At 46.8% G+C, this 144,179-nt stretch overlaps 1 protein-coding gene across 1 annotated transcript; it reads right to left on the minus strand.

Moving 5' to 3' along the window:
* Positions 1-20,529: 20,529 nt before the first annotated feature.
* Positions 20,530-103,773, minus strand: LOC140909091 (solute carrier family 23 member 1-like). The gene is made up of 12 exons (XM_073337594.1): positions 103,720-103,773; positions 99,480-99,632; positions 97,730-97,887; positions 53,230-53,389; positions 49,805-49,986; positions 35,852-35,972; positions 34,411-34,567; positions 33,900-34,153; positions 24,482-24,646; positions 22,528-22,636; positions 21,609-21,704; positions 20,530-20,795 (listed from the first exon to the last, which is right to left on the minus strand). The coding sequence occupies exons 1-12, from the start codon at positions 103,771-103,773 to the stop codon at positions 20,530-20,532; spliced, it is 1,875 nt and encodes a 624-aa protein (XP_073193695.1).
* Between the last annotated feature and the right edge of the window lie 40,406 nt (positions 103,774-144,179).

Consider the following 144,179-nt stretch of genomic DNA (forward strand, 5'->3'; position numbering starts at 1 on the left):
TAGTAGGAACTCCAGATAGGGGACTAGCATATTTTCCAGGCCCACCTTTATAGGACAGCAGCTCACACCACTCATAGATGTGTTGCTCAGTCACAATAAGCTTGAAAATCTGTGGCATACACAGCTGACTTGACACCAGTGGCATGGACTAGATCAGCAGTTCTCAAACTCTGGGTTGGGACCCCAAAGTGAGTCACGAGCCCATTTTAATGGGGTCGCCAGGGCTGGCTTAGACTTGCTGGGGCCCAAAGCCAAACCTCAAGCCCTACAGCCAAAGCCCAAGGGTATCAGCTCAGGGTGGTGGGGCTCAGGTTACAGGCCCCCTGCGTGGGGCTGAAGCCCTTGAGCTTCATCTTTGGCCCTGGGGCTGTGAGACTTGGGCTTCGGCCCCCCCACCACACCTGGGACTGTGAGGCTCGGGAGGGCTTGGTCCCCACTCTTGGGATTGTGTAGTAAACTTTGTTGTCAGAAGGTGCAATGGTGCAATGAAGTTTGAGAACCCCTGGACTAGATACTAGAATGTCTCCTTGCCATTCAGGACCCTCCAGGATTGTTAAATCCTGCAGAATGTGGAGTGCCTGAAAGCACTGACAAACCCCCAAGCTACAGTCGTCTACATTTTTTAAACATACAGCATTTTAAAATTACACCTTACCATTGTGTGTCCGCTCTTTTCACTCTGCTTAACTGAGTTGCGTCCATGGAGTTTCTGAGGAACCAAAGCATTCTGCTGAGAATATATTGGAGCTGAGTTTTACAAAGGGATTAATTTTGGCCTTGATATTCCACAGACACTTTTTCTGAGGATGCACCGAAGCTTTTTCGAAGTACTGAGATGATAGTGTACTGTTTGATGTCTGCTTTCAGGCCCTTCCACCTCTGCAGCCCAGACATAGTCTAGTAAGTGCCTGGGATTTATAACAGTCACAAGTGGTGAAAGAGGAAGCATTGCCATGATGAACTTAGGGTGGACATCCTGGACAGGGTCTGCCAGCAGGAACAATACTAAAGGGAAAAGGATTCACAGCAGATGGAAAGACACCAACAGGTTGCAGAGCACAAGGAGAGAATTGCAGCACCGTTTGTGGAGCAAGAAAGGCCCTTGAGGGAGGAAGATAGAGTGCAGCAGAAAGACCTGTTTGAGAGGCTGCTTGCACCAATGGCCACAAGACTTCAGGCTCCTGCCTCACCCACACTATGTCCTTAGTGCCCTCCACGCTACCATGTCCTGAAGACCAGGAATGCATTAGATAATACCATGGTTGGGTGGCCCATGCAACCAGGACTGAATGCTAGTTGGGCAGGGCAAATGTACCCCCAGCAGTCCTCCACACTACTGCAGTCCTCCAGCCCCGTGCAGTAGCGCCAAGTGCACACTAAACAAGCTAGAAAGGGAAAGGAGAATGGGCAGCCGGGGACACACAGAAGTAGGGAATGTATTTGTTTGCACTGGTTCCACTTGTTTGCACTTATTTCACTGTTCTGCACTGTTCAGTGTTTGTTACGCACTTTATTTTATCAACGGTTTTGATGTTGGTTTATTACTGGTGTTTTAATGGCAGCTGGCCTGCCTGACAATATTGATTTTTGGTAATACTGCTGTGTTCACAAATGAACACTTTTATTTCATTTTAAAGAGTATTTCCATCACTGCATCGCATCATACAATGTGTATTTCAGAGAATAAAGACAAGACATGATAAGGCACAGCTGAGAAGTTGTGTTCAAGCACAATTTATGACTATATCTATTCAGATCAAGCCATAATGAAAATCCACAGTTCATGCCACACAAGCCTCCGTCCCCTGCCCATGTTGTATAAGCAGTATTCGCCTCCACAATTAAAAATTCATGACAATTACACACATGCCCATTCATAGTGCATAGCAGCCATACTTCATTTATATACAAATTGCTATACAGACACATCCATAAATGTACTATTCTCCCTCTTCCATTGGTCCAGGCAAGTCCATAATGTGGGCTCATACAGCATCCCTGATTTCTATTGCCCGGGTGCATCCTGCTGCAGCTGTGACAGGTGCACCTTCTCACTGAGTGTACCAGTTCAGCAATCCATTACTGTCATAGGTCTACTCACATGTGGATTCACAGAGATTGTGAAGAGCATAGAAAGGCACAATAATTCAGACAGCATTGATGTGACTGTAAACAGCGCTGGTGGGATTTCAATCTGCCAAGCACACATTCAACCACCATTCTGCAACTACTGAGAGTATAATTAAACCTTCTTTTGCCAAGGCCTTTGAGGTCAGGCTACAGTTTCATAAGCCAAATTAAAAGGTGGTACATGGAATCCCCTAGAATAACAGTGGGGACAAATACTCCATATGACAATGTCATTTTGTGGCAATAATGTCCTGGCCTGTCCATGAAGACAGACTCCCAGTCGGGGGAAGACCCTAGCATCATTAACTTTTCCATGCAGGCCACATTGGTGTCCATAAATCAGCCTCTGTGGTCCACAAGGGCTTGCATAACAATGGAGTAGTACCCTTTGTGTTTATGTACTCGTGTGCTTTTTGAGGAGGGCAAAGAGGTCCCTTCAGTGGCCCCAGCACAGTTTGGAAACCCCATTCTCTCAAAACCAGCAGTTACTTCAGGGACATTGTTTATGTCTACCACCTGCCGGATTGCCTCAGAAACCTCTGCCACCACTTTACTCTCAGTTGACTTCCCAACACCAGCCTGGTTAGCAATGGACCTGTAGCAATCTGGGGTAGTCAGCTTCTAGATGGTTATAACAACCCACTTCTGAACCAGCATGGTCACCCTCATGCATGTATCATGACACTGGAGGGTCAGGACAAACTGTTCACAAAGGCTCCAGAAATGTAGCTTTCTTCATGCAAAAGTTCTGTAGCCATTGCTGGTCATCCCAGGTCCGCATGACCGTGTGCTCTTACCAGTCTGTGCTTGTGGTCCTGTTCTGAATATGTCAGTCTACTGAGGGGGAATCAGAGTCACGTGCAGCCTCAGCCAATGTGAGGCTGCCATGTCTGTATTGTCCAGATCCTCTGACAGGTGCCTTTGGTAGTTCAGAAAACACAACCAAAATGTCCACCACTGTCTCATGGATGCTGTGCCTCGTTCCTGAAACAGGAGTGAAAGCAGAAGCAGGACATGTTCTTCAAATGCCAATGCTTTCATATTTCTGGTTCCGGTTGCTGGGGGGAAAGGGGTGTGGGGAGACCCAAAAGACGGCTTGGCTCGATGAGTTGGCAGGCCGTGACAACTTACTGTAAAGTGCTATGGGAAGAAGAGTCATGTTTTCCCACAGTGCACCAAGAAGAAGAAGCTAGAGTGGCTACAGCTGGAGAGGGTGCTAAGAAGCCTGGGCTGGGCTTGTTTGACTTGGGTCTGAATATTGCAGTGTGGTCATGTGTGCACAGGTGTGAGACCCAGGTGCAGCTATTCTAAACCTAGGAGCAATAGTTAATATGGATGCTCAGTACCAGGCTTACAAACACTGAGCCTGTGGGCTCGAGTCCCGCAGACCCTGGAGTCACATTGCAGTGTAGACATACGTCAAAAGACTGTCAGCTTTTTAATCTCTGCTTCACTCACCTCCCAAGAGACACTCACGCTCCTTAAGTCTGTCCAGGAGAGGGACTTATCCATCTCTTGAGTTAGGGGAAGTAGGGCCTGATCCTGAGCTATTGAAGTCAGTGGGATCCACAGAGCTACTTAGGTGCCTTAGGCCCACTTTTAGGCACCACTGCAATCCACAGAACCTCGCTCAGCTGCTTATCCCTGTAGGTGCCTGAGTTTTTACTCTGGACATGCACACTGCAGCCTCATGCTAGACACCTGGCTACTGCCTGCACACGGCTGCCTCACCACGGTGTCTGGACAGCCAAACTCCAGCGGAATTCACAAACTGGGAAAGATGGACTTTTGGCTGCCTAAATTGCGTGCAGAGACCCAATCTGGATCGCAGCCTCTGAGCACACCTACCAGATTGGGGCCTCAGGCGCGTTCACACAAAACAGATGGGGGGTGAGGGGGAAGAGGAGGGCATCAACCACTGTTACAACTTTGTGAATAAGGTACTTAATCAGGCTCTATGAGTCATCTGTCTCCCCCCACACACAGTTCAAGTTCCCCCTTCTGAGGGAAGAAGGGATTTGAGCAGGGATTGCTACCTTCCACGGGACTGCCGTAACCACTTGGCTATGGAGCCATCTCTCTCCAGCTCAATCAATGTGTAAATATTGCATTTTTAACAAAGTGGAATAACTTCACCAGGAGAGCTCGAGGGAGACCCACCTCCAACTATTCATAGGCTAGTGGTCCAGGCAGTCTCCTGCTATATGGCAGATCCCTGTACAAATCCTCTCTCTCCTCAGGCAGAGGTGGGACATGAAGTGGAGGGTCTCCCAAATCCCAGGTGAGTACCTATCCACTAAGATGAAGATTACAAGGGAGCAGTTCCTCCTTCCACCCACCCTGTTTTGTTTCAGGTCCTGCACCGAATGTCTAAGTTCCCCCAGTTTGTGGATCACTAGCAGAGCTGCGCATAGCCCAGACTTAGGCTCCTATCTTCAAGAGAGGACTGGGGCTTAGGACTTACCCCTCTGGTCAGTGTCTCCCATTGGGTAGCTGAGGTAGTTTGCATACTAGTTTTGTGAAGCACATTCTTAGGTGCCTGTCTCTCCCCATTCAGTGTATAGGCACCTATGCACCTAACAGGGCTTTGTGGATCACAGTGTTGTTCCGGTGATTGCCTAGGCAACTAATCGCTAGGCAGTGTGACCCCGAGCATTGTAACATCTAAGTCCCTTTGTGAATCCTGCCCATAATATCTTGTGCGATGTACTCAGCCCCTCACAGATTAAAGACCTAAGGCACGCCCATTGCACTCAGTGAAATCTCTAAATGATGTCAGCTGGACCAGCACTGACCCCTGCTTCCTTCGCAATTGGTTGAAACAGGGAAATTGTCTTCAGACAACAAACACACTTCGGCTGGCATGTGTCAGTGGCTGACTGAAAAGGGAGGGAGTGCTCACTGTCCCTTTTCTGAAGTATGCAGGTGCCAGATCACCAGGTTTCTAATGACCACAATCAGCTTCTGTCTCCCCCATTACCCTACTTGTGTCTTCCAGGAAGAGGCTCCTCAATTTGACTATGAGACCGTGATGCTGCAGTGCACGGAGACCTTTGATGATGAAGATTTGTAAATACAGGTGTCTCTATTAACTAAAGCATTACAGAGCATTGCTTGATGTGCCTGGCCCGTGAAGAGATGCTGCACCCGTTTCAGAGAGCTGCTTCAGGGCATGGATGGAGAAACTGTGTTGAAGTGATTTGTTACTGTTTACTGTACATTCCCTCATCAGTGCTTTTGTGCATCAGTTACATAATTTATATGTTAAAAATGTTTTAGGTTGCAGCTATTTATAAAGTTTTAAAGAAAAGATGGTGTAGTGCATCTGTTTTCATATGATTCTTTTTGTTTGGGGGTATTTGTTTTTTGTTGTTTTTTTTTTGTGTACAGTGGACTTTGCATTTCCTCAGCAATAAGGTTTTGTCAGATCTCTCATTTTTACAAACCAAGGACCAGCCCCAAAATCAAAAAGTATTACATATGCAGAAAAACTTCCATGTCATGTACAAAGGGGGGGAGGAGGGTGTAATTTATACTGATCTAACATATCAACTTGACCACTAGTCATGTCTCTCATAGTCATAGCATTTATGGCCAGAAGGGACCATTAGATTATCTAGTCTGACCTCCTGTGTATCACAGGCCATTAAATTGCACCCACTTAACCCTGCATTGAGCCCACTAATCACATTTGACTAAAGTATCATTTGTGTTTGGTTAAGAGGCATAAATTCTAGAAGGGCATCCCGTCTTAATTTGACCACATGAAGAGATGGAGAATCCACCGCTTCCCTTGGTAGTTTGTTCCATGGTTACTTACCCTCACTTAAAAAAATTGTGCCTCATTTCTAATTTGAATTTTTCTGGCTTCAGCTTCCAGCCCTTAGTTTCTGTTACGGCTTTCTCTGCAAGATTGAAGAACTCTTTAGTACCTGGTACTTTCTCCCGGTGCTTATACACTATAACCAAGTCACCTATCAAGCTTCTTTTTGACAAACTAAACTGATTGAGCTCTAACTCTCTCAAGGTAAGGCATTTTTTCCAGCCCTCGATCATCTTTGTGGCTATTTTCTCAACACACTCAAATTTTTCAACAGAGTGGAAACATTTTTTTGGAGGGGCTGGGAATGAAGCAGTAAAAAACTGCAGCCAGGGATGGTTGGGATAGTAAGCAATCTGACTTAACGATGAGCTATAAGCAAACAAAAAAACAGAACAGGATTGGCCAAATGTGCTCAAGCAATCTCCTCTGCTTGGTGCATCATGGACAGGTTGCTGAAAGAGGACAATGTATGTGTAGAGGTCTTCTCCGAAAATAGTGAAGAAATAGTTCTCTTTTGCACTTGCAAAGCACCTGTCAGTCAGCTAACTCAAAGTGCTTTACCAACATGTCAATTAATCACCATCCATTTCATACGTAACCTAAGGCCCAGAGCAGTTAGGTGACCTTGCCCACAGTAAGTATATGGCAAAACTTGAAATAAAGCACAGCAATGCCATCTCCTAGGCCCTGGCTTTAACCAATAGATTAGTAGTTCCCAAACCATAGCCCATAGCAAGCACAAGGCACATCATAACATGGAGACCCCCCCGTGGCTCCACATCTCTATGCCCACTCCCACAGCTTGGAGTGGCAGTGGGCCCCCCCCTCCTCTTCCAGAGAAGCAGCAGCATAGGGCCCCTTTCCCCCTTCAAGAAGGACAGCAGCTGTGGTCCCCAACTTTCCCTGAAGAGGCAGGAGTGGTAGCATATGGGATCCCCAATACCTTAACCAGAGTGCATCAACCTGGGGGGGGGGGTGAGCCAGACCCACTTCACACATCTGCCACACATGTTCCTGTCTGCTGGTGTTGGCAGGGGCACCCCAGAGTAGTAGGGTCTTGGAGTTAACATCCCATTAGAATAAACAGGGCCACTCACAACTCTCAGAGGTATTGTTTGAGGCCCTCTGCAAATTCAGACAGATGTCACTCAGTTTACATTTTTGAATTTTTCTTTGCAGCCATGAAGGCTAAAAATCATTAAAAATGAAAGAAAGAAAGCGGATAGAGTTTACTCCTGGGGGAATTTTGTGCCACTGCACAAGTGCAGAATTAATGTACCCCACAGATTTTCCCTCCCCTCCCGCTGCAGAATAATTGATTCTGACAGGGATATGAAGGGAAGCTGCAATTACACCTTTTGCCCACCAAAGGCTGATGTGGTGACAGAAGAGAGGACATGAGCCAGGACAGCCAGCCGCTGCAAGGGCCGGGGCAGAGGCTGCCTTCCTCACAGCACCCTGCTTGCAGGGCCAGATGAAGCAGAATGGGCTATGGGGGGGATGGACTCGGTGGGACACACAGGACTGCTGTGGGGGTCATACAGATGGTTCACAAGGGCTTGGGGGGGCAGACTGGGGCAGGGGCACAGGAGCTACTGGGGTGACAACATTCAGCCAGGGCTGAATGGTAGTTGGGGGTGCAGAGCCACATGGGGACAGGGACAGCTATGCCTGGCTGAGTGAGGGTGCAGGGACACCTGGATACAGGGGAGGTGGGCATGCAGGGCCACATGGAGACAAGGGCAGATGTGCCTAGCTAAATAGGAGAGGCTAGGGGTCAGCCAGGGGCTGCCTGGGGGAGGCTCCCCCATTCCCTAACAATCCCTCTTTCCGTCCCCTCAAAAAAACCCTGTTACATACCTCTATGCCCTCCCCCACACACACACACACACCCAACAAATCTCGAGATTCACTCCCAGGCTCCTTCCCAGCAATTACTTCTCTCTCCCTCAACTCCTCCAATACCCCTGACTCCCCCAAGCCTTTGCACTGCTTCTGAGGGGTTCAGGAAATATGGTTCTATACTGAAGTTTAAATGAATTATTACTCAAAGTTCTGTATTAATATGCCTAGTAAGAAATCTAGTTGTCAAAAAACATTTCCTGGATCTTTTTTGTTGCTGTATTGTTACAGACATACTTGCTGGCAGGTATTTTGAAATAAATCACCAACATAATTGAAACTAGTGTGATTATATTATGTTATTTCAACAAATAAAATATACAGAATTTTGCAGAACTTTAAAATATTGTGCAGACTTTTTAGACACAGAATTTTTAATTTTTTCGCACAGAGTTCCCAAAGAAGTTCCTGCTTGACAATAGGAACAGGGACGTATAGGGCATTGACCTATAGGCCTAGATTCACAAAGGTACTTAGGCACGATACTGAGCATTGCACCACCTAACTTTGGGGGTCTAGAAACTCACAGGGACACACTGATTCACAAAGTCTGAGTTAGGTGGCTAGCCTCCCTATATACTGAATGGGGAGATAAGTGCCTTAGGCTGCAATTCACAAGAGCCAACACCATAGGCACGGAGCTGCCTAAGCTAGCCAATGGGAGTTGCCAACTAGAGGAATGTGTCCTAAGCCCCATGCCTGCCCAGAGATGGGTGCCGAACTCTGGGCAACAAAGATGCATCTATTTCTGCTAGTGATTCATGAACAGGAGCCTCTCTCCTGGAATCAACTGGCTTAGCCCTGGCCTACACTAGGAGCTGAGGTCGAATTTAGCAGCGTTAAATCAATTTAACCCTGCACCCATCCACACGACGAAGCCCTTTTTTTCCACTTAGAGGGCTCTTAAAATCGATTTCCTTACTCCACCACCGACAAGGGGATTAGCGCTGAAATCGGCCTTGCTGGGTTGAATTTGGAGTACTGTGGACGCAATTAGACAGTATTGGCCTCCCAGAGCACTCCATTGTGACCGCTCTGGAAAGCACTCTCAACTCAGATGCACTGGCCAGGTAGACAGGAAAAGGCCTGCAAACTTTTGAATTTCAATTTCCTGTTTGGCCAGCGTGGCAAGCTGCAGGTGAGTGCAGAGCTCATCAGCAGAGGTGACCATGATGGAGTCCCAGAATTGCAAAAGAGCTCCAGCATGGACCGAACGGGAGGTACGGGATCTGATCGCTGTATGGGGAGAGGAATCCGTGCTATCAGAACTCCGTTCCAGTTTTCAAAATGCCAAAACCTTTGTCAAAATCTCCCAGGGCATGAAGGACAGAGGCCATAACAGGGACCCAAAGCAGTGCCGCATGAAACTTAAGGAGCTGAGGCAAGCCTACCAGAAAACCAGAGAGGCGAACGGCCGCTCCGGATCAGAGCCCCAAACATTCCGCTTCTATGATGAACTGCATGCCATTTTAGGGGGTTCAGACACCACTACCCCAGCCATGTTGTTTGACTCCTTCAATGGAGACGGAGACAGCACAGAATCAGGTTTTGGGGACAAGGAAGATGATGATGATGAAGTTGTAGATAGCTCACAGCAAGCAAGTGGAGAAACTGGTTTTCCCGACAGCCAGGAACTGTTTCTCACCCTGGACCTGGAGCCAGTACCCCCCGAACCCACCCAAGGCTGCCTCCCGGACCCGCCAGCCAGAGAAGGAACCTCTGGTGAGTGTACCTTTTAAAATACTATACATGGTTTAAAAGCAAGCATGTTTAATGATTAATTTGCCCTGGCATTTGTGGCTCTCCTGGATGTACTCCCAAAGCCTTTGCAAAAGGTTTCTGGGGAGGGCAGCCTTATTCCACCCACCATGGTAGGACACTTTACCACACCAGGCCAGTAGCACGTACTCGAGAATCATTGTAGAACAAAGCATTGCAGTGCATGTTTGCTGGCATTCAAACAACATTGGTTCTTTATCTCTCTGTGTTATCCTCAGGAGAGTGAAATCTGGTTGAAATAGGGTGCTTTTCTTAAGGGGACATTCAGAGGTGCCCATTCCTGTTGGGCTGTTTGCCTGTGGCTGAACAGAAATGTTCCCCGCTGTTAGCCACGAGGAGGGGGGAGGGGCTAGCCACGTGGTGGGGGGAGGCAAAATGCAACCTTGTAACGAAAGCAGATGTGCTATGTATGTAATGTTAACAGCAAGGTTTACCGTGAAAGAGTGTACTCATTGTTCTATAAAATGTGTCTTTTTTAAATACTGCTGTCCCTTTTTTTTTTCTCTTCACCAGCTGCATGTGTTTCAAGGATCACAGGATCTTCTCCTTCCCAGAGGCTAGTGAAGATTAGAAGGCGAAAAAAATGCACTTGCGGTGAAATGTTCTCTGAGCCTCCCACAGTGACAGAGCACAGACAAATGCATGGAGACAGACAATGTCAGAGTGCAGGAAAGCACAAAATGACCGGGAGGAGAAGTGGTGGGATGAGGAGAGTAAGTGGCGGGCTGAAGAGAGGGCTGAAGCTGAAAGGTGGCAGCAGCGTGATGAGAGGAGGCAGGATTCAATGCTGAGGCTGCTGGAGGATCAAACTAATACACTCCAGCGTATGGTTGAGCTGCAGGAAAGGCAGCTGGAGCACAGACCGCTGCCACAGCCCCTGTGTAACCAACCGCCCTCCTCCCCAAGTTCCATAGCCTCCTCACCCAGACACCCAAGAACGGGGTGGGGGGGCCTCCGGCCACCCAGCCACGCCACCCCAGAGGATTGCCCAAGCAACAGAAGGCTGGCATTCAATAAGTTTTAAAGTTTTAAACTTTTAAAGTGCTGTGTGGCCTTGTTCTTCCCTCCTCCACCCTCTCCTACCCCCTGCCCTGGTGCTTCTCTCCTCCACCATCCTCCCAGGCTACCTTGGCAGTTATCCCCCTATTTGTGTGATGAATTAATAAAGAATGCATGAATGTGAAGCAACAATGACTTTATTGCCTCTGCAAGTGGTGATTGAAGGGAGGAGGGGAGGGTGGTTAGCTTACAGGGAGGAAGAGTGAACCAAGGGGCGGCGGGGTTTCATCAAGGAGAAACAAACAGAACTTTCACACCGTACCCTGGCCAGTCATGAAACTGATTTTCAAAGCTTCTCTGATGCGCACCGCGCCCTCCTGTGCTCTTTTAACCGCCATGGTGTCTGGTGCGTGAAACCAGCAGCCAGGCCATTTGCCTCAACCTCCCACCCCGCCATAAATGTCCCCCCCTTACTCTCACAGATATTGTGGAGCACACAGCAAGCAGTAATAACAGTGGGAATATTGGTTTCGCTGAGGTCTAAGCGAGTCAGTAAACTGCGCCAGCGCGCCTTTAAACGTCCAAATGCACATTCTACCACCATTCTGCACTTGCTCAGCCTGTAGTGGAACAGCTCCTGACTACTGTCCAGGCTGCCTGTGTACGGCTTCATGAGCCATGGCATTAAGGGGTAGGCTGGGTCCCCAAGGATAACTATAGTCATTTCATCATCCCCAACAGTTATTTTCTGGTCTGGGAATAAAGTCCCTTCCTGCAGCTTTTGAAACAGACCAGAGTACCTGAAGATGCGAGCGTCATGTACCTTTCCCGGCCATCCCACGTTGATGTTGGTGAAATGTCCCTTGTGATCCACCAGTGCTTGCAGCGCTATTGAAAAGTACCCCTTGCGGTTTATGTACTCGGCGGCTTGGTGCTCCGGTGCCAAGATAGGGATATGGGTTCCGTCTATGGCCCCACCACAGTTAGGGAATCCCATTGCAGCAAAGCCATCCACTATGACCTGCACATTTCCCAGGGTCACTACCCTTGATATCAGCCGATCTTTGATTGCGTTGGCTACTTGCATCACAGCAGCCCCCACAGTCGATTTGCCCACTCAAATTGATTCCCAACTGACCAGTAGCTGTCTGGCGTTGCAAGCTTCCACAGGGCTATTGCCACTTGCTTCTCAACTGTGAGGGCTGCTCTCATCTTGGTATTCATACGCTTCAGGGCAGGGGAAAGCAAGTCACAAAGTTCCATGAAAGTGCCCTTACGCATGCGAAAGTTTCACAGCCAGTGGGAATCATCCCAGACCTGCAACACTATGCGGTCCCACCAGTCTGTGCTTGTTTCCCGATCGGCATTCCACAGCATAAACCTGCCCATTAGCACCATGATGCCTGCATTGCCAGGGCCCATGATTTGAGAGAAGTCTACGTCCATGTCCTCATCACTCTCGTCACCGTGCTGACGTCGCCTACTCACCCGGTTTCACTTTGCCAGGTTCTGGTGCTGCATATACTGCTGGATAACGTGTGTAGTGTTTAATGTGCTCCTAATTGCCAAAGTGATCTGAGCGGGTTCCATGCTTGCCGTGGTATGGCATCTGCACAGAAAAAAGGCGCGGAACGATTGTCTGCTCTGATGGAGGGAGGGGTGACTGACGACATGGCTTACAGGGAATTAAAATCAACAAAGGGAGTGGCTTTACATCGAGGAGAAACAAAAACAACTGTCACATAGAATGGCCCCCTCAAGGATTGAGCTCCAAACCCTGGGTTTAGCAAGCCAATGCTCAACCCACTAAGCTATCCCTCCCTCTAGTATTTCAGGCAGGACTTCATGGAGGGGGAGCAAAAGAATACAAAACAAATCTGGTCTATTTCTTGTTTTGATCCACTCCATCTATCTTTTACATCTTTGGCTGGCAGCAGACGGTGCAGAAGGACTGCAAGCCATCCACATCTCCTGCCTGCTCACCATAAGATGGTACAATAGGACTGCCTGCAGGACTAAAGAGAATGACCTGGTCGAGTCACTCCAAATTTAGTCCCTGCACCCATATCTGCCCAGGCGCTCCTGACCGACCTTACCGAGATGGCTAGGAGCACCTCGGACATGAGGATGGTTTTCAGGCCTATTGTACGGTCTGCTGCCACAAGGCAATGGGTTGCTGCTGCTGTGTAGCAATGCAGTACCGCGTCTGCCAGCACCCAGGAGACATACGGTGACAGTGAGCTGAGCGGACTCCATGCTTGCCATGGTATGGCGTCTGCACAGGTAACTCAGGAAAAAAGGCGCGCAACAATTGTCTGCCGTTGCTTTCACAGAGGGAGGGAGGGAAGGAGGACCTGATGACATGTACCCAGAACCACCCATGACAATGTTTTTTGCCCCATCAGGCATTGGGATCTCAAACCAGAATTCCAGTGGGCGGCGGAGACTGTGGGAACAGTGGGATAGCTACCCACAGTGCAGCACTCCGGAAGTCGATGCTAGCCTCGGTACTGTGGAAGCACTTCACTGAGTTAATGCACTTAATGCACTTAGAGCATTTTGTGTGGAGACACACACAATCGATTATATAAAAACGATTTCTAAAAAACCAACTTCTATAAATTCGATCTAATTTCGGAGTGTAGACATACCCTTAGGCATCTAAATCATTTCTTGAGGGAATGAGTTAGGCTCCTACCTCACATCACACAAAATGGCCGGGGGAGGGGGATGCCCACCTCGTAGCTTTCAGCCCAGCAGTTTGAGCACTCAGCTGGGATGTGGGACACCTGGGTTCAGATCCTCGCTCTCTTCCTCAGGTGGAGAGAGGGGGAAATTGAAGCTGGCGAGTGCTCTAGCTGCTGGGATGGAAGACCAAAGCAGGTCCCGCATGCGACTTAGGCAGACAAATGCCTATCTTGCCCCTGTTCATGGATCACACTAGGGTTTAGGCAGGAGATGGACACCTGGCTGCCTAAGGGGAGAAAGCAGTGCACATGCCCAGAGGCAGAAACTTGGGCACCCAGGGTGTGTGTGTGTTAATCCAGCACTGATAGCCAGATATGAAACATACTGCATGAACAAGAACGGCTCGCATTTTAGTAGCAAGTGGAGAAGTTCTATCCCTGCATTTTTTAATTTTTTTTTTTTAAAAACACAGAGCATCTTACATACACAGCACCACACACTGCTTTACAGGGACAGGACCAGTTTTAAGGTAATGGAGGCTTGAAGGTGAAGTTTAAACCAAGGATGGACCTGGATAGGGTTGTCAGCTTTGTGGAAGGAGGTTAGAAACAGTAATGGACACCACAGAAAAATGAAGAGAAGGTTATTTTGTTCCTCCAACTGAATGATTATCTATTGAGCACCAACAGTGTATGGTCTGTATCTAACGAGCAGGAGGGATAGTCTGTATCACACAGACCCTACAGTCTAAACAGACAGTGCACACTGCTAACATACAATGCAGCAGGTGAGCTGAGGGTCACTATCACAAAGCAGGGAAGGATTTTTAGTTTCTGTCATGGACATTTTAAAATGTTTTACAGCGAGTCTTGGTTTGGCAGATGTGAGGTGATCGATTTCGTAAGGATGCACGAATCTGAAAACATAGGGTGGCAGCCTGGGATGCTTGGGGAGGAAGGGAGTTTGAGGCAGATGGGCAGCAGGGAAGGAGACAGGAAGAAAAGAGTGGGCGATGCAAACAAAAGTAGGAGGGTAGGTTACACAGCTGCAAGAGGTTATAACTGGGGCATATGATGATGGCCACTAGAAATTAAATACAAGGCAATAGTAATAATGCATTACAGCTCTGCTACAGATTTACAGTGCTGAGATTTCTCTTTGTAAATGTGAGAATTAGCAAACAATAAGCCATAGAGGCCAGAGCACAATATGGGGCAGCTAGTTACACGCAAACACATCTCATGGCCTGTGTTATACAGGAGGTCAGACTAGAGGATCACAACGTTCCTTTCTGGCCTTGGAATCTATTTCTACAAGGCCAGCAACATCCTTTGCCTATAGCTCATTTACTAGAATCCAGTCCAGTGCCCAATGGGCTCTCACCTGGCTGAGGCCCCTAGGCATTACCACAAGATAAAATGATAAACAAGAAGGGGCAATATGTTTGACAGTGAAACTGGTGTTTCACAGGCAAGCTAAAGCTCTGGTCTAGATCCCAGGAATTCTGTTTTACTCGGAGGATGCAGATTTCAATGTACAAGATGTATCATAGAACCATATACTGAGATTTTGCTGTGAATTGAAATCTGTGTTTATGAACTTCAAGTCATTTGAATCAATAATAGGGAGTGTTTTTGACACAGTCTACAACTGGCAGAATTTGATTTTTCTTAATCATTTGGATGGATAATATCAATGTTTATTTTTAAAGCATTTTTATTTTTCTCAATCACTTTTCACAGTTGAGGAAAATTATGTGGCTTGGCAGACAATTATTTAATGATAATAAAGCTTGAGATTCAAAAAGTTAAAGCTTTATAAACCATTAAAACACAAGTTTTCAACATCACACCAAAATATACAAATTAAATATCCTTACATCAAACCCTAATAAGTTCTCAAGCAGCATTTTTCTTACTTTGCCTATCTATACATTTCAGTTATCAATAGAAATATTTTGTTGTTGGCTTTTTTGTGTATGGTGAAATTCACATTTACCAATAAAAAGCTAATCCTTCCAAATCTAGCTCCAACAAATAGGACAGAGACTGAAAATGAAAAATTGCCTGATTAAAAATAAAGAAGTCTCCAGAGGTTTTACTCTGAAGTAAGAAGAGATTTTCAGAAAACACCACACTAAATATTAACAGGACCAGATGAAATTCTGAAACCCTCTAGCATTCCATACCAAGAGTTTTCTGCCTCTTCTTGAATTCTTTTAAATAAGATCTAGGTTACATTTATTATTTGTAGTGCAGTAGTTCTTTAAAAGCCCAATCAGGGATCTGGGCCCCATTGTGCTAAGTGTCATACAAATATAACAACAACAAAAAACAACAGGTGGATACAACAGACATATTGGGGAAGAACAAGTTAACAGTGAGACAGTTATGCTAAGTGATATGCAGTGGTCACAGCAGTGTTCATACAATGAAGACTGACTCTCTCATGAACCTCCTATATCATATTTTCTTTCCATCAGATCTAAATCAAATCTGTACCAGATTTTTCTTTCACATCATGCTATCTATAAGGTCATTTAAATTAATGTTGCCCACATCATGCCTACACTGCACACGTAATGTGCCTCACTAAAACACACTCTTCAAACTCTAGATTTTCAGCCCAATGAATTGTTAGGAAAACAAACACTCATACCTGCAGTCTCCAAAATTACAAGGAGCTTATATAAACACTGAATCCTTACAGTACATTCCTCGTGTTCTATTTCCACTATATGGTGATCCCAATTTAAACAATGGCAGCCCTGTAGGAAAACATCTCACACTGAAGCTTCCAAGATGATAATAGATAGTCTATCTAATAGATCAGTCCTGGTCTCCCACATAGCTGTTTATATCCCGCCTTCATCATCTGTAATACGCCCTTCTGTTCTAGTCTTGGGTTCCCCAAACAGCTTTGCCAGTGCACCTTGTTAGGATATAGATATTCAGGTCTGTCCGTAAAGGCCTATACTCTAAGAATTTATGTGTATTCTTATCACTTGGCTAGTTAGAGAGAGAGAGAAAAGAAAGAATCAAAATCACTGTCTGCCGGTGTAAGGGCCTTCTCTTACTGTGATAGTCTGAGGCCCTGTTCTTAGGCTAAGCAACAGGCAGCCATAAACTGGGAAGCGACGGGTCACATCCTCACATTCCAAACTAGTCACATTGAAAGAAGGTGCTATTGGGCTGTTAGGAATACAATCCTGTCCTGATAATGCTTATCGCCTCCAGAGAAAGGGAAGTGCCTAGAAAATGTAAAAGGAAACTTAGTTTGATAGCATCCTGTCTGGCAAGAACTCACTTATCAATAGCTGGGATGTGAAATCCTCACTTCTGTATTGTTTTGTCATTATAGTTCCTACTTTGCTATTGTTTGTCTGTATAATCTCTGTCTGGTTCTGTGACTGTTCCTGTCTGCCGTATAATTAATTTTGCTGAGTGTAAACTAACTAAGGTGGTGGGATATAATTGGTTACATAATCATGTTACAATATGTTAGGATTGGTTAGTTAAATTTCAGGAAAATGATTGGTTAAGGTATAGCTAAGCAGAACTCAAGTTTTACTATATAGTCTGCAGTCAATCAGGAAGTGAGGGGGTGGGTGTGTGGGTGGGGGAGATGGGAACAGGGAATAGGGGTAAGGAAATTGGAATCATGTTTTGCTAAAGGGGGAAATGGGAACAGGGAATGGGGGGTAAGGAAATTGGAATCATGTTTGGCTAAGGGTAGGAATGGGAACAGGGACACAGGTGTAAGGCTCTGTGATGTCAGAGCTGGGAAGAGGGACACTAAGGAAGGAAACTGGAATCATGCTTGCTGGAAGTTCACCCCAATAAACATCGAATTGTTTGCACCTTTGGACTTCGGGTATTGTTGCTCTCTGTTCATGCGAGAAGGACCAGGGAAGTAAGTGGGTGAAGGAATAAGCCCCCTAACACACCTCAATTTTGACCTGCAGCACCTCTGATACTCCATCCTGAGCAAAGGCTTTGTGATGTTCATAGATTTTAAGGGCAGAGAGGACCACTGTGATTGACTCGTTTGACCTCCTATTTAAGACTGGCCATAGGATTTCACTCTATTAATTCATGCGTCAAATTCAAGGACAGTTTTTTAAAGAAAAAAACCCACCCAATCTTGATTTTAAAGTTTTCAGTGATGGAGCATCTACCACAAACCTTGTTCCAAAGATTAATTACCCTCATTGTTTAAAATTTGTGCCTTATATCTAGTCTGAATTTGTCTAGCTTCAACTTCTAGCCATTGGTTCATATTATATCTTTGTCTGCTAGATTGAAGAACCCACTATTACCAGATTTGTTCCCCACAGAAACATCTATAGATTGATGAAGACATCCCTTAACCTTCTCTTTCATAAGCTAAATAGATTGAACTCCGTAAGTCTTTCAATATAAAAAACACGTTTTCCAATCCTTCAGTCATTTTTGTGGCTCTTCTGTGAACCTTCTCCAATTTATCAACATCCTTCTTTTAACTGTGGACACCAGAACTGGACACAGTATTCCAGCAGCGGTGGGACCGGTGCCACATACATAACCTCCCAACTTTCTACTAGAGATTCACTTGTTTATACATCCAGTGGCATTAGCCCTTTTGTCCACAGTCTTATACTGGGAGCTCATGTTCAGCAGATTCTCTTCCAGGAACCCCAGGTCTTTTTCCAGAGTCACTGCTTCCCAGGATACAGTCCCCCATTCTGTAAGTATGGCCTGCCTTCTCTGCTCCTAGTCTAGTCTTGAGTCCCAGTCCTGCAAAGACTTACGCACATGCTTAACTTTACACACTGCGAGAAGACCCATTTTTCAGTGGGACTACTCACAAAATTAGACAGTTGCATGTGTTTTTGCAGAATCAGGGCCTTGGACTGTAAGATCTTCAGGCAGAGTCTGCCTTTATTTTATGTTTCCACTCAATGCTGCAATGCCTCACTGATCTTCAAATGAGATTTAGACCTGCTCTAAACTGAAAAATTAAAATCGACCTAGCTATATTGTTTAGGGGTGTGAAAAATGTACACCCTGGAGTGCTGTAGTTAGGTTGACCTACCACGCCCCCTCCCCCATGGTGACACTGCTAGGAAAAAAGAAGATTCTTTTCTTGCCCTTTCTATTGTCTCTCGGAGGGGTGGAAAACCCCCTTCTGTCACTGCAGGAAGCGTCTACACTACGGCACTTCAGTGGCACAACTGCAGCTGAGCTTCTGTAGTGTAGACAAGCGCATAGGCTCCTAAGTGCCTCCATCACTTTTGAAAGTGAGACTTAGGCACCTAAGGGTCTGTCTACACTGCAATCAGAGGTGTGACTGCAGCACATGTAGATGTACGGGAGCGAGGGTTGATCTAGCTAGCGCCAACAAAACTAGTAGCGAAGCCAGGGCAGCATGTGCTGTACAAAACCTCCCCATTGGCACTGGGCATATACTCAAGTAGCTAGCCCAGGGATGGGCAAACTTTTTGGCCTGAGGGCCACATGTGAGTATGGAAATTGTATGGCATGCCATGAATGCTCATGGAATTGGGGGTTAGGGTACGGAAGGGGGTGAGGGCTCCGGCTGGCAGTGCAGGCTCTGGGGTGGGGCCAGAAATGAGGTGTTAAGGGTGTGGGACGGGGCTCCAGGCTGGGGCAGGGGGTTGGGATGCAGGGCGGGGGTGAGGGCTCTGGCTAGGGGTGTGTGCTCTGGCATGGGACTGGGTATGAAGTGTTGGGGGTGCAGGAGGGTGCTCTGGGCTGGGACCAAGGGGTTCAGAAGGTGGGAGGGGGATCAGGGCCAGGGCAGGGGGTTGGGGCACAGGAGGGGTTCAGGCTCCAGGTGGTGCTTACCTCAAGGAGCTCCTGGAAGCAGCGGCATGTTTCCCCTTTGGCTCCTACACGGAGGTGAGACCTGGTGGCTCTGTACGCTGCCCCATTCGCAGGCACCGCCCCCGCAGCTCCCATTGGCCTCAGTTCCCAGCCAATGGGAGCTGCGGGGGCGGCGCTTGCGAATGGAGCAGCATGCGGAGCCCCCTGGCTACCCCTACATGTACGGGGGACATGCTTCTGCTTCTGGGAGCTACGCAGAGCCACGGAACGCACAGAGCGGGACAAGCCCCTGACCCCGCTCCCAGGCTGGAGCGCCAGAGTGGAGCAAGCCCTGGACCCTGCTGCCTGGCGGGAGCTCGAGGGTCGGATTAAAACGTCTGAAGGGCCGGATGTGGCCCCCGGACTGTAGTTTGCCCACCCCTGAGCTAGCCCATGGTGTCATGGCTTCACTGCTATTGTTATTGGAACTAGCTAGATCCTTTGCCATTCAGAGCGGCAGGTCATAGTCATTCATAGTCAGCCAGTTATTGAGCCATGGAAAAATTGAGAATGACTCTTTCCTGGTAGCTGGGGCACTCACCTGGGAGACGGAGACCCATAGTCAAGTCCTGGCTCCAGTGATCAATTATTTATATAAAAGTGGAACAGCTTCAAGAGGAGAAACAAAGAGAGCCCCATATCAGAATATGCCACAGGCCTATGGCTAGAACCTGCTTCTGCAGTACAGGAGACCCAACTTCAAATTCTGCCTCCCCATCAAAAGGGGCAGGAATTAAACTTGGGTCTCCCACAAACCAGGTGAGTACTCTCACCACAGGGCTAAAGCTTATAAGGGAGGTGGTGGTAGGACCTCCTCTGGCCATTTTATGACTCCTTTGCTTTTGTCAAAACACTTGAAAGTCAAACTGAAAGGTTTCATTTCTGTATCACCAAAACATTCTGCTCCTCTGCTTGACTTTTCAATTCACCCCAAAATTTTGAAAAATGTCATTTTCGTTTCCCTCCCCCCGGCCCAATTTTTCAAAACTGCTTGGAAACTGAAAAGTCTCTTCTTCAGCCAGGTCGGTCACAAGGCCGCCTCTCTCTAGAGCAGTGTTTTGGAACCTTTTTGATACCAGGGACCAACTTGCTGCCTCCTAACCTGTGTCAGGGAGATCTCAGGGACCAGTGCCAGTCAGTATATTCTTGCTACATCTGGATAAATAGAGGCAGAAAAAGGTGAGGTGACTTGCTCAAGGTCACACAAGGAGTCAGTGGCAGAGCTAGGAATAGAAAACAAACGTTTTATCACCTATTCTCCTGTTCCAACTTCTGTCAGGATGTCTGTAAACATGGTTTTCATGGCACGTGCTTTGTAAATGAGTCCGCCTCCTAACCATGGGCTTACATCCTTGTATCCATGTCTATCTCTAGTTCTCTTTCTGAGCTTGTTTTGAAACTGTTTTCCTGTTTGAGGCTCTTTGGTTCTTCCTTTCTCTTGGATACAGATAGCCTTTTGGGGCAAGTTGGGAGGAACTGAACCCAAGAGGAGGTGCAGAACTTGGTGCCTATTCCAAATGGAAGATTGTAGACTTCCATAACACGAATCTCGTCACACTCCTCCTGGGAGGTCTTTTTCCAGGCTAAGAGTCCTCGTTCTTCCTGGCTTCCTACCAAAAGGAAACGAGAGGAAAGTTACTGAGGAACCATTAACACAGACTTAAGTACATATATAGTTCAGTTCCCTAATTACACACAATTCTGGTATCGTACTACTCCCAGCATAGTCTCGCAATGCAATACGATATATTGATACTTTACACTTCTTTCTATGTTCAAAGCATTCAACAAACATTAACTAACACTATTAGAAGATACTTTTCTCCCTGATACAACAGCATCATAAGCAGGATTCTCCAGTGATTACAATGTGGATCTATCACATGCAATGCGTGTTGACTACAGTTAAAATAATCCCTTTTAAAACTAGCCTGAGTGCACATTTGCTCTCCCCATGTCCCCAGTTCCCCCCTTAAGCTTGCTCAAAACAGAAGCCTTTCTGTTATCAGTAGACATTACAGCCTATCTTGCCAGGGCTTTGCACACAGTAGGTATTTCTCCTAATATGTCCCACCATTTTCAGTGTAAACCCCTAGTGGGGGTGTGTTACAGGTCCCCCTTTGTGTTGGTGCACAGAGAATATGAGTTGTCACAGCCTCCTAGCTGTGGAGGTTTGACTTTTTAGCTAAAGCTGTAGGTCCCTGGTGTATCAGGCAACTCTGGAGGTCCCTGGTGTGTCAGGCAAGATGGCAGCCATGATCACACCACCCCCAGCTCCGCCTCAGATGAAATGCCAACAGCAACTGGGGCCCTGTCTACACAAGCACTCCCACCGTTATTCCCACCAGTGGAGCTTTAATAGTTGGTAATTATGGTGGGAGACTGTAGGAAGCAAAGGGCTAGACCGCCATAGCTGATCATACCTGGAATTGTGTTATCAAGGATAAATGCCAGGAATCCACCCACAAACATGCCAGTGGTGAGGAGCACTTGGATCACTTGGTCTAGCTGGAGAATTCCTAGAAGAAAAACAAAACCTCAGTAAGGGACCCAAAGACATATTTGACCAACAACAAAACCAATGACAACCTGCCACAAGTCACTCACTCGAAACCTGTCACTCGCCAAGGAGAGACATGCAGCTCAAAAGCAGAAAGTACATGCTCCCTCTTCCAAACCAGGGCATGAGATTTTGCTATTTTACAATTTAAAATAGCTTCATCCTGCTGATAGTTTCATGTGTATGTTTTTATTCCATGTTACTAATTTATATAATGGCCAGAGCATACAAGGTGACTTACTAATTCATAAAACGACACTTGTAAGATCTTTGGGGCAGACACATTATCTGCAACTATGTGTGGGCTAACCGTTCAAGGACAAGAAAGTGACTAGAGTCACCCTGTTGTAATTAGCAAGAGGTTCTGGCCCTTTGTTTTTCCAAAGGCAGTATTTTACTGCAGGTAGATAGCCACAAGGATGCTCCAAAGACACAGATTCCAATCAGAATTCAGACATGATAAGAAGCCAGTTCTTCCATTGCTTCTCACACTGGAACATTCCAAAATGAATGGGAGCCATGGATTCCTTGCATTGCAATGTCTGTATTTGTTAACATGTATTCATTTAGCAGTGAGAGATTCCTACATCTTAAAGATTCCTTACAATGAAAGTGCTACAGCAGCACCTCCAGAAGGCAGGAGTGCCAGCCACTAGGCAACTTTCATGGGTTTAACCCATAACATTTGTAGGCTGCATTTCAGATGACTTTTCTGTATCTGTATTGACTTCAGTTTCATACTTGGGAGGATGGTCCCAATAAATAAGGATGCTCATTTTTACCTGTTTCTAGCACTTGAGAATTTTTGTTTACCCAGTTGGGAATTGCCAGACCAGCATATATAGAAAATCCAAAGATAAACAGGTTTCTTGAGGAGTTCATGTCCACATACTGTACAGAGAGATTACATGTGTTAATACATACTGCTCAAAATGATCAAAATCTATAAACTGTTTGAACCTGATGATGAATCCTTGTACCTGCACACACATATGCAGTGATAGTTACTAGGGGCAGAATTTCATACGCTATTGCAGAAACAGCTGTTTAAAGTAGAATCGAAATTAACAAATGTATACAGAAATACACTGATGTACACAGAGCCATGTCATCAGCTGGCATTTCTTAGTACAGAATCAGAACTCTAGGGCTGGAAGAAACCTTGGGGAGTCATCAAGTCCAGCTCCCTGAGCTGAAGCCGGACCAAGTAAACCTAGACCATCCCTGACAGGCGTTTGTCTAGCCTCTTAAAACCTCCAGTGATGGGGATTTCATAACTTCCCTTGGTAACCTATTCCAGTGCTTAACTACCCTTACAGTTAGAAAGTTTTTCCTAATATCTAACCTGAAAGTCCCTTGCAGCAGATTAAGTCCATTACTTCCTGTCCTCTCTTCAGTGGATATGGAGAACAATTTATCACTGTCCTCTTTATAGCAGCCCTTAATGTATTTGAAGGTTGTTATCAGGGCCTCCCTCAATCTTTGTTCCTCAAGACTAAAGATGTCTTTTTTTAGTCTTTCTTCATAGGTCAGGTTTTCTAAACCTTTTATCATTTTTTGTTGCTCTCCTCTAGACTCTCTCCAGTTTGTCCACATCTTTCCTAAAGTGTGGCACCCAGAACTGGACACAGTGCTCCAGCTAAGGCCTCACCTGTGCTGAGTAGAGCAGGGCCATTATCTCCCTTGTCTTACATACAACACTCCTGTTACTACAGTGCAGGATGATGATAGACTTTTTAGCAACTACACCACATTGTTGCCTCATATTCAATTTGTGATCCACTGTAACCCCCAGATTGTTTTCAGCAGGATTACCACTTAGCCAGTTATTCCTCATTTTGTAGTTGTCCATTTGATTTTTCCTTCCTAAGTGAAGTACTTTGCATTTGTTTTTATTTAATTTCATCTTGTTGATTTCTGACCAATTCTCTAATTTGTGTAGGTTGTTTTGATTCTAATCGTGTCCTCCAAAGAGCTTGCAACCCCGCTGAGCTTGGGGTCACCTGCAAATTTTATAAGCACGCTCTCCATTCCATTGTCCAAGTCATTAATGAAAATACTGACTAGTATTGGACCCAGGATTGACTGCTGTAGGAACTCAGCTAGATACATCCTCCCAGGTCAACAGCGAACCATTGATAGCTTTTGTTTGAGTAACGGTCTTTCAAGTGGTGGTGCACTCACTTTATAGTAGTTTCATCTAGAGCACATTTCCCTAGTTTGCTTATGAGAATATCATGTGGGACTGTACCAAAAGCCTTACTAGCATCAGGATATATGATTCCAGTGGAACTAATGGAGTTAACCAGAAAAAAAAAAAAAAGGTCACAACAGCAGCAATCCAGGCTTCCTTCCTGCCTACACCAATGTGCTTCAAATCAACGCGTCAGGAAAGACGGCCTCTGGGGTGACAGTAGAGATCAGCAGGTGGTGTAACCATGCCACGGTAACTTTGACATCACTGGCCTATTAGCAGTGCTGCAGTCCCACGATAAGTTAACCAGGGGACTCCGTTTCTGGTGACCCCACCACAGTTGAGCCTTCTTCTGGTCCATTCATTGGCCTCTTGGATGAAATTGCCAACATGACTGCTAACTAGCATGAATTACAGCAGTTTTTTTTGTGATGAGGCACTTGTCTCAGTAAACAACTGCACTGAACAGGAACCAGACTGCAGATCAAAATTCTCTCTCAAGAGCATTTGGTCTTGTAAATTAAATCCTTTGAGGCCGTTACCTGCAAATTGGAAACTCCCACAGCAGTGATGATTCCAAACATCACAAGGAGCATTCCTCCAATCAGGGGTGTTGGTATGCTGGCGAACACAGCACCGATCTTCCCAAACATGCCTATCACAAGCAACACGCAGCCACCAGCAATGATCACTATTCTACTTCCTACCTGTGTCAAAGGGGACAGCACAGAATCACTATTCAAAGTATACAGAACTGGAGGATGGAAGGCTGTAGAGATTGCACAGTCTGACCATGTCCAGATTTACAAATTAGATTACATTGTTCAATATCAGGTCAAATTCCAGTACTCAAACAACAGCCTGAGAGGTTTTTACTGACATAGCAACCTCACAGGTTGGTACACAAACTGCACAGATTGCAGATTTCTAAAGAATACTGTTTAATTAACATGTAACCTGGACTGAGAACAGTCATTAATTTACCTTGTTGCATGAGATCTTTATCCTGGAAATACCCTACCCACTGTCAGCCACTTTATCATGTAATAATAGTGAACCATTACTGTTAGTTCAGGGCCATGCACAAAAAGTTAATTAATCAATTACAGTGTTAATGACTTTTGCTGGGGGCTTTGCTATGACACTACTCTAAAAACTCCTAGGACCAACTGGAACTTATGTTGAAACTGTTTATTTGATTTTTCTTAGTCTAGTTTCACATGAGCACAGAGCGGTGCTTAAGAATTGCTTTCAAACTTGGAGGCCAACTCTCCTGGCACTGAAGTTAATGACCAAGTTTCCATTGACTTCCAGAACAGGATCAAGCCTTTGGAGACCCATGTTTGGACACTGGAGAGAGAGTCTGTTTTAATCTCTTTCAATGACAGATTGAGCATTTGTTAAAGAAAACTGGGTAGGTACTTTGGTTTGTCCATATACACCATAACCCAGATATATTAAGTGAGGAAGCAAGATTTCTCTCACTTTTCAGCAGATAAAGCCAGGGAGATTCCCTGGTAAGGCAATGCACCAAACACCATGATGAAACATTAAGAGCTTCTCCTCTCACACATATCTGGCAAAGTATGTGAATGAGAAAGAAACTATGGAACAAACTTTAAAGATGTTCAGGAAAAGTTAATAGTTATGTAAATTAAGGGAGAAAGACTATCAAAACACTTGTTGGACCTTCAATTAAAAGTAGCATGATGCCGCATGGAAAATTTTAGAGAACCACACTAAAATGTGAAATGTTCATGTTTTAGGCAGAGGAATTATATAGTCCTTGTTGACATTTTAAAATTAAATGAATCATTTTACTCCTCCTCTGGTAATATGTGAAGAATTTCATGTTTCAGACGAGGGTTTTTTGGCTAATGGCATCAGCAAAACCAGTGCCAGGAACTATTATTGTCCCTTTTCAAACACCTCTTGGCGTGTGAGATATTAGTAAATCCATTCTGGGGAGGTGGTGATACCGTGTTTCAAAATAAAACAATTCATATATTTCTGTTCATCTTTCAATCTGATTTTTCTGTCCCCTGGTTTTAAGGCCTCAGTATTCTTTCCATTTAAAAACAAAACACACATCTATCTTAGTAAAGGCCAAAATAATTATTTATACTAGATGTGACACTGACAGACCAGCCAAGCCAACCTGTCTATGACCCATAACAACTTAACAGGAGGCATTACAATTGTAATCAAGACAATTCACTTATGTATGTGTATCAAAGAAATATTAATTAGGGTTTTGTATTGATAAGAATCCAAGGGTAGATGCAGAGCCTTGGTCTACACTAGGAGCTTAGGTCGAATTTAGCAGCGTTAAATCGATGTAAACCTGCACCCGTCCACACGATGAAGCCCTTTTTTCCGACTTAAAGGGCTCTTAAAATCGATTTCCTTAATGCACCTCTGACAAGTGGATTAGCGCTTAAATCGGCCTTGCCGGGTCGAATTTAGGGTACTGTGGACACAATTAGACAGTATTGGCCTCCCAGAGCTATCCCAGAGTGCTCCATTGTGACCGCTCTGGACAGCACTCCCAACTCAGATGCACTGGCCAGGTATACAGGAAAAGGCCCGCAAACTTTTGAATTTAAATTTCCTGTTTGCATGGTCACCTGCAGCTTGCCACTCTGGCCAGAGCTCATCAGCAGAGGTGACCATGATGGAGTCCCAGAATCACAAAAGAGCTCCAGCATGGACCGAACGGGAGGTACGGGATCTGATCGCTGTATGGGGAGAGGAATCCGTGCTATCAGAACTCCGTTCCAGTTTTCGAAATGCCAAAACCTTTGTGAAAATCTCCCAGGGCATGAAGGACAGAGGCCATAACAGGGACCCGAAGCAGTGCCGCGTGAAACTGAAGGAGCTGAGGCAAGCCTACCAGAAAACCAGAGAGGCGAACAGCCGCTCTGGGTCAGACCCCCAAACATGCCGCTTCTATGATGAGCTGCATGCCATTTTAGGGGGTTCAGCCACCACTACCCCAGCCGTGTTGTTTGACTCCTTCAATGGAGATGGAGGCAACACGGAAGCAGGCTTTGGGGATGAGGAAGATGATGATGATGAAGTTATAGATAGCTCACAGCAAGCAAGTGGAGAAACTGGTTTTCCCGACAGCCAGGAACTGTTTCTCACCCTGGACCTGGAGGCAGTCCCCACCGAACCCACCCAAGGCTGCCTCCCGGAACCGCCAGGTGAAGAAGGGACCTCTGGTGAGTGTACCTTTTAAAATACTATACATGGTTTAAAAGCAAGCATATTTAATGATTAATTTGCCCTGGCATTTGCGGCTCTCCTGGATGTACTCCCAAAGCCTTTGCAAAAGGTTTCTGGGGAGGGCAGCCTTATTCCACCCACCATGGTAGGACACTTTACCACACCAGGTCAGTAGCACGTACTCGGGAATCATTGTAGAACAAAGCATCGCTGTATATGTTTGCTGGCATTCAAACAACATCCGTTCTTTATCTCTCTGTGTTACCCTCAGGAGAGTGATATCATTCATGGTCACCTGGTTGAAATAGGGTGCTTTTCTTCAGGGGACACTCAGAGGTGCCCGTTCCTGCTGGGCTGTTTGCCTGGGGCTGAACAGAAATGTTCCCCACTGTTAGCCACGGGGAGGGGGGAAGGTTGAGGGGGTAGCCACGCGGTGGGAGGAGGCAAAATGCGACCTTGTAATGAAACACATGTGCTGTGCATATAATGTTAACAGCAAGGTTTACCGTGAAAGAGTGTAGCCATTGTTCTAGAAAATGTGTCTTTTTAAATACCACTGCCTCTTTTTTTTCTCCACCAGCTGCATGTTTCAATTATCACAGGATTTTCTCCTTCCCAGAGGCGAAAAAAACACACTCATGATGAAATGTTCTCTGAGCTCATGCTGTCCTCCCACACTGACATAGCACAGACGAATGCGTGGAGGCAGACAATGTCAGAGTGCAGGAAAGCACAATATGACTGGGAGGAGAGGTGGCGGGCTGAAGAGAGGGCTGAAGCTGAAAGGTGGCGGCAGCGTGATGAGAGGAGACAGGATTCAATGCTGAGGCTGCTGGAGGATCAAACCAATATGCTCCAGCGTATGGTTGAGCTGCAGGAAAGGCAGTTGGAGCATAGACCGCTGCCACAGCCCCTGTGTAACCAACTGCCCTCCTCCCCAAATTCCATAGCCTCCTCACCCAGATGCCCAAGAACGCGATGGGGGGCCTCAGGCCACCCAGCCACGCCACCCCAGAGGATTGCCCACGCAACAGAAGGCTGGCATTCAGTAAGTTTTAAAGTTTTAAACTTTTAAAGTGCTGTGTGGCCTTGTCCTTCCCTCCTCCACCACCCCTCCTGGTGCTTCTCTCCTCCACCACCCCTCCTGGGCTATCTTGGTAGTTATCCCCTTATTTGTGTGATGAATGAATAAAGAATGCATGAATGTGAAGCAACAATGACCTTATTGCCTCTGCAAGCGGTGATCGAAGGGAGGAGGGGAGGGTGGTTAGCTTACAGGGAAGAAGAGTGAACCAAGGGGCGGTGGGTTTCATCAAGGAGAAACAAACAGAACTTTCACACCGTAGCCTGTCCAGTCATGAAACTGGTTTTCAAAGCTTCTCTGATGCGTACCGCTCCCTCCTGTGCTCTTCTAACCGCCCTGGTGTCTGGCTGTGTGAAACCAGCAGCCAGGCCATTTGCCTTTACCTCCCACCCCGCCATAAACGTCTCCCTCTTACTCTCACAGATATTGTGGAGCGCACAGCAAGCAGTAATAACAGTGGGAATATTGGTTTCGCTGAGGTCTAACCGAGTCCGTAAACTGCGCCAGCGCGCTTGTAAATGTCCAAATGCACATTCTACCACCATTCTGCACTTGCTCAGCCTGTAGTTGAACAGCTCCTGACTACTGTCCAGGCTTCATGAGCCATGGCATTAAGGGGTAGGCTGGGTCCCCAAGGATAACTATAGGCATTTCAATGTTCCCAACGGTTATTTTCTGATCTGGGAATAAAGTCCCTTCTTGCAGCTTTTGGAACAGACCAGAGTTCCTGAAGATACGAGCGTCATGTACCTTTCCCGGCCATCCCACATTGATGTTGGTGAAACGTCCCTTGTGATCCACCAGTGCTTGCAGCACTATTGAAAAGTACCCCTTGCAGTTTATGTACTCGCCGGCTTGGTGCTCTGGTGCCAAGATAGGGATATGGGTTCCGTCTATGGCCCCACCACAGTTAGGGAATCCCATTGCAGCAAAGCCATCCACTATGACCTGCACATTTCCCAGGGTCACTACCCTTGATATCAGCTGATCTTTGATTGTGTTGGGTACATCAGTCCCCACAGTAGATTTGCCCACTCCAAATTGATTCCCGACTGACCGGTAGCTGTCTGGCATTGCAAGCTTCCACAGGGCTATTGCCACTCGCTTCTCAAGTGTGAGGGCTGCTCTCATCTTGGTATTCTTGCGCCTCAGGGCAGGGGAAAGCAATTCTCAAAGTTCCATGAAAGTGCCCTTACGCATGCGAAAGTTTCGCAGCCAGTGGGAATCATCCCAGACCTGCAACACTATGCGGTCCCACCAGTCTGTGCTTGTTTCCTGAGCCCAGAATCGGTGTTCCATGGCACGAACCTGCCCCATTAGCACCATGATGCCCACATTGCCAGGCCCATGCTTTGAGAGAAGTCTGTGTCCATTTCCTCATCACTGATGTCGCCTACTCGCCCGGTATCGCTTTGCCAGGTTCTGGTGCTGCATATACTGCTGGATAACACGTGTGTAGTGTTTAATGTGCTCCTAATTGCCAAAGTGATCTGAGCGGGCTCCATGCTTGCCATGGTATGTTGTCTGCACAGAAAAAAGGCGCGGAATGATTGTCTGCCATTGCCCTGATGGAGGGAGGGGCGACTGACGACATGGCTTACAGGGTTGGCTTACAGGGAATTAAAATCAACAAAGGGGGGGGCTTTGCGAGAAACTGAATGGCCCCCTCAAGGATAGAACTCAAGGATAGAACTCAAAACCTCAAGGATAGAATTCAAAACTGGGTTTAGCAGGCCGTGGATTTCACAGAGGGAAGGAGGGAGGGAGGAGAAAATGAATACAACACAAATCTGGTCTATTTCTTGTTTTGAGCCACTTCATCTATCTTTATACATCTTGCTGGCAGCAGACTGTGCAGTACGACTGCTAGCCATCATCATCTCTTGGGTGCTCAGCAGAAGACGGTGCAGTATGACGACTAGCCATCATCTTCTACTGGCTGGAGGTTAAAAGACAGTGCACTGCTGGTAGGACTGAATTGCCACGAGACGAAACAAGGGAAATGACCTGGCTAAGTCACTCCCATGTTTGCCCAGGCGCCTGATTAAAAGAGCACCCAGGACTACGTCGATGACAGCTACCAGTCATACTGCACTATCTGCTGCCAAAATGCAATTAACTGCTGCTGTGTAGCAATGCAGTACCACGTCTGCCAGCACCCAGGAGACGTACGGTGACGGTTAGCTGAGCAGGCTCCATGCTTACCATAGTATGGCGTCTGCACAGGTAACTCAAGAAAAAAGGTGCAAAACGATTGTCTGCCCTTGCTTTCATGGAGGGAGGGAGGGAACGGAGGCCTGACGATACGTACCCAGAACCACCCGCGACAATGTTTTAGCCCCATCAGGCACTGGGATTTCTACCCAGAATTCAAATGGGCGGCAGAGACTGCGGGAACTGTGGGATAGCGACCCACAGTGCCACGCTCCGGAAGTCGACGGTTGCCTCGGTACTGTGGACACACTCCGCCGACTACATGCACTTAGAGCACTTGTGTGGGGACACACACGATCAACTATATAAAACCGCTTTCTACAAAACCGACTTCTATAAATTCGACCTAATTTTGTAGTGTAGACATACCCAGAGTGTACTTGTCTGTGTTTACCTGTATCTTGTTAGAAGTTTAACAATTGAAGCAATGTTTAACCATGTTAATTCCCTTTCATGTCTTAATTATATATGTGACTGTGTCCAAGTAATCTTAAAATGAAAGATGTGTAATACTGCAGGAAACTAATAATATTATCTACATTGTCTTCAGCTTAACTGTCAATGCTATAATGCAGTACTGACTAATTGCCTTATGTGAATGAATGCAACTAGTTTACCTGTGTATGAATAGGAAATAGGAGATTAGCTTCAAAGCGAAGATCTGCATTGTCTATTTTTTCTCAGGGGAAGGCCCTGCTGTGACAATTTCTGTGAGGAGTTTTGTCAGCCTGCTTAGAAGAGCTATAAAGGAAAGCTTTGGGCCTGATCCTTTCATCTGCAGTCTGCTTAAACTTTTAACATGGAAAGTCATAAGACAGAGATCTTCCCAATTATTATTTGAAATAGCCTGGAAAATGCATGGAAGGACTAACAGACTGTACACCTGGGTTGCTTATTGGACTATAACCCTTTAAATTGATTCCAGAAAGACTATTACAAATCAGTAGCCTCACCATTTCGCCTATGACACAGACCTAAGGACTGTACATGTATATTGATCTTTTAACCATTTACAACTCTCTCCTTTCTTTTTCCTTTTATTATTAAACCTTTAGTTTTTAGTACCTAAAAGATAGGCATCAGTGTGATTATTGGGTAAGATCTGAGACACATATGGACCTGGGGATAAGTGTCCGGTCCTTTGGGATCGGTAAACCTCACATATGGTGAATCAGGTTTTCAGTAACCCTTCACTATATTCCTTGGCTGTCTAGGTGGGAACCAAGGGCTGGGATGCCTAAAGGGGACTGTAGTTTGCCCTCTTGTTACCCAGCGTGGTACTGCAGAAGCTGTATTGTTATTAGCTTAGTGAATCCAAGTATAGAATAACCTACCACTTTTAGGAACTGCCTGCCCTATTTCTTGCAGTCTGCCCTGAGTGAGGCACTCAGTGTGGCCTATCTACACACCCCGGTCACACTACAATTATGGGGAACCCTAATATTTTTAATATACTCCGGTGACAAATTATACTGACACCAAGGTCAACAATCTACTTCACTGGTGCCATGGGTTTGAGTGCTTGATTCCAAAGCCTGTAGTTAACAGTCTGTTTCAATCGTGTCAGGGAAAGAAAAGGAAGCCCAATTATCTTGCTTAAGTTCATATTTTAATGGAGTGAAAACGTATCTAGTTTACTGTTTGTTTGTAAGGTGATTCTGAAGTCTTCATCGAGACTCTGTAATCCTATTTATGCTTTGCTAGAAGTTATGGCTTGATACTGATGTCTTGTTTCTATATTTATTACTGAAAGGTGTATTTCCTGTGAAATGATAAACACATAAAAACTAAAATTCAAAATATACTTTAAGGGCCAGCTCCAACTCCCACAGAAGTCAATAGAGCTTTTCTACTGACTTCATAAAGATTTGGCTCAGGGTTGAAATGAAACTGGTCCCCAAATTTGTGGAGCTGACTAAACTTACAAGAAATGGGATCCCAAAGGAAATTTCTGACCTAACTCAGAAGGACTGCTGTTACTGCACTGAAGCTAGATCATGCTTATGAAGAGAGGGAAAGTGGGCTACTTGATAATATTGAGTGCATTTTCAAATATGTTCATATCCCATATATATGAAGCATGCACTAATCACACATTTAATGAATCATTTAGCCAATGCATAGGAAACATCACTGCATTGACCAGCTAGTAACCGTGTACACTGGATTACAGAGCATACTGCCTTCCATGCATGTGCCCACACACCAGCTATGCTGAAAACAACCAGCAGCTGGTATCTGTGGAAATGAGGATTCTTCATGGGGTCTATAAAATACAGTGAAATAAACTAGTTTGTGACTGGCCAACTTCTGCCTCCACTTCTCCTATGCAGCCCCCTGACAACATTACATAATTTGTTCATGAATGATTTAAGCGTGGGTCACCACAGCCAAAGCTTTCTGATTGGGTGTCAAATGTATCAATCCCATAATGTTGTGAATAACTCAGAGCTGACCGTTAAAGTGACATTTATACACACAAATGAATTTAAGAATGCAGTGTAGTTGTAGCTGTGTCAGTCCCGGGATATGAGAGAGACGAGCTAGGTGAGTAATTGGACCAATTTCTGTTCATGAGAGAGACAAGCTTTCTTTCTAGTCACACAGAGCTCTTCTTCAGGTTAGGGAAACATACTCCTAGCATCACAACTAAATGCAAGGTGACACTTGGAGTACTTTTCCCTGACCTGAAGAAAAGCTCTGTGTGAGCGTGAAAGCTTGTCTCTCTCACCAGCAGAAGTTGGTCCAATAAAAGATATTACCTCACCCACCTTGTCACTCTATAAGAATGGGAGTAAAACAATTCAGAAAATAGTGCAAGTTCAAAATGATTAAAAATGCTTACCCTTATGGTTTGACATCTGTCGTTATCAAGAAGTGTGCCACCTTTAATATCCCTGTCATTGCTTAGTTCTAAGTATCATGGAACACAAGCAGTTTTTAAAGACTATATATTTCTTATTTCCATTTTTTCCACAATATTTTTGTTGAATTTGGCTCTCAGAGAAGGTCCCAGCTTGCCAGCCTCACAGGATGAAGGCCTCTCGTTATCCCCAGAAGGGGTGCAGAGCAGATAATCACCATGTATGCGTCTCATGCATCACGCCAACAACATACCTCCCCCAAACTAGAGCAACCCCCCGCCTCTAGGAATGGAACGATAGTTCAGGTCACATGGCCCATTTGAGCCTTAATCTCCCTGAGAGCCAATTAGAAATGAATGTGGTAGTGTTTTTTGTGATGAGGACATTTGTACTTGAGATGGACTGAGATCACTTCATAGACCCAGCACTAAGATATGTTGTAAATGTGTGTAATATATTTATAAAAACCACAAGTACAGGCAGTCTTTGAAAACTATTGCACTTTTCTGTACTGATGACCTAACCCAGCACTCCATTGCTGTGGGCTGGTGGCACTGCAGTAAACCTTACCCGAGTGATTCCCAGCGCTCCAACATTCTCACTGTAAGAAGTGGTGCCATTTCCTGTTCCCCACGCCCCAGCCAGAAGACAGCCAATTCCCTCAATTCCAATTCCACGGTTGATAGCATGCTTCGGAGGGGGCGGGGCACCAGACAGTCGGGCGCAGGCATAGTAATCGCCTACTGACTCCACCATAGAGGAAATCACTCCAGCTATGATGCCAAATATCCCAGCCAAACTGATTGTTGGAACTCCCCACTGGCCTGCAAATTAAAAAAAAAAAAAGCGAGTCATAACTTGGGCTAGTTTTGCTGTAAAATCCATTCAAGTAAATCACTAATGACTTCTCTAAGTGTTGGCCTGTGCTTCTAGGCCAGCCCCACCTGAGCTTTACCATTTGGGTTCCTCAGGGTCCTTATTTTCCACGGTCATTCAAGATCATTAAAAGCAAAAAGCATACACACAAAACAACAACGAGAAGGAACAGTAAATAATTCACAACATGCTACTACAACTATACCTGGGTATGGGAACCGGAACCAGGGTGCTTGGGACAGAACGTCTCCTTTGATGTCAGTCCGAGCCAGATAGCCATAAACTGCAGGGTCCGAGGGGAAGGCATTGGTAACAGTGAGTGCAAAACATATCAGCCAAGTAATGGCGAGGCCAAGAAGAACCTAGACAGCCACATAAAGTGTATTCTGATTAATGGCCATCCTCATTTCCATTATAGAAGTACTCTGCCTCCTGGAGCACAGACAAACAAGGCCCCATTGCATTCTGAAAGCATATTCTCTTTTTTGTTCCCCCACTTGCTTGTTCATTAAATAAGATGAAGGTGAAATGGCAGAGTCTCCCCCCGTACAGTTTTTTGTCTGGTTTAGAAGCTTCACTGAAACAGTGGCTCTCAACCTTTCCAGACTACTGTACCCCTTTCAGGAGTCTGATTTGTATTGAATATCCCCAAGTTTCACCTCACTTAAAAACTACTTGCTTACAAAATCAGAGATAAAAATACAAAGAAGTGTCACAGCCACACTAGTACTGAAAAATTGCTGACTTTCTCATTTTTACCATCGAATTATAAAATAAATCAATTGGAATAGGAATATTGCACTTACATTTCAAGTGTATAGCATATAGAGCAGTATAAACAAATCATTGTCTGTATGAAAGTTTAGTTTGTACTGATTTAGCTAGTGCTTTTTATGTAGCCTGTTGTAAAACTAGGTAAATGTATAGATGAGTTGATGTACGCCCTGGAAGACCTCCGTGTACCCCCAGGGGTACATTAACCTCAGGTTGAGAACCACTGCACTGGAGAATCCAATTTTCCCTGTTACCCAGAAAGTTTTGTTGGAAGCGGCTGTGAATACTGACAAGCGATTACTAGCCAGGCTTACCATCATCACCTTGTAACAGGCTCTCAGAATCCTTAGCTACACTGCAGTACATTATGTCATTACTCAGACTTGGTAAAAACATCAGTCTTGTGAGCACCGTCCTGGCAATGAACTGCTGCTGACTATTGTTTTAGAAAGAACTAGAAGTGCCCTTGGTTTGTGGTACACACCAGCTGGGCTCAGTGACTGGTAAGGGCCAGTGTCCACAGTATGGTGACCAGTTATCTCTAGTCAAGAAGTAGGAAGCACTTATTTTCACTACGCATGGGCACTTACAAGGCCAGGATAAAAACACCTGCGCTTTGGGGGAATTCTACCACAAAAATGAGTTTTAACAGACTAAACCAAATGCAAAACATGGTAGGAGTCAAACAGTAGGAGTCAAACTGTGAAGCTCTTTCTCCCAATGGGGAGCAGTTACTCAGCCAAGGAATCTCACCGACTCCAGTGGAAGTGAATGGGAGTAGGATTATTTGGGTGTCTAAACTGAACGTGATTTAGTCCAGTTCTAGTAAAAGTGGATTATCTGGTGACCCAAGTCCAAAAATGATAACTCACGGGGAAGATCTGGAAGAGGTAGACCTTCGAGAAGTGGCACTTCCTAGATCCTTGGTACGATGGCAGTGGCATGGGCACATTTTTCAGGTACTGAGAGAACAGAACTATGAAGAAAATGGCCCTGGAATGAGACAAAAAAAAAAAAGAGAGAGAACAACTGCCTCGTTTGCTTTACCACACTCGGAGGACCCGACTTTCAGAAGTTCTGAGCATCTTCAGCTCCAACTGATTTCAAAGCACCTCTGACAATAAGGCTCTAAGCGCATGTCTTCACTGGAGCTCAAACGGTGTCAATTCCAGCTCAGGATGACACTGAGCCATTTGAGCTAGTGCACTAAAAACGGACTTGTAGTGCTGTAGTAGTGGGAGAGGCTAGCTGCCTGAACACATCCCTAGGATCTCAGACAGGATCGTACATGAGGTGGCTAGCCCCTACCACTGCTGCACCACCGTGACTTCAATTCTGTTTTTAGCATGGATATGTCCCCTTGAGATGTAATTTACACCGTCCACCCCTAGCGTAGACATTCCCTTAGTGTCGCGGGAAGACGCAAACCAAAGTTGAGGTTGAAACAAGCCTTCGGTTATATTTTAAATATAGTTTTGTTGAGGGTTTTGTTTTCAATTCTGATTTTTTTGCCTCAAAAACCAGCCAAACATAATTACATACAATGAACCACCAAGTATGACATCTGCCAGAAGCTTAAACGTGACGTTAAATAGAACAGAGGCAGAATAGAGAGATCGGTTGTGTCCAGACAGGTTGTATAGGAAACTATTCTTGGGCCCCACTATTTTCATTAGAAGGAAAGGTCATTCATTTCATGGTTTAAAGTTTATTCAATGTCAATGTTTTTTAAATGGCAAAGTGAACCCACATGGAAAGGAGAAAAGGATCAGTTGAGAGATAAATCTCAGGCTTTCAATGTCCCACCACAGGCAGCTATGGCCCAGTTCTGATGTCACATCCAGATGGCCAATAATACCCGTGCAAGTTCGTGTTTTGAAAGAAACACAAGAATGAAAACCAAATGTCCGGATGTTCTACCCAGTTCTCATTTTTCTTCAGAGTGATTTTAGTTTGATTTCCAATTTTTAGGTCTATATTTGTGATTACTGCCCATTTATAGTTGTTTCCTACAGTGTGATCTGTACTGCTGGATTTATGTAGCTAATTCTCCACTGGGGGATACAACCTTGCAGGCCATACCTGCCCCAGTTAGATGAGAATGAACAAACAAAAATATTTATCAAACAAATGCTGAGCAGATGGGATATGCTGGTAGACAAATGCAGACATTCTATTACTGTGTGTTAGTTAAACCTTTGAAGAGCCATGCAGGTTTTTATACCCAAATTAAATGTATGTAAAATTAAGGGATTAGTCCAAATAGGAATCAATGGGGAGTTGATAACAGAACCTGGCCCCAACACTAGCACCTGCTGCAGTTGAATTATTGAGGTACTATTAGGACCTGCGGTTGTGATGCGGCAGCATCAAATGCTGGCCTGGGAAGGGAACAGCCAAAGGGACAGTAGTAGCTCAAGCTGCAGCAGGGGCTCAGATGATGGTGGAAGGAGAGGCAGTTGAGACAAGCTGGTGGTAAGAGAGAAAAATCTAGCTGCTGAGTTAGCAGATGAACTGGAGTTTGGTAGGAAGTGAGGTGATAAAATAAAAGATATCCAGGAGAATAGAAATAGGGGACTTGGAAATGAGAAGGAAAACTAGGAGAAGTTTCGAGTCAGTAGAAGCTGAAAAAAATTGAATAGGGTAAGCGAGCAGACACTATTAGAAATGGGAAGTAGTGGGAAATAAAATCTACAGCCGTACTGGAGAGAGCGACTCAAGGGAAAGAACTGAAAGGAAATATAACTGGTGGAACAGGGAATTGATCAGAAGCTGTGTTAGAGTAAAAAGATCCTGAAAACAGTACATGAGAAGCCCACCTACAAAGGACCTAAAGTAAATGAACAGAGAGAATGACTGTTTGAAAATCTATTGAAGGAACACAGGTCAAAGGCACTTACCGGACAAGTGAGGGCCCCTAGGTAAAGAAACCCCTCTTGTGGAAAAACTCAATGAAGAGAGAGACCGCCCCAGGAACACCAAATCTAAGGAGCACTTCTAGCCAAAGAGACACAAAGGATAGGACAGCAAGAGTGGAGCTGGACTTAGAACCAAGGAGAGGAAAAGTTGATTCTTTGCCAAAATGACACAGTATATTAAGTAAATTTCTTCATTCTTGGTAAAAACAATGCATTTGGTGTTAACTGCACAAAGGAAGAGTAGTGTGTACAAGCTTGCAAAGGTTAATGTGTTGGTAACATCTAGTTTATTAATATAAGTAGTCAGTACTCAGTAATATTGTATATTATTTATGCTTCTGCTACAATCTTTGAGTTTTCCCTTATAAAGTTCTAAAAATTTAAAGTTCTCTCGTTTGTCTTGGTTTGCCTCTGCCTCTCCACACAGTTGGCATAGCCTCATTTAGCCTGGCTCACTGCAATAAATGTAATAATGTTCTGAGCACTATGAAATGCACGGATGTAATGAGATGAAGAGGTTTTCTAAGAGACAAAACGTGTAGATAAAACACTCAAGATAAGGAAAGATATTTAAAGCACTAACAGGAACGGCTATCCTTGTTACCATATAAAAATATGCCACGACACAGTCAGAGCATTGACTAACTGGCTGTCACAGAGTCACCGGGCGATGCTCTGGAGTGACTCCATATGAAGCCAGTCGGGACTCTGGGGGATCCTCCTCTCTCTGAGCAGACTGTCTCCAGGGCAAGAAGCTTAACAGCTTCGACCTTCCTGAGTCTGACCTTGGAGCATTCAGCATCCCATTCCACACCGTGCGCTTCCCACAGCGAGTCCGCACCGGCGGGGCTCCTGAGGAAGCCAGAGGGCCCTGCACCCCACCTCCGCAGTCAGATGTGATTCTCGGCCAGCCAATAAAACAGAAGGTTTATTAGACTACAGGAACATGGCCTAAAACAGAGCTTGTAGGTACAGAGAACAGGACCCCTCAGTCCGGTCCGTCTTGGGGGGCGGGAGGCCAGAGCCCCATCTGGGCCTCCTTCCATTTCCCCAGCCAGCTCCAAACTGAAACTCTCCTGTCCCTCCTCTCGCCTGTGTCTCTTTCCCAGGCCAGGAGGCCACCTGATCTCTTTGTTCTCCAACACCTTCAGCTGGCACCTTTGTAGAGGAGGGGCCCAGGCCATCAGTTGCCAGGAGACAGGGTGTCGGCCATTCTCTGTGCAGACACCATCACACTGGGCTTCTAGGGCTCTTCAACAATCAGACACCCTTATCCCACCACCTAGATACTTAAGAAATGCCTAATGGAAACTGAGGCACTCACAAAGCATTCAGAGAAAACATTAAGAACATTCCCACTTCATCACATCTCTCCCCCCTTCGAGACCAAACTGAGTGGGGTCACTTTAGCCAGCGACCTGGGGAAGTTCAAACCCACCAACGTTCCCATGGATGCCCCAGCATTTCTCCCATTCCTTGGTGGGAGTTTCACCAGGCCCTTCCAGTTTCACACCCTCCCTTAGGTCGGGTGTGCTCGACTGGCACTCAGAGGCCACATTTGGGAAGGTTTATGCAGCCCGTGCCCTTTTGCCACCCCAAAACCCCTGGGGTTCAAACTGGGTTCCGGATTCTCCCAGAGCTCCAGTCTGGAGGGCTGTGATTTGGGCTCTCTTGGTTAAGAGCCCCCATCTTGACTTTGGCCACCCTCTGACCAGGTGTCTCTGTGACCAGCATCTCAGCATCAGCCCCTTTCATTTGATGCAGCCACGTCGGGGCAGAGTGGTCGGTATACGCCTAAAGCGCCGCCCAAATAGATACAGCTGCAGCTTTTTAAGGGCCTGCACCATGGCCAGGCATTTCTTCTCTATGGCCACATAGTTCTGCTCCCGGGGCAGCAGCTTCTTGCTCAAGTACCCGATGGGGTGTCTCTCCCGCTTAGCATCAGCACCGCACCCAGCCCTGCGTCTGACCCGTCAGTGAACACGGTAAAGGTCTTGGCAATGTCTGGGTTTACCAGATTTACCGGGCCCTGGATTAGAGCCTCCTTCAGTGCACAGAGAGCCCTCTGGTACTGCTTGGTCCAGACCACCTCATCTGGCTTCCCCTTCTTACATAGCTCAGTGATGGGGGCAGCTAGGGAGCTCAAGGGGGTACAAACCTCCGGTAATACCCTGCTAACCCAATAAAGGCCTGGACCCGTTTCTTGGTCTGGGGAACAGGCCAATCTCTGATCTTCTCCACCTTCTGGAAAGGTTCCTCTGTGATGGACAGGGGTCTCAAGGGAGCTTCACCCTTCTCCCGGGCCTTCCCCACCCTCTGGCAGGGTCGCAGGACCTGCTGGGTTGCGTCACAGACTCCGGGCCAGTAAAAGTTCTGCAACAGCCACTGCCTGGGGCGTTGGATCCCCTGGTGTCCTGAGAGAGGGATATCATGGGTGAGGTACAATAGCCTGTGGCGATACTTCTGGGACACCACTAGCTGCCTCCTGATCCTCCACAGTTCTGCTTCCCCCGGGGGAGCCCATTCCTGGTACAGAAATCCCTTCTCCCACAGGAATCTTTCCCTGCAGCCTTCCCCAAGGGAAGCACGGTGGCCAGCAAGTTCCCTCAGCTTCTCCTTCTGCAGCTCAGTCTGGAATTCAGCTGCTGGAGAAGGGATGGGGACCTGTTCCCTCTCACTGGCTGGGCTGGGGTCACAGCCTTGCTGAGCCCTGTCCCTGGTAGCTCCCTCCCTGCCGTGGGATCACTTCCCAGCAGCCCCTCTGGACCAAGCAAACCTTGTTGGCAGCCGTCCTGCCCCGCCTGTGTCTCCCCACACTCAGCTGGGGTCTCCGTTCCCCCCATGCTCAGTGCTGCCTTTGCTGTCCCAGTGGGGGCAGGCAGTGAGCTCGCTGCTTTGATCACAGCATCAGAGCCAGTGTGAGCACCCTCTCAGGTGTGCACGGGGGTGGGGAGCATCTCTCCATCCCACTCTGCCCTAGGAGGCTGATTACAGGCAGGCAGGTATCCCGAGCTTAGCAGCTCCTCCCACTGGCCAGCCAGGTCATTTGCCTTTTCACTGACCATTTCCATCTTAGCCAATTGTTTCCCTGGATTCAAATTCAAATCCTCGGCCGTTACAGGAGCTCGGCCTGGATCCTGTCCCAAAGAAAGACAGTCATCCCCCAACAGGACCTCACAGTTGATATCCTGGAGAACCCCAACTACCAGCCAGACCGACCCCTCCTGTGTCTTCACAGGGATCTGGGCCATAGGCAGGGAGAGGGGCTTCATACCTGGGACCTTCACCCAGTTCACAAAGCCCCTCAGCATCTGGTGGGCCTACACCACCCGGGGTCTGACAACAGTTCTCTGTCCCAGCATGTCGCCACCCCAGGAATGTCTCCCCATTGACCATCACCTTCCACTCCCACTGGGACTCTGAGGGGCCTGAGCCCAGGAAACTCCACGCTAAGACATATAGGCTGGGGCCAGGAGTGGAAGCCTGTCCACCACCCACCCATCTGGCTGATGGCATCTATGTCCTTGGGACCCAGAAAGGGAGCTACATACCGGGGCTTTTCCGCAGGGTCCCCCTGGTTCAAATCACCAGCCTGCTTGAAGGCACTGAGGTAGGCATCCACATCCCCCCACTCCTTAACCAGGGGCAGCAATTTAGTATCAAGGTTCCCAGCAGAACTGGCAACCCAGGGTCTATCCCCACTCACCCCTGGGAAGTTCCCTATCCCTACCCCCTCTCTATCCCTATCCCTACCCCCTCTCTGCTCCCCCATCGCCAGTTCATGCTGCTGCTGCTGCTTCTTCTGCAGTTCTTTCTTGGGCTCTCGCTGTCTCTCATGGTCCTCTCGCTCCTTCGGACTCAGCTCCAGTCCCATCTGTGTCTGACCCCCTGATGGGGACCCCGATCATGAAGACCCCCATCTAGTCGGGGACAGGAGTCTTGGGGATGCCTGGTTACCGCTCCAGCTGCTCCCAGATCCTCTTGTAGCCCCATCTGGGTCAGGAATCTGCTCCTTAGGCAGTCATCATTTTCCAGCTGCATGACTAACTGTGCTTTGGTGAACTTTCCAACCCGTAACCCTCTCTTTTTGCACAGGTTTACAATGTCCTTCTTAAGGAGATGGTGATAGGCTATCACTTCGCTGCTCCCAAGTTGCTGTGGACTCGCAGGCCTGTGCGCTCTCAGCTCCCCATGGTTTCAAGGAAGAGCCCCTAGTGTGCCAGCCCTTCTCCAGGTCACCACCTCTCTCCCAGGGCCGAGCCGCAGACTCCTCCACCCCTGAGACTGCTCACCGCAGTCCCCAGGGAGACCCGTTACTGCAACAGTCCTTCTTGCTGGTCACACTCCCAGGGGTTAAGCGTAGCTCCTCTGCCCCCCGAAACCACTCCTCTCTGAGCCTTCAGCATGCCTGGTCCTCATTAATCCCCCTTCATTTTACTGCTCCCCAGTCACTTACTGCAAGAAGCGCCATTCACAGGGTGCAGTAGAACCCACCTCTAACAACAGTTGTCACACAGTCACCGGGCAATGCTCTGGAACTACTCCATACAAAGCCAGTCAGGACTTTGGGGGAGCCTCCTCTCTGTCAGTAGACTGGGAGGCTCCCCCAGAGTCCTGACTGGTTTCGTATGGAGTAGTTCCAAAGCATTGTCCGGTGACTCTGTGACAGCTGGTGCCAGTGGTGGGATAAGGATGTGTGATTGTTGCAGAGCCCTAGAAGCCCAGTGTGATGGCGTCTGCACAGAGAACGGTCGATACCCTGTCTCCTGGCAACTGATGGCCTGGGCCTCTCCTCTATAAAGGTTGCCAACTGAAGGTGTTAGAGAACAAAGAGATCAGGTGGCCTCCTGGCCTGGGAAAGAGACAAAGGCGAGAGGAGGGACAGGAGAGTTTCAGTTTGGAGCTGGGTGGGGAAATGGAGGGAGGCCCAGATGGGGCTCTGGCCTCCCTGCCCCCCAAGACGGACCGGACTGAGGGGTCCTGTTCTCTGTACCTACAAGCTCTGTTTTAGGCCATGTTCCTGTCGTCTAATAAACCTTCTGTTTTATTGGCTGGCCGAGAATCACATCTGACTGCGTAGGTGGGGTGCAGGGCCCTCTGGCTTCCTCAGGAGCCCCGCCGGTGCGGACTCGCTGTGGGAAGCACACGGTGTGGAATGGGATGCTGAATGCTCCAAGGTCAGACCCAGGAAGGTCGAAGCTGTTAAGCTTCTTGCCCTGGAGACAGTCTGCTCAGAGAGAGGAGGATCCCCCAGAGTCCCGACTGGCTTCATATGGAGTCACTCCAGAGCATCGCCCGGTGACTCCGTGACACTGGTTAGGCATGGAAAGCTTTCACAGACACCGGTTTCTTTTTCCCAATTTCTAAAGCTACAGAACCCAACATATCTGCCCTTTTGTGCGCTTGGACCAATGAAGATTGTTGGTAGGTTTATGAATGGTTTGAAAAATGGTATTTTAGGTGGAGCTGATAGTACTGCCTGTTAAGGTTACCCAACACCTCCTATTATAAGGCCAGCCAATTTTATAAGCAACCGAAAACAACCTACAATCATTCAGGCTAAAGTTTTGCATGCTGGTTGTCTGACTCAGGATGCCTACGTTTGAAAAATTTCAGCTAAAACAGATCAGCCATTTCCAAGAATGAGGCTACGGAAACTCAGTTGCTTTACCCATAGTAAAAAGTTCTGAAAACCTTTTCTTTGAACAGCTCCAGCATGACCATGCCTTGAAATTTGGTCGTTGGGTCAGGAATGTGCCTTTTGCCATCCTGTGAAAATCCACCCAAATGTATCCAAGTTATTAGCCTTTGGGGAAAAAAATTACAGTTTGCATATACTCATTAGAAAGTTATTTGATTTTAGCAGCTAACATTTCTGAAGATTATATCCTCACTGAGCATGCTCCAGCCTCTTTCAGCTCCTAGTGCTGACCCGACAGCATATGCACCATGCCCACAGAGCAACAGAGCAGACTTTCACCTAGGCATACAGGGACAAAGATAGAGTTGCCCTGAAAAGGATGTTCCCAGCTGCTCTGGGCCAGGGTGAAACTGGGCACCAGAATGGAGAGAAGGGAGCCTGTCTCTCCTGTACTCTCAGTGCCACCCCTCCCTCCTGGTATCCAGGCACTGTGGAGGAGGAAGCCATCTGATGCAATTGCAGAGGGGACAAGAGCCATACCTGCAGGGAGGGAAAGGAGTAGATTGGGACAAGGGGGTCTAGTGAGACTGGCACTAGAGGGTGGCAGGACAGAGGAGGTTGGTAGACTAGGAGCCAGTGAGGTAAACAGAGGAAGGAATAAGAGTTAGTTGTCTTGGAGGAAGGGGCAGGAAGACCAAGAAGAGACTAGAATTGAAGGGAGGTTAGGATTGGCAGGACAAGGAGACTGGGGCTAGGAATGTGGTGGAGGGAACCGGGGAGGGGAGAGGGGGGGACAGGGACAGGACAGATCTAACAAGAATCTGGGCTGTGCAGGGAGAACTAGGACTGGCTGGGCAAAGACTGGGACAAGGATGGGGAGGAGGTGTTGAGGGGGACAGATTGGATGAGGACCCTGGGGAGAGAAGGTAGGACAGAGCCAGTCTATGCACACGAGGGAGAGAGACAAAGAGCCAGGAGTGAGGGGACTAAGACTATCTAGGCAAGGAGGCTAGGCCTGGGATGAGAATCCTGAGGAGTGGCGCCTCGTACTGGCTAAGTGAATGGGACCGAGACAAGGAACCAGGGGTGAGGAAGAGACAGGGACAGGTTGATGGGGACAGGGCAGAATATTAAAACATTAAGATTTTAAATTTAAGCACTCAGAAGTTTGGAAATGCCAGCAGTAAGGCTGCCTGTGCAACCTTAATTCAGCCCCTATGCATATGCATTATAATACAGCCTATAGTTACATGCTCTTTTTTCCCATAGGACCCTAGCCTCATTCAGTGCACAGGGTGAACCTGTTCTGGGGATGAATCAGGGCTGTTGTCTGTAGGACCCCCTGCTACAATGGTTGCAGAAGTTGGAAGGTGTAGATCTGGGACAGGTGGGTCTCGACTTGCCCAAAGCTAAAGGCCTCCCACCCCCAGCTAGGGGGAGATGCTGCTAAGCCCAAGCTACAAGTGAGGGAGTGGGACAATGCAGGGGGGAGGGGCAGAGAGAAACAGGAACAGGAGTGAGGTCATTGGTTGAAAATCAGAGAACCAAAAGAAGCAATCAAGCAGAGAACTCCGACGGCACCCACTGCTTTTCAAAGGCACTGAAGGAGTCAGTGGACACCACCGAGAGGAACTCAGCCTGGAGGCGTGATCGAACAAGGAAATGGAAATAGGCCCCACAGTTGCAGAGTATTTCCCCCATCCGCCTTCCTCCTCCTGGAGGGATGGATGGCCATCTTGGCCAGCCCCAGGAATAGGTCGACGAGGAGATTCTGCAACTTTGTGGGGGAGCACAGATCAGGAGGTATGGGGAAAGTACAGCCAGAACCTGAGTCAGAGATTCTGAAGGAGTCAGAAGAGGGGCTGCCACCTGATGCACCCTGCATAGACATGTGACAGGGTCTCCCTCTCACCGCAAAAGGGACAGCTGTGGTGGAGCCTGTGAACCATGCCAGGCATATGCCTGTGCTCTCAGCTCTGTAGAGGAGCTTCCAATTAATATCCCTGGCAGGCCGTGACATCAGAGTGGAGTATAGGCTAGCCCCATGGAGTTCCTTGCCCTCCTCAGGTGGCATCAGGTCTCACCACTTGGCGTCAGGGGAGGACACAAGAGAGAGGAAGTCGATGGAGTGAAACATGAGTGCATGAAGGTGTTCTCTAGGCATGGTACAGGATGGACCAGCTGAATTGCAAGTTGTGTAGTGAAAGAGGCAGGAGATTGCAGGAAAAGAAAGGATGGTCTCATGGTTGAACAACTATGCTGTCCTGGTGAACTGGATGCTAACCCTGCCTCTGCCACAGAGTTATATGATGCTGGGAAAGTCACTTAATCCAGACCTTTCACAGGTAGACATTAAGTGGCTGTGTCATTTTTGGATGCCTGACTTGAGATCCCAACGTCTGTTTTCAGAAACGCTGAGCATTCACAGCTACAACTGAAGTCAGTGGGACCTGTATCAAGTCCCAGGTGTCTCAACTTGGGAACCCAGACGTGAACACTTTTTAATTTGATCTCTCTGGGCTTTAGTTCCCCAGCCATAAAATGGGGATAACAGCCCCTCATCTCACCATGGTGTAGTGAAAATAAATCCATTAGAATTTGTGAAACACTCAGATACTATAGTGATGAGCTCCACAGAAAAGTCCATGGGAAAATAAATAATTCTCTCTGCAGAGTAGGGCTTGAATAGTGTGCAGGAAATAAAGACTAGGGCCATAGTATTGACCAATGAGAAGACAACACAATATTGAATAGCTACTCGTTAAGTGAGCACCATCCTGTACAATGAATGAGGCAGGTGCCTATGGGGAAAAATATGTGATCATAAGAACAGCCATACTAGGTCAGACCAATGGTTCATCAAGCCCAGTGTCTTGTCTTCACACAGTGGCCGTCACCAGATGCTTCAGAGGGAATGAAAAGAACAGGGCAATTATAGAGCGAGCCATTCTCTGTTGCCCAGTCTCAGCTTCTGGCAGTCAGAGGTCTAGGGACACCAGAGCATGGGGTTGCATCCTTGACCATTTTGTCTAATAGCAATTGTTGGACCTGTCCTCCAGGAACTTATCTAATTCTTGTTTGAACCCAATTATACTTTTGGCCTTCAAAACATCACCTGGCAATGAGTTCCACAGGCTGTGCATTATGTGAAGTACTTTCTTCTGCCTATTAATTTCACTGGGTGATCCCTGGTTCCAGTGTTATATGAAGGGATCAATAACATTTTCTTATTCACTTTCTTCATCCCATTCATAATTTTATAGATCTCTATCATAGCCCCTTCGTTTTAGCTTTTCTAGGATGAACAGTCCCCGTCTTTTTAATCTCTCCTTGTATGGAAGCTGTTACACACCATTAATCATTTTGTTGCCCTTATCTCTACTTTTTCCAAATCCAATATATCTTTTTTGAGATGGACGACCAGAACTGCATGAAGTATTCAAAGTGTGGGCATACCAGGGATTAATATAGAGGCATTATGATATTTTCTGTCTTATTATCTATCCCTTTCCTAACGGCTCCAAACATTCTGTTCACTTTTTTGACTGCTGCTACACACTGAGCAGATGTTTTCAGAGAACTATCCACAGTGACTCCAAGATGTCTTTCTTGAAGGTAAAAACTCATTTAGACGCCATCATTTTGTATGGATTGTTATGTTTTCCAATGTTCATTGCTTTGCATTTATCAACACTGAATTTCAATTTGCCAGTTTGTTGCCCAGTCACCCAGTTTTCCCTTTGTAACTCTTCGCACTCAGCTTTGAACTTGACTATCCTGAGTAATTCTGAATCATCTGCAAACTTTGTCCCCTCACTGTTTTCTGCCTTTTCCACATCATTTATGAATATGTGGAACAGCACTCGTTCCACTACAGAATCTTGGAGGACCCTGCTATTTACCTCTGCCCACTGTGAAAACCAACCATTTATTCCTACCCTTTGCTTCATGGCTTTTAACTAGTTACTGATTCCCATAACTGCGTACTTTGCTTAAGAGCCTTTGGTGTAGGAACTTGTCAAAGCTTTTCTGAAAATATAAGTGCACTATATCCACTGGATCACCATTACATGCTTGCTGACACCTTCAAAGAATTCTATTAGATTGGTGAGGCATGATTTTCCTTTACAAAAATTGTGTTGACTCTTCCCCCAACATACTATGTTCATTTAGGTATCTGATACGTCTGTTCTTTACTATAGGTTCAACTAGTTTGCCCAGTACTGAAGCTAGGCTTACTAGCCTGTAATTGCCAGGATCGCCTCTGTATCTCTCTTTAAAAAATCAGCATTACCGTAGGTATCCTCCAATTACCTGGTACAGAGGCTGATTCAAGCGATAGGTTATATACCACAGTTTTGTATTTAAGTTCCTTCAGAACTCTTGGGTGAATGCCATCTGGCCCTGGTGTCTTATTACTGTTTAGTTTATCAATGTGTTCTAAATCCTCCTCTGCTGACACCTCAATCTGAAACAGTTCCTCAGATTTGTCACCTGAAAAGAATGGCTCAGATATGAGCATTTTCCTCACAGTGAAAACTAATGCAGAGAATTCATTTAGCTTCTCCACAACAGCCTTGTCTTCCTTGTGTGCTCGTTTAGCACCTCTATAGTCCAGTGGCCCCACTGACTGTTTGGCAGGCTTCCTGCTTCTGAAGTTGGTTGGTTTTAGTTTTTGTGTCTTTTGCTAGTTACTCTTCAACTTCTTTTTTTGCCTAATTATACTTTTATACTTGTCTTGCCAGAGTTGATGCTTCTTTCTATTTTCCTCACTAGGATTTTATTTCCCATTTTAAAGGATGTCTCTTAACCTTTAACTGCCTCTTTTACTCTGTGTAGACACGTGGCACTTAATACTCTTACTATTTATTTAAAGAAATTGGGTATACATTTAGCATGAGCCTCTATTATAGTGTTTTTAACTAGTTTTCATTCAGCTTGCAGGCATTTCATTCATGACTGTTCCTTCTAATTTCTGTTTAACCAACTTCCTCATTTTTATGTAGTTCCAGCAATGTAGCTTTTAACTTCAAAAAGGGGGTTTCTTTGGTATTCCCCCCAGCCTACACACACAAGGATCGTGTAATTGAAGACTCAATGCATACGAACAAAGGGGCTGAATTAAGATTGCACAGGCAACCTTAATTCTGGCATTTCTTAACTTCTGACTGCTTGACTTTGCAACCTTAATAATGTTCTTTTAATGTAGTTTTTGTGGGTAGTACATACTCACATACCCACTGGTCACCCGCTCTGGCCTTAAAGGGCTTAAAACAGCCCAGAAGTGGGCTGTGGCTGGGAGCAAGCAGTTCCCAGGCCGACTGGGGGAAGCAGGCTCAGCTGTGGCCACGCCCCAATCAGGGCTCAGCTGGCCCTTATAAGAGGGCAGTGGGGTAAGAGCAGACAAAGTCTCTCTCTACATTTAGACGGAGAAGGGCCTGGCTGCTGGGGAGCATACCTGGGTACCTAAGGTGAAGCAGGGCTGGGAAAGGCCAGAGGAACTGGGAGGCTCCAGACTGGAAAAGCCCCAGGCTGCAGGCCTGGCAGATGGCCTAAGATAGGTACTGGGGTTTCAGGGGGCAGCCCACGGGTAGGCAGAGGCAGCAGGTCTAAACCCCCCTTGCCTGTGATGATTGGCTAATACACTGCAGTCTGCCCCAGTGAACGGGGGCTAGATGGTGACTGGGCAGTAGCCAAAGACTGAAGTGAGGTGAGGGTTCATCGGGGAGGGGAGACCCAGAGACTGTGGGGCACTGCCAGGGAGCAGCACCCTAGGGAAAGGGGAACCGGGGTCCGGGAGGGACATGGGGGCCAGTGGCAAGCGGGACACTGGCCTGCAGAGGGTGCTCCGGAGGCTGGAAGAGCTAATTCCCTGAGAGACCAGCAAGAGGCTCTGCAGGGATGAGTCTCACATACATACATATGCACACGTGTAACAGAACGACTATGACAGAGCATTTGTACACTGAAGATGCCACACAAAAATAACAATTAGTTTGTTTGTTGCTGCTTTGGAATTTTAAAAATCAAATGCATTTTCTGTTTGTGGTATGTGTGTAAATGTAAAGGCTATAATCTCTTTGGGGCAGGGTCTGTGTTACCATCGGTGTCTTGTGCAACGCTCAGTACCCTGTCAGCATTTAACAGTGCATTTAGAATCCAGAGGTCATTTCCCCACCAGCGGGTAATGACGGATCCAATTTCTGATTTAGACTATTTATCCCATTAATCTGACCCCAGTTTTGCGAAGGTGAAGTGTTACTTACATGGCTGATATGCCCCAATGTGAGCCAGCTTCATCTCCTGCAGAGTTGAAGAGAGGCAGCGCAACCAAGGTTATGGTTGGGGCAATGGTCAACGGACCGATGAATCGCATCAGAAATCCAACCAGGCCAGAAAATCCAACAAATATTTGGAGACAGGAAGCGACCATGATGGCTCCCTGCAGCTGAGAAACAGAGGGGAAGAAAGCAGAGATTTAAAGACTTTCTTTCTGAGTTAGTCCATTTTAGTCAGGTGGGCTCAAAGCACCTATGGGCCATGATTCAACTCCCACTGAAGTCAGGGGGAGTCTTTCCACAGATTTCAATGGGAGTTGGCTCAAACCTTAAATGAGGGCAACACTCACACAAGAATGCAGGCCCATTAACTCTCCACCTGACTTACCTACCTCTGATTCTACCTAATTGCCAGCTGTCCAAGAACCAAGTCAACCTAGCATCTACCCATCCTTTATTAAAGACTTTGAGCACAGGTTAGTGTTCGTTAAAGGGAAATTAAGTAGTAATTACTATTATGGGCATTGACCAAGGGTCAGATACTGCACAAGCGATCCTAACCCAGCTCTTCCAGCACCTTAGTCCTGATCAACCAACTCCACTGTTCTAGCCTTGAATTTTCACCTGGCTCTGCCAAAGCACCTCATGGGGAACTAGAATGTGTACCCACCTAACTCATTTCTAGTCAGGTCCTGATCAGGGCCCTGAGCCTGCAGATGCAGACTCGCATGAGTCAAGGTTTGCAGAGTCAGGCCCAGTGATTGCGTGACAAGCCAATGCTCTGATCTCCTGAGGCTCAGCCAGGGAAGTTGTTGGATCATATTAAAGAAGTTCTGTATTAAAATCACAAATGAGTTTGACTCACCATAGTTTAAATTCCAGGGTATTACTAATTAAGAGGTCTCTTGGTTTTGGTCTCTTTTTACTGTTTCTCTCCCTCTCTGTGTGAAACTTGCAAGCTGCTAATTGTGTTAGTATATCCTATGACAGAGTCTGTTCTCAAAGCAATACTTTGTAACAACTACTCACATAGGGAGAGACTCAAAGCGATACTCTGTAACAACAGAAACAGCACACAGATTCCCTGTCCTTTTGTTGTATTTATCTAGCTTTGTTCACAATTGTGATTAAAATAGAGATAGAGGATGTATGTGGGTGGATGCTTGGTGTGGATAATAAATGAATGATCAGGGAGGTGCCAGCCCAGGAGTTCAGTACTGATCTGCCGAAGAATGCACAGAGTGGAGACAACCAGATGACCCCCGGAGGGCAGACTGGAATCCACCCAACAGCCTCAAGGATGGGAGAACCGAAGAACAAGGTAACATCTAGCAGCATGGAGCCGTCAGGAATGTGCAATCTGCTGATTGATTCAGCGGCAGCATGATGAAGCAATTCCCATAGACTGGCATAGGAATAAATTCCTGTAAAAATGGACTCTAGAAAGTGAGAACTTTGGGGTCTGATTCTGCAAGCCAACTTCTAGGAGCATCAGATGAGCATCTGACAAGGCCCTGCTCCCTCCTGGTGTCCAGACCACCTAGCCAGTGGCTTGGCACGAGCAACTCTAAGGCTGGTAACTATGATAACTTTGCAGAACCTCGTGTGTGTGTGTGTGTGTGTGTGTGAATAAGTATGAAATTGAATGGAATGTTATAGCTATAACTAAATGCTTACTAGGATTCTGTGTTCACAATAAATGTGGCATTTTGCCTTCTTCCCTTGAATAAGATCCTGCTGGTTTTTATTTTATTGGTATAACAAAGCAAAGGGAATCTTCAGCTGAACACAGAAATTAAATTTTTCTATTTAAATTTTCAAAGTGCTGGATGACCTGGAAGTCCCTTCTGTTTCTCTCTGTGGGTTGCAAATATAGTCACAGGCAGACCAGTCCAATAAACTCCTTAAATATCAGAGTCATTGGGCAATACCAAACATGTTCAGATAAACAGGAGAAGACAGCCAGGGAACTACAGTACACCAGCACTTAGATTAGGAGATAGGGCTAGTGGGCATGTGGATAGCCAGGCATCTGATTTATCTGAGTATTGCTTTCCTCTGCAGGACACATTGCTCACCATGCAACCTTTGTGTGCTTGGTAACTGTTGTGTATTTAAATAGTGTTTATTTACCCTACATACGAGTTATTAGTTAATCCCACTAAATAATGAATGAATTACTAGATACCTTGGCTCTCATGATGAGGCTTGACCCTGTGAGGTGCTGAGTGCCCTCAACGCCCACCACCTACAGTGAGATGAAGTTTTTAACACCTTGAGGCTCAAACCCCTGAATCAGTGGTTTCCAACCTGGGGTCTGCAGACTATGTCTAAGATTTCCAAAGGGGTCTGCACCTCCATTAGAAAATGTTTTAGGGGTCTGCAAAGAAAAAAAGGTTGAAAACCACTGACCAAAATGAGAAGGCAAGAAAACAGTTATCCTGTGACTGCACTGTACTTACTTGGGTCAACAGTGACCGTAATACGAATGCTCTGCACTGTACTGCAGCTTTCAGCCAGGATCTCAAAGCTCTTGACAAACATAAGCTGTTTCACAGTGCTCCAGCAGGCTGAAAAACGGAGGCACAGAGCGGCTAAGCAACTTGTTCAAGGTCAAACAGTGACTAAGTGACAGATCTGAGATAAGGTCACAGGTGGCCTGACTACAAGTCCCCATGCTTTAGCCAGCAGACCATATTATTTGCCTTCTTGTTTATGATCATTTGTGTCCTCCATGTTCTGCTAACATGACCAGTAGCTACAATGGTCTGGATCACATCTCTCAGATCAATACCCAGGGAAGGACCTCTGCAGAAGGGGATGGAAGTATCAGCCACCTCTGAAGTACCCTCCTCCTTCCCTTCCTGGGGGGAACTCCTCCCTCGGTGGAGATCGGCATGGAGGGAAGAGCTGGGGGTTGAACAAGGTGTATTATTCCCCGCTAGCCCAGTAGAGATTACACAGGAAGCGTAATTCAGCTCTAGGCTGTATATTCTTTTCTATGGACCCTCTTCATGCTGAAGAACCCATTCCATTGAGGGATGGTGTTTAAGGAAACCACAGCAGGGGAGGAGAACTGCTATAGCGGAACTCCACTGAGGGAGGGGTCCCTAGCAATAGATGGCTCTGGGATGGTCACTAGTTACCACAGAAACGGCCCTGACATGGAATATGTTTTCCCAGAAAATAAAATACTCTAACAGCATTTCCTCAGCCTTCGGGACAAGTTCATGAGTAAAGTCTATAAACCACAGATGTCTGTAGCGGTGCAAGTTAGAATGTAGCCTTGTATTTACAAGTAAAAAGGTATGTCTCCTGGGACCTGATGTTCCCTCTAACACCTCAAGGCCCATTCAGATGATACACCTCAGGTTTTTATAGCTGCCCTTCTGGCAGTAGCTCACAGGGATTACCTCTCGCATCCTTGACTGCCAGACCTCGATGAACTCCGGCGAAGTAGCATTCACCTGGCTGGCATTCTGCGTCCACGCAGGGCATCTCCAGTTAGGGAGGGAGAGCATGGCAAGGGAAGGAGTCAAGAATGCAAAAGTCCCTCCTTGGAGAATGGGCAACCTGGAAACAAGCCAGAGGGCAGAGAGTTAAGCTATTTGATCTCTGGGAAACCACCTCGGGCAGGGCAGGGGAAGTATTTGGTTAGTAGTACTGTCTTCCTCCAGTGAGATACAGAAAGGATATTTCAGAGTGATTGACTTGGGTGGATGAGATGGATCAGTAAGCACCTCAGCATGCAGAGAGTCAGGGGAAATCCAGTGGTCTCAGCAGAGACCTGACAACAAAGAGGAGTCTTTAAGCCACACAATTACACTAAAGTTTTATTTCAAAAGGGGGATTCAGCCTCTCTCATGTTTGCCTTTGGCAATTTCCTCTTCAAAACACTGATTATTTCTGGGAACCCTGTCACCAACAATACCCAAGAGTTGGTATGTATTTTGACACAATAGTAGTACCCCAAGAATTGGAAAATGCTGCTTCTGGATTCAAACTTTGGATCCCTCACCCCTATTTGCGGTAGTTTTTAAGGAGGGAAAACAGTCATCTTAAAGCATGTGTCTGTATGTTTCGGATCAGATCTTTGTGCTACAAGATGGTAAAAGAACAAGGGAAGAGAAAAGGAAAGGAACCAAAGCAGAGAAAGAGTGACAGAAAGAAAAGGAGTACTTGTGGCACCTTAGAGACTAACAAATTTATTTGAGCATAAGCTTTCGTGAGCTACAGCTCAAAGCTTATGCTCAAATAAATTTGTTAGTCTCTAAGGTGCCACAAGAACTCCTTTTCTTTTTGCGAATATGGACTAACACAGCTGCTACTCTGAAACCCAACTGGCAGAAGTTTGTGGCTAAGTGTGACCGGGCAGAGGGGGAAGTTCTAGGAAACAGCAAAAGGGAAGGGAAAGAGACCCAGTCTGAGACTTAAATAAGGGGCCTGATTCTCTGTAAACAGGCTACAAGTAACTCTCAGTGAAGCAGTGATCTACTGGAGGGGGCTGCTGAGAGTCCCTGGTTAAAATTCTGCCACCAAATTGAAGGAATGTTGGGGTGATGGCCCTTGACGGAGTCATCCCCTCTGAATGCAGTTCATGACATCTCCAAAGTGCAGATTGCACCAAGTCCAGAATTCTCTGACAAGGTTTCCAGTGTTGCAACGCTCACCATTTTATTGTGATAGCTGGGATTTTTCTTAAAAACCCAGTTTCAGGGATCAAGAGACTGCCTGAAAATATCAGCTTTCATTAAGTTTCTGTCCCTCATAGTTGCAGAGAAAATCATGGAAATGTGAAGCAAGTGCACTCTAAAGTCTCAGAAAGCCAGAAGGAAAATAAATGATCCTCAATTTTTTTACTTAGAAAAAACCCAACAACCTTGTGACTTTGGCTGAGCTGACATGATTTTTGTGTGGGTGGGGCTGGTAATATTGCGTTTCCTAGAGGAGGATGCCACTACCTCACCCAAGAACTCACTGCAAGGGTTTCACTCCCAACTAGCATATAATTAATTCTGTGGCCCCTCAAACCTTCCAGTGCAACACCCACACTTCTGTCCATTTAAGGTACGTATGTGGCCCCCATTATTGTAGTATTTGAGCTCTTCACAATCTGTACTGTATTCATCCTCACAACACCCATGTGATGTAGGGAAGTGCTATCACTGCCAATACACACCTGGGGAACTGAGACACAGAAAACATTAAGCGGCCTGCCCATGGAGCCTGTGGCAGAGCAAGAACCTAGATCCCCAGAGTCTCAGATTAGAACCCGAGCCACTGGACCCTTCTCTGTATACTTCTGGCCCACTAGGCTTATCAGAAGCTAGAAGAGGAGACGTGTTGTGGTATCTGCACATGATTGCACCAAAGTGAACAGAAATTATTTGTACCCTGAAGCGGGAGAGGAAAACTGAGCCCGTTGTCTCTCACGTAGCAATGCCAAATGATAACACAGGGCTTCCAGGCTGGCCTAAATGCTCCAATTCCCCCCCCCCCCCCACACACACACACACTCTATAGTTTTGAATAAGTAATAGTACTTTGCCTTCTATAACGCCTTTCAACTTGGGATCCATACTTTACATAGATTAAACAATTGTCAGCCTGACAGTACGCAAACAGCTTAATCTTTTTTAGGCCTTTATCACCTGTGTTAAATTGCCTCCATGGGGACTTCATACATGCTAGTGGGATACCGATACTCTCTCCTTAAATCAGACCTCCCTGTTCTTTTGCCCCCACCCCACCCTTCAGCCCCTGCTCCAAGCTTTATTACCTTGTTATCCCACAGAACAAGGCAGAATCCGCACTGAGCTCTTTCTGAAAATCTCCCACTGGTGCTGCAGCACCAGTCCTGGGCCATCAGAGCTCCTTATTGTGGGAGCAATAGCATACACTAGGCTCAGGGAGTTTTACCACCATGTCATCATATAATGCTGCTTAGAGCAGGTCTTGACAATATGATGATATAAATGCTGTGTAACCCCCCCGGCATAGCTTAAGCCCTCTTCTCTGCCTGGTGCTTGCTAAGACCAATATTTGGAGCAGCTTCTCCCCTCTTCTTGAACAGGTCAGGTCCTGGGTTCCTCTTCTTGACTCATGGTTCCTCAAATGACTCCATGCTGTGCCAGATACACAGGGGCGCTGTCCCTTGAGAAATTAATGGCCATGTTTGTAGCGGACAAGGGGTGCTACGTCCAGTACCCAGGGGGACAATAAAGTAAATAAAACAAACATCAACAGAATGATACACACCAAACATAACCCTATAACTGGGACAGGGGAGGAGAGACAGGAAAATAGGACATGGTAAAGGAAAGGATTAAAAAGGTTAACTAATAGTTAACCAACATTTGTAAATAAACCAACTCCCCACCTCCTAACACACTCAAACTTTTCCAAACTCCTGCTTCCTCCCTAACACCTTCCCAAGGTGAATGATAGGCTGAGACTGAACATCCTGGGATTCTGTATTGCAGTGCTGGGGCATGGGCCTGCTTTTAAATAAACATCATTTTTCCCCACCCCTGGGTGGGTCAGGGTCCTCTCTCAACTGGGCTCATCTGTTCTCTGGTCTGGAATCCTCCTGTGGTCTCAGCTGGCTCTCAGTAGCTGGTCAAATCTTTCCCTAGTGGATTCTCATCACTGCAGTGCTAGAAATACCTGGTCCAAGCAGCTAAAGACTCAGCTGTACAAACTCCCTTCAGGGAAGTGGGAATTTAGCAGGGACTCCCTGAGCCATGTCGCATCTTTCTCAGCTTCCAAACAGAAAATCTGCAGCCCTGACTTGACTTTGGTCCAGTGGACGGCTCATCCAGATCATCCCATGCAGAAACCTCCTTAACCAGTCCCAGCAGGGATTTCTAGTTCCTTCTCTCCCCACCTCTGACTCCAAGCACTCTGGGAATGGGGTCTGAGGGCTCTGGCAGCCAACTTAGTCGTAACCCTTTCAACAGGGCTCCATAAGGAATGTCTACACAGCCCACAGCAGCGAGCCTCCCAGCCCAGTCAATAAACTCGGGCTAGCGAGGCTCATGCTAGAGCTCTTAAAAAAAAGCTGCGTAGCCAGTGCTTTGAGGTTGCAACTTGGGCTGGAGTGTGGCCCACCTCCCTCCTTGGGCTTCAGACCCCACGCTCCAGCCCAAGCTGCAGCTCCTAAGCACTGGCTACGCAGCTTCAAGAGCTCTAGCATGAGCCTCGCTAGCCCAAGTCTATTAACTGGCCTGTGTGGAAGTATAACATTGTATAAGTATAGGTTTCAGAGGAACAGCCGTGTTAGTCTGTATTAGCAAAAAGAAAAGGAGTACTTGTGGCACCTTAGAGACTAACCAATTTATTTGAGCATGAGCTTTCGTGAGCTACAGCTCACTTCATCAGATGTTTACCGTGGAAACTGCAGCAGACTTTATATACACACAGAAATCATGAAACAATACCTCCTCCCACCCCACTGTCCTGCTGGTGGGGTGGGAGGAGGTATTGTTTCATGATTTCTGTGTGTATATAAAGTCTGCTGCAGTTTCCACGGTAAACATCCGATGAAGTGAGCTGTAGCTCACGAAAGCTCATGCTCAAATAAATTGGTTAGTCTCTAAGGTGCCACAAGTACTCCTTTTCTTATTGTATAAGTATAGCGTTGTATAAGGGGACATGCTGGATACATTGTATGTGAGAGGGCATGCCAAAACATGTTACAAAGTATCTGAGGGAGCACACGTAGGGACAGTTAGCTTTTGAATGGAGAAGCAATTAAGATAGAGCCAGCACGTCTAAGAAGCAGGCATCAGAATGGAAGGTGTGAAGGGCAATTAGTTAACTGGAAGCTGTTAAAGGAGATTGTTAAGGGTGGCAGGTAATTGAAGATACGTGACTGGTCTCAGGGATCTCAAAGGGTGGTGACTAAAATCTTTTTCTTCTTTTGTCTGTAACTTCTCTGTAACTTGTTCTCCAAAAAACTGTATAAATTAAGAGACAAGCCCCACTCGGGGGGCTCACTTCTAAATGTATTAGCAGAGCAGCTTTGCTAATAAAACAGAGTGGTCTGATAAATTGAGAGTCTGAGTCAAACTTTGACAATTTGGAGGTTCCACCAAGATGGCAAGCGGCTTCACTGAGGCTGTGTGATCCCTGACTACCTTGCAGGACGATCGTGGCAGCCGGCGCCTGGACGCTTAGTCCAAGCGATCCTCCACAAGACAGAAAGATACACAGCAGCAGCGCAGTCTACGCCATTGAACTTGTTGGTTCCCACTCTGTTCGGGTAGGGGTCTTTGGATCCAGCTTCTGGAATCAGACATCTCAGGTAATTATTATTTTTGTGCTTTAACCGGTTTGAGGACTGTCTTGTCTTTGTGTCTATCCGTCTTCCCCGTGGTGTGTGAGAGAATCTGGGAGCCATCTCTGTCCAGAGACTGGCTGACCAAGGGGTCCCCGTCCCCACGGTCTGAATAAGTGGAATCTGCACAGCTGAAGCCGCACCACGCCTTGGGTATAATCCCTGGTGTGAAAGCAAGGGCAGTTGAGGCAGTAGCCTGTGGGCTCCTTTCTGTGTGTTGCACCGGGTACCGCTCTGCTGAGCCCGAATTTCCTTCTTGTGTGAGTGCTGTGTGAAGTCCTCCTGGATGGGTAATCAGAAGTCTAAGGTAGAACAGTTCCCTAAGGGAACTCCAGCTTATTTTATGTATTTTAGGAGGGGTCCGGACTCTTGTAGGTTTCTTGAAAAATGGTCCAAATTAGCTCTAGAGAACCCCAAATTACAGTGGCCACTGTTAGGTTCTTGGGACAAGGCTCGAGTGGACGCTTTAAAAAGCAAACTCGTCCTCCCAAAAACCAAATTGGAGAGAGGCGAAGTAGACTGCTTCATGCAGTGGTGGGAAGAGGCAAATCGTAGATGGACTGAGTCAAAACTCACCTCTCTTAAAAATTCTATCAAAAAACTAACAGTTCAATTGGATGCAGTCTCTCCCACCACTAGTCCGAGCGCTCCCCTTTGCCCAGTCCTGTGCAATGATCCGGATCAAACCCGACCCCCACCATACTCCTGCGCAAATAAGAAATCAGAAAAGGAAAAATCTTCAGTGACTACAGATAATGAAAGTGAAGAAGATACCCTCACTGGCCTCGCAGCTCTGCAAAATATTATGAAGAAGAAATCCAAAGCAGACTGCAAAGATTCTCTTGACATCTCTTCTTGGAAAAGAGAACCTGATGGGAGGCTAATGAGAGACTCTGATCAAACTGTTGTGGCACCCTTACGAATCCTTAACATGGGAGAAAGTGAGTCCATATGGGATTATAAGCCCTGGACTCGTACGGAACTTTTATCTATAGTTAAAAGTTTTCCCAAACCACAGGAAAACTGTCAAATTTGCTGAGGAGTTTCTGTTAATCTGTGAAACCTATGAACCCCCTGAGACAGATCTCCTCCAACTATGTAAATTGTTAGCTCCTGCCAGTTATTATGAAAAATGGTTGGCTGCCGCAGACTGGCCAGCTGAAGCACGCCACTCAACCATAAAAAGTACTGGCCCAGATTCGGCATACAGAGACCGGTGTATGGCTCTTTGGAAGCGCCAGCATCAAGCCATTCCCAAAGTGTGGTCTCCTAAGGGTATGTCTACACTACGAAATTAGGTCGAATTTATAGAAGTCGGTTTTTTAGAAATCGGTTTTATATATTTGAGTGTGTGTGTCCCCACAGAAAATGCTCTAAGTGCATTAAGTGCATTAACTCGGCGGAGCGCTTCCACAGTACCGAGGCAAGCGTCGACTTCCGGAGCGTTGCACTGTGGGTAGCTATCCCACAGTTCCCGCAGTCTCCGCTGCCCATTGGAATTCTGGGTTGAGATCCCAATGTCTGATGGGGCTAAAACATTGTCGCGGGTGGTTCTGGGTACATATCGTCAGGCCCCCGTTCCCTCCCTCCCCCCCGTGAAAGCAAGGGCAGACAATCATTTCGCGCCTTTTTTCCTGAGTTACCTGTGCAGACGCCATACCACGGCAAGCATGGAGCCTGCTCAGGTAACCGTCACCCTATGTCTCCTGGGTGCTGGCAGACGCGGTACAGCATTGCTACACAGTAGCAGCAACCCCTTGCCTTGTGGCAGCAGACGGTACAGTACGACTGGTAGCCGTCATCGTCATGTCTGAGGTGCTCCTGGTCGCCTCTGTGAGGTCGATCAGGAGCGCCTGGGCAGACATGGGCGCAGGGACTAAATTTGGAGTGACTTGAGCAGGTCATTCTCTTTAGTCCTGCAGTCAGTCCTATTGAACCGTCTTATGGTGAGCAGGCAGGCAATACGGACTGCTAGCAGTCGTACTGTACCATCTTCTGCCGAGCAGCCATGAGATGTGGATGGCATGCAGTCCTTCTGCACCGTCTGCTGCCAGCCAAAGATGTAAAAGATAGATGGAGTGGATCAAAACAAGAAATAGACCAGATTTGTTTTGTACTCATTTGCTTCCCCCCCTCCCCGTCTAGGGGACTCATTCTTCTAGATCACACTGCAGTCACTTACAGAGAAGGTGCAGCGAGGTAAATCTAGCCATGTATCAATCAGAGGCCAGGCTAACCTTCTTGTTCCAATAAGGACAATAACTTAGGTGCACCATTTCTTATTGGAACCCTCCGTGAAGTCCTGCCTGAAATACTCCTTGATGTAAAGCCACCCCCTTTGTTGATTTTAGTTCCCTGAAGACAACCCTGTAAGCGCCCCTCCCAGCGTCAGAGCAATGGCAAACAATCGGGCATCTGAGAGTGCTGTCCAGAGCAGTCACAATGGAGCACTCTGATGGGGCTAAAACATTGTCGCGGGTGGTTCTGGGTACGTGTCGTCAGGCCCCCGTTCCCTCCCTCCCTCCCTCCGGGAAAGCAAGGGCAGACAATCATTTCGCGCCTTTTTTCCTGAGTTACCTGTGCAGACGCCATACCACGGCAAGCATGGAGCCAGCTCAGGTAACCGTCACCCTATGTCTCCTGGGTGCTGGCAGACGCGGTATGGCTTTGCTGCACAGTAGCAGCAACCCATTGCCTTCTGGCAGCAGACGGTGCAATACGATTGGTAGTCGTCCTCATCGTGTCCAAGGTGCTCCTGGCCACGTCGACTGGGAGTGCCTGGGCAGACATGGGCGCAGGGACTAAATTTGGAGTGACTTGACCAGGTCATTCTCTTTAGTCCTGCAGTCAGTCCTATTGAACCGTCTTATGGTGAGCGGGCAGGCGATACGGACTGCTAGCAGTCGTACTGTACCATCTTCTGCCAGGCAGGCAAGAGATGAGGATTGCTAGCAGTCGTATTGTACCATCTTATGCCAGGCAGGCAAGAGATGAAGATGGCTAGCAGTCGTACTGTACCATCTTCTGCCGAGCAGCCATGAGATGTGGATGGCATGCAGTCCTTCTGCACCGTCTGCTGCCAGCCAAAGATGTAAAAGATAGATGGAGTGGGTCAGAACAAGAAATAGACCAGATTTGTTTTGTACTCATTTGCCTCCTCCCCTGTCTAGATCACACTGCAGTCACTCACAGAGAAGGTGCAGCGAGGTAAATCTAGCCATGTATCAATCAGAGGCAGGCTAACCTCCTTGTTCCAACAACAACAACAACTTAGGTGCACCATTTCTTATTGGAACCCTCCGTGCAGTCCTGCCTGAAATACTCCTTGATGTACAGGCACACCCTTTGTTGATTTTAGCTCCCTGGAGCCAACCCTGTAAGCCGTGTCGTCAGTCGCCCCTCCCTCCGTCAGAGCAATGGCAGACAATCGTTCCGCGCCTTTTTTCTGTGCGGACGCCATACCAAGGCAAGCATGGAGGCCGCTCAGCTCACTTTGGCAATTAGGAGCACATTAACCACCACACGCATTATCCAGCAGTATATGCAGCACCAGAACATGGCAACGCGATACCGGGCGAGGAGGCGACATCAGCGCGGTCCCGTGAGTGATCAGGACATGGACACAGATTTCTCTGAAAGCATGGGCCCTGACAATGCATGCATCATGGTGCTAATGGGGCAGGTTCATGCTGTGGAACGCCGATTCTGGGCTCGGGAAACAAGCACAGACTGGTGGGACCGCATAGTGTTGCAGGTCTGGGACGATTCCCAGTGGCTGCGAAACTTTCGCATGCGTAGGGGCACTTTCATGGAACTTTGTGACTTGCTTTCCCCTGCCCTGAAGCGCATGAATACCAAGATGAGAGCAGCCCTCACAGTTGAGAAGCGAGTGGCGATAGCCCTGTGGAAGCTTGCAACGCCAGACAGCTACCGGTCAGTTGGGAATCAATTTGGAGTGGGCAAATCTACTGTGGGGGCTGCTGTGATGCAAGTAGCCCACGCAATCAAAGATCTGCTGATATCAAGGGTAGTGACCCTGGGAAATGTTCAGGTCATAGTGGATGGCTTTGCTGCAATGGGATTCCCTAACTGTGGCGGGGCTATAAACGGAACCCATATCCCTATCTTGGCACCGGAGCACCAAGCCGCCGAGTACATAAACCGCAAGGGGTACTTTTCGATAGTGCTGCAAGCTCTGGTGGATCACAAGGGACGTTTCACCAACATCAACGTGGGATGGCCGGGAAAGGTGCATGGTGCTCGCATCTTCAGGAACTCTGGTCTGTTTCAAAAGCTGCAGGAAGGGACTTTATTCCCAGACCAGAAAATAACTGTTGGGGATGTTGAAATGCCTATATGTATCCTTGGGGACCCAGCCTACCCCTTAATGCCATGGCTCATGAAGCCGTACACAGGCAGCCTGGACAGTAGTCAGGAGCTGTTCAACTACAGGCTGAGCAAGTGCAGAATGGTGGTAGAATGTGCATTTGGATGTTTAAAGGCGCGCTGGCGCAGTTTACTGACTCGCTTAGACCTCAGTGAAACCGATATTCCCACTGTTATTACTGCTTGCTGTGTGCTCCACAATATCTGTGAGAGTAAGGGGGAGACGTTTATGGCGGGGTGGGAGGTTGAGGCAAATCGCCTAGCTGCTGGTTACGCGCAGCCAGACACCAGGGCGGTTAGAAGAGCACAGGAGGGCGCGGTACGCATCAGAGAAGCTTTGAAAACCAGTTTCATGACTGGCCAGGCTACGGTGTGAAAGTTCTGTTTGTTTCTCCTTGATGAAACCCCCCGCCCCTTGGTTCACTCTACTTCCCTGTAAGCTAACCACCCTCTCCTCCTCCCTTTAATCATTGCTTGCAGAGGCAATAAAGTCATTGCTGCTTCACAGTCATGCATTCGTTATTCATTCATCACACAAATAGGGAGATGACTACCAAGGTATCCCAGGAGGGGTGGTGGAGGAGGGAAGGAAAATGCCAAACAGCACTTTAAGCACAGCATTTTAAAAGTTTACAACTTTAAAATTTATTGAATGACAGCCTTCTTTTCTTTGGGCAATCCTCTGTGGTGGAGTGGCTGGTTGGCCGGAGGCCCCCCCACCGCGTTCTTGGGCGTCTGGGTGTGGAGGCTATGGAACTTTGGGAGGAGGGCGGTTGATTACAGAGGGGCAGCAGTGGCAGTCTGTGCTCCAGCTGCCTTTGCTGCAGCTCAACCATACACTGGAGCATACTGGTTTGGTCCTGCAGCAGCCTCAGCATTGAATCCTGCCTCCTCTCATCACGCTGCCGCCACATTTGAGCTTCAGCCCTGTCTTCAGCCCGCCACTTACTCTCTTCAGCCCGCCACTTACTCTCTTCAGCCCGCCACCTCTCCTCCCGGTCATTTTGTGCTTTCCTGCACTCTGACATTATTTGCCTCCACGCATTCGTCTGTGCTCTGTCAGTGTGGGAGGACAGCATGAGCTCAGAGAACATTTCATCACGAGTGCATTTTTTTTTCTTTCTAAGCTTCACGAGCCTCTGGGAAGGAGAAGATCCTGTGATCATTGAAACACATGCAGCTGGTGGAGAAAAAAAAAAAGGGACAGCGGTATTTAAAAAGACACATTTTATAAAACAGTGGCTACACTCTTTCAGGGTAAACCTTGCTGTTAACATTACATACATAGCACATGTGCTTTCGTTACAAGGTCGCATTTTGCCTCCTCCCACCGCGTGACTACCCCCTCAACCTTCCCCCCTCCCTGTGGCTAACAGCGGGGAACATTTCTGTTTAGCCACAGGCAAACAGCCCAGCAGGAATGGGCTCCTCTGAGTGTCCCCCGAAGAAAAGCACTCTATTTCAACCAGGTGACCATGAATTATATCTCACTCTCCTGAGGATAACACAGAGAGATAAAGAACGGATTTTGGTTGAATGCCAGCAAACATACACTGCAATGCTTTGCTCTACAGTGATTCCCGAGTATGTGTTACTGGCCTGGAGTGGTAAAGTGTCCTACCATGAAGGACGAAATAAGGCTGCCCTCCCCAGAAACCTTTTGCAAAGGCTTTAGGACTACATCTAGGAGAACCACAAATGCCAGGGCAAAGTAATCCTTTCACATGCTTGCTTTTAAACCATGTATAGCATTTTAAAAGGTACACTCACCAGAGGTCCCTTCTCCGCCTGCTGGGTCCAGGAGGCAGCCTTGGGTGGGTTCGGGGGGTACTGGCTCCAGGTCTAGGGTGAGAAACAGTTCCTGGCTGTCGGGAAAACCGGTTTCTCCGCTTGCTTGCTGTGAGCTATCTACAACCTCCTCATCATCATCATCTTCTTCGTCCCCAAAACCTGCTTCCGTATTGCCTCCATCTCCATTGAAGGAGTCAAACAACACGGCTGGGGTAGTGGTGGCTGAACCCCCTAAAATAGCATGCAGCTCATCATAGAAGCGGCATGTTTGGGGCTCTGACCCAGAGCGGCTGTTCGCCTCTCTGGTTTTCTGGTAGGCTTGCCTCAGCTCCTTCAGTTTCACGTGGCACTGCTTCGGGTCCCTGTTATGGCCTCTGTCCTTCATGCCCTGGGAGATTTTGACAAAGGTTTTGGCATTTTGAAAACTGGAACGGAGTTCTGATAGCATGGATTCCTCTCCCCATACAGCGATCAGATCCCGTACCTCCCGTTCGGTCCATGCTGGAGCTCTTTTGCGATTCTGGGACTCCATCATGGTCACCTGTGCTGATGAGCTCTGCATGGTCACCTGCAGCTTGCCACGCTGGCCAAACAGGAAATGAGATTCAAAAGTTCGCGGTTCTTTTCCTGTCTACCTGGCCAGTGCATCTGAGTTGAGAGTGCTGTCCAGAGCGGTCACAATGCAGCACTCTGGGATAGCTCCCGGAGGCCAATACCATTGAATTGTGTCCACAGTACCCCAAATTCGAGCCGGCAACGTCGATTTAAGCGCTAATCCACTTGTCAGGGGTGGAGTAAGGAAATCGATTTTAAGAGCCCTTTAAGTCAAAATAAAGGGCTTCATTGTGTGGACGGGTGCAGGTTTAAATCGATTTAACGCTGCTAAATTCGACCTAAAGTCCTAGTGTAGACCAGGGCTAAAACAAACTGGACAGCAATACATTGCTGTAAGCAAGGGCAAGGAGAAAGCCCAGGCGACTATAGGTCCCGGCTAACTGATATTTTCCTACAACATTCAGGAATACAAGAGCCCGATGTAAATGGGCAGGGGGCCTTGGCACATGCATTTGTTGATGGTCTTCTCCCTGCCACAGGCAGCATGTTAAAACGAATAAGTGTGGGATGGGAGACTGAAACCATGGACAAATTGCTGGCAGTAGCAGAGCATTGCCACCGCACTTTAAAAGGAAAGGAGGAACAGTCCTCCCAAAAGTTAATGGCTCTTCAGATACAGCATTATTCAGGACTAAGCAGACCACACCGGGGACAGGGACGGGGTTGCGGAAGGGGGCAGGGGGCTGGATTAACTGGGGTTTGTAACTACTGTAAACAGCCTGGACACTGGAAAAAAGAGTGTCCAAGATGACCTAATAATTGTATGGGAAATCAAGTGAACCCCCCGCTGGTTCCTCCAGCTGATCCCCAACCCTATTTTTCACCCCAACAATGATGGGATGCTGGGGAACCTCACAAAGTTTTAGCTCCCTTATTACCTCTGTCCCCTACTGGAGAATGTGTCCTGACTGTAAATGATCTCTCTCTCCCTTTCCTTGTTGATACTGGAGCTTCTCTTTCTACAATCCGCACCACTGACTTGCCTGAGGTTCCCCGATCTGGAAAATCTGTGTCTGCTGTTGGCATTACAGGGATCCCTACCTCTTTTCCCCTCTCAAAACCTTTGTCTGTTCAGGTCGGTCCCCTCTCTGAGGAGCATGCATTCCTCCTCTCTGATTCCACCCCTGCAAACCTTCTGGGACAGGACTTGCTATGCAAACTTGGCTGTTCTATTTACTGCTCCCCAGATGATGTCTATCTGCAAATCCCTCAGTCTTCCTTATGTGATTCTGTAGCCTCCCTGCTGTCTGAAACTTCCCTCTCCACTCCGGTCCCTTGCTGTCCCTTAACTCCGTCCCTAGAGCACCTAATCTCTCAGGTTCCTTCCTCCCTTTGGCCATCTCACCCATTTGAAGTGGGCCGATTAAATACTGACCCAGTTCGGATTACTGTAGACAATTCCAAACCTCTGCCTCGCCTGTCTCAGTATCCTTTGAATCCTGAGGCAGAGGCTGGGATTGCTCCAGTTATATCTGCATTAAAAGAACAAGGAATTATTGTCCCTTGTTCCAGCCCCTGTAACACCCCTATCCTCCCAGTTCAAAAGGCTGATGGCAAATTGTGGCGATTTGTTCAAGACCTTCGAACTGTTAACCGTATTGTCATACCTTTTCCAGTGGTTCCTAACCCTGCTACAATACTAGCATCTATTCCTCCAAATGCAACCCACTTTACTGTTGTAGATATGTGCTCCGCTTTCTTCTCTGTCCCAGTTCACTCTGAATCCCAGTATCTCTTTGCCTTCTCCTACAAGGGTCAGCAATATACATGGACTATCCTTCCCCAGGGGTATACAGAGAGTCCATCCTGTTTTTCTCAAGCCCTAGCCAGGGATCTCTCTGATCTGGTTTTCCCATCAGGATCCACACTGATCCAATATGTGGACGACTTACTCCTGTGCTCCCCCTCTCTGTCTGCCTCAGAAACTGATTCACTAACACTTCTCACAGCTTTAGCAAACAAGGGTCATAAGGCTTCTCGCACAAAATTGCAGCTCTGCCAAACCTCTGTCACATATCTAGGCTTCCTTCTCTCCCAGGGCTCCCGTACACTTTATCCAGCCCGGGTACAAGCCATCCTTAGCTTTCCCCAGCCTTGCTCTCCACGCCAGGTCACAAATTTCTTAGGCATGACAGGGTTCTGTTGGCAATGGATTCCCCAATATGCTTCTCTGGCTAAACCACTCCAAGAACTCACTCGATCCTCTGTATCTAACCCCATGCCATGGCCACTTGAAGCAAATGCTGCTTTCATCTCCCTTAAGCAGAATTTAGCCTCTGCCCCTGCCTTAGGGTTACCTAACTATGACAAGCCTTTTACCCTTTTCTGTCACGAACAATCTGCTTGTCCCCTTGGGGTTCTTACTCAGGAGCACGGTGACAGAAATCGCCCGGTGGCTTATTTTTCTGCAACCTTGGACCCTGTAGCCCAGGGTTTACCCCCTTGCCTACGCACTGTAGCTGCTGCAGTGCGCCTGGTCGAGATGTCTGAGTCCCTTGTCCTCTGCTCTCCTCTCACTCTCATGGTTCCCCATTCTGTGGATACTCTCCTTCTGCAACGCAACACTGCTCACCTCTCCTCTGCTCGCCTCACTAGGTATGAACTTTTGCTGCTTTCAGCCTCACATGTCACTATTAAGCGCTGCTCCCGGTTAAACCCTGCTACCCTCCTTCCTTTACCTAGTGATGGTGAACCCCATGACTGCCTTGCAACTGTCTCCGCTATCACTGTCCCGCGCCCCGACCTTTCAGATGTACCTCTCCCTAACTCTGACCTGGTATTATTCACTGATGGGTCCTGTTATAGAAATGACCAAGGCCACTTTCTTGCAGGGTACGCTGTGGTCTCTCTCTCTGAGACCATAGAAGCTGCGCCCTTACCCTCTGTGACCTCTGCCCAGGTGGCTGAACTGATTGCTCTAACCCGTGCCTGCTTTCTAGCCGAGGGGCTCTCTGCCACTATTTTTACTGATTCTCGGTATGCCTTTGGGGTTGTGCATGACTTTGGCACCCTCTGGCAGGCTCGAGGTTTTCTTACCTCTACTGGTACCCCTATCAAGAATGGCCCCTACATTGCCGCTCTCCTATATGCAGTTTTACTACCATCTGCCTTGGCAATTGTTAAGTGTACTGGCCACTCAGCGGCAGACACCGAGGTGGCAAAAGGTAATGCACTTGCTGATGCTGCTGCAAAACATGCCGCCACTATAAAACCTTCACCAGAAGCGTTTCTTGGTCCCCTCTCTGTCTCTGTAATGCCACCATCCCTGTCTCATCTCGCTCAGCTCCAGGATTCTGCCCCAGAAACAGAGAAAGACTCCTAGAGTGCTTTGGGTTGCTCTTTGCATTCTGATTCCCTTTGGCGATCGCCACCGGTACCTTTGTAGCCCCCCTCTCACTCTACCCGTCTCTAGCCGCCCTGTTACATGGTGTTTCGCATGTCGGCAAGGAGGGGATGGTCTCTGCTATGAGTAAGGCGGGGTAGTGGGCTCCCCATTTCAGCTCCTTTGCAACCCGCCACTGTGCCGCTTGTGTTACTTGTCAAAGCCACAATGTAGGCAAATCTGTAAAAGTAACACAAGGGTTCCGGGGTTTGCCTCAAGCACCTTTCCTACACTGGCAACTTGATTTTGTACAAATGCCAAAGTGTCAGAAATATGAATTCATTTTAGTTATAATATGTCTGTTTTCAGATTGGATTGAAGCCTTTCCCTGTCGCAAAGCTGATTCATTGTCCATTGCAAAATGTCTGTTAAACCACATTATCCCTACCAAGGGAATTCCTGCCATTTTGTCTAGTGACTGGGAAACACATTTTACTGGAAAAATTGTTCAACACCTAAACCAGGTATTACATGTCACCCACCTGTTGCACTGCCCTTACTATCCACAGAGTGCAAGGGCAGTTGAAAGGCGAAATGGTGTGCTTAAAAATAAGCTGGCAAAAATCTGTAGTTCCACAGGGTTAAACTGGCCAGCTGCTTTACCACTGGCCCTTATGGAAATTCGGTCATCCCCATCCCAGAGACACAAATTGAGTCCATTTGAAATCATCGTGGGACGCCCTATGCGAACAATGGCTACTATTACCCCAGCCCCAGACCTAAACCTAACTCACAGCATGCTCCTCCAGTACTGCAAAGGGTTAATGCAAGCTGTGAGCTCCTTCCATTCGCAGGTGCGAGCAGCTTGGCCGACGGAACCCACCTCTGCTGCCTGTCACACTCTTGAGCCTGGTGATTGGGTCTACCTGCGGCACCACCTTCGGAAGCACGCCTTGGAACCCCGGTGGAAGGGTCCATACCAGGTACTGCTCACCACCCAGACAGCAGTGAAATTATCCAGCATCGCTGCATGGATCCACGCCTCACAGTGTAAGCCAGCGCCACCTCAAGGGGACCAAGCACCTCTGCAAGACCACGCAGAACCAGCTTCAACCCCAGAAGACAAAGAGGAACAGCCTGCAATACCTTACAATCTGCGCTCTCGTAAGGGTTGCCAGAAGCAGAGGGTAAGCAGACAGCAGGACCCAACAAACAAGAAGCAGTAGTGAGCCTAGCGCCTGCTGCCTGGTGGACATAAAACCGTGACTGCGGTTCCCTCGAAAGGGGTTGTCGGAACCAGAAAGGGTCCTGCTTCCAACATGTGTCCTTTGAGAAGCTTAATCCTCAGCTACTGTGTCCTGAGGGTCTGGGGAATCCAGAGTGACAGTGACAATTCTTTCATCCAACAACAGGTGCAGATAGCCCAGATCCTGAATATTTCTAATTGCTGGGTCTGCAGCCACATCCCAGCTCACTCACAAGCTAGTATCCCCACCATGGCAATCCCTTTGAATTCCTCAGAGCTTGCTGGAGAACCCTATCCACTTAAAAGGACATGGAAGGAAAATGACACTTGGGGGCTGGGAAAAACATACGTTCCTAAACTTATAAGTGTGGTGAAAGGAAAGGGCCACTGGTGCTGGGTGTGTAATGGGACAGGGCTGAATCTAGGGAGGAGCAGCTGTCTCCAATACATCGTGTACCATGGTGTATGGGACTATTCAAACAAGGTTGGAGAATGGCGAACTTGGTATGGAAAGATAAACTTCCTCTCAACCTGGGATCAAACCAAAGATTCAATCTCTTGCTCCCCCTACAGCCTCCCTGAGAAAAACAGCACCATCTACAAATGTCATGTGAATGCTACCTCTTCTCCCAGTGAAAATCATCCTGTGCCCTTTGGGGGATACTATTCCTCCTTCGTAAATTCTTACATGTCAAAGGGTTGCAGTCAACCCTTCCCAGCTTTACTGGGACATCATTGGGTTTGTGGGGAAAATGCTTACACTGTGTTACCAGCAAATTGGTCAGGTATCTGTTATCCTGCTCAGCTTTTCCCACAATTCCGGGTGCTTCAATCCCTCCCAGGAAATCGCCTCCGTAATTTCAGGAGAAAAAGGAGGGACTTGCCAGATGCTAAATGGTATGTGGATAACATAAGCCCCCTAACTTGGGAAGAAGCTGTTGGCATTTCTTTAGTCCCAGTAGGGGGGGTAATCCACCATGCAAAAAGGCTTTTAAGGTTACAAGCGGTGGTTGAGATCATGGCCAATGAAACAGGAGAGAGCTTAAAAGCTCTAGCCAAAGAAGCAGGAGTGGTCCGACAAGTGGCCCTCCAAAACCATCGGGCATTAGATATAATACTGGCAGCCAAAGGAGGGACCTGTGCTCTAACTGGAACAGAATGCTGTGTATACATACCTGATAATACTAATGAGGTAATAAATTGTGCTAGCCATCTGGAGCAAATTGCATACCTTCCCCACGAAGAACCAAGTTCCTTGTGGAAATGGATAAGTAACTTATTCAATTTCTCTAGTCTGGGAAACTGGTTGTTTCAAGGAATCCTGACTATCCTGTTTGGAATTCTAATAATCTTTGTGTGTTTGCAATTGATTTCTTGTTGTATCCAAAACTGCACAAGACACACCATCCATCAGGTTACCCCTAACCAGAGTGCTAATCTAATGTTGTTAAATGTCACCAGTGAAAGTAATGAAAAAGAACGATTGATGTATGGAATCCAGTAAGTCATTGGTCATGGGTGTAGCCTTGACCAAAAGGGGGGATTGTGGAAGTATAACATTGTATAAGTATAACGTTGTATAAGGGAACATGCTGGATACATTGTATATGAGAGGGCATGCCAAAACATGTTACAAAGTATCTGAGGGAGCACACGTAGGGACAGTTAGCTTTTGAATGGAGAAGCAATTAAGATAGAGCCAGCACGTCTAAGAAGCAGGCATCAGAATGGAAGGTGTGAAGGGCAATTAGTTAACTGGAAGCTGTTAAAGGAGATTGTTAAGGGTGGCAGGTAATTGAAGATACGTGACTGGTCTCAGGGATCTCAAAGGGTGGTGACTAAAATCTTTTTCTTCTTTTGTCTGTAACTTCTCTGTAACTTGTTCTCCAAAAAACTGTATAAATTAAGAGACAAGCCCCACTCGGGAGGCTCACTTCTAAATGTATTAGCAGAGCAGCTTTGCTAATAAAACAGAGTGGTCTGATAAATTGTGAGTCTGAGTCAAACTTTGACACCTGGGAGGCTCACTGTTCTAGACTGTGTAGACATGCCCCTGGAGGCTCAGCCCAGAGGTCCTGGGCCAGGAAACCCCAAGAGAGCAGGGGTGGCCAACCTGAGCCTGAGAAGGAGCCAGAATTTACCAATGTACATTGCCAAAGAGCCACAGTAATACGTCAGCAGCCCCCCCAACAGCTCCCAGCCCCCCACCCCTGCTCCCAGAGCCTCCCACCCACTGGCAGCCCCACTGATCAGCGCCTCCCACTCCCTCCCGATACCTCCCAATCGGCTGTTTCATGGCATGCAGGAGGCTCTGGGGAGGAGGGGGAGAAGCGAGGGCACAGCAGGCTCAGGGGAGGGGCAGGAAGGGTGGAGTGGCGGCAGGGCCTGTGGCAGAGCCAGGGGTTGAGCAGTGAGCATCCCCCGGCACATTTGAAAGTTGGCACCTGTAGCTCCAGCCCCGGAGTCGGTGCCTATACAAGGAGCCGCATATTAATTTCTGAAGAGCTGCATGTTGCTGCGGAGCCACAGGCTGGCCACCCCTGCCAACAGAGAGTTATGCCATTCCTCACCTGAGAAAAATCTGATGTCATTATCAAGTACTTCAGCATAAACATAAGGTAGTACATAATACAATCAAGATATACTTTTGAGCTCATATTCTGATTAAGAATACCACAAAAACAGGCAATATAACACGCACACAAGCACAATGTCCTACTAAACTTTGAGGATAACAGAAGGATTTCCAGTACTGCGCAGCACACTCCCAACACCCATTTGTGGAACAAAGAGGCACCATCAGGAGATGGTCCTGCTTTGAGCAGGGGATTGGACTAGATGGCCTCCTGAGGTCTCTTCCAACCCTAATATTCTATGAGAGCCATAGGTTAACCAGATGATGGGCTTCAGTTCTCACCCAGAGCACCTAGGTATCGATGGATCTCCTGGGGTAACAGGTCATGTACTCCCTACTTCAGGCTCCATGCCACTGTCTGCAATTCCTCCCTCGGTAGGCTCTTCCATGCTATCCAGGACTGTTCCCTCTGGATACTCTGGTGGTGTGAAGGGTTTGGCTACAGGGTTCAGCGCACGCCTATGGGCGTCACAGATGGACTGATCACAGAGTCCTTCTGGATCTGGGATTTCAGGTTTTACAGGGAGCCTGTACCTTAGAACACCAAATAAAGTGATGCATTCATAGACTAGCCTTCCACATGGGAAGTTGCACTTTGTGTCATCTTCAGAAGCAAGAAGTTCCTTCTCCTCACATGTAACGAGCTGAACAATGTTAGATGATAGAAGTTCCATCAGCAGATACTCCAAAGCACAAGTCCACAGGCAGTCTATTCTCTTCCAAACATTTGATGTTACGGGTGTGAAAGTAGAATGAATTATATTGAAATTATAATTCATTAAAGAAATGCTGCTTGAAGGGTTTGTTGAAATATAGTTGTCAGGAAGAGAAACATTAAGGAGTGTGAGACAATGGGTCCTCAAACTAATTAACTTAGAGCTCCTACTGAGCTAGGAGATTGGTAAACATTATACATACATATCTTATTTGCATACTATTTGTCAGTTTCTGCTTTCTTTTGTCTCATGTTAAATTGGCTTTGGCTTAGCTGTATAAATAAGGTATCTTGAGCCTCAGAGAGGGGCTCACATCTGGGTGCATTAGCAAAGCGCTTTGCTAACAAACAGAGTGGTCTGACAAATTATGTGAGTCCTGAATCTAACTTTGACAATTTGGAGGTTCCACCGAGATGGCAACCGTCTTCACTGGGGCCGTGTGACTCCTGACTGTTCTTAGGATGGCCGTGGCAAGCCAGCACCTGGGCATTTGGCCCGAGCGGTCCTCCGCCAGAACGGAAGGGTGCATGACCACAATGAAGTCTACGCCATCGAACCTGTTGGTTCCCACTCTGTTCTGGTAGGGATCCCGGGATCTTACATGAGGAATCTGGTCAGGTAATTATTTCTGTGTTTTGTCCAGACTGAGGACTGTCGTCTCTGTGTCTATCCGTCCTCCCTGTGGTGTGTTTGAGTCTGGGCACTGTCTCCGTCCGGGGATCGGCTGACCAAAGGGTTCCTGTCCCCACGGTCTGAGTGAGTGAAATCTGCACAATCGCAGCCGCACCGCACCTTGGGTAAAACCCTTTGTATGAAAGCAAGGGCGATTGAGGCAGTAGCCTGTGGGCTCCTTTTGTGTGTTGCACCCGGCATGGCTCTGATGAACCCAACTTTTCTTCTTGTGTGATTGGTGTGTAAAGTCCTCCTATATGGGTAACCAGATGTCGGGACAGTTCCCTAAAGGAACGCCGGCTCAGTTTATGTATTTTAGGAAGAGTCCGGACTCCTATAAATTTCTGGAAAAATGGTCTAGGCTAAGGGGGTCAGGTAGAGTGGCTACTACCACCACTACGCTTCTGTTCCCAGAAGCCTTTACAGCTATTCTGAGGGAAAATGGGCCCTTTCCCCACAGAAATGGTCTATAAGGGACTGCTACAGGCAGCAGGCAGAGAGAGAATCTGATCAAAATTATTTGACTGTTGGGTAATGTAATCAAAATCACTAAAGGATGTAAGAGGTTTCTATTGGAACTTAACTTGGCTGCTCCTGGTTGTGTCTAGTTGTACAAGATGGAAGTGTAATCGGGGTACAGTTGTGTAAAAGAGTAATCACAGTGCAAGGATGTTAGGCAAAAGAGAATTTTCTGTGTGTGTATAGTGCTAAAATCTGAAGCTGTGTCTCAGCTATTACCTGAGAATAAACTTAAAGCTTGGTACAGCAGAGAAACTATTGCAAACATGGTCTGTTGCACAAGAGGGGAAACTGAGGTACACCACCTCATGAATTTCATAAATGACCAGTGAGTGGGGTAATTCACTAGCCTGACTATAGAACAGCCTGACTATAGAACAAAATAAGTACAGCCTGGAGGTAATTCTTCTGTTTTTCCTGCAATTAGCAAGGAAATTTGTAAAAGAAAGTGGTATTATTATTAAGCAATAATCTGTCCCCACTAGGGGGGTGGAAATTGTTTCTTTTGTTTTTAGACTCTACAAGCAAGCTGGCGCCAGCGGAAGAATAACTCAGAATACCATGGATCTATGTTTTCTGTTGTTTGTCTGTGATGTTTGTCTTGTTGCTAGCATTGTTGTGTTTTAATGAACAGAAAACCTCATGACATGGGTGGGGGATGGCTTCAAAAGGCTGACCTTGGGGCGGGGGGGGGGAGAGATGATGTGTACGGGAATGCAAAAGGCTAACTTAGGAGAATCCCAAAATTCAGTGGCCACTGTTAGGATCTTGGGACAAAGACCGAGTAGACGTCTTAAAAGACAAACTCGGTCAACCTAAAACTAAATTGGCAAAAGGAGAGGTTGATTGTTTCATGCAGTGGTGGGAAGAGGCAAATCATAGGTGGACAGAATCAAAACTTGCCTCTCTCAAAGATTCTGGCTTCTATCCCACCAGATGCAACTCATTTTACTGTTGATTTGTGCTCCGCTTTCTTTTCTGTCCTGGTTCACCCTGACTCCCAGTTCCTGTTTGCCTTTTCTTACAAGGGGCAACAGTACCCACGGACCACACTGCCCCAGGGGTATACTGAAAGCCAATCATATTTTTCCCAAGCATTAGCCCGAGACCTTGCTGACCTTGTTTTCCTGTCCAGGTCCACGCTATTCCAATATGTAGATGATCTACTCCTCTGTTCCCCTTCATTGTCTGCCTCTGAAACTGACTCTTTTGTGCTCCTTACTGCCCTAGCAAATAAGGGTCACAAAGCTTCTCGCTCTAAACTACAACTCTGTCAAGTTTCTGTCACATACCTTGGCTTTCTCCTCTCCCACGATTCCCGTGCATTTTCTTCCACCCGCGTCCAAGCTATCCTTAGCTTTCCCCAACCCCGCTCCCCACGCCAGGTCCGGAAGTTTTTCAGCATGGCTGGATTTTGCAGACAATGGATTCCCCAATATGCTTCCCTTGCAAAACCTCTCCAGGAACTCACCCGATGAAGTGAGCTGTAGCTCACGAAAGCTTATGCTCAAATAAATTGGTTAGTCTCTAAGGTGCCACAAGTACTCCTTTTCTTTTTACTCGATTCTCTGTGCCTGACCCCATGCTGTGGCCCCCTGAGGCCAATTCTGCCTTTGTTTCCCTCAAACAGGGTTTGGCTTCTGCCCCTGCCTTAGGGCTGCCTGACTATTCTAAGCCTTTTACCCTTTTCTGCCACGAACAATCTGGGTGTGCGCTTGGAGTTCTCACTCAGATGCACGGAGAAAAGAACTGCCCAGTGGCTTATTTCTCTGCCACTTTAGACCCTGTTGCCCAAGGCTTACCCCCCTGCCTGCGTGCTGTGGCTGCTGCGGCATGCCTAGTCGAAATGTCTGATTCCCTTGTTCTCCGCTCTCCTCTTACCCTCCTGTTCCCTCACTGACCTCACCCTGCTCCAAGACTCTGCCCCAGCAACCGAGAGAGAATCCTGGGTTGCCCAAGGTTGCTCTCTACATCCAAGGCGAAAAAGAAGGGACTTAACAGATGCCCAATGGTATGTAAACAACATAAGACACTTAAACTTTCTCCGGTTTCATTTGCCATTATTTCAACTACTGCTTGTAACCTTAGGAGCCTTTTTGCATGGTGTATTACTCCCACTAATGGTATGAAGGAATCGCCAATGGCTGCTTCCCAGGTTAAGAGCCCTGGCCAAGGAAACGGGCAATCCGACAGATGGCCCTCCAAATTATGTGAGTCCTGAATCTGACTTTGACATGGGGAATATCAGGTGGACTAATTCCTTGTGCAGTGATTGGCATGTTTTAGGAAGCTGACATGCTGGCTCCACTTGGGTTTCTCAACAGGGTTCAACATGCCCCCCAAACGTGTTTAATAAGCTTTCTGGCTGAGGTGTCCCTGGAGATGATACATTCTGGATTTCCTCACCCCCACTATCTGCAGTAGCTCCTTGATAAGGTGACTCTTGGGATCTGTCTTGATCTAAGTGGATTCTACAAGACAGTTCATAGAAGACAAAAAGGTTTTCTGACAATACCTTTGCAACGGTGGTCCTCAGTGGGGAAACATGAGCATACTAGATCAGACAGTCTATGACCATTCGTACGTGTCCAGTATTTGTACTGTCTTTCTCCAAACTCAAAGTCCATACAGACCAGGTCCAATGATCCACAGCTGATGTTGACCAAAAGGGAAGATTTTTTTGAACAATGTCTTCCTCTGTATGTGCCAAGAGCAAGCTTTGCAATGCTTCTCTATATTGTAAGTCCTATGAGGCCAATAGAATCTGGATTTTAATCAAGTCAAGTGACTTGTCCACTCCAACGTATCCCATGTCTTCATGGAGGGAATACAGGATAATCCTAAACTTAATAGGGAGCACTAGCTGTTTCTCCAGGGCTGGGGAGCCCTGACTTACCCGGAGGAAAGGGCTGTTGTACTGCGTACACTTACTTTATTCCCTTAAGAACAGCGGTGCATCCAGCTAAGATTTAATTGGTGACTCTGGCTGTCCCTTCTCCAAGATATAAAATAAGTTTCCCGTAAACTAGAGTTAGTATACTGAGCTTCTCAAGGCAGACTTGCTCAGCTGCTATAGAGAAATCACATCCAATTGGTGAAGCAGGCATTGGCTGCAAAAATAGCTTCTGGAGGGGCATCCAACTGGTCTACCACACTTTGCAAGTGTGCTGTCATTTGTTGGTCTGTTGGGTCCAACAGTGGGCACATGGCTTTTACCCCAGATTCAGGAATAGTCCTCAATCAATCCAGTAGGAGAGGGCAGAAGTACAGGGAATCAGCATTATTCAGACCAGGCTGGTACCAAAGACTTACGTCATCAGTGGACGATGCAAAGAGCCATTGGTGTTCTGTGGTATCAAACGTAGTCGATATTAGCACATAGGTCAATGTGTTGTTGTCTGAGTGTACCAGAAACTTGGCTCCATACAGGTAGTCAGGAAACCTATCCACTACCACCCACTTCAAACTCTGGAATAGGCAGTAATGGAATAACCTGTCCACAACCAAGGGAGACTGTTTTCCTAGCCTGTGTCATTTAGAGGTCACTATATGCCCTAAGGCATGAGGAATTATACACCATCTAAATACATATTTCTCACTCATGTGAGCTCTGGGTGGTTTTATCTTCCATACAAAAACCACCAGCCATTACAATCTTTTCAGCACCAATTGGGATGGGGATGATCTCCTTCCTGACAAAGGTTGAGTCACAGCTAAGGAGCACTGGTCTCTCTCTCCTCTCCCACCAACTCCTGATGTACTTGCCTTTCATGATCAGCCACTACAACAATGCTGGGAGCTGCTTGAAACTTCCAAGTAAGAGTTTATCTCCCAGATTAAATGCACCAGGAAGTAGCCGCTTGGTGCAAGAAGATTGTGATTAGCAGATTTCTCTTGGAATCAAAAGGGTCTTTGTACTGTTGAAAAGCAGCCAAAACGACTCAGCATTAAGTATATTAGGGAACCTTGCCTGACTCTGAACAAAGGGGATCTCTGTCCCTTCTGTAGTCTTTCTTTGATGCTATAACACAAACACTGTCATGTCATAATGGTTGTTTTTTCCCTTATTCCAGTGGGACAGGGCGGTGCTCTGTCCCCAACCTCTGATGCCCCAGAAACTGCTCAGACCCACTTCCTTTCAATGTTCAGTCTGTATTTTATTCCAAACCCTTCCACCAACACCAGGGACAGATTAGTCTTTTGTGGGTCCCGGTGCCTGGACCATGGCCCCACCCTCTGCCCAGAGGCCCCACCCCCACTTGCCCTCTTCCCTACAAGGCCCTGCCCATCACTCACATAGAGGGAAGGGGGCAGAGAGGAGCAAGCAGGGGGCGGGGCGTTGGGGGTGCGGGAAGAGGTTGGAATGGTGCCAGATTTGTCTGGCTGTGCTGAATGAATGGTGTGAGCACAACTTGACATGACTTAAACATGGCTGAAGAACTGCAGAGGATCCTGGGAGCAGGGTCCCTTTAAGCAAAAGCAGATTTGATAAAGGAATGGAAAAGCCCGCATGTGCGATCGATATTGAACCTATTGGTCGGTAAATACAGGCCCATGCAAAAGTAAATATCACATGCACAAAGCATGGAGCACAGCATGGAGCACAGACTGACCTGGTTATAGTGACCCTACAGCAAGGACACCACGCAGAGAGCCAGAGTGAATGATTGATGAGTGAGTAAACATGGAGTGGTCTTTGTTTGATACCCACCTCCCAGCCCCTTCCAAAATACTAATCAGCTAAAATTACTAACTACACGCCCACTGGGCATGCTTTTGAGAAATGTGACTCCTTTGAGGGAAAAAAGAGTATAAGAATCAAGCAAAGTAAATTACTGAGAGATGAGAAGGAGGAGAAAAGGGAGAGGGGATTCCTTAATTGATGCTTGAAGATGCTGCTAGACAGAGTAGCCAAAACTCTGCTCTGTGGGTTCCAGTAGGACTGTGACCAGAGGGGTTTCCAGGCAGCCAAGGCTTTGCCTCGAAGGAATCCAAGATAGACCAGAGGGCTGAGGAGACCTAACCTGGAGGAAGGAAGTTGTCCATAGACTTGTAACTACTTTCTCTGTTTGCCAAGCAGGAACTGTGTGAGGCTAGCACAGGACCTGTTTGTGTATGTTTGTGAAAGAGAGGCTCATTAAGAGGAATGTATAGTTCTTTAATATCTAACTTAGGAGTTATGTGCTTAATGTAATCTTTTACCGCTTGTGTAATTCCTTCTCAAATAAACTGTAGTGTATACAAGTTAATTCCTGTGGACCGTTTTCATTGGTATGACAGTAATCTGTTCCACTGGGAGCCATTAAAGATCCATCCAGGTGTAGTAGCCCCAAGGGCCCAACATTTGGTAGCAGAGGATGATTACTATCATGTCCAAGAAAAAGGGTCTTTAAACTGAATCAGACTGTTTTCTGAACTGGTGGCCTTTGAGGAGCTTGGTATCCTGAATCACTGGTTTTAACCAACTAATTTAAATATTGTTCTGAATCAGTTCTGCCTTATATTAATTTTAGCTCGGGGAACCTGATTTAGTTACAGTACGCAGAGAAGGAAATATACCGGTGAGCGGGGTTGTATTAGTCGTTCCTAGAGTCGATGATGTTTCGCAAATGCAGACAGGGAAGGGTTGGTGAACTGGGGGAAAAGGGGGACGTCCTGAAACCCCCGGGGATGGTGGAGAGGTGTTTACTGAGACAGGCATGTGAAGATCTTGATTCTGATCCATGGTTGCCAAACGCTGTTCCTGTCCTGTATAAGTGTGACAGGTCCGGCACCGCAGCACCCCTTTGTGGCAGGGGTGGATGGGGTGTTGGGGCCTCGCCACTCTTAAGTTCCCACGCTCGTCCCTTTAAGGGTGTCCCAATGTGGCCCAATGGCCAGTTTCCCCGTGCTCGCCCCTTGGTCGGGGTAATGGACCCCAAGGTCAACGTCCATGTGTTGTGCCCCGCATATCAGGGCAGTGTGGCCCAACGGCCAGAGTCCACACAACTCGCCCTGCATATCAGGGCAGTATGGCCTAGTGGCCAGAGTCCATAGCCTTCCCCCTCTCAGGCAGGGAAGTATATCCCAATGACCGGAGTGGTAGGTGGACCTGGGCCCACCCCCTCCACCGGGTCCCGACCCAGGGCTTGCCTATTGGCGGGTTTCCCCTCGCTCTTAGCTCGGCGGGGATCTGCCCACAACACGCCAAGTGTCAGTGTAGTTTTAACGCTGCTTGTCTCTAAAGTTCCCCTGGGTCACTTCCTACCCTCAACGTCATTCTCCACTCGGGGGGGGCGGGGGGGCCCTGCGGTCCATCCCCTCCTGTCAAGACCTCCATCTGAGACGCTGGGTGTGTCCCAGCCTGGCTGGCCCCTGGATCCTGAAGCATTGGCTGTCCCTCCTCAGGAGCTGGCAGTGTGCCTCCTTCTCCTCCGGTGGTCAGTCCAGACTGAGCAGCTTTGCAGGCTTTTATACCTAGTCTCCAGTTGGAGCACGCCCAGCAGGGCTTCCGGGGTGGGGCTTTCTCTGCCAGGAAGGAAGCGTTAACCTCTGTGGTACCAGTGCGGGACCACTCTGCCCTGTCACAATAAGGAAGGGTGTTTGAATGAAATGCTGTCAAAATATCAGATATGTGGCACTCCTACTCCTAAGAGGGAACAAAGGATAAATGCTGCTGTGTGGATTATGCATCAGGCTCTGAATAAGTTTGCAGGGGAGCGGGAGATTTGGAAACAGCAGAAGGAAAGTTTGCAACAGGAGCCGGAAAAGCTAAGATTGCAAAATGAGGGGGTGAAAAGAGATTTGCAAACTGCTCTGATGCAAAATGTTAATGTCCAGCAGATGGCTGCTTTAACCCAAACTTGTCATGAATTGGAATGTGATATTGATGCACAAATGCAGGAAAAGCAAAAGTATAAATTGGAGGAAAAATAATATAAAGCTGCTGTGTCCGTTTTAACTGAACAGGCTACAAAGCCACCTGGAAAAGAAAATCATAAGAAATGCATTGAAGTGATTAATAAGCTGGAATCTGCTTTGGTGGTGACATAAATGTAAAGGGAAGGCTAACCACCTTTAAATCCCTCCTGGCCAGAGGAAAAACCCTTTCACCTGTAAAGGGTTAAGAAGCTAAAGATAACCTTGTTGGCACCTGACCAAAATGACCAATGAGGAGACAAGATACTTTCAAAGCTGGAGGGGGACGGAAACAAAGGGTTCTCTCTGTGTGTTACTTTTGCCGGGACCAGAGCAGGAATGCAGGTCAGAACTCCTGTAAAGGGCTAATAAGCAATCTAGTTAAATACGTGTTAGATTCTGTTTTGTTTAAATGGCTCATAACATAAGTTGTGCTGAATGGAATGTATATTCCTGTTTTTGTGTCTTTTTATAACTTAAGGTTTTGCCTAGAGGGATTCTCTATGTTTTGAATCTGGTTACCCTGTAAGGTATTTACCTTCCTGATTTTACAGAGGTGATTCTTTTACTTTTTCTTCAATTAAAATTCTTCTTTTAAGAACCTGATTGCTTTTTCATTGTTCTTAAGATCCAAGGGTTTGGGTCTGTGTTCACCTATGCAAATTGGTGAGGATTTTTTCAAGCCTTCCTCAGGAAAGGGGGTGTAGGGTTTGGGAGGATTTTGGGGGGAAAGACGTTTCCAAGTGGGCTCTTTCCCTGTTATATATTTGTTAGATATTTGGTGGTGGCAGCAATAAAGTCCAAAGGCAAAAGGTAAAATAGTTTGTACCTCGGGGAAGTTTTAACCTAAGCTGGTAAAAATAAGCTTAGGGGGTGTTTCATACAGGTCCCCACATCTGTAGCCTAGAGTTCAGAGTGGGGAAGGAACTGTGACAGGTGGCTAGAAAAACTATTTGTAGCATAGCTTTTGATTATGATTCCTGGAATGATAAGGAATGGGAAAAAGCTGTGGAGGAGTGGCAGAAGGAAAAAGCACAAGAGAAGGTGGAGGAATATGTAAAGCCAAGTCTGGCAAAAAGTATGGGAGTGAAGCAGCGAGTCAGCTACATACCATAACATTGATATATCTGTAAGGCGTCCACAAGTGATTAGAAAACAGAGATACAGAGCTAAATACAACACTGATGGTACAATGGTGAAAGATCAAGAGGGAAGTTTGGTGTTTGAACTCCTGGATGAGGAGGATGAGCCTGTTAAATCAGGGGAAGAAATGGAAAGACAGCCGGCAGGGGTGGTTCAGATACCTAAATCCCCAGGCTATGTATTGGAACAGACAACGCATCAGTTGACCAAGAGCGAGAAGCAGGCATTAGCAAAGCAATTAGGCCCCTTGACTCAGAAAACATGTCTGACCTGGTTAATGGGATACACTGTTAGAAAGTATTTGGATTCAGGAGACCTAAGAGTTGGTAATAACTTGTGCTGGCCCTACGGAAGGGGTGGCAATGTTAGCAGAGCTTGAAATGGAGTCAAATCGAGACGACAGAGAGGTGGTGGTACAGAGGATAGTTCGATATTTCTTAACCCCTTCTGAGTTAAAAAAGGCAGTTTTGCTGATGCATCAGAAGGAGGGAGAGTCAGTTATGGCTTTTTGTGTTAGACTGTGTTAACAGGTTCTCTAGCTGATGAGGAGGAAGGACAAGTAACGGATTTGTTATATGATGGTTTAAGGGAACCTAGTTAGGTGTTTATAGGATCTTGAGAGGAGTTGGATCAGGCCAGATTAATTTAAATGACACAGGAGGCAGAAAAGCTAGTGAGCAAAATAAGTGACTCCTCCTGGAAGGCAGTCAGCAAGGTTGCTTACAGCAACCAAGCAGGCTACAGCGGTCCTAATCATGCTGGCATGGGACATGGAGTGGGGCGGTCCAACAAAGGACATGGAGGACCCAGTGCGGGATCAGTGCGAGCACAAAGTAAATTTACTCTGCTTGATTCTTATACTCTTTTTCCCCTCGAAGGAGTCACATGTCTTAAAAGGCATTCAGAAGGCTAAAAGAAGCAGTTATGACTGCACCAACATTAGCATATCCAGATCCAGCCAAGTCTTTTTTACTTAATTGTATCGCACAGCTTGGGAGATGCAGTACTACTATAGGAAAATGTGGAAAGCAACACCCTGTGGCTTATGGAAGCTGCAATTAACACCGCATGAGTCAACATTTTCTCCATGTGAACTGGAATGCTCGGCTATTATATGGGCTTTATAAAAATGGGAATATATAACAGGACAAGTGCCTATTATTGTGACCACAGCTCACACCCCAGTGAAACTGATTCTGCAAAGGAAGACTTCTGATATTAGAGTAAATGATCATCATTTGGCTAAGTGGGCTCTGATTCTACAGAACCGCAGGCTTGTGGTGAATAAAGTAAAGGAACCCTCACTACATCTGTGATAAATGAAAGGTGGGGTAGCTCCCTTTTATGGGCACCCAGCCAGCCAGTTAGCTATAAAATCCCCTTTAGTAGCGGTTCTCTACTTGCTTTACCTGTAAAGGGTTAAAAATTCTCCCTGCATAGGTAAAAGGAAGGGAGTGGGCACCTGACCAAAAGAGCCAATGGGAAGGCTAGAACTTTTTAAAACTGGGGGGAAAACTTCCCCTTGGTTGGTCTGTCTGTTCTTTTCCAGAGAGAGGCAGACAGGGCAGCAACTATGCTGTAAAAAGCTTTGGGACAGGTATGAAAAATCATCTGAATCAAAACTAGAAACTACTCACTTGAAATCCCCAAATATGTAAGTAGATCAGGAAATGTCTAGGAAGACGTGATTAGGTTTCTCTCTTTTTATGTCTTTATAGCTTGTGGACTTCTCCGTGCTAACCCCAAATGCTTTTGTTTTGCTTGTAATCTTTAAGCTGGACCTCAAGAAGGTTATTCTTGATGCTTAATTCTTCTAAGTGGGTTTTTTAAAATCTAGCAATAACCTGAGTTTCCAAATGTATTTTCTTTCTTTTTGTTTTTAATAAAATTTACCTATTTTAAGAATGGGATTGGATTTTGTGTCCTAAGAGGTTTGTGCACATGTTGTTTAATTAGCTGGTGGCAACAGCTGATTTCCTTTGTTTTTCTCTCTCAGCTCTTCCCCGGAGGCGGGGTGAAAGGGATTGAGGGTATTCCACAGGAAGGAATTACCAAGTGCTCCTTCCTGGGTTCTCAAAGGGGTTTTGCACTTGGGTGGGGGCAGCATCTACCCATCCAAGGTCAGAGAAAAGCTGTAACCTTGGGAGTTTAATACAAGCCTGGAGTTGCCAGCATTAATTTTTTAGAATCCTTGCAGGCCCCCACCTTCTGCACTCAACGGGCCAGAGTGGAGAATCAGCCTTGACAACTTCCATATGCTCTAATAATAGAAGGGGAACAACATGAATGCCTGTACCCAAACAGACACAGTACAAGTGGCCTGTGCAAGAAGCAGGGGACCTACTACAGGCAATATTGGATCACAAGTGGGTATGGTTCACAGATGGATCTATTCAGGAGCGCAAGTCGGGTGATATGCTCCAGTATGCAGTACCTGCAAGAGATTTTTAGTGGGTATGTTGTACCGGAAAGACTTGGGGAGGCGCTAATAGCCCCCACCCCGGAGTGAGGGTGGAGCTGCACTCTGCTCCTTAAAGGAGCAGAACTGGGGGTAGGAAGGGGCATTCATTCTTTATATGGGTTTAACAGCACAATACATATGCTAACAAATTTAAACAAAGGCTTTGTTTAAGTTTATTAGCATATGTATTGTGCTGTTAAGTTGGTCAGGGGTCCGGGGGGGCGGAAGGTGTTTAAACAGTGTTGTTGATTCCTGCTCCAGCCTCTGGACTATGAACATATACCGATGGGAACATTCTAACCAAGAGACTGTGGACTTTAAGGTAATCTGGAGCCTTCATATTTCCTTGATCCTTTGCAGATGGCCTTATTAATAGGATATGGTACAAAGTCTGTTCTAACCTTATCTATTGCTGATTTCTCCCTTGCAATGGACAAAGATCAGATGTCTGCTGACTTTCTCACGAGTCAGCAGCTTTTGATACCTGTGGTATAAGCAACATAGCCCTTGCTTGAGTGGTTTTGTTCTTTGCTCTCCAAATGTCAAAGCCTGTTCCCATTGAACTCAATAGAAAAACTTCTTTTGATTTCAATGAGTACAGGATTTGGTCCCAAGAGATCAGAGAATGTGATTTTGATCAATTGCTTATCTGTCCAGAGACAGTTCTCATGCATGTTCTGCCAGGCTGATCTTGATTGCCCCTCCTGTATGTCATGCTGAGGAAAATAATAAAACCATTTGGGCTGTAGTTTTATCAAGATGCACATGGCACACACAGTTTGATGCCTCTTTTCTATCAAACCCAGATGGCACAGCATCTTGCCTTTCCTAGTGCCTGGTGGAGAGCAATACTTCGGCCTTGTCTACACTGCCACTTTACAGCGCTGAAACTTTCTCGCTGTAGGGTGTGAAAAAACACCCCCTGAGCAATGCAAGTTTCCACGCTGTAAAGCGGCAGTGTAGACAGTGCACCAGCGCTGGTAGCTGTGCTCTCACTGCTGACAGCTATGCCCCTCGTGAGGGTGGGGTTTTTTTTACAGCATTGGGAGAGCTCTCTCCCAGCACTGGTGCCGTGACTATACAACCACGTAACGTTGGTAGTGAAGGCATACCCTTAGATAAAGGTAAGCTGGCAGAAGATTAATTTGGACATAAGGGAGGCATTGATAGTGTGTTAAGGGAAATAGGATGATTGTCCTTCCTAGCTTTCTTTCATTTCAGAAGTTTTCAATTTGGGGTGCTGCTGGGTCTCCATTTGGTCTTCAGCTGGCTAAAGAGAGAGCCTCTCCACCCCCAAGAATACCTGAAAGAAACTGGAACAAAGGACAGTAACTAGACAGGGTGTGAGTGATTGCTGGACCCAGACTAGAAGGAGACTAGTCTGTAAAAGGAAGCTTACTGGAACACCTCTGAGTATGAGGTTTTATCTGTATTCAGTTTTCTTACTGTATTAGGCATAACTTGCATGTTTTATTTTATTTTACTTGATAATTCACTTTGTTTTGTCTGTTACTACTTGGAACCACTTAAAACCTACTTTCTGTATTTAATAAAATCACTTTTTACTTATTATTCAACCCAGAGTATGTATTAATACCGGGGGAGGGGGGACAAACAGGTGTGCATCTCTCTCTGTCAGTGTTGTAGAGGGCTAACAATTTACGAGTTTACCCTGTATACACTTTATACAGGGTAAAATGGATTTATTTGAGGTTTGGACCCCACTGGGAGATGGGCATCTGAGTGTTAAAGACAAGAACACTTCTTAAGCTGCTTTCAATTAAGCTTGCAGTTTGTGGGTCGTGGTTCAGACCTGGGTCTGTGTTTGTGGCCAGCAAGCATGTCTGGCACAGCCAGGCAGGGCTCTGGAGTTCCAAACTGGCAAGGAAAGCAGGGGCAGAAGTAGTCTCGGCACATCAGTTGGCAGCCCCAAGGGGGTTTCTGTGATCCAACCCATCCCAGATGGGTACCTCCAGAACAATATGGAGAAGAAATAATCCAATTTGCACATGAACAAGGACATTTTTGGGCTAAGAGAACATTAGCACAAGTAAAAAAAAAAAAGTAATGTGGTGGCCAGGAATGGACATGCATATTAACAGATTTTGTCAACAAGGCTTAGCGTGTGCCCAAGTTAATCCTAAAAGCAGGAAAGAAAAAATACCGAGACACCAACCTGACATTAAGGGCCCATGGCAAAAATTACAAATGGATTACAATGGACCTTTGAAAAGAACTACAGGAAAAACCTTTTGCTTGGTGTTCATAGATTTTTCAAGATGGGTGGAAGTAATCCCCACAACAGATAACACAGCTCAAACTACAGCTCAGGCTTTATGGACCCAAATACTCAGCAGATGGGGTATACTCTTGACCACAGATAGTGACCAAGGACCTCACTTTGTGGGAGCAGTGGTAAAAGCATTATTATTGATGATGGGAATGAAACAAAAAAATGGCATGTAGTCTACTACCCACAGAGTACAGGAAAATTGGAAAGAAAGAATAGAGAAATAAAAGCAGCCTTGACCAAGCAAATTCAAACACAAGGTCAAGATTAGGAAACTGCTTTACCTGCAATCCTAATGACCATGAGAGCCTTGGGACAAGCTGGAAGTAAGTACTCGCCGTTTAAGTTAACGACAGACAAGCTATGAGAACCCCTGAATTCCCACCTAGAAAAGAGATACCTTAATGGGCAGAAAGAAGTTTGGATAACAGATTTGGTACAAACAATTGAAGAAATTTGGGCACAAGAAAATCAGCGAAGACAAAGGGAAGAACAGAAAAGACCATCTGTGTACCAATGGAAGATAGGAGACCAAGTGATGCTCAAAGAATTGGTGAGTAAGGGTAAGCTAAAACCCACATGGAAAGGACCATTCCCTGTGAAATATGTTGCCAGTCCTATAGTCATTCTGGTGGCCATTCCGAATGGGGATGTATGGAGGCATTCTGATCAAATCAAACTGTATCTATCAAGAAAGTAAGTATAATAGTTCATGAATATATAGGGTAGATATAAAATAGTATATAGTCATGTAAGATGTACTAACCTATAAGGTTAGAGGCCTGTGTTTTGTTTGTTTATTTTCACAGACTGATCCATGGAAGCAAGGAACATACTGTTTTGTTGGGTCATCTATGGGTTCATCCACCACATGGCTATTGGATCACCATCTATCTGTCCACGGGAGAAGCAACCAAAAACTGTGAGATCAAGCAATTCCAACAGCAATGGGGGCTTATACCAAGGAATCATATGGATTTTCTCCTTCGAATTGGGGGTACCAATCTTGACTGGGTAAAGCAGAGAGAAATAGGACTGAGTGTTATAGGCACTCCTCATGGAGAGGTCATTAAAGCAAAGGAAAGATATATGACTTGGGACTGGAATGTCACGAGACTCTGGAGTAGAGGTCCTGTATGGTGGACCTACCCCTGACCAGGAAGAAGTTCTTGTGAAGATGGTCTCCAACTTATTTGGAGATGCTTGGAGAAATTTGAAGTAGTATTTGTAGAACCAGGAGAGTATCTGTATAGGAGGATAGAATGGGGATTCCGATATGAGTGTCCATTTACCTTAATTCCACCTTTTATAGGATGCAGACCTATAACACCGCTTCCAACTGAAAAAGCAGGAAGGGAAATTCGGAGACAGACCCTAATTGCTGAGGATACTATAGATTTAGGCACAGTACCAGTTGGCATGAACCTTACAATAAATAATGGTTCTGAGATGACGTCTGTAGCATTGTCCAAAGGTTATGCTTCAACACCACTTATCTCCCCAGAATTAAAGGAAAAGGAGAATGCACAACTTTTTATCCAAGCAGCAGATTCCTCGGTTCAGAGACTGGAAAGAGTGGGCAGACCTGGTAAAGGTTATTATGAGGATGAACTAGATGTTGGAGATGGAGAAGTTTGGCACTGTATGGTAACAGAATCTGTTAATCCCTTTAGGACCAAAAAGGACACTCAAGGAATATGGACCTTTCAAGTAACAGATAGAGCATGTATGTCCGTATGGATACAAGGGTTCAACTCTAAAATATTGACAAAAGGTGGGCAAGTAACATCAAAAGAACACACTTTGGTAGTTGAATGGGAATATGATCCAGATAGTAAACAATGAGTCTGGACCTCAAGTGTAACTAATTGTATACATAAGTCAGGAATTCACGAATCCCAAGTTATCGATATTAGAACTGGGGAACTATGGAAACCAGATGTACCCCAAGAAAAAGTCCTTCGAACCAAAACACCCCAAGAATGTATAATTCAAGGAGCTTGATTTGAAAATGGGACTGAGGTTCCTGCCATAGATATAGGAGCAACTGTGAAATTGTATAACATCACTGAGAATATGGACATATGTCAATGGGAATGTAATTGGTGTACCCAGACCACATCTTCATTAGGGTATGGCAGTGAATCTGTATTCAAATGGGAATTAGGAAATGAATGGATAATGATGAAGGGATATAGTCATAACACCCGATTTGAGGGATGGGAAATATCTAGACAAAAATGTCCTGAAGAACATCAATGTGCTTTAAGATGCCATACCTCATATATAGGGAGTATAGAAGGTAAAACATGGGTTAATATAACCAAAGTGACCCAGAAACATCATAATGTAACCAATTGTTCCCCTGAATGTATGGAATGGTTCATTCCAGACCATGGAAGCAGATACATATACAAAGGGTCCAGATACAAAGTTTTTATAAAGATTGGATGATTGACACTCATTACCCTCACTGTTCTAAATGGATTGCACAACATAAAACATATGGGGTCTGGGATGTTGAAAGAAGAGGAATGTATAGCTCTTAATGTATAGTTCTTTAATGTCCAAGATAGGAGTTATGTGCTTAATGTAACCTTTTACCACTTGTGTAATTCCTTCTCAAATAAACTGCAGTGTATGCAAGTTAATTCCTGTGGATCTTTTTCATTGGTATGACAGTAATCTGCTCCGCTGGGAGCTATTAAAGATCCATCCAGGAGTAGTAGCCCCCAGGGCCCAATATTTGGTAGCAGAGGATGGTTACAAAGAGGAATGGTCAAAAGAGATACCATATGGGAAACACTAAACACTGGAATGGGATTGGGAAACACATGGAGCCTCTCTACCCTTAGGGAAAGAATGAGGGAGACTTTAAAGCAACTAATGCAGTCAGCACATATTGGGGAACAAGGGGAAATAATGTATCAAGAGATGGGACATTCTGTGATGGAATTGAGTGAATTGTTGGGGGAAAGTGTTTTGGATATTGTTAACCAAATAAGGGCTATTCACTCAGGATCATCCTGGGGAGAAGTTTGTATGGAAGCCCAGGGAATCTTGGGAAAACAATGGAAAGATATCTTGGAACAGAGCCAAAAAGGAACTGGGCCCCAGAGTCTTAACTGGGCATTGAGTTACTACTCTTATATTAATCAATCGTTCCAAGATACCTGGAAGGTGCAAGTGTGTACATGTACCATACGTCAGTGTACTCTTGTCCTTTCTTGTGTAGCCAATGGAAAGACACAGGAAGTGTACCTGGTGTGACGGGGCAAGGCCAGATGGCAATGGAAAAGTAGTGGGAGATAGATATATTAGCTCCAGGCTAAACAAATCCCTAGTACCAGGATAAGTGAAATGGCAGCTGCTCCTGGTCACTTAAGACACCTGGGGCCAATTAAGAACTTTCCAGAAGGCAGGGAGAAGGCTAGGTTGATTGGGACACCTGAAGCCAATCAGGGGCTGGCTGAAACTAGTTAAAAGCCTCTCAGTTAGCCAGGTCAGTGTGCATGTCAGGAGCTGTGGGAGGAAGTTGTGCTGTTGGAGAGACTGAGCAGTACACACCATATCTGGCACAAGGAAGGAGGCCCTGAGGTAAGGGTGAAGTGGAGCTTGAGGAAGTGAGGGCTGCTGTGGGGGAAGTAGCCCAGGGAATTGTACATGTCATGTTTCTAAAAGGTCAGCTACCATAGCTGATACTATTAGGGTCCCCGGGCTGGAGCCCGGAGTAGAGGGTGGGCCCAGGCTCCCCACCCCCCACCTTTGCTCTCTGATTGCGACTGGGAGACAACAGAGACTGTGCAAGGAAGGATAACTTCTCCTCACCTCCCTCGCTGGCTTATGATTAAAATGGCTCAGTAGACTGTGACCCTTGTCTCTAGAGAGAGAAGGGTTACATGGAGGGTCACAGTGAGCCTCTGAGGCTAGCGAAATCTGCCAGGAAACGCGGGACCCATGGAGGCAAGGACAGAGCTTTGTCACACTGGTAATATATGCCAGCGTGCGGGAAAATGAAATAGGGTAATATGAAATAGTACCAGAAGGGAATGGATTATGGTGGATACCTGGATTAGGATGGAAGCAAATACTAGGAGCCCAATGGAAATGGGGTACCTTGGTTAAAGAAGGAAATGGGAATTTGGAATGGAAAGGAGGTAATCTCACCATGACTTTATAGTGGAAAAATGGCTGGTGGGGATTATATTAAATAAACCAAGATATATGTTGGAATCAAAAGGAAAAAGGGTAATGTAACAAACAAACAAAAATTTGGTTTATGGACCAAGGGATGTGGTGTACTCGTGGAGCCATAACTCATTTCCAGTACGAACAATATCAATTGCACCCTCAAATTACTAAAACCTTTGACGACTCACCCTAGATCAATGGTTCCCAAACTTTAACAGCCCTCAAACCCCTTTCACTAAATTGTGACATCTCATGAACCTCCTCCTAAAAATGAATATTTCCAGGGATTTAAGTTTAAATTTCCTCCGCACTCCGTGGGGCTCCTGCTGCTGGACCCCATTGACCACCCCGGTCAACTGAGTTCCACTGAGCTCGGGCTGCAGGTCCCGCTGACCGCCAGGGCTCAGGCTGCCAGCCCCAACTGCCCAGCCCCGCTCTTCCTGGGTCTTAGGCTGCCAGCCCTCTGCAGAGCGCTGGGGTTCAGGCTGCTGACTCCCCTGCTGAAAGGGGCAGGGCTCAGGCTGCCAGCCCCAACTGCCCTGCCCCACTCTCCCTGAGACTTGGGCTGTCTGCCCTGCAACAGGGTCCCACCTGCTGCCTCCAATGCCTGGGGTCCTCTGGCCGCCATTAGTGAAAATTTGCGAACCCCAGTTTGGGAACCACCGCCATAGATTAACATTGCCAAGTTTGAGGGAAATCGAGTGGAATGATACAGATTGGGATGTGGAGATAAACTAATCAAGGCATACAGGACCAAATAGAACAGTCAGCTAAATTGATAATATCTATATTATCGTATGCATATATAGTATGCTTGCTCGGAAGTATAAAATTGGTGAAAAAGCTGTAGAGAAAATAAGATCTCAAATATGTGCTTGGTATGATGTCGTATGTCAAGTAACAACATAGAATGGAGTTGAATGGGCAATACTATTTTGGATTTCTGGAACTGCTGTATTATTCCTTGTATGTTTCTGTTGTGGATATCAGATGTGTAAGCAATAAAAGAAAAAGCAAGCTTTGCGGAAAACTTATAAGATTGAGTTGTTGAATTATGCTACTAATAATCGTAAGACAATGCTTTAAGTTTTATAGAAACCGGAAAAGGAGACACATGATCTAATAGTTAGCATACAAATTGTGGGTATGATTGATGCAATATTCAGTTACCAAAGATAATTGTAATATCGAATGGGGAACTGTTGGGATGGTGCCAAATTGGTGTGGTCATGCAGATTTGATAAAGGACTGGAAAAGCCTGCGTGTGTGATCGATATTGAACCTATCGGTCAGTAAATATGGGTCCATCCAAAAGTGAATATCACATGCACAAAATTCCAGCATGGAGCACAGGCCGACCTGGTTATAGTGACCCTACAGCAAGGACACCACGCAGAGAGCCAGAGCGAATGATTGATGAGTGAGTAAACGTGGAGTGGTCTTTGTTTGGTACCCCACCCCAAGCCCCTTCCAAAATACTAATCAGCTAAAATTAACAACTACATGCCCACTGGGCATGCTTTTAAGACATGTGACTCCTTTGAGGGAAAAAGAGTATAAGAATCAAGCGAAGTAAATTACTGAGAGACGAGAAGGAGGAGAAAAGGGAGAGGTGCTTGAAGATGCTGCTAGACAAAGTAGTCAAAACTCTGCTCTCTGGGCTCCAGTAGGACTGTGGCCAGAGGGGTTTCCAGGCAGCCAAGGCCTTTCCTCAAGGGAATCCAAGATAGACCAGACCTGGAAGGAGGAAGTTGTCCACAGACATGGTAACTACCTTCTCTGTTTGCCAAGCAGGAACTGTGTGAGGCTAGCACAGGACCCGTTTGTGTATGTTTGTGAAAGACAGGCTCATTAAGAGGAATGTATAGCTCTTAATGTATAGTTCTTTAATGTCTAACATAGGAGTTATGTGCTTAATGTAACCCTTTACTGCTTGTGTAATTCCTTCTCAAATAAACTGTAGGTGTATACAAGTTAATTCCTGTGGACCTTTTTCATTGATATGATAGTAATCTGCTCCACTGGGAGCCATTAAAGGGGTAGTAGCCCCAAGGGCCCAACAGGGCAGGACCTCAGAGCAGAGAGGGGGAAGGGGGGTCAGGGACCCTGGGCACTGGGGACCCTTCTGAGTGTGGACCCCACACCACAGTGCCATTGTAAACCCGATACTGACCAATGCCAGTACAGTAAAACATCACAGTTTTTAATCCCTACATTTTTCAGTCCCTCTTTACCAGGGCTCTAGGATGAAAAGAAATTATTATCTCTCAGGAGCTCTTTCAGTCTGGGCTCAGCTAGCCCTGTCCTCCTCCTCTGTAACACTTCCTTCCTTCCTTCCCTCAGGTTACCTAGCTGAGGGCTAGTTAGTTCCTTACCTCCCTAGCCCCTCCTGATTAGCTAATTGCTCAATCAGCCATGAACTGGGGAAGCTACTAGAGGCTGCAGTGATCAGAGTGCTGACCCAGCTGCCAGGCCTCAGCACTCTGTCACATACCTCCCTCACTTCCCTAACAGCAGACTTTCACCCCTCCCCACACACACACACCCTCCCCACCTTGCAAGAGGCACTTGCCTCTTTAGATTCCCATTTGCCCCCAGGGCGGGCTTGTAGGGCCCCATTTCTGGTCCCTCCATCTTCCTCCAACAGAAATTGCATTTTGAGGGTAGGGGATCCCCCATAACAGTGTCTCAGCCCTCAGAACTTCATATCATGGGCATCCTATAGGTCCACTCTTTTTAGCCTCTTCCTCCTGGTCCTGGGGTAGGGCATGCTGTTTTTGCCCATTCTCCTCCTTCTAAGGCAGAGGTCCCCAAACTGAGAGGTGCACGCCCCTAGGGGGACACAGAGGAACCTTTTGGGGGGCATAGCGAGGCCCAGCCCAGCCCCACAGAAGGAGCGCCACCCAGCTCCTCCCCGGTCCCGGCTCCCAGCCCCATGCCTTGTCCCATTCCCAGCCTCACAATGGCTCCACTCCTGGCCCAGCCTCTGCCTCCCCAACCTTGGCCTCTGATCATGGCTCTGGCTCTGCTCCTGGCACCAGACCACCCCCAGCCTTGGCCCCCTTACCTCTGTCCATGCCCCCCTCCTCCAGAGCCATGGCCCCACTCCTGGCCCTAGCTCAGGGGGGCAAGCGTGGACCAGGGAAAGGGAGGCATGACCCTCAAAAGTTTGGGGACCACTGTTCTAAGGCCTCCAGTTCTCCTAGCCCCACCTAGTCCCTTGGGTTCTTCCCCTCACCTTTGCTGTGGCCTAGTTCCCTGGACTTCCCACCCCCTGGGACAGAGCTTGAATCTCTCTTCTCAGCCCAGTTCTACCTTTTCCTTTTCACCTAGCCTGGTTTTATTTTCCTGTGGCTTATTTCATTCCATCTAGGGCAGTCTAATTCTGCTAACTTGTGCCTTCATTATTTCCCCCTTTTTGTTCCATGTGGAGTCCCGGATCCCCTGTTTCTTCCTATAAGCGAAGATGCTCCAGTCAATACCCACTACTGCTGGATGGGGTATTCTCTCCACTATTCCCACTTGCTTCCACGCAAATTTTCCTTTTACTTCTAGGGGTACCTCTGCTATTTGGCTTCTCCCCATCAACACATTTTATCTCTACTTTCTCATCCAGGAGCTTCACTAAACCTCCCTGGATCAATTAACATCCCAAGGCTCTAGCCACTCTCCCCTTTTGAGGCCTCCATCTCACTTTTATAGGGACGGTCAGCATTTTTCTTTTAGCCACACCCCCAAGAGCCCCAGTCCATGTGCAGAATTCTGCAATCCCACATTTCATCTCTGGGCAGTCCCATTTTATATGACCAGGCCTTTCACATTGAAAGCACACAAGCATCCCTGACGGTCCCTTTTGCCTCCTCCCTTTTCTTATCAGAGTTCTTATCACTACCCCTTCTCCCCAGTCCCAGGCACATAGGTGGGCAAACCCCTTTTCTGGGAAAGTCGACTTCCAAGAACTCTTCTGAGAGTCTAATTGCAGCCTCCAGGGTGGTAGGCTGATGCTTGCTCACCCAGAGTCAGGTACTCCCTGGGAGGCTCTGGAGAAATTGTTCCACTATCACCTGGTCCATAATTTTCCCAATAGTTCAACTGTCTAGCCTTAAACCAGGCTACATGCTGGCTGGCAGCTTTTGGTCATGTGTCCTGGGTTGTACCACTTTGGTCCATCCAGCAGCCTGAAGTTTCCGCTGGTATTTTTTTGGCAGAAAGCCCGATCCACTCTAAAATGGCCACCTTCACAACCTCATAGTGCCAGGCTGCTCCTTACTCAGGGAGACATAAGCCACCAGACCCTCCCCCATGAAATTTGGCACGACCTGGAGGACCTCAACCAGCTGCCATGGCTACTTTCTCACTTGTTAATAGGAATGCACCAAGGTCATCAGTTAGGCCCATCTTGCATAAGAACCATCCATGTAAAGGACTCCCACTGTCCCCTCATTGGACTTGCACTTTCTGGACCAACTGTTGTTGCACCTGGATCTGCTCCCTGATGAACTCCTGTAGGCTCCACTGTTGCTCCACCTCCCAAGCAATCAGGGATTCTCTATCAAATTGGTGGCACTCCTGGAAGGTCTACGTCATCCATTGCAGCTCCTTCTGCTGCACACTCACCAATTGCAGGGTCTTTTCCATGCCCAGGTACTGAGTCTTTTCCCCAGCTTTCCCCAACAAACTTTCAAACCACTAGATGCAGGGAGAATCAGGATCACGGGACAACCCCCAATTGCAACAGTCCAATGCTCTGACCCCATCCTTTGATCCCCCAGAAACTACTCAGACTCACTTTTAGTGTTCAGTCTGTATTTTATTCTAAACCCTTTCACTGGCACCAGTACAGTGCAACATCACAGATTTTAATCCCTGTGGTCTTTCAGTCCCCTTTTACTAGAGCCCTAGGAAAGAGATCATCCTTTCTAAAGGGGCTCTTTCAGTCTGAGCTCCTTCCACACCTTGTAATGCTTCCTTCCTGGCTTTTGTCAGGTGAGCCAGCTGAGAACTAGTTAGTGCCTTACCTCCCCCAGCTTCTCTTTCTGATTAGCTAATTGCTCAATCAGCCATCTCTGGGGAAACAAATTGAGGCTTCAGTGATCAGAGTGCTGACCCACTTGTCAGGCCTCAGTGCTCTGTCACACCCTGGAATCCCAGATTAACAAGTGGTACAAAAATACACACACAGAGTATATCATTTTCACTACAGAATTAACTAGGTCTCTTACTTGAGTGTTGCCCTTACCCCGCACCACCCACATGCAAAACCTTCTTACCCAAGTTTGGTGGCACTTTTAACCCGGGCTAGCTCCCCTTTCTGGGGCTATAGGCTAAAGTACAAATGAGGCTTTCAATTGGGTGCGTAGCCTGCCACAGGTGGGTAGCCCACCCACTTTGCAGTGATGATGCAGGCTAAAATCATTCAAGTGCTGCTAGTCTTCCAGCGCCTTCCCACAATTCCCCACACGTGCCCAAAAGAACAGACAAGTTCTGCCACAATTGGCTGGGAACTCCCATAGGACTTGGATGCCTCAATCTCATTGAGGATCTGGGCCATTGTAACTTGGATATGGCTTTGTGGTGTGTCTGCTCAGACCCAGGCTAGGCTAATGCAGGTGCTCAGATTTGGGTGCTGATCACCCTTTCTTTTGGGTGAAACTCCCGCTGCTCCACAAAATGCCTCTGAAGGGATCTTTTCCAAAATGTGATTCTGAAGTAGTCACAAGGGGTGGCCATTAACTGAGCCATTGACCTTGCCCACTCTAGGAAAATTTAGTGGCTGCTGCTAACCCAGCACCGAAAACAGTTTCAATGTAAATAAATGGAATAAAACTGTGTCCAGCACCAGTTTAGCAACTAGTTGAGGCAAATCTTCTTGAGGCAATATTGATAATGGTTTTATCCTGTCTACAGTAGCACTTAAACCAGTGCAGCTGCCTCCCTTGCTGACAGCCCAGACTAAAGGACAGTTCCTCAGCTGGTGGAAACTGGTGCAACTCCTCTAAAGTCAGCAAAACTATGCTGACTTACACCAATTTACAATCTGGCCCACAAGGGTAATCAGAGTGAAATTCTCCCCCTTCCACTTCTTCATGCCTCATTCATTCCCCAAGGCCAGCTACAACTTGTTGAAAAGGTGGCATGATTTCCATCTCTCCCTTCCAAAACCTGCCCAGCGTTAGCTTAAGAGGAAGCCTTCAGACCTATCAAGAAGGTTGAACTTTGCCCCTGCAAGGTGCACGTCATGCCATCCCTCTGCTCTACTCCACATCCCAGGTCTTCTGAGAAAGCTTTTCACAAACTTATCCCATAACCATGGTCAATTCTTTTGTCGTCTTTGCTGGGTACAGAGAATGTTTATTATTTAGTGATTTAGTCCTAGTGCCGGTACTGGATGAAAGTAAATGGTCCCTGGTATTGTTCCACATTTCAGAGCACAGAGCATGGTAGCAGGGTTTATCTTTCCAGCTGTCACTCAGAACACCATTTTATGAGTCGTTGCCCCACTGATCTGTAGCAAAAGGAAGTCCCTATAGTTCTGTGTGCTCTGGAACATGCCCTAACAGCCAGGAATAGCAAATCACTCTCATTCATTAACATACATCACAATTAACTAACTGGAGAGCCTATAGCAATTACAGCCTCCAAATCACTTTCACCACCTTTGGATAGGTTATATTGCAAAGATTTTGCCTACCTGACTCCAAAGAGGACTTGAAGGAGTGTACAAATTCCCGAGACAAAGAAGATGGTGCTGATCAGGTGACCCTGGGTCAGGGGGTCATGCTGCAGGCAAAGCTCTTTGGACAGGATCAGAGGGATGGCTACAAGACCACCCAGAGCTGTCAGGTAATGCTAAGAACCACAGAGAAAAGACCAGCATGAAAAAGGGCTTGGTACCTACCCAGTATAACTATTCTATTGTTGTGGGAAGGTGAAAAGCCACTCGCAGATTAGGACTCAAATGACACCAACAACACTAATTCTTGATAACCTTAATTTTTCTTAAAAGTTTTATTTTCTGGTGGGGGCTGTTCTAAAGTGTCTGTCAGAGCTTTAACAACCTGTCCCGACCTTATCCATTTTTCTCACCTTACCACCACTCGGCACTCTGTAGAAACAACAGTACCTAGTTCCCAAGGGGGTGTCCAATGGGAACTAGCACATTTCCAGGGTCTGGAGAAAGCTATTTTGGGGGCTCTCTACCAGGAAAGGGGGGCAGGTTACTGGTGGGAAGTATCAGGTTGGATTTCTGCCAAATGTGTGTTTCAAGCCACTCTGCTTTGCTCTAGGGCACCATCAACTCCCTCAGCCTGCAGTATCCCTAATGACACTGTTCATGCTTCCTTAGGCCACAAGCCACTACTGGGGGATATCAGCAAAGTGGGTGCAAAATGCTACCAGATTAGAACTGTCCACTCATTTACCCTGGTGGTAGTGTTTTATACTGTGTTTGCATAGGTGTAAATAGCTACCTGAGATGCAAAGAAGTGGAAAAATCAGGCCCCACCTTTTTAATAAACCCAGTAAACATGTGTGTGTGTAAAGACTTTTAATTAGTCAACACAAAAAGAATCTTTAAAATCCAATTTTCTTTTCACTATTAATGCTGATTGTGCACTTCACTCAGCTTGGGCAATGAAAATAGAGCTTTTGTTCCTTGTCAACATCACTTTCTGCTTCCCATGCACTAGTATGGTGCTGCAACGTTTGGGATTCTAACACTGCAGGAAATGTTAAAGTTCCCCCAAAATAATTGTTGCTTTCATTAGAATCTTTTTAATTAAAAAAAATGATGGAAATATTTCCAGTCATCTTGGGTTTCATAAAACCTTGTTTTTACAGAGCCCAAAGTTTGAGTCTAAACTAAACTGACAAGATCACTTTATGAAATGAACAAAGCATGAACTATCCATCAGTGTCCAAACAAAGTCAGCGTGACTGTCTTAGTTTAATCATTGGTAAGCATCTTACCATATATTCTACTCCATTGGCCTGTACTGTAGCACCCAAGTTGGGTGTATTTCTCTCGCGCAGTCCTATAAACTGATAGAAGCTGTACTGTTTCTTTTTAGTGCTACTTCTGCTTAGCTTTTATTGTAGTAGAGTCACAGAGGGCCTGGAGTCTTTAGATATTTTCCATAACACTAACACTGGCATTATTCAATGAGCTGTCTGTTACTGTTTGTCCTTAGAGCGCAAGCTCGCTGGGTCTGGGACCGCATCTGCCTGCTTGTACTGCATTGAGCACAATGTAAAAACAAAAACAATCTGACCCCATGCACTTAAACAGGGATGACTTGACAGCACCAACAGCCAATCAGATGGTTTCAGGCATGGCCAGTAAATATGAGCCATTTCCTAATTCACATTTTACTTGAGCAGGGCTATGAACAAGCCAATAAACCTCCACCCACCCCATTCCACCATGTTCTTGCTGGTCTCACCTGAATCCCTAGCAGGATGCAGAGGTACCATGGTGGAATCTCAGTGACAGAGTACACTAGTGTACTGCAGTTCTTGCCCTGGTCTGTCTTCTTTTCCTTTAGGCCCTTGGCATGGAGTTGAGACAAGGCACTGTATTGGTCTCCATCTTCAACCTGTAAGGACCAGGACGGAACATTCCTCAGTTAGAGCCTCATTCAGAGAGGTATTCATCACCTGCAACTCTCATTGACTTCAGTGGGATTGACTTCAGTGTACGTCTCTCAGGTTCTTGTCAACATGTGGGAAGGGGGGTAATTTAATTCACACTAACTCCAACCTGGCTGGGAGAGGATCAAGAAATGCATTTAAAAACAATGTGAAAACTGTGTGTGTAGAGAGGATCCAATGAAACTCATCATTTTGGGAGGTGCAGTCCTCTGGGTTACCCGCCATTTCTTCTTTTTATCCTTCCCCTTCTTACCAGGCTGCACTGTGCACTGACCCACCTTTGTAGCGGAGAAAAGCCGCACATGCTGCCTACCCTATGTGTTGTGACACCAGTCAGCTCTGTGTTCTCGGGGAACCAGAGCACAGTATCTAGCCTGTCTCACTCATGAAAGACAGCAGCCCTCTCCCCCCTCCCCCCCACTCTCTGCTTTCTCTGCTTGAACCAAAATGGATCAGAGAAAAGACTTGCAGAGAGCAGTGAAGGGCATTGGGAGACACACTTAGACCCCTCCTGATAACGGTGACAAGATTAAGGCATCTTCATTAGCATACTGAATGGAGAACAGAGAACCGCACTGAACTCTGGGACCAGAAAAGCAGGGAAGCACTGCATCATGGGGGAGCTCTGCTCCAGATGTTAATGAACCTATGCTTGCACACACCCAGCTCAGCAATGATCAGACCAATTCTAGTAATGAATCCTTGATTGATATCCAAAATACTGAAGCAACGTAATGCATTGTAAGCTTCCTGGAAGAAAACTCCACCCATAGCCAAGAGTGATCAGTTCCTATTGTCTAGCCTAAAGAAAACCCTTGAGTCATCAGTTTACCCATAAACAAATCTCGTGTTCTCCCCTGAACCACTGTTGTTTCTCTACAAAAACCCCTACCTATGTTCAAGTGTTCTGATGCATGGACCCAAACTTTGCACCAGTTCCACTGGGACTCCATCTCCTGACTGATCGTGCTGGGGGCTCTGCCTGCCTCCAGCACTCAGGACCCTGAGCTACCACCATCACCTGGGAACCCCGACCAATTCAAGCCTCATGGAGTGGGTGAGATCCCTCCCTCTCTCTGTTTTCTTTTCTACCTCAGCTATTAACCTTTAATAATGTAACTGTTATGTTTGTTTAGCCCTCCTTGTGTAGTTATCACTGTTATTCAATAAATAACTTTTATGGCTAAGCTGGTTGCTTCTCTCTCTGAACTTTACTCTTTTGTGTTTTTAGCTTCCCTATTTACCCTGCAGCAACGCTTCTTTTACCTAAGCTAAAGATCCCTGTAGCGCCCAAAAATACCGTGGGGTTTGCTCATCAAGTGGGTTATCATCAATACAATTGTGACGTGAAGGTGGGATAGGGATGTGCTGAACCTGCGGCAGCTGAAAGTGCTGCTTGGCCCATCCTATTGAGACCGGGGCATATAAGGAGGTCAGCTTGAGAGTGCTGATTGATCCAGTCCACTCGGACTTGCTCTGTTAGTGTGTGCGTGTGTGTGTTCATCTGATTGTGGGACTGAAGGAACCCAGCCCTGGGGAACCTAGGGCCTGCAGGATAGCTCCATTGGGAGGGGACCTGGAGAAAGGAGAAGTAGCACGCCATATGAACACACAAGTGACACAAACAGTACATTAATACAATTACAGAACACCTCCCCCCAGAAGAATAACCCTAATAAATGAGCAAATCCCAAAGTACTGGGCAAATCTGGTAACAGCTGGACTATGGAGATGGTTTTGTACCACCACAAGACACATTCCTCCTCCTCCTCCCCAATCCCCCTCCGTGGCCAAGCATGCTGTATGCACAGACAACCCAGTGTCCACCAACCCAGAACTCTGCTCAACCAAGAAACAAGAAACCCAATGAGGTGTTGGCAGGGGAGCCCTTGTTAAAGCTGCACTACCTTACTAAAGGGAGGGTGGGAGCAACTGCCCTGCCGCATTCCTAGGGCTAACCCAGCCCTGACGAGAAAAAGGCTCCTTCGTGGAACATCCCTCGACAGAGCAGCTCACCTTCCCTTTCAGCCAGACCTCAGCATGCACAGACTGTGAGGTGCAGTGGCGGCAGGAGTATCTTACACTCCACGTGAGCAGCTTTCACAGTGGGAGCTGGGACTTTGGGGAGAGGAGAAGCAGCAATGGTTGGGCAGGGTCTGGAGTGGGTCTCTATGATCGCAGGCATTAGGGAGCTGGGTAGGTGTGTCTGAAACAACCCCCCCAGAGAAAGTCAGTCTCCCAATGAAGAGAGCAAAGCAAATGATACTGTAGAGTGAAGAAACAGGAGAAGAAAATAAATACAACTTTTGAAGTCAAAATAAAAAAGACAAACTGTGCACATATATCAAATATGTAGGTGTGACATGGCACTATTTTCATCAAATATCCAGATTTCTGGACCTTCATCCTCAATAGACAACCTAGTCTACAGTAAGCACAAAGGCCTAAAACATATTGGCTAACACATTTTAAAACCCTATCTCTTGTCCTTATGTAGACTGGCTGGGAGCATTAAAAATAGCTGGATCCAGACAGAAGTAAGCTCACTTTCTGGAGCTCTTGTTCAGAAAAGAAGCTTATAGCAAAGTAACTAGTACAGTGTATGTACCGTTGCCACTTCCACATGAATGCCTGATCCTGCCTGGGAACCTTGGGAAGGAGAGAGCAAGAGGCACTGCTGAATGGAATCGACCTCTCATTTTTGGAGAAGAAGGAACAAGCAGAAGTCTCTGTGACAGGACAAGCCCTTGCCTCCTCTGCAGCAGGGGGCCTGAGCAGGACAACTCTTGGATTCTGTCTTGTTGCCTGCAGCAGAAGATTTGTTACCGATCCGTTACAATTATCAGCCTCAATCCTGTGAGCTCAGACATACAGGTCGACCCCCGTGATTGCCTGTTCTCAGCATAAAATCGGAGTTGTCATTATTTTGAACAAAAATCTTGACAGAATAAATATGAACTGCTTGAAACACAAAACCCCAGATGATCAAGGTAAGGGAGGATTCAATCTTTAGGAAAGTTAGAAGCCTGAACTGAGCTGTGGCTGGGAACATTTTAATAATAAAAAGAATAACCCTTTGCATTTCTACAGCACCTTCCACATGAGGATCTCAAAGCACCTTACCAGTGTTACCATATTTACCCTCATTGCCTTCCTGGAAGGGAGCTAAGTTTTATTTTTCTGCTTTACAGATGAGGGAACTGAGGCATGGAGCAGTAACTGATTTGCCCAAGGTCAAACAGAACACAGATACCTAATTCTTAACCCTCCCCTCAGGATATGAGCAACTCTTCTTGATTTTAATGGAAGTTACTTGTATCCTGAAGGAGAGAACAAAGTTCCCCATCTCCTTAGTTCCCAGTCCTGTGGTTTATCCACAAGACCATCCCTTCTCCTCCGGTTTCCAGGATTTCCAGCACAGTTACACAGCTGCTAGTAACACCACATATAATTCACTCATGAATTTGCTACTGTACTGGAAATCTGCAGGGCACTGTGCCTAGTTCACCCCAAAGTCTCTCCATCAACCTCTCATCAATTTACCTCTTTTGAAATAGACCCATTCCAAAAAAAATAAATCCTTGACCAATTTTAATTTTCCCTGCCCTTGTCATCATATAAAACCTCCAACCCAGGGAACAAGAGGCAGAAGGTTTAATCCCTTCTGAAACAGATACATAAACTATAGTACAGCAACGTCAGTTCATCTCCTCATCTTTTCTCTCTTATTTATAGAATACAAAAAAGGAACTCCAAAGTAGCAAAACAGCCTTTAAATTATTATTGTACAAGCAACAGGATTTAGTGAAGATGATACCAGATCATGTCAGCCTCATCTTTACAAAGGACCCTAGAAAGACTGTTCAATCTCTCTTCCTTTCCCCTTTCATTCACTCTAACACACCCCTTCTCTTTCTCTCTCTCTGCTGCTTCTTTTTCCCCCTTTCCTCCCTTGCTCCTGTTAAAGCTTTCCTTCTCAGAACTCATACAAACTTTATGCAAGCTATACTTTTCTTAAAGCAATAAACTCACCATAAAACTGGGGTTCTCCAGCCCATTGCAATCTTTGACTGCGGAGTGCGTCATTCCTTCCAATTTTCTTTGTGGCTCACTTTAAACAAGAAAGATTAGAGGAAGGGAATCTTCAAAAATCATTTAGTGTTCCAATAAATAAAATCCTGAACAAACAACTATTCAGCAGCACAGGAAGCCTGACTTCTAGGAGCCCAAACTCAGTCCCAGCCATTCATGTAAGAAGTATTGTCAAGGAATTTTCTTTTATTTATTGGTCCGTCCTGTGGAAATCGTTCAACTAATCGTTGCTTAGAAAAATCAGTGCTTGGAGCACACTAAGAAGCTGCTCTTCCCTTCACAGATTGCATCAGTAAATGATGACAGAAAATCCTTCCTTGCTAGGTAAGGGATCACAGGTAGGCAGAACATTTCCTTGTTTGCAACATTGTTGATTCAACTCCGATTAACATTTTCTATCTGGGTTGGATCCTCTGAAAAAGCTTTCATTGCTCTTTAATAAACTCAGTTTGCAGACAGCTTTCCTTACTCTGCATGATGAACAGGGTGGAATGCATTATTGTATTTTTTGACTCAGGTACAACCCAGTCATCCTGTACGTGAACCTTCTTGCAACATGAAGAGAATGAACAGACATACTGGATCCTATCTCAGACCACAACCAATACCTGAGACTTGAGAGGAAGAGGGGAAAAAAACAATGCACTTGGTCAATGGTGCAACTCTTTACATGGATGTGGGCTCCTGACCACTGACATAGTTAATGACTTGAAGCATGAGATTTATTTACCCTTTTCTTAATAAGTGCAGCTGATACAATTTGATTATTGCTCAATCAGCCCCTTTAAAAGTCAATATTTAACTCACTGGCTTCTTAAGTCTGTGAACTACATAGATTGATTGTCCCCTGTATGAAGCAGCACACCGCCTAAATATACTGATCACTAATTTGGAATGTCCCTTTGCTTTCATATTATGAAGTAGCATTTAAAAAAAGCAATTTTGTCCGACATTGACTACATACCCTTCATAATCATAAATGTTCAGTCATGTCTCCTGTAACTTGTCTCCTTCCCAGGTTAAATAATCCTAAGGCAACATTTTCAAAATTACCCAGTGATTTTGGGTGCTCAACCTGAAACACCCTTGGCCTGAATTCCAAAGCTGCTGACTATCCACACCATCTATTCAATTGCCTTCAGATAGAGCTGTGGCTACTCAGGACTTCTGAAAACCCAGGCCTCCAAATCTTGAGGTACCTGAAATCAGGGAACACTTGTGAAAATGTTGGCTCTAGACTTTGCACTCTTATCAGATAAGCCTCTCCTTATATTTCTAAGCACATGTGTTGCCCTTTTCTAGAATTTTGCAGTTTGCACTTACAGCTATACCTATCCTCATCTGAGGCGACCAAAACTGGATATGACACCCAGGTCAGCTCCATTTCCTTGTGCACCAACTCTGAGATCCTCAGAGGTGACTAATTTCAGATTAATAGCCGTGTTAGTCTGTATCCGCAAAAAGAAAAGGAGTATTTGTGGCACCTTAGAGACTAACCAATTTATTTGAGCATAAGCTTTTGTGAGCTACAGCTCACTTCATTGGATGCATACTGTGGAAAATACAGAAGATGTTTTTATACACAACGACCATGAAAAAATGGGTGTTTATCACTACAAAGGTTTTCTCTCCCCCTACCCCACTCTCCTGCTGGTAATAAGAGAGGTGACTAAGCAGCTTTGAGAATCAGAGCCCAAATAACCACTCTTTAATCATGCAAATCCCTCAGAACACCTCATCCATGAAGCCAATCAATGCTAAAGCACCCTAAAAAGAGCAATATGCATATGGTGGTGGTGGGAGCATGGAAACTACACTGTTTTTGAGAATGGACCATCTCCTGCCTATCCAGTGCACTGTGTGTCTAAACCACGTTGCCTACTTCTTGTTTCACACAATATCCGGTACAATAACAGTGCTTAATAAATAATACCCAGGAGGTTGTATCATTGTTAAATTACGAGACTATGATTAATACTTTTCCTTTTCTTAAAATGCATCCACCCCTCCCTATGTGCTCTTTCATATGTTGTCACACCCTCAGCAGATGCTGTCACACCCTCAGCAGATGCCCTCATTATCCTCCTACGTTGACTCCCTAATATTAACCTCTTTCCATTCAAAGAAGCAGTCGTTTGCTGTGATGTTTCCTACCTCTTCATATTTTTTCAGTCCTTCATAAGACTTTGCTCTTTGTGTGATTATTCAACCTCCTTAACACTATTTTATGAAGGCCATCATCAAAAAATCTTTGGCCGTACTCCAGCATTTAGCCAGTGATTATTTCAGAAAAACAGTCTTGTCACAACCTCTGCAACTGACATTTGGACTCTAATTAGCCAATGTTCCTTTTTTTCCCCCTTTGATAATATAACCTTGCACGTCCGCACAAGACAAATGCATAACATCCCCAGCTTCGTTGCCAGGTCCTCTCACTTAACTGTCCATACACCATTATTAAGCAAATTGCAGGGGGGGGGTGGAGGGAGGAAGGATTATTTTTTAAACTTTTCTCATTAGTTACAATGGTAGCCAGAGAAGATTTAAAACTGAGCTGTTCCTGACCACTCCTCCTTATTAGAGACCCCAAAAGGGTGTCCTGGCCAAATTCCACCCTGGATAATTCCATACTGGTGAACTAAATGTCCCTGCAGTTTAGAATGGATACAGCAGTCGTCTTCACTGTGTGTCTCTTATGGGATACGTGCTCCCCAGTTGTGAAAAAAATGAATTCTAGGGCAGTCAGATATGAGAAATAAAAGTAATGTGACTTGGAAGAAGAGCTAGTTGGAAAAATATGCAACAAAAAATAGGAACAGTTTAATGGAAAATGTTTTGTATTTTCTCAGCAGCTCTGGTTGGTTTAAATGAGGAAAGAACTTTAAATATGCTTCCCATAGCTAAGCAATAGACCGGAGCAAATAATTCACAACAAAAAATGTACCCAATAAATGTAGGCCTGTTCTTTTACTTACAGAAGTTCTGCAATCAGGATTCCCTCAGACGTACTTGAAGTTAGTAAATAATGTATTATTTTATCTATTTTTAAACTCTATTGCTTGTTCAAGAGTATATCCTAGCAGAGCTGCAATGATCACTTGTGATAGGTCAGAGAAGCCACATGGTATGTCCCCTGATTGGATAAGTGCACAAACATTTGCAGTGTGTATATTTTTTCATTGATATTTTAATTTTTATTTCTGCAAACCCCCACATGTGAAGTTTCAAAATTAGCTGTCAGTAAACAGCAAAGCTTGACTGCCTGAATGATCACAGAAAGCAAACAAGAAGAAAGTGAGCCTGGCCAAAGCAAATCCAATTAAATAGTCAAAATTCAGAGCTTTCATAACGTTGTCCATTACTACCGGTGTGGGTGTGACAACATATGAAAGAGCACATAGGGAGGGGTGGATGCATTTTAAAAAAAGGAAAAGTATTAATCATAGTCTCGTAATTTAACAATGATACAACCTCCCGGGTATTATTTATTAAGCACTATTTACTGACAGTAATATTGTAGTGAGACACAGTTCCTGTCCAAAGAGTTATAAATAGAAAACACATTATTATCCTCATGATGGAACTCAGGAACAGAGTGATTAAGGGTATGTCTACACTAGCAAAGTTACAGCGCCGGCAGTTACCGCGCCGCTCGGAGGGCGCCGAAGGGAAACTGCTGTTGTGTGTTCACACTGACAGCTGCCTGCGCAATAGCACGTACACACTTGCGGCACTATTCAGAGCAGTGCACTCTGGGCAGCTATCCCACAGAGCACCTCTTCTGCCACTAAGGCTTGTGGGAAGGCAGAAGAGGTCGTGCGGCATCCTGGGTCCTGTCCCAATGCCCCGTGATGCATTGCTTCTCATCCCAGCAATCCCTATGCTTCTGTCCGCATTTGGCGCCATCTTTCAATGGTTTGTGTACTGCGTGCTCTGCCCTGTCTCTTTCTGGCTGCAGGAATGGATCCCGCACTGTTGACCAGTATGCTGCTCGCTCTGACCAACACGTCACGAGTGGCAGTGGAGTTATTCCTTAAACGACAAAGGCAAGAGGAGTGTGACATTGATCTCGCCACGCATAGTAGCTACGACATGAGATTGCTTGTGACATTCACGGAGGTACTGACCACAGTGGAACGCCACTTTTGGGCTCGGGAAACAAGCCCTGAGTGGTGGGATCACATCGTGATGCACGTCTGGGATGACAAGAAGTGGCTGCAGAACTTTAGCATAAGGAAAGCCACATTCATGGGACTGTTTGATGACCTTGCCCCAGCCCTGCGATGCAAGGACACAAGAATGAGAGCTGCCCTGTCGCTGGAGAAGCACGTGGCGATAGCACCGTGGAAGCTGGCAACTCCAGACTGCTACCGATCAGTCGCGAACCAGTTTGGAGTGGGAAAGTCGACCGTTGGACTCATGTTGACGGAAGTGTGCAGGGCCATTAATCACATCCTGCTCCAAAAGACCGTGACCCTGGGCAACATAGACCCCGACTCCGTGCGTGCTCCGGGGCTGGAGCATGCATGGGAAAAAATTAGAGGGTGCTCAGCACCCACCAGCAGCCAAGCCCCTGCTGCCCCCAAGCCCCTCCTTGCCTCCTCCTTCCCCAAGCACGCCACGTCCCTGCTCCTCCCACTCCCTCCAAGCGCTTCCCACCCCCCCGCCGCCTAACAGCTGTTTGGCAGAGCTTAGGACTTTCCGGAAGGGAGGAGAGGAGCGGGGATGCAGCACACTCAGGGGAGGAGGTGGAGAAGAGGCAGGGCACGGGTGGGGACTTGAGGTAAAGGGGTGGAATGGGGGCGGGGCTGGGGTGGGAAAAGGTGGGGTGGGGCGGGGACTTTAGGGAAGGGGTGGAATGGAGGTGGGGCTATGCTTGGGATTGCAATGCTTGTAATGCTAGGTGGTGATTGGTGCACCTGGTGCAAGAGAGGCCTTAACATAATTGAATGTTGCTTTGCAGTGCTCCTTTTGGTTTCACTTAATAGAATAAAGATTGCTTTCAAACAAACAGTTATTTTATTGAAAGACAACCACCAGAGGAGAGAGTCAAACGAAAAAATTCATCAGCGGGGGGTGGGGGAGGAGGAGATGGGGGAATGGAAGGTCTCAAGAGGAGGAGGGGTCCTGGGACAGCTACAGATTTGTATACGTCCAGGGATCATACCCAACCTTCTCCTTTGGAGTACGATGAGCAGGTGCTGTACTTCAGCAGGGCCAAACTGCAGAGGGATGGGTGTTGAGTGCAGTGGGTAGTGGGAGTCCGCACTGCTAGACTGTGAGGAGGGAGGAGTGGAATGCTGCAGGTAGAGAGTGGAGCCAGGAGGTTGAAAAGAGTGTGTTGGCATTGTAGGGTGGGGCACATGGGAAAGAGTTTTGTGACAGTGGCTGCAGGGGAGGGCGGGTGTGGAGCTGCTTGGTTTGAAGAGCTAGTATCACCTGGAGCACGTCCACTTGGTGCTCCATAACTGGAAAGAGCCACTCCCTGGCTTCTTTCTGGTGTGCCGTGTTCTCCTTTCAGTCCCTCTTCTCACTGTCCCATCACTCCTTCAATTCCTTTTTCTCGGCAGCGGAGTGCATCATAACCTCACGCATAAAGTCCTCCTTAGTTTTTCTTGGAGGCTTCCTAATTCTTCACAATCATTCTGCTGCCAATAATAAAGAAGGGGGCTGTGCCTACAAGGTCATCTCTGTGAAGTTTAAATGCAACATTTTACAGAAACAGTATTGTTTGCAACACAGACAACACTGTTTCAGTGCTTTAAAACACAGCCAGTACTGACACACCTGTCACTAACTGGCTGACCCCAGGCAAGCACACATAAGCCACAAGACCCCCAAAATGGTGAGTAGCCGCAGGGGCAGGATAAATCACTGCTCCTGGACCCAGCTGTGCACTGGGCATGTGCCTCTTGGGCACTTGGGGAGAGCCAGCCCTGTAGGGTGGGCCTGATAATCATTCCTGTCCCCACACCTTCCACAAAAGGTGATCATTATGGAAGATATCTCGCGGCTGCAGGTGAGCAAGGAATCAAGGGAGAGTCTTCTCCAAGCCTACAGCTTCTGCCCTGGCCCCTATATGGCTAGCCTGTGTGCAGCAATGGTGTCCCTGCCCCCTCCCTGTGACGGCACAGTGGCATGGGAAAGTTATCATTAATAGGGCAAGAAACAAAGTTCAGCTCTGCCGAGGAACCTGCGGTAGCAGATTGTCCAGCATCTCCACAAGCGTTTCCTGGAGAACTCTGAGGGAGATTCCCATGAAGTGAGAGAGTACATCAACAGCCTGTTCTGTCACTCAAACTAGACATGAGGTGGGAGACAAGCCTGCTTCCTGCAACCCTCCTGCCCCCAACAACTCGCTTCAGCAATTCCCCAAGATCAGATCCACTTACCAGGGGCCTCCCCTCCTGTTTGCACTTTGCCAAGATCCGACTGCTGTGACTGGCTAGGCTCCTCCAGGGTATAAAAGAGCTCCTAACTGCATGCATCTCTGGCCTCCAAGTCATCCTCTGCCTCTGGTTCCCACTCCTGCTCTTCATCCAAGATTGCCTCCTCCTGGCTCGGCCCACTCTTGACTGGCACGCGAGCCACCGAAGTATCCACAGTGACCTTTGCAGTGGAGATGGGGTCGCCACCGAGTATCACGTCCAGCTCTTTGTAGAACCAGCAGCTCGTGGGCGCAGCACCAGAGCAGTGGTTTGCCTCCCGTGCCTTGTGGTAGGCGTTCCGCAGCTCCTTCTCTTCTATTCCACAGTGCAGTGTGTCCCAGTCATGGCCCCTTTCAGTCATGCATCGTGAAATCTGTCCGTAGGTATAATTCCGATGGCTGGAGCACAGCTGGGACTGCACAGCCGCCTCTCCTCAAATGCTGATGAGGTCCAGTAGCTCAGCATTGCTCCAAGTGAGCGATCGCCTGGTGCTTGGAGCAGGCATGGTCACCTGAAAAGATGCGCTGAGATCACTGCAAGCATCACTGAGCAAACAGGAAGGGGACTTTCAAATTTGCAAAGGAATGTATGGGGTGGGGCTGACGGTTGGTCACCTGAAGGCAGGGCAGTAGAGTTCAAACTGATAACCAGAGAGGTGAGAACAGGCATTGTGGGACACCTCCTGGAGGCCAATCACAGCGCTGTAATCGCCCAGGGTGTCTACACTGGCATCGCGGTGCTGTAGAATCATAGAATATCGGGGTTGGAAGGGACCTCTGGAGGTCATTAGTCCAACCCCCTGCCCAGAGCAGGACCAGTCCCAACTAAATCAAGCCTGACCTTAAAAACTTCTAAGGAAGGGGATTCCACCACCTCCCTAGGTAACCCATTCCAGTGTTCCACCACCCTCCTAGTGAAAAAGTTTTTCCTAATATCCAACCTAAATCTCCCCCACTGCAATTTGAGACCATTACTCCTTGTCCTGTCATCTGCTATCACCGAGAATAGTCTAGATCCATCCTCTTTGGATCCACCTTTCAGATAGTTAAAAGCAGCTATCAAATGTTACGAATTATACCCGATAGGTCACACACAGGAACTGCTGCGAATTATACCCGATAGGTCACGCACAGGAACTGCTGTGAATTATACCCGACAGGTCACGCACAGTTTGAGTCTAGGCTGAGGCACACGAACAAAGTCCACAACTGCAGAGTTCCCAAAGATACTAAGTTTTTTACGCTCGAGCGTGGTGCCCCCTGCTAATCAGGAGGGGACCCCGAATGCAGGTTATACAGAGATTATATACCTTTTAGCAAAGCATGTTGCCCTCACGCATCGGAAACCTTAGCCAATAGACAAACCCTTCCCTTATCTACCACCTATCCCTGCTAAGTGCATCCCCCATGCTAAACCATTACTTCAACTACACAACATGGTCCTAAAGCAATGCACCAGCAGCCTTTCTTATCAGGATGGGAGGCTCGCATCAAGCCCAGGAGGCAGGGAGTTAGGAACAGACAAAGAACAGAAACTGGGAGTTGAGACAGGCTGGAAACAAGGGGGGGGGGGGTTCACAGGAATGCAGTATCCTAAGGAACACTCCTCCTGGTGCATGATGTGTTTGCTTTTAGACAATGGTGGGCCCCAAACCAAAATGAAGTCACATATGCACATATGCTAACTTTTCCTTAACAGTCTCCCCTTTTCTTTTGTACGTCAGTAAACGATATCGGGGCTGAGCAACCGCGATGCAGGGTTAGCAGTTGCCGATAGCACATACCACAACATTGTAGGCATACAAAAAAATAACACAAAAGCAACAACAGCCAAAAGAATGAAATACAAAATACACCGTCCCCAAGCCCCCATATCCGGTAGCCATGAGGTGAGCCAGTTCCAGACCTCCTGGAATCCAGCGCTGGTATTGTCGAGGCTGATGTGGTGGAATAGGGCTGCCTGCTGCATGAGGATGTGGATATCAGTTTCCACCCTATGCTGCCGATTTACAAATACACAACAGCTTGAGTTAACCAGAGCACAGACCCCGCCCTGGTTTGCAAGGAGATAATCCAGGGCCAGGTGGTTTTGCAATGTAGTTTAGGATACCTGAGTTACTTCAATTTGAAGGGCAGATAAGGCATCTGCAGTTGCATTTGCCATTAATTTCAAAGCAGCTGAAATATTAACTATAGCTTTTTCTAGTTCACTTACTCCTAACCATGGCAGAAACCATCGCGCAAAGGAGTGAAAGCCTGTGGGCCGTTGAGAAAGAGGGTTTAAAGGAATACTTTGTTGGTTTCTCCATACTAGATTGTGGATCTCTCCCTGGGTTAGGGTCTGGTGTACTGTCACGGCGGGTACTATAGCCCCTAAGGTACATGTACCACACCATCCTGCTGGGAGAACCTTATAGGCTGTGTGATTGCATAACCAATACCAGCCAGACCCCTCAGGGACTGGCCACGGGGACCCGGAGTAGGTGGAAGGGTCTGCTGCACCAGAGCTGATCTGGGTGGTGTCCTTGCATCCCACAAAATTTTCCACAAAAAACTGTATTTTCCATGCCCTTACGTCATGACACACAAAGCATAATTACCCTGGGCCACCATATCAATAGACCATCTTTGGATCGTAACATTCCAGTTGAATGTAGTGTTTGCCCATAGCTTAGCTTGGAGTGTTCAATTAAGAGGGATAGGTACCCCTACCAACAGGACCCCCTGACCCAAATATGTGGGGGTATGAATATAAATCCAACACTGCGTTTGATTTACACTCTGTTTTATGGCACAGGTTAAATTCAAAAAGCTATTGCCCTCCCATCCTTGTACTGGACTTGGGAATAGGGAGAGGAACCCCCCAGGCAAACCATATCAATGTCGGCATTCTCCTCTATACAATACAAAAAACACCACCACCAATGTAAGTCCGATAAACAGGAACACGAAGTCCTGGTGGGCTGTAAAGGTTCCAATAGTTGGAAAGCTTAGTCCATGGGTTGGTCATGGTGTTCATTTGTGAAGTGGCTCGTCCAATGGCTTGTCAGGGTCAGGTGGGGGTCCCAGCACCAACTTAATGTAGCTATGATGGATTCAGGAACCTTTACCTGCAAAGGAGTGGTGGCAGATGGAGGGAGTAATGTTCGTGGCTGTAAGGCGTTTTTGGTATTCATACTTGCCCACAAGCACAGATTCCAGCCCCTGGAATAAACCCACCCCACCACTTCACTTCACATTCCCAAGAATACATCCTGCAACTTCCTCCCTGACAATGTACAATGTTCCATCTTTGCCACCAAGGCCAATTCTCAGGGTCTTTTGCAGTCAGGAATCCCTGGATCTTGGTGGTTTCAGCAGAGCAGGCGTTCCTTCTTCTCTCTTGGAACAGTCATGCTTTTGCATTATACAGGGGAGAGGTTACTAGCACGTCACCCTATAGTGCTTTGGTTTCTTTAGCAAATACTGAATGCAGGTTAGCTCTGTCAGTGGACAAGGGAGAGGTTACTAGCACTTTACCTTGTCCTTTTCCCTGCTGTCCAAAAGGAGGAAAGAAAAAAAAACCCAGAAGGAGGGACAGGCTGATCAGTAGTCGAAGTGAAGTCATCTCGAGGTGGAGGGGTCTTTTTGCAGTAAGAAGCATGGGTCCAGGCAGTCAGTCCTTGGCACTTCACAGTGGTGTTGGTAGTTAGCAGGACTTAATAAGGGCCTTTCCAGCATGGGGCCAGACTAGTCTTTTGTTGATGGACCTTTATGTAGACCCAGTCACCTGGTTTTAACAAATGGCAGGTTTGCTCAGGATTCTTGAAGCAGGACTTCTTTCACCTGTAAATACAGAGACCTAACACATTTCATTCATGTCTGGCAGTGTGTTGCAGATCTCACAGATTGGGCACATTCAAGCCCCCCTCTTTCTTGGCTGTCAGCCAAATCCTAGCTGTGAGTAGTGTCCTTGGGCAGGCCAGTGTCTTATCTTTGGACCGAGCCTGCCAGCTACAGCGCTGAATTAGCTCGTTTTCTGTTTTTTTTCTTCTCCCCTTCTTGGCTTTTATTAACTTGCAAAGGAAACTTTCACTTTTTACTCATACACCTTTGTTTAAAAATGAACACATATACATTGCCCATTATACAGCACTTTAGTCTTATTGTTCAATGTATGCCACATATACCCTTCTAGGAAAATGACTATTACAGAGCTTTGGAGCAACAAGCCAGGACAAGCACACCCACTTTGGAGGAGTCCACTTGGTGCAACCTCTGGTGTCCAATACCTTTCCTCCCTCCCCAGCCCTCTGGCTAGAAATTTGAGGTAGCCAGAAGGATCTCATGTATAATATGTGGAGTGGGTTAACCTTTCATGTCATTGCTTCCAAAGTCTGTTGATGTGCGAATTTTAATTTTTTTCAATTAAAAGATCTGGTCAATGAAACTTTTTTTTTTTTTTACTTAAGCAAATGTATTAAACTTTAGTATATCACATTTTTCTGATATTATCCAAACACTTTGTATTCCAAGTTGAATAAAACAAGTATCTGCATTTTGATTTAACCCTTCTGTTTAGTTTTAAACTAAACTGTCCTATGAAAAATTAAACACAGCAGTTCTGGCCACAAGACAAACACCACAAGACAGGACATAGAACACAGAACATAATTCCTATTGTGCCAGTAAATTCATGATATGTTAAATTGCTTTTCAGCTGGCATCAGTTTTCTCTGATTTTCTGAAAGGCAACAAGAACATAGATCTACCCCTTCTGGGCAGTCAGTCATTGCTTAAAATATTTCCTTTTTATACAAATACCCTTGTTAATTGCAGGCAAAACAGAGGAATTACACATATTTTCTTGTATTTGTTTCATAGGCAGCCCAGGTTTTAGTGGCCTCTACCTTATCAGTTAGGTAATTTACATTAAAACAAATGGTTTCCGGCTTGCTTTTGGATCCACAGCTTAAAGATTCTTACTTTAAAAAGGGCACAATAAACTTTATCAGAGCCCTGGTCTACACTAGGACTTTAGGTCGAATTTAGCAGCGTTAAATCGATTTAAACCTGCACCCGTCCACACAATGAAGCCCTTTATTTCGACTTAAAGGGCTCTTAAAATCGATTTCCTTACTCCACCCCTGACAAGTGGATTAGCGCTTAAATCGACGTTGCCGGCTCGAATTTGGGGTACTGGGGACACAATTTGATGGTATTGGCCTCCGGGAGCTATCCCAGAGTGCTCCATTATGACCGCTCTGGACAGCTCTCTCAACTCAGATGCACTGGCCAGGTAGACAGGAAAAGAACCGTGAACTTTTGAATCTCATTTCCTGTTTGGCCAGCATGGAAAGCTGCAGGTGACCATGCAGAGCTCATCAGCACAGGTGACCATGATGGAGTCCCAGAATCAAACAGGAGCTCCAGCATGGACCGAACGGGAGGTACGGGATCTGATCGCTGTTTGGGGAGAGGAATCCGTGCTATCAGAACTCCGTTCTAGTTTTCGAAATGCCAAAACCTTTGTCAAAATCTCCCAGGGCATGAAGGACAGAGGCCATAACAGGGACCCGAAGCAGTGCCGCGTGAAACTGAAGGAGCTGAGGCAAGCCTACCAGAAAACCAGAGAGGCGAACGGCCGCTCTGGGTCAGAGCCCCAAACATGCCGCTTCTCTGATGAGCTGCATGCCATTTTAGGGGGTTCAGCCACCACTACCCCAGCCGTGTTGTTTGACTCCTTCAATGGAGATGGACGCAATACGGAAGCAGGTTTTGGGGATGAAGAAGATGATGAGGAGGAGGAGGTTGCAGATAGCTCACAGCAAGCAAGCGGAGAAACCGGTTTTCCCGACAGCCAGGAACTGTTTCTCACCCTAGACCTGGAGCCAGTACCCCCCGAACCCACCCAAGGCTGCCTCCTGGACCCAGCAGGCAGAGAAGGGACCTCTGGTGAGTGTACCTTTTAAGATACTATATATGGTTTAAAAGCAAGCATGTGAAAGGATTACTTTGCCCTGGCATTTGCGGTTCTCCTAGATGTAGTCCTAAAGCCTTTGCAAAAGGTTTCTGGGGAGGGCAGCCTTATTGCGTCCTTCATGGTAGGACACTTTACCACTCCAGGCCAGTAACACGTACTCGGGAATCATTGTAGAACAAAGCATTGCAGTGTACTGGCATTCAAACAACATCTGTTCTTTATCTCTCTGTGTTACCCTCAGGAGAGTGAGATATCATTCATGGTCACCTGGTTGAAATAGAGTGCTTTTCTTCAGGGGACACTCTGAGGAGCCCATTCCTGCTGGGCTGTTTGCCTGTGGCTAAACAGAAATGTTCCCCGCTGTTAGCCACAGGGAGGGGGGAAGGTTGAGGGGGTAGTCACGCGGTGGGAGGAGTCAAAATGCCACCTTGTAACGAAAGCACATGTGCTATGTATGTAATGTTAACAGCAAGGTTTACCCTGAAAGAGTGTAGCCACTGTTTTATAAAATGTGTCTTTTTAAATACCGCTGTCCCTTTTTTTTTCCTCCACCAGCTGCATGTGTTTCAATGATCACAGGATCTTCTCCTTCCCAGAGGCTAGTGAAGATTAGAAAGAAAAAAAAACGCACTCGCGATGAAATGTTCTCCGAGCTCATGCTGTCCTCCCACACTGACAGAGCACAGACGAATGCGTGGAGGCAAATAATGTCAGAGTGCAGGAAAGCACAAAATGACCGGGAGGAGAGGTGGCGGGCTGAAGAGAGTAAGTGGCGGGCTGAAGACAGGGCTGAAGCTCAAATGTGGCGGCAGCATGATGAGAGGAGGCAGGATTCAATGCTGAGGCTGCTGCAGGACCAAACCAGTATGCTCCAGTGTATGGTTGAGCTGCAGCAAAGGCAGCTGGAGCACAGACTGCCACTGCAGCCCCTCTGTAACCAACCGCCCTCCTCCCCAAGTTCCATAGCCTCCACACCCAGATGCCCAAGAACACGGTGGGGGGGCCTCCGGCCAACCAGCCACTCCACCACAGAGGATTGCCCAAAAAAAAGAAGGCTGTCATTCAATAAATTTTAAAGTTGTAAACTTTTAAAGTGCTGTGCTTAAAGTGCTGTTTGGCATTTTCCTTCCCTCCTCCACCACCCCTCCTGGGCTACCTTGGTAGTCATCCCCCTAGTTGTGTGATGAATGAATAAAGAATGCATGAATGTGAAGCAACAATGGCTTTATTGCCTCTGCAAGCGGTGATTGAAGGGAGGAGGGGCGGGTGATTAGCTTACAGGGAAGGAGAGTGAACCAAGGGGCGGGGGGTTTCATCAAGGAGAAACAAAGAACTTTCACACCGTAGCCTGGCCAGTCATGAAACTGGTTTTCAAAGCTTCTCTGATGCGTACCGCGCCCTCCTGTGCTCTTCTAACAACCCTGGTGTCTGGCTGCGTGTAACCAGCAGCCAGGCGATTTGCCTCAACCTCCCACCCCGCCATAAACGTCTCCCCCTTACTCTCACAGATATTGTGGAGCACACAACAAGCAGTAATAACAGTGGGAATATTGGTTTCGCTGAGGTCTAAGCGAGTCAGTAAACTGCGCCAGCGCGCCTTTAAACGTCCAAATGCACATTCTACCACCATTCTGCCCTTGCTCAGCCTGTAGTTGAACAGCTCCTGACTACTGTCCAGGCTGCCTGTGTACGGCTTCATGAGCCATGGCATTAAGGGGTAGGCTGGGTCCCCAAGGATACATATAGGCATTTCAACATCCCCAACAGTTATTTTCTGGTCTGGGAATAAAGTCCCTTCCTGCAGCTTTTGAAACAGACCAGAGTTCCTGAAGATGCGAGCATCATGCAACTTTCCCGGCCATCCCACGTTGATGTTGGTGAAACGTCCCTTGTGATCCACCAGAGCTTGCAGCACTATTGAAAAGTACCCCTTGCGGTTTATGTACTCAACGGCTTGGTGCTCCGGTGCCAAGATAGGGATATGGGTTCCGTCTATGGCCCCACCACAGTTAGGGAATCCCATTGCAGCAAAGCCATCCACTATGACCTGAACATTTCCCAGGGTCACTACCCTTGATATCAGCAGATCTTTGATTGCGTGGGCTACTTGCATCACAGCAGCCCCAACAGTAGATTTGCCCACTCCAAATTGATTCCCAACTGACCGGTAGCTGTCTGGCGTTGCAAGCTTCCACAGGGCTATCGCCACTCGCTTCTCAACTGTGAGGGCTGCTCTCATCTTGGTATTCATACGCTTCAGGGCAGGGGAAAGCAAGTCACAAAGTTCCATGAAAGTGCCCTTACGCATGCGCAAGTTTCGCAGCCACTGGGAATCGTCCCAGACCTGCAACACTATGCGGTCCCACCAGTCTGTGCTTGTTTCCCGAGCCCAGAATCGGCGTTCCACAGCATGAACCTGCCCCATTAGCACCATGATGCATGCATTGGCAGGGCCCATGCTTTCAGAGAAATCTGTGTCCATGTCCTGATCACTCACGTGACTGCGCTGACGTCGCCTCCTCGCCCGGTATCGCTTTGCCAGGTTCTGGTGCTGCATATACTGCTGGATAATGCGTGTGGTGTTTAATGTGCTCCTAATTGCCAAAGTGAGCTGAGCGGCCTCCATGCTTGCCTTGGTATGGCATCCGCACAGAAAAAAGGCGCGGAACGATTGTCTGCCGTTGCTCTGACGGAGGGAGGGGCGACTGACGACATGGCTTACAGGGTTGGCTTCAGGGAGCTAAAATCAACAAAGGGGGTCTTTTTACATCAAGGAGTATTTCAGGCAGGACTTCACGGAGGGTTCCAATAAGAAATGGTGCACCTAAGTTATCGTTCTTATTGGAACAAGGAGGTTAGCCTGGCCTCTGATTGATACATGGCTAGATTTACCTCGCTGCACCTTCTCTGTGAGTGACTGCAGTGTGACCTAGAGGAATGAGTCCCCTAGACAGGGGAGGAGGCCAATGAGTACAAAACAAATCTGGTCTATTTCTTGTTTTGACCCACTCCATCCATCTTTTACATCTTTGGCTGGCAGCAGACGGTGCAGAAGGACTGCATGCCATCCACATCTCATGGCTGCTCGGCAGAAGATGGTACAGTACGACTGCTAGCCATCCTCATCTCTTGCCTGCCTGACAGAAGATGGTACAATACGACTACTAGCAATCCTCATCTCTTGCCTGCCTGGCAGAAGATGGTACAGTACGACTGCTAGCAGTCCGTATCGCCTGCCCGCTCACCATAAGACGGTTCAATAGGACTGACTGCAGGACTAAAGAGAATGACCTGGTCAAGTCACTCCAAATTTAGTCCCTGCGCCCATGTCTGCCCAGGCGCTCCTGATCGACCTCACAGAGGCGACCAGGAGCACCTCGGACATGACGATGATGGCTACCAGTCGTACTGTACCGTCTGCTGCCACAAGGCAAGGGGTTGCTGCTACTGTGTAGCAATGCCGTACCGCGTCTGCCAGCACCCAGGAGACATAGGGTGACGGTTACCTGAGCGGGCTCCATGCTTTCCGTTGTATGGCGTCTGCACAGGTAACTCAGGAAAAAAGGCGCGAAACGATTGTCTGCCCTTGCTTTCACGGAGGGAGGGAGGGAACGGGGGCCTGACGATATGTACCCAGAACCACCCGCGACAATGTTTTAGCCCCATCAGGCATTGGGATCTCAACCCAGAATTCCAATGGGCAGCGGAGACTGCGGGAACTGTGGGATAGCTACCCACAGTGCAACGCTCCGGAAGTCGACTCTAGCCTCGGTACTGTGGAAGCGCTCCGCCGAGTTAATGCACTTAATGCACTTAGAGCATTTTCTGTGGGGACACACACACTCGAATATATAAAACCGATTTCTAAAAAACCGACTTCTATAAATTCAACCTTATTCCGTAGTGTAGACATACCCAGACTTTTGATTGCCTTTTACTTTTAACTCCTGCTGTCAAATACACAGCAACCTGAAAAGGAAGACACCACTTATTGTAGCCCCTTGGAGCCTAATAAGATATTAATTAAGTAGCACTGTATAATTGCATACCATTGGAAAAGGGCCCATTTTCCTCAAAATGGCTGCAAAGAAACCAAGAATTCTTTTTTCCCCCCAGTATTTCACAAAGTTCAACTGCTTAATTCTTTTCAGCAACTACAGAGTTAACTTTTTACTTTTCTTTCTTAAATTACTTGCTTATCTTGACACCCAATTAACTTAGATTTTACCATTCTAAGTATTATTTTGGGATTTACATTTCCCATTCCTGTAATTATTTACTCCTCTTTTTCCACTATGACCTCCAAGTTTTCAACCTGTTTTCCAATCTCTATCTCTTGCCTGCCTGCTTGGGCCCGATCCTGTTTTTTTCTCTGAACTGTCCCTTCCATGAGCACCAGCTTTGTTTCACTACCAATTTAACAAGGAGGGTGGGCTTCTTAACTAGCCCCCCAGCTCTCCTGGTCTCTTCTCTTAAATATTCCCACTTACAAGGGCTACCCGAGTCCTCCCCCCATGAGGCTTGTCACCTGGACAGAACGCACGGCCAATTGGCAAGCAAGGAAGTGACGGGCATAAGTCAGAAAGCCGAAGGTAAGCCGGAGGAGGGGCAGAAGCAGGCATAGCACAGAGCGGGGCTGGAGACCCCTGAGATGAATAAGAAAAGGAGGAGGAAAGAGGACGTCCTTTCGCATGCGCATAAGCCCAGTTGTCCCATACATATCGACAATCCATCTGGGCTAGAGCTTTGTTCTCCAGCCTTTTCCTAAGCGCTGTTAATTTTTCTCCAGCAAAGGAACCATCCGGTGGCCATTCAAAAGGTGTTTGAGTTGTTAGTGCTGGCCACTCAACCTTGCACAAGATTACAGCTTTTTTTTTTTTTTTACTTAACCCATGGGTACCAGAGATATTCCCCTAATTCTCGAAAATTTCAGCCAAAGGGGTCCCCTTACTTACACTCTGCCCAGAACCCATAATGGGCTACCAAAAGTACACCAAATGTGCCACCTTATCACCTAAGCGACGGCTCACACCCCCCCTCCTCGGAGTTCTCAAAGGTGAACTCACCCTGTGCCGGCTGGAGCTGTCCGAGAGGAGGAGTGTAATCTCGCTTGTTGAGGTGAGCCTAGAGTCCCTTCGTGGTCACCAAAACTGCTGCGATTTATACCTCACAGGTCACGCACAAGAACTGCTGCGATTTATACCTCACAGGTCACGCACAAGAACTGCTGCGATTTATACCTCACAGGTCACGCACAGTTCGAGTCTAAGCTGAGGCACACGAACAAAGTCCACAACTGCAGAGTTCCCAAAGATACTAAGTTTATTACGCTCGAGCGTGGTGCCCCCCTGCTAATCAGGAGGGGACCCCGAATGCAGGTTATACAGAGATTATATACCTTTTAGCAAAGCATGTTGCCCTCATGCATCAGAAACCTTAGCCAACAGACAAACCCTTCCCTTATCTACCACCTATCCCTGTTAAGTGCATCCCCCATGCTAAACCATTACTTCAACTACACAACATGGTCCTAAAGCAATGCACCAGTAGCCTTTCTTATCAGGATGCGAGGCTCGCATCAAGGCCAGGAGGCAGGGAGTTAGGAACAGACAAAACAGAAACTGGGAGTTGAGACAGGCTGGAAACAAGGGGGGGAGGGGTTCACAGGAATGCAGTATCCTAAGGAACACTCCTCCTGGTGCATGATGTGTTTGCTTTTAGACAATGGTGGGCCCCAAACCAAAATGAAGTCACATATGCACATATGCTAACTTTTCCTTAACACAAATCCCCCCTCATTCTTCTCTTCCGTAGACTAAACAATCCCAGTTCCCTCAGCCTCTCCTCCCAGTTCCAGACCCCTAATCATTTTTGTTGCCCTTCGCTGGACTCTCTCCAATTTCTCCACATCCTTCTTGTAGTGTGGGGCCCAAAACTGGACAGTACTCCAGATGAGGCCTCACCAACGTCGAATAGAGGGGAACGATCACGTCCCTCGATCTGCTGGCAATGCCCCTACTTATACACCCCAAAATGCCAGTGGCCTTCTTGACAACAAGGGCACACTGTTGACTCATATCCAGCTTCTTGTCCACTCTAGGTCCTTCTCTGCAGAACTGCTGCCTAGCCATTCGGTCCCTAGTCTGTAGCGGTGCATTGGATTCTTCGGTCCTAAGTGCAGGACCCTGCACTTATCCTTGTTGAACCTCATCAGATTTCTTTTGGCCCAATCCTCCAATTTGTCTAGGTCCCTCTGTATCCTATCCCTACCCTCCAGCGTATCTACCACTCCTCCCAGTTTAGTGTCATCTGCAAACTTGCTGAGAGTGCAATCCACACCATCCTCCAGATCATTTATGAAGATATTGAACAAAACCAGCCCCAGGACTGACCCTTGGGGCACTCGGCTAGATACCGGCTGCCAACTAGACATGGAGCCATTGATAGCTACCCGTTGAGCCCGACAATCTAGCCAACTTTCTACGCACCTTGTAGTGCATCCATCCAGCCCATACTACTTTAACTTGCTGAAAAGAATACTGTGGGAGACTGTGTCAAAAGCCTTTGCTAAAGTTGAGGAATAACACGTCCACTGCTTTCCCTTCATCCACAGAACCAGTTATCTCATCATAGAAGGCAATTAGATTAGTCAGGCATGACTTTCCCTTGGTGAATCCATGCTGACTGTTCCTGATCACTTTCCTCTCGTCTAAGTGCTTCACAATTGATTCCTTGAGGACATGCTCCATGATCTTCCCAGGGACTGAGGTGAGGCTGACTGGCCTGTACTTCCCAGGATCCTCCTCCTTCCCTTTTTTAAAGATTGGCACTACATTAGCCTTTTTCCAGTCTTCCGGGACTTCCCCCGATCGCCATGAGTTTTCAAAGATAATGGCCAATGGCTCTGCAATCACAGCCGCCAATTCCTTTAGCACTCTCATATGCAACGCATCCGGCCCCATGGACTTGTGCATGTTCAGTTTTTCTAAATAGTCCTGAACCACTTCTTCCTTCACAGAGGGCTGGGCACCTCCTCCCCATGCTGTGCTGCCCAGTGCAGTAGTTTGGGAGCTGACCTTGTTCGTGAAGACAGAGGCAAAAAAAGCATTGAGTACATTAGCTTTTTCCACATCTTCTGTCACTAGGTTGCCTCCCTCATTCAGTAAGGGGCCCACACTTTCCTTGGCTTTCTTCTTGTTGCCAACATACTTGAAGAAACCCTTCTTGTTACTCTTAACATCCCTCGCTAGCTGCAACTCCAGGTGTGATTTAGCCTTCCTGATTTCATTCTTACATGCCCGAGCAATATTTATATACTCATCCCTGGTCATTTGTCCAATCTTCCACTTCTTGTAAGCCTCTTTTTTGTGTTTAAGATCAGCAAGGATTTCACTGTTAAGCTAAGCTGGTCGCCTGCCATATTTACATTCTTTCTACACATCGGGATGGTGTGTTCCTGTAACCACAATAAGGATTCTTTAAAATACAGCCAGCTCTCCTGGACTCCTTTCCCCCTCATGTTATTCTCCCAGGGGATCCTGCCCATCAGTTCCCAGAGGGAGTCAAAGTCTGCTTTTCTGAAGTCCAGGGTGCGTATTCTGCTGCTTTCCTTTCTTCCTTGTGTCAGGATCCTGAACTCGACCATCTCATGGTGACTGCCTCCCAGGTTCCCATCCACTTTTGCTTCCCCTACTAATTCTTCCTGGTTTGTGAGCAGCAGGTCAAGAAGAACTCCGCCCCTAGTTGGTTCCTCCAGCACTTGCACCAGGAAATTGTCCCCTACACTTTCCAAAAGCTTCCTGGATTGTCTGTGCACCACTGTATTGCTCTCCCAGCAGATATCAGGATGATTGAAGTCGCCCATGAGAACCAGGGTGTGCGATCTAGTAGCTTCTGCGAGCTGCCGGAAGAAAGCCTCCTCCACCTCATCTCCCTGGTCCGGTGGTCTATAGCAGACTCCCACCATATTACCCCCCTTGCTGCTCACGCTTCTAAACTTAATCCAGAGACTCTCAGGTTTTTCTGCAGTTTCATACTTGAGCTCTGAGCAGTCATACTGCTCCCTTACATACAGTGCAACTCCCCCACCTTTTCTGGCCTCCCTGTCCTTCCTGAACAGTTTATACCCATCCATGACAGTACTCCAGTCATGCGAGTTATCCCACCAAGTCTCTGTTATTCCAATCACATCATAATTCCCTGACTTTGCCAGGACCCCCAGTTCTCCCTGCTTGTTTCCCAGGCTTTGTGCATTTGTATATAGACACTTGAGATAACCCGCTGATCGCCCCTCGTTCTCAGTATGAGGCAGGAGCCCTCCCCTCTCACACGCTCCTGCTCGTGCTTCCTCCCGGTATCCCGCTTCCCCACTTACCTCAGGGCTTTGGTCTCCTTCCCCCAGTGAACCTAGTTTAAAGCCCTTCTCACTAGGTTAGCCAGCCTGCTCGCGAAGATGCTCTTCCCTCTCTTCGTTAGGTGGAGCCCGTCTCTGTCTAGCACTCCTTCTTGGAACACCATCCCATGGTCGAAGAATCCAAAGCCTTCTCTCCGACACCACCTGCGTAGCCATTCATTGACTTCCACAATTCGACGATCCCTACCCCGGCCTTTTCCTTCCACGGGGAGGATGGACGAGAACACCACTTGCGCCTCATACTCCTTTATCCTCCTTCCCAGAGCCACGTAGTCTGCAGTGATCTGCTCAAGGTCATTCTTGGCAGTATCATTCGTGCCCACGTGGAAAAGCAGGAAGGGGTAGTGGTCCGAGGGCTTGATGAGTCTCGGCAGACTCTCCATCACATCGCGAATCTTAGCCCCTGGCAAGCAGCAGACTTCTCTGTTTTCCCGGTCAAGGTGTCAGATAGATGACTCAGTCCCCCGGAGGAGAGAGTCCCCGACCACCACCACCACCCGCCTCCTTCTCTTGGGAGTGGTGGTCATGGAACCCCCAACCTTAGGACAGCGCATCTCATGCCTTTCAACTGGTGGAGTCTCCTTCTGCTCCCTTCCCCCAGACTTATCATCTGGGCCACTCCCCGCAATGGTACCTGTGGAGAGAACATGAAAACGGTTACTTACCTGTATCTGCATTGCTGGTACATGGACATTCCCTCTTCTTCTTCTGGAGGTCACATGTTGCCAAATTCCTTCACCGTCCTTCTGTCCCCGCTGCACAGCCTGCTCTGAATCTTCAGAACCTTGTGCCCGTAGAAGCATATCCTGACGTCTGTCCAGGAAATCTTCAGTTTCTCTTATGCAATGCAGGGTTGATACCTGTTGCTCCAGACCTTGAACCTTCTCTTCCAATATGGAGACGAGCTTGCACTTTGTACACACAAAGTTGCTTCTGTCCTGTGGTAGAAAGACAAACATGGCACATCCAGTGCAGGTCACAACAGCTGAACACTCCCCATCCATATTACCTTCCTACACGAGCTTCCTCAGGAGATGCAGTAATTACTCAGAGAAGCTGTAGCCCCAGCACAGAAAGCTGTACACCTCTCGTCGAGGTGGGTTTTTTAGAGCGCTGCATCTGTGCAGTTTCCGCACACTATGTGGCTTGGCAGTGTGTACACCTCGGGAGTTACAGCACTCAAAGCTGCTTTACTGTGCACAAACTTGCCAGTGTTGATGGGCCCTAAGTGTCTTGGCCAAGGTTAGACAAAAGTATCTGTGGTATAGCAGAGACTCAAACACAGATCTCCTGTGTCCCAATCTAGCACCTTCACCACAAGGGCAGCTAAAGTGCGATTAGGCTTTTTGTAAAGACACCCATTACATTAAAGACAGTTGAAATACATAAATACTCCCTCACTTTTACTTTTTCATGTAGGCAATTGCTGTAGATGACACTGGGAGACTGCACAGTCTCGTATAGGAGACTCAGATAACTGGCTAGGTCCAGATGCAATGCAGCGGGCGGTGCATAGGTACCCCAGCACAAGCCTATAATTCACCTCAATCTTGATCGGCAGTTCCAGTCCCACAATATCTCCTCCCTCTGGAACTGCAAGATCCACCTCATCCCCCCGGCTATCCCAGAGCAGGGATGTCCCCTGCGTGCACACACATACACACCTGTCAGCGTACCTCCATTCTCCTTTGCACCACCACCTGTTAATCTGATCATGGATATCTCACACATTGTTGCCAGTGATGTTGCTATGGATTTTCTCATCTCCATTCCACTTCGAATCCCTAGCACCTCCACCTCATCTGCTGCTCCTCATTCTCATCCCCATCCTGTTTTTAGTCTCCTACCCAGTCCTGTCTGCTGTCCATCCCCATGCCGGTTCAAGTCACTCTGTGCAGTGCATCAAAAATCAAACCCAGGTGGCTGGCAGACAGCAAAGCCCTGAGTAGCCTTTTATCATGATCAATAATATTTATGTACCTGAGCACCTCAGTCAAGCTTCCCTCAGAAGTTCTTGTTCTTGCAGTGTGGGAGAGAGGTGTTTGCTTTCCTTCAACATTGTGCTTTTTGGCATCATAGGAACTTTTCTGCACTGGAACACGAGAACAAATTATAGAGCTACCAGGCTTGAGGAACCATGTCAAAAACTGACTAGTGTTATGTGGGTGTGGGCAGAGTTGGACATAAAAACTTATATCAAATTAAAGAGGCCTCTGACTTTTTGTATGTGGGATGGGCAGATGAAGATAGCTCTCTGGTTACCCCATCTGTCTCAAAAGGGAAGTAGGTTGCCCTACTTTCCCAAGAAAGGTGTGTCTTAGTCAGACGTAAATTGCATTTTTGGCTGCAGAAGGAAAAGTGCAGCTACCAGAGAGGGGGAGCACGAGAGAGCATGGCCTGAGAGGAGCATTAGTGTGGGGCGTTAAATAGACATTATGCTCATGGAAAGAGCAGCAATTGCTTGCTATGGAACTGCAGAGCAGGAACTGGGGATCATGTGGGTGGAAGACCATGGTGGGGACATTGGAAGTGACTGAGCTCTCTCATGTAGATGTGGCCTAAGTCAGTACCAAATGCCCTTGGATCAAACCTCACCTCCTCCCTGCCTGTTGGTTCAATCAAAGCATCTCTATCCATCACTCTGTCATCCCGACCTTATCTTTAAGAGGAGTCAGTGTGTCCTTGTACCACCTTCAGGAGTGTGTTTACACCCTATCTGGTGTTGGGGTGTCCTGGTACAACCCTTTCACAATGTGTTTATGTGAGAGTGTCATGTGCCAAACATTTCTTTGCAATACCCGCCCTTTTCTTTCCAGCTCCTGTGGACTTGCAAGTAGGCATGTTTTCTAACAGAGCCTGACTCCTGCTAACCTTGCTTTATATCAGCAGGGCCCTGACTTTAGTTCAGGACTTAGGCCTTACACCAGGCCTCCTTATACTAGGCCTCAGGCTCTCTCTTTCTACGACAGTTACATAAGACCATTTGGATTTGTTTTCCTTCTCAGAGTGAACATGAGCATGAATAAACCCTGCAGTTAACACACACGTGGCCAGAATGGCTGGTCTCTGATTGCTGCTAAGCCAGCTGATCCCATTCTCTGTACAGACCTCTTCCTTTCTGGCTTCTCCATAATGAAACAAACCACAGAAGAAAGGGTCTTTATCCACTCGCCTCCCCACCCACCCCCCTCCATCTGACCTGTGATTGGATCCCCCTCATTGGGATAATCCACTCCCACCTTCTACAGAGCACAGTGCCCGGCTGTTGGTATTGGATCAGGTGACAGCAGCTGGAGGTGGGAGGAGGCCAAACTTTGAAGTCATACTCGCAGCATGTTAATTCTGGAATAAATGAGCCCTTTCTCTCTGTTGAGTCCTGGAATAGCTTGTAACAACTTTAATGAAAGAAAAATCCATGTTATTATCTACTCAGCATTTTGAACACAAAACCAATAACGGTTATTGTGTCCAGGCCTTTAGTCGGGCTGGCTCACTCTTGGCTCATGTGACAAGACTTATCTCTGCCTGTGCAACACAGGCCAGATTTGTGCTTGCTTATCCAGCTACTTAATGTCAGAAGAGCTCAAAAGGGGTGGGAAGGAAAGAGGTTTGAATTCCAGCCTAATCCTCGCCTTGTGCCAGTGAGGAGGTGCTAGACCCAATCCTTCCCACACTGCCTCCCACTCATTCCAGATAATCAGTAATTGGGGGCTGAGTGTTCTGCGTCTTGGGTGTTCTTCTTGACTATTCTGACTGGATTGGGGGACATGTAGTGACTCATGAAAATCAGGGACTGGTAGCACTAGCTACAAACAGGCAGAGTACAAGGGTGGGGTGAACAAGTTTCCCCAGGCTGCCGCACCTTCCGGTTCCTGACTTGGACTTCTTCACCTTCTGCCTGGCTGTTATGCCTGAGCAGAGAGCACAAGGCATGTGGAATTGTGGCATGGATTTTGTGATGTCGAGTAGGGACAACAGGCAGAGGAGCTCTGCAAATTCGTTTCCAGCTGTGACCTGGACACGCCTGAACCCAGATCTCCAGACGTGTGAAAGGCCAGCAGTGAAAGGCCGAATCTTGCACGCAGCCCCAGCCTTGGCCCCCGATCCAGATGTGGGGCAAGCAGACTCAGCCCGGCAGGATCCAAGTGTGGAGGGGATTAGTGTGGGGGGATCCAGGTGTGGGGCGAGAGGTTTTGTGTGGGTCAATCTGGGTGCAGGCAGCTCAGTGGGGGGTGCAGGTGCCGGGGGGATCTGGATGCACAGGGGCTTGCAGGGGGATTCCGGGTGTAGGGGAATGGGACTCTAGAGGGTGGTCCAGGTGAAGGTGGTTGGGGCTCAGCAGGAGGGGTCAGGGGCTCGGCAGGAGATCTGGGTGGCTCCAAATGCATGGGGACTGGGCAGACAGGGGAGCAACTCCCCATACAGTGAACCCTCCCACCATGGCTGAGGAGTGATGGAGACAAGATATGGGGGCAGGGGGTGTGAAGCTTCCTGCAGCCAGGAGAGGTTTCTGGGGGTGGGTCTGACATGGCCCCAGCCCCTCCTTGCAGGGGAAGAGGAAGTCCCATCCTTTCCTGCCCCACCCAGCCAGGACTGGCAGCTGAGTCCAGCGCAGCGTAGGAGCCACCGGCCAGGACCTCCCCAGCCCCACTCATCTGCCCGCCACGGTGATTTACCTCTCTTCTGGCTGCTCCAGGCACCCGAAACGACGTGCCAGCACGGCAGGGGAGAGGTGTGTGACCACTCTTGCAGCTTCCCTTTGCTTCCCCATCAGAAAGTCAGTTTTCTGCAGGGAAGCAAAGAATTTTGCAAGGAAAACGAATTCTGCACCCACCCAATGGCACAGAATTCCTCCAGGAGTAAATAAAAGACATTCGCTCACTCACCATGTCTCTCTAATAGTCTCAGAAATCTCAGTAGCCAACAGGTGGTCACCAGTCTAGCATATACTATTAATAAAGCATTCAACAGGTGCTAGACAGATGTGTCAAAGACACATGAAGACAGCAAGGGGAAAAAAATACCCAAGGAGAAAAGGAAATGTATTGCTTGAGTGGTTCCCCTGCTGGTGCTGTTGAATGAAGTATCATTATAAAAATCCCTTGTGAATCAGAGACAGCGTATTCAGCTTTACTGATTTTACAGAAAATTAGCCCTGAGCTTTGGTGGACGGGGAGGAAAGGGACTCAGGAGGATCCGAGGGGAGGAAAGGACACCAGGAGAGTGCATTCTGTGCACAGGATCAAAATAAGAATTGGATGCAAATCTTTGAGATGTTTTTTCACCTCCATTTACAGGCACTGATTTCGGCAGGCAATGGCAGGGGGGCATCTGAGCTGCTGCAAGAACAGCCAGCAAATTCACAAAGACTAAATGGTGAGACCCAGTCCCTGCAAGAGAAGGCTGGAAATTACACTTCCAACCACTTATTACTTCTCACTTCCTATGCAGCTCCTGAGTTTCCTGCACTGGCGGCAAGTTTCGATAGTCACTGAACTACCGCAGTGGGAAGGGGAAGGCAAAACCACAGGCTGTCTGCAAGTCTGGGAGAGCAAGGGGTTGACTGGAAGGAAAAGGATGGGCGAGTAACACTGGGCAGCATTCACAGCGGTTAGCAGAGAGGGACAAGTGGCTCGGCACAAGGCTTCTGTCAGAGTAAGTGAAGCAGAGACAATCCTTTGGAGAGCAACAACTCGCTTGCTCCTGGTGGCTTAAAGTTTTAAGGACCCAGCTCATTCCTTGTGAGCCTGCCCTGGATTGAAGGAAAAAGAAAACACAGGCAGTTAGGGACCTGGAACGCGTCTGGGATAGTGCCAAGGATGCTGTGTTTCCTGACAGCATGAAGGGACAAAGGTCTGGGAAATGTCTAGCCCTATGCATGCTGGCTTGGAGTTGCCTCCACTTTGCCTGGAGTGATGCCATCAGTTCCGGGGCCACCTTCACTGGAGCTGGAAGTATCGGAAGGGGCTTCCCGAGCGACGTCACCAATAGAACCCATGTCCGTAGCAACCTTTCAGGTACGTAGTAAGCCAGTGTCCCTCTCTCCCTTACGCTGCAGAACAAATGTGGGGAGGACTGGGGTGTGGTGGGTGGGGGTCTCACTTGCCCATATAACTGGTTGGCATGAAAGGCACAAGTAGGTGGGAGGAAAGTGCAGAATATTAGTGCTGTTATGCACATTTGCTGGCAGACTTGGGATCTATAAGTGGGAAGAGTCATCTGCTCTTAACGTGTATTTATTGCTTACAGTCATAGCTCCAAGCACCATGGCAACATCCCTGCAGTGGGAGAGCTTTGCAATTGAATAGGCAAAATTTTCAGGTGAGGTGAAAGCTCTGACCCCTTTATTTATAGGGGAGATTCCTCTGTGCTACTCTGACTTCTCCCTCCACCCCATGATGACCAACCCATTGGTCAAAGAGGTCTGAACGGAGCATCTTCAAGAGCTTGTTAACGCTGCTATGAACATCCAGTCACCCAAGAGCACCAGAAGGCGCTCTGAATGTCAAGGGGAGGAGCACGCTGCCTCCCCTACACCTCCAGCCTATGTCACACTGATGAACTCATCTATTCTTCTCCTGAACTTAACCTTTGTCATCAAGGGCTGAGGCCAGACACTATGAACATGAGGTAATGTGAAAAGGGGAAAGAGTACAAGACAATTAAGATGGATCTCCAAAAGATTTAACATACTTCTCTTAAGCTTTGGCCAGTGTAGTACCTTAACTTGGCCACTCTGTCCGTATGCATTCTGATACGGGCTTTAATTACACGATCATAGACTATTTTGCCCCATAGGACCCGTCTCACAAAGAGGCTGAAATCCAGGCTGCAGGTGCAGCCAAAAGCAGGGTTGGAATATTTAGAGCCACAGCACATGAAATCGCTGAGGCCCAGGGCACGGAAGGCTTTTAAGTGGATCTACCATGAGAGGGGGACGCAGACATGTTGCAAGCCAGCATAGGAATGCTGAGACTCAGGAATAATGTGTTCAACTCCAGGTTTTGTGCATGAGTGTGTTTAGTGGCCATAGACCCTTCCACCCCTGTTGTCCCCCAGCCTTTCCCTGTCTACTCCTATCCCCCATTCTGACCAATATTCTCCCTTCCTCCTGACTTCTGGACCCCCCCCCCCCCAAGCTCGCCTATCCTCAATGGCTCCTGCCCCTCCCCCTTGTTCCTGTTCCTACTTTGTATTCTCCCTGCTTTCCCCCCTCCATCCCCCAGTTTGTCCCCCTCCTCTTGCTCCTAACTCCTTCTGCATGCATTCCATTCAGGTTGCTTCTTCCTTCTCCTCCATGCTGCCTGGCCACCAGTAGGGGGTGAACTGCACAGTCTCCCTGCTCTCAGGCCCCGGGTCCAGAACCACATCAGCCAAGAATAGCTAGTGCAATAAAACCCTGCTCAGCCAGCCCCTGGATCCTTGGGAGGGAGCATGCTCCCTCACTCAGCAGACATGATGCCTGTGCAGTCCCAGCTGCACACAGGAGATGGGAAGGGCTGGAGCATGCTCAGTGTCGACTGTCTTCACAGCTGTTATCCGCCAAACTCTAAACAAGCCTCTGCTGAGCATGTGCAAACAGATGTTTTTTGGCTGGCTTATAAACTTAGCCGAACTTGGGCAAATGTTCACAAGAACACCAAAAGATATTTCTGACACCAGGAGGAGCCCTGCCCAACATCAAGGCCCTGTTCCAAAGCATGGAGTCACTAGAGCTTCTCAACTAAATGGCTTTAAGATTCTTTTTTTAATATGGGGAAAAACAAATCTCATTTTGGGAAACAGCGGAATTATTGTAGCTGAAACTTCCTCTTTCCGCAAGGAAAAAAAGAAAAAAGAAAAATCAGCCTCCGGCAGACACCCAGTGAGGAAAATTTCAGCCCAAACAAGTTAATTTTTCAAAAGTTAAACAACGAAAAGTATGGTCGTATAATGGAACATGTCAGGCAACCTTAACTGTCGATGTTACCAATTAGAACACCAGCACCATGTATGCACACCCGCATGAAATGCAGGTCTTGGTGACTTGGCCTTGCGTACGGTGGCCCTGATTCAGACGAGCATGGAAGCACACGCTTAACTGCTTTCCTCCATCAAGGCCACTACTGTCACAGGCCAACTGGTGAAATGACTGAACTGAAAGCAGCACAGGGAGCAACTGTGAGGGGAAGAGATTTTCCAGGCAGACTAACGGACGGTAACTACAGTTACCATTGTGGTAATTTTAAACACATGTAACTTCAGGGACTAACATACTGAAGAAAAGGAGTTAAAGATCTGTCATCTCTTCTCTTTCAATAAAGTTTGAGGGCTCATAATGTACATCCCTGAAGCCCCTAAAGAGGGTCCTCCAATGAAACACAAATTCTGATTTCTAGGGTAAAAACAGCTTCTGTGTAACTATCAGCATTGATTTGCTGTGTTTCTCTCCCAGTTCAGTGTGTGATGCTCCTCCCTCCACCTTACGGATCCTATTACATCGAGAAGGGCACCGGCCTCTCCCTGGGCTCAGTCATTGTGTACTGGTGCAGAGAGGGGTATCAACTGGTGGGCAGCGAGAAGCTGGCTTGTCTCCTCCGAGACAGCACCTCTTACTGGAGTCAGCCAGCACCTCACTGCGAGGGTAAGGCAATGACGAATGAATCAGTCACTTCACTTCAGCTAGCACTGGCTTAACAGATTGTTTACACTAGTGTCTTACAACTCCTCTAGCCTTAAGCAATATCAGTCCACTTCTCCATGGACACGTCTCTCTGCCACTCAAATCACGAGGGGGGGCTGCAATGGCTATTCATTGGCTATTTTGGGAGGAGTTTCAATAAAACCCAACCCGAGGGAATTTGAACCGTCTCAAAACCCTTGGAGGTGGGGCCTTCGGTTTTTAAGGCAGATGAGGGGGGACATTATTGAAGCAACGTGTGAAAACGACACCTGACTACTGCCTATGCTACACCAGTTATGTGGCGAGACCAAGGGGACTTTACTTTGCAAGACTAGCAGTTGGCACTACTCCCAAGTGCTAAATTTGTTAAAAGAAAAACGGGGGGGGAGGAGGGGGAGTCTTAGAAAACTTCTCAAGTTCCAGGATACTCAGACCCAAGCAACAAGGGTGTGAAAGGTGTTGCATTTCTTGGCAACTAGGCAGGTTGAGGACAAAGTCTGTGTGTCATTAATTGGACAATATTCCCTTTCTCCCACCATTAGTCTAACGGGTCTATTTGGACTGCGCTCTTTGGGGCTAGGCCGGTCTCTTCCTATATGTATGTACAGCATCCAGTACAAGGGGGTTCTTGTCTCAGTTGGGGTCTAAGAGACTACTGTACTGCAAATAAATGGCAGATAGCTAGAGGCATGAATGGCTGGATGTATGAATTGGCGGGTAGCCGTACAGCTGAGTGAACAACTGGGTGGAGAGAGTCAAAGAATTTCTCTAGGGGCAGTTTTATCTTGGGACTGCAGAGCTCTTTCTGCTCCCAGCTGCTCGTGGGCACGGGCAATTGCAGAGGCGCAGCTGCTTGTGACGCAGGCCCGTATCCCACAGTACGTCTACCATGCTTCAAAGTCTGACACTTCGGTGGAGTTGTTTCCCTAGAACGTAACCAGAGAGGAGGGCAGAGGAAGGAAGTGAGAGGTAAGCAGACGCTGAGACCCCGTAAAACTCATTTCACAGAAGGGTGGCTCAGCCAACTCTCACCAAGGGCCCAGAAAAGCTGCATGCTCTTAACAACAATTCAGTGATCACAGCAGGCAGAGAGTTTGCAGCAGTAAAGAAGTGATGTAATAAAGAACTGGGGGGGTGGGAAGGGGCGGGGGAGAGAAAGAAAGAGAGAGAGACTGCAATAAGGAAAGTTTGAGGAAGCAGCCTTCCCCCTCTCTAGGGTGGTGGTTCAGTGACTGCAAAGGGTTGCCTCAACTGGAAAAGCCACCCAGTGGAAGGGTAGCAGGAGAGAAAGAGCTGTTGCCCCAGGGGCTAGAGCAGGATGGCAGTTGTGTGAGGCCACGGAGACCTGGCCCTGGAGAGAACAGAGAAAGGATGAATGAGAGCCAGCGTCCACGTGACAGCCGCTCTGTAGAAAGGGCTCTTGGTAGCCCTGTGAGAGGGCTGCTTAACTCCACCAAGGGATTATCCTCAATCTGTCCAAGCTACTGTTTTGCCAGCCTCAAACTCCTTACAGGCGTGTTCCATGTTTATCTCCCCAGCCATCCCAAAGCCCCTTGACAAAGGGTTCCGGGTAGCAGTCATAGCCTCTCTCATCAGCGGCGTGATCATTCTGACCATGTCTGTCTCCTTCGCTGCGTGCTGCTTGCGAGACAGGCTACTGAGAAACAGCGCACAGCAGCTGAACATCAGGGAGGAGTAAGTACCTTGGATTTTGGACAGGATCCTGTCATGTCATATAAATGCTAATTCCTAGTGCATGAGGTCTGATAAAAAGGCATGACAAGTGACAGGGGGGAGAGGGGGGAGACGACAAATGAGGCAGGTTGGTTTCAGACTGAAAAAGATTTGGGGCTTGTGGGAGATAATCAGCTGAACATGAACTCCTAGTGTGATGCTGAGGCCAAAGAGCTAATGCAATCCTGGGACGCATAAACAGGAGACTCTTGAGTAGCAGTAGAGAGGATATTTTACCTCAATGTTTGGCACAGGTATGACCCTTGCTGCAATCGTGTGTCTAGGTCAGAGCCCACAATTCAAGAAGGATGTTGATAAATTGGAGAGGGGTCAGAGAACAGCTGCAAGAATAATTAGAGGATTAGAAAACCCGCTTTATAGTGACTGAGTTCCTTAAGTCAGTCTATTTAGCTTAACAAAGAGAAGGTTAAGGGGTGACTTGATTATGGTCTATAAGTATCTACATGGGGAACAAATATTTAATAATGGGATCTTCCAACTAGCAGAGAGATGTATAACATGATCCAATGGCTGAAAGCTGAAGACAGATAAATTCAGACTAGAAAGAAGGTGTAAATTTTTAACAGTATAACACTGGAACAACTTACCAAGGGTTATGGTGGATTCTTCATCACTGACAGTTTTTAAATCCAGATTGGATGTTTGTCTAAAAGTTCTGCTCTAGGAATTATTTTGGGGGAGCTCCCTGGCCACGGGTGCTGGAATGGTGTGTGTGTGTGGGGCGGGGGCGGGGGGTCATGGCCCCATCACTTTTAAAAGTGGGATGGCTATGTCCTTCTGCTTTTTACCACCTGTAAGAGCGAGCAATGGGGGGGAGGGATGGAGAGAAGCAAGCGGGGGCGGGGCCATGGGGGCGGGGGAAGAGGCAGCAGGGGAGCGGAGCCTCAGGGACAAGGGGAGGGACAGGGAAGGGCCACAGTTAAGCAGCAATGCCCGCCCCCGCCCCTTTTAGGACACTTCTGTCACTCCTGTCCGTGGCCTGTGTTACACAGGAGGTCAGAGTAGATAATCACAATGGTCCCTTCTGGCCTTGGAAACTAAGACTAAGAAGGATAGTGGTGGCAGCATCAGCCCTATTTTTAGTATACTCTTCATTGGCCCTTCAGGAGCAGACATCAGATAGTGTTCCTCCAAGTCACATCAATGCAACAGCAGCAGTGGCCACACAGTGCCTAGCTACAGGGTTCCTTGACTAGAGTTCCCTCTGCTGTCTGACTGGGCTCTGCATTTGGAAAAGCAGGAAAAATTCAGGACTTCAGACTGAATCTCTGAGTTGAGAGTATTCAGTAAAGTCTAGAATGTGGATTAACTTCTGTTATTCAAAACTGATCTTTACAAATGTATGGATTTTATTCACATATTGCGGGGGGGGGGGGGGGCGAGATCAACGTACAGCACGTGGCGTGATTTAGCTTTATACTTGTGGCAAAAAAAAACACCTGTATTTTGGCCCTTCTCCATACATTGTGGAAGTCTCAGTTAAACACTGGACAGCTTTGCTGCTCCAGAATGATTAATCCAGCATTCCAAGCACCTTACTTCTCTACAGCAGGAAGCGTTCACCCCATAAGGTCCTGGGGCAAGTTGCCTTTGGAACTGACAAGGATTTTTAAAATAGCTACTTGTTACCGTAATGTGGTCTGTTCCAAAGGCAACTTGCCCCAGGACCTTATGGGCTGCGGCAGCTAATCCAGTTGTGCCAGTCTGTCGAAAGCTGAACTGCTCTCAGCTGAGATGCGGGAATTTTATCGGTTTGCAGATTCCCTCCCGAGAACATATACACATACTTAGGTCTGGTCTACATTTCAAAATTAGATCAACATAGCTACGTCACTCAGGGCTGTGAAAAATTTTACACCCTAAGTACCCTACTTAGGTCGACCTAACCCCCAGCATAGATGCAACCAGGTTGACAGCAAATCCCATCAACTGAGGGGTGGATTAGCTATATTAACAGAAAAACCCCTTCTGTCGATGTAGGAACCACCTACACTACACTGGAGTAGCTGCAGCTGTGCTGCGGTAGCATTTATGGTGTAGACATAGCCTCTGGAAGCTTTCCTTTAGACTGCCACAGTTTTGCTCTTCAGGTTTGCTGCTATTGGGGATGCTTAAATTAAAGCTTCTGAAAAGAGACATGCTCATTGAATTCCAATTTCATCCCTGTGAAACATCTTGGTAGGCATTAGCTCACCAGTTGTGGTTTGGATGATCCTTGGTCACCCTTTGCTTTTTTATTACAGCAACACACAGTAGTCTACCTTATCTTGTACACTGCAGATGTACTGGGTCATCTCACTAGAGAACAAGCCGCCACACCAGTCCTGTTATTGAGCCAATTGATAAGCTGGTAATGCCACCTGCTGGCCAAAGAGCTCCACCAACTTGAAATTCACAAATGTCATGCTCAAATAAATTGGTTAGTCTCTAAGGTGCCACAAGTACTCCTTTTCTTTTTACAAATGTTACAATGGTTCCATTTGCTCAACTGCAGTTAATGCAGAGTTCATATTTTCCACTGAAATAACATTGGAGTTGTAGATCTATATCATTTGGCTCTACCAAATGTTTTGCAAACTAAGAGAGCTTTGGCTGAGTATAGACAAGGTGCAGTCAATGTACTGTATTAAAACTTAAACCTGTTTTGCAAAAAAAAAAAAAATCATGCAGGAGAAGTCCCTCTACACCTGTATCACTAGTAAGAGTGAAGTAGTGCTAGAATTTTAACAAAGGACTCCTACAAGCATATCACCTTTAGCCCATGATAAAGCCTATGCCACAGACGTAGCATTGCACAGAGAGGAAAGCTACGGTACTGGAGGAATCTATTTGTTTTCCCACTTTAAAATGTTCTCTCCTAACCAAGGAAGGAAGTAACGTAACTGGGGTACTGAATATGCTAAATGCATTTGCTGGAAATATTTATATTTTCTTTGTGAAAAACAGATGGAGCTCAGTGATAGTACAGCACAGTGCTCAACTTCTGTAATCACAAGTGAGGATTGAGGTGAAGGGAAGCTAAGTATCCTTCTCCAGGAAGGATTTTTAAAATAGCGACTTGTTACCGTAACGTGGTCTGTTCCAAAGGCAAACAATTGCTCTTCCAAAATGGTTATGAACCCCAGCAATCAGTCAGGGCTGGGAAAGGGGTGATCCAAAATCAGGGAAGTCACCACAACACTCCATTATACAGCTTGATGGCAGGATTGTAACAAGAGACTCCCACAAACTTACTGCAGCATAGGCTGCAATCCCGGCAGACCTCAAACGCTAAACAGGGTCAAAACATTGTGGGCTAGGATGGGGGTTGGTGATTCAGTAGGTGACACTCTTCCCAGGCGGCAAGTCACTATTGCACTAGCGCCCAACACCAGGTCAGGGACACCAGGCTGCTAGAAGTACTCTCTTTCAAACGAGATACAACACTGAGGTCTTGAGCACCTGTGGTCATTAATCACATGGCAAAGTAGGAGATTAGATACACTGGCCCTCAGAAATTCCAGCCTGTGTAATCACATTCTTCCGACAGACATTCTCACTGCAGTTACAGTATTTAACACTTCCCCCTTTAAAACTGTAAGGTAGCTGTTTATGGTTAAACAGCTGCTGCATTCTACAAAGTGGTATATTGACTCTCATTCCCCAGTGGTTTCAAGTAGGCAGGGAAAGCCAGATGTTTGCTACATGAATCCCAGTTGATTTGCCTCAGATTGAGAGAGAAAAAGTGAAGCACCGATGCCAGAAAAATAGTCCAAGGCAAATGGAAACACAAATACTCTGTACACCTATGCAAAGGGCCTAAGAAATCCTTCCTTTCCTCTACAGCAACTGCCAAAGAGAGCTATACAGGGTGATGAATGGCTTCATCAAGCCAGAGGGACTAGTCCACAACAGAACGCACCATCCCTCATGGCAAGGAGCTTCTTTCCTGCTGAGACCACCACATGTATCCAGGAGGCCTCTTAGGACACCTGGAACCAGACACCAAGTGTATGCCCAATATCTGACAGACTCTTTGAACTAATTTGATCCATTCATACAACAGAAAGCCCTAGATATCCTGAAGTAGACAGGAGTCACCACCTTTGTGAATCAAATCCTTGCTCTGGCTGACTAGTGAAGTACAGCCAAAAGTAACTAGAACCCTTTCAAACAGGGTCAGCTCCTTGTTCCAAGAAATATTGAATGAGGATAAACTGAACCGGTGACAGGAAACACATTTTTGCATCATGCATAGTTAAACCGGCAGAACTCACTGCTGCAAGATAGACTAAGCACTTGGCTGTAATGCTGATTAAAAAAGGATTAGACATGAACACGCACAATGGGAACATCTACAGCTAGGTTAGTGAGGATATTTTTAAAGAGATATAAAACCGCATGCTTCAAGGTACAAGTCAATCACTGAGTAGTGGGGGTCAGGACACTTTTCCTAGAAGGCAGGTTATTCCATAATTGTGTAATGGGATTTTGTGTGTTTGTTTTTAACCTGGCTTTGAAACATCTGGTACTGCTCACTACCAGAGATCAGACACTGGAAAAAGTATCACAGTGATTCGTGTGGTTTAAGAGTCTAAATAGAATAAATTTGAGTTAAAGTATCTCCTTAATGACCTATATATAAATATAAAGCCAGAGGAAGCAAGAGGGGCACAGCGAGAGTTAACCCATTCATTTCTTGCACAGTCTCACTTTGCAGTGGAAGTCTGCATAGGGCTTGATGCTACACCCCCTTGCAGCCAGATTCCTGAGCTTGCAGACTGCCTGGAGGAAATGAGAGTAGCTGAAGGGAGTCCCCTTCTCCCAGTAATCACATACAATGTCTACACAGTGCTCCTTACCATACCAGGCCTGGGCCCAAAGGCCCAAAACATAGAGCTGGTTGAAATTTTGCAAATGAAAATGGAGTTTCCTGTCAAGAAATGTTGTAACAAAACCAACGTAATTTTCTGTGAATAGTCAACATTGGCAAAATGTCTCCTGTTTAGCAAAGTCAGCCTATATTCTCTGTGATCCAAGTTTTCCAGCATTTTGATGAAATGGCCCTGAAAAAATACAAAGTAACAGATTGCAGTTTGTTTTCTGCAGTTCTCAACCAGCCCTACTGAAAAATCTTCATAAACTTTGATTCTCACCAAAACGTGAGTGCATTACAACGTTTTGCTTTATGTCTCATTGTTTCTCTTTTCATTTTTTAGGCAACAGCAGGGCAGGACGTGCCGGGGTGCAAGGCAAGCTGATTCCACTAACAAGGAAATGGAGAAGCAACAAGGAGCTTTTGGGAAACTGAAGCACCATCACAGGCTTGATTACCGCATCTCCGCCCTCCGTAGTTCTGTATACCCTGGGGCACTTGCAGGGTGCAGTAACCAGGGATTCCAAAGGTACTTGTTGCCATTACCCCATAGAGAGACTGCTCACCCATGGAGGTTGGATCCAACAATGTTGGTAGTCAAAGACTGGCTTCTTCACTGGGGAAAGTGTTAATTCCAGATCACTTCTCCTTTGCAGCACACATGCCCCAAAGGCTTTTCAATCCACATCATGGACAGAGCTTTTTCTCCCCGTTTTTTGATCAGATTGGGATATAAGGCCTGCTATTATGCTATAATGCCCAGCTGCAACTGTCCCTGCTGTTCCAGTGCTGGGTTCTGCTAAAGCACCATAGTCCTGGTTTGTAGCAACCCTTGTTGCAAGACTGGGTCTCTTCTGTTTTGGAATTTAGTAATTTTCCTGATTTACCAGATGTGATTATTTTGCAGTGTAACTAGAACACTTACTAGGGACTAACCCAAAACTAATTTTCCTTTGGTCTTACACCTAAGCACTGGAAGGCACATTTGCAGTGGGGAACAGTTAATATGTTTACCCACTTCCTTACTCAATTCCTTCTCAGCAATGCAGCAATTTAAATGCACTTTTGCCTGCTGCCTTTTGGAAGGTTGCAACATGCTGCCATCAGGATAGAAATGATAATTCTCTGCTGTCCTTGGATATTTCTAATAGAATGGAGCAGGATTGGTTGGGTTAAAACAGAGGGAGATGTCTTATTAGCAGAGTGTCTTGTTCTCACTCTTGTCTCACTTTTGCCTTTAACAGGAGTCAGGAGAATTCACACCAGACGTCCATGCAAAGCTTATGCTCTGAAATCCACGTCTTCCCACAAGTGGTTCTGCGGCCGGGTGCAACACCATCTGCCTCCTCTTTGTACATTCATTTCCCCCAGAAGCCAGGAGATATCTCCCTGGCTATAATGCCTTGTCATGCCAACTCCCCCAGAGACATACCCACAGCCTACTACAGAGGATATGAAGAACATAAGCCCTTAAGCTTGTATTGATAGTGATCAGCTTACAATTTTAAGCCATTACCCAATTCCTTATTAACACCAATTCCTTGGAAGTCTCCCAAGCTCAGCAAGGAGAGGCATATGATAGAATCAGTGTGACTGGATTTTCAAGCGGTTATTGCAAACAGGTGAAAAAGAGTGACATTTCATGTTGAAAGTATATTTGACCCCACTCTTGTTTTCTTCTGCACCCAGGCTGTTTACATGCTTGTTTAAAATGTAAGGTCATGTGCTATAAGGATCCTGATGGTTTTAATGAGAAAGTGAACAGCTGAAGTCAACTGCTCCAGATTACAATACAGCCCGAGCACATATAGGCATTTCATTACACAACATTCTGACCATCTATTCTGTGGATAAGTTTACATGGCCATCTGTGATGGTTCTCAGGGTATGCAGGGCAGTGAGCCATCTTGTCACATATATAACTCCTTGGATAGTGTCTGTATGTACATTTCATGATATTAACAACCACCCTGATCCCGGCTTTCATTTAAGACCTCCCATGATATTCTTTAGTGAAACAGAATGCACATACCAGGATCAGGATATTTTGCAATGCCCTGGACAGTTGGTACTGAAGGATTCCTGGGTCACATCATCAATCTCCAAAAGAAAAGTGTCCAGAGAGGAGGGTTTTTGGAGGTGGAGATGTAACTGGAACTTCTTTGATCCTAGTTTAGGAGTGTAGTTTGGGACTAAGTGAAACAAAAGGGGGTTTTATTTTAATATTGATTCTTTACAGCTTATCACTTCTACTTAGAGAATCAAGGACCAACAGCATAAGAACGGCCATACTGAGTCAGACCAAAGGTCCATCCAACCCAGTATCCTGTCCTCTGACAGTGGCCAATGGCAGGTGCCCCAAAGGGAATGAACAGACAGGTTATCATCAAGTGATCCATACCCTGTCACCCAATCCCAGCTTCTGACACCATTCCTGCCCATCCTGACTAATAGCCATTGATGGACCTATCTTCCATGAATCTATCTAGTTCCCTTTTGAACCCTGGTATAGTATTGGCCTTCACAACCCCCTCTAGCAAGGAGTTCCAGAGGTTGGCATACAGTAACAAATGCTTAAAGGTGACGGCAAAGGGGAAAATGGGCGTGCACCCTTTTTGGTTTTTCATGAAGGATGAAGTGACCTGAAAGGTTTTTAATTCAGTCTCCCACTATTTTTCTTCCTGCATTAGAAATTCACTTCATGTCTACTCTACCAAACAATGGGGACTGCTGAAGAACGAGCAACATGAACATTTTGATTAAAGAAACCTTTACAGTTACATAGGCGTTAACCAAAACAAAGTTACAGACAAACAGTCTGGCTAAAGATTCCTTCCCCTCTTAACGGCTCAACTGGCATTCGGATTTTGTGACTGTAGAGTCAACATCTCATTTCTTCAATTAAGGCGAGAGCCGACAGTACATATATAGTGGCTCCTCCAGCAAAGCCAGACAAGACTAGAGCTGATATAGAAATATTAGCTATGTTTAAAAAACGCAGGGGGAAAAGAAAAGGAAGCTTAGGAAAGCCCACCTTTCAGGCCTTTCTTTCACACAACAAAGGAGCAGAAAAAGGGCCAGAGCACAATTTAAAAAAATCCTTTGCAGGTCACCATTTTGTTAAAAAAAAATATGTAGACCCCTCGAATGAAATTGTATCCACAGCTGTGCTGTAGGAGAAAATATAAGTCTTCCATCCTTATAAAAAGCATTACTGTTTGCTGGGAAAATGACTAGACAAGCTGAACTGGCACATGCTGCTCTCTCAACGCAGAACTCCCCCAGTGACCGAGAAACAATCACTGGGACTGCTTGTGTTATCAGTAATAAAAGCCATTGCCCAAGAGAAGAATCAAACTTCAAGAAAGGCACTCTACTCTCCAATAGCATGCCCGAAGCTTGTGAAACGGCTTCGTTCTTAGAGGACAGGGCAGCATTCCCTAATCACAGCTGCCAGTATGAAAGGATTCCTAGAAGGTGTAAATCTAGTGAGAGACAATGGCATTTTGAGCCAAAGGTATTAGAGGATGTTTGTGCCTAGATCCCACAGAGACCATGTTAAATAAAAGCACAACACACAGATTTGATGGGAATCAACAACTTCTGCTGTGAAAACTACACCATTCAATTCCTCAGTAACTTAGATGAGATTTAAGCCAGTCAAAAATACAAAAGGAGGGGGGAATTTTCACATGGATTTCATATTTTTATGGCCTTTTGGGGAGGGTCAAAGTTAAAAAAATGCAACATTTTTCTACCTGTTTTAAGAGAATACACTCCCCCATCCCAACCCGTACACACAATTGGATTTTTTAATTCAAGAGAGCCTTTGGGACATGCTCTGGAGCTAGCAGTGTCTCCAGTTCAAAGAGCTGGAGAGAAAAATGGAATTTCCACCCTGAATGAAATTCAGAGATCGATGTTTGTTTACACCCAGAATTGGGACAAGCAGTAAAAAAATTTCCAAACAAGTAGTAAAAATGTTCAGATTAGAAACTTGCAAATGAAACTTGCTGGAATTTCCCAAACAAAACGTTGACATTTTGAAATGAACACTTGCATTTCTAAGCATCAGTTTGAAACCACGTTTTGTTTTCAAACTGCCTTTTCAAAAACAAAACATTTGATTTTCCTGACAGAAAATGGAAGAATTTCACTGGAATTGACATTTTCCTGCAGGATTCTGGTTTCGGTGAAGCCACATTTTTGGACAGAAAGTTGTTGGTCAAGAATTTTTTTGACCAACTCTAGTTCTAAAAGCAGCACAACTCAGTGAAGGGGAACAAGTATATGAACTGCTTTGAGTCCTAGCACATTGTCCACAAA

The sequence above is a fragment of the Lepidochelys kempii genome, chromosome 1 (assembly GCF_965140265.1).
Source record: "Lepidochelys kempii isolate rLepKem1 chromosome 1, rLepKem1.hap2, whole genome shotgun sequence".
NCBI classification, from domain to species: domain Eukaryota; kingdom Metazoa; phylum Chordata; order Testudines; family Cheloniidae; genus Lepidochelys; species Lepidochelys kempii.

Coding starts and splice junctions, on each gene's coding strand:
- LOC140909091 (XM_073337594.1), bottom strand. CDS start 103,773: ATGACGCACTCCGCAGTCAAAGATTGCAATGGGCTGGAGAACCCCAGT. Junction 99,633..103,719: donor TGGAGAACCCCAGTTTTATG/GTGAGTTTATTG, acceptor TGGTCCTTACAG/GTTGAAGATGGAGACCAATA. Junction 35,973..49,804: donor CATTGGGGCATATCAGCCAT/GTAAGTAACACT, acceptor GTCTCATTCCAG/GGCCATTTTCTTCATAGTTC.